General features: G+C 31.7%; 5 protein-coding genes and 1 long non-coding RNA gene across 7 annotated transcripts; all 6 read left to right on the forward strand.

Moving 5' to 3' along the window:
* Positions 1–2,530: 2,530 nt before the first annotated feature.
* On the forward strand, positions 2,531–76,916 carry LOC106646998 (pancreatic triacylglycerol lipase). 2 transcript variants are annotated; one of them, XM_089593934.1, is made up of 10 exons: positions 2,531–2,898; positions 63,133–63,302; positions 65,750–65,904; positions 68,234–68,353; positions 69,983–70,129; positions 71,484–71,724; positions 72,343–72,774; positions 74,057–74,183; positions 74,536–74,751; positions 74,822–76,916. In XM_089593934.1, coding segments are annotated over exons 1-10 (1,713 nt in total). In that variant the 5' UTR covers positions 2,531–2,896; the 3' UTR covers positions 74,925–76,916. The 2 variants fall into 2 exon arrangements, with proteins under 2 accessions (XP_089450060.1, XP_089450061.1); XM_089593935.1 differs by having other exon boundaries at positions 71,484–71,712.
* Positions 76,917–83,239: 6,323 nt separating this feature from the next.
* LOC111642827 (vascular endothelial growth factor receptor 1-like) lies at positions 83,240–89,922 on the forward strand. The gene is made up of 12 exons (XM_089594040.1): positions 83,240–83,482; positions 85,451–85,587; positions 85,686–85,852; positions 86,021–86,087; positions 86,159–86,452; positions 86,565–86,748; positions 86,823–86,940; positions 87,031–87,218; positions 89,124–89,296; positions 89,393–89,534; positions 89,627–89,766; positions 89,863–89,922. The coding sequence occupies exons 1-12, from the start codon at positions 83,401–83,403 to the stop codon at positions 89,920–89,922; spliced, it is 1,752 nt and encodes a 583-aa protein (XP_089450166.1). The 5' UTR covers positions 83,240–83,400.
* An 8,711-nt stretch (positions 89,923–98,633) lies between these two features.
* Positions 98,634–100,290, forward strand: LOC149374346 (uncharacterized). Its single transcript, XM_089594041.1, has 5 exons — positions 98,634–98,691; positions 99,361–99,533; positions 99,632–99,782; positions 99,870–100,019; positions 100,112–100,290. Exons 3-5 carry the CDS (start codon positions 99,644–99,646, stop codon positions 100,288–100,290), a joined length of 468 nt encoding a protein of 155 aa, XP_089450167.1. The 5' UTR covers positions 98,634–98,691; positions 99,361–99,533; positions 99,632–99,643.
* A 105-nt stretch (positions 100,291–100,395) lies between these two features.
* LOC149374347 (vascular endothelial growth factor receptor 1-like) lies at positions 100,396–104,065 on the forward strand. The gene is made up of 7 exons (XM_089594042.1): positions 100,396–100,591; positions 101,342–101,485; positions 101,575–101,799; positions 101,876–102,014; positions 103,007–103,280; positions 103,383–103,714; positions 103,792–104,065. The coding sequence occupies exons 1-7, from the start codon at positions 100,396–100,398 to the stop codon at positions 104,063–104,065; spliced, it is 1,584 nt and encodes a 527-aa protein (XP_089450168.1).
* A 6,230-nt stretch (positions 104,066–110,295) lies between these two features.
* Positions 110,296–113,486, forward strand: LOC106641333 (uncharacterized). The gene is made up of 3 exons (XR_016293119.1): positions 110,296–110,398; positions 113,076–113,212; positions 113,309–113,486. It is a non-coding gene; the product is annotated as an uncharacterized LOC106641333 (long non-coding RNA).
* An 842-nt stretch (positions 113,487–114,328) lies between these two features.
* LOC111643311 (vascular endothelial growth factor receptor kdr-like) lies at positions 114,329–117,410 on the forward strand. Its single transcript, XM_089593902.1, has 8 exons — positions 114,329–114,403; positions 114,516–114,633; positions 114,722–114,900; positions 116,029–116,201; positions 116,316–116,460; positions 116,563–116,712; positions 116,800–116,979; positions 117,066–117,410. Exons 3-8 carry the CDS (start codon positions 114,768–114,770, stop codon positions 117,380–117,382), a joined length of 1,098 nt encoding a protein of 365 aa, XP_089450028.1. The 5' UTR covers positions 114,329–114,403; positions 114,516–114,633; positions 114,722–114,767; the 3' UTR covers positions 117,383–117,410.
* The last annotated feature ends 26,769 nt before the right edge of the window (positions 117,411–144,179 follow it).

The raw sequence follows: 144,179 nt of genomic DNA on the forward strand, positions 1-144,179 counted from the left end.
AAAACTGTTCTTAAAATCTTACGAAAGTGTAAGAACACATTTTCACTTTTATGCTGTAAGAATAATAAAAAAAATTGTTTTCTGGGTTATAACTTTTTTTAGAAAATCAAAATGTATTTCTTATAACAAATAAAAAAATTAAAATGGAATGACATTTACTGATTGTAAATGAAAAACAAAGTTATTATTGTGATTTATAGTACTAAGATATTTTGAAAATTATGTTGAAATTTATATTTATTAGAATAAAACAAAAATTTTCTTTACATCAAAAATCATTTCATAAATCTTAGTAATAACATGTTTTATCTCTGAGATATTATAAGTATAAAAAAGTTAATATTTAACGCCATAGATCGTCATAATCAAACCAACAAAAACTTCAAATCCTCGATATTAAAATCCAAATAAAATCCCATAAAAAATACATCCAAAAATCATGACATAACTACACTTTTTTCAAAATCCAGTCATATCGTGCTAAAGCTTTTTGTCAAAAACATCAATACGTTAAAGTTTTCGATACGATCGAAAAATATTTCACTAAGGAGATCCTCCATCAGCGCGTACGGCCAAACATCGACTTCGTAATTGATGGGTTACTCAACAACTGTACGTCAATAGTCGTGTAAAACATCGCTCGTGATGTACGTATGTGTATAAAAATAAATTCCAACGAGAGAGAAAAAGAAAACAAGCGAAATTCCTTTAATGTATATGAACTCCAGCGTTTCACCAAGAAAGAAGCATAGAGAATCGTCGTTGGGGTCAGCGAAAGCTGTCTTGTACCTGCGAGTGAATTCGCGCGCGTGTTTGTGTTAGTCTGTGTTATGCGATCACTATGGGTCTTATGATTTGTGCCTTTTTAATTTTGCTATTATCTCGAAAAAAATTTTTATTACAATAATTTTCAATGCATCTGTGCATGCCTGTATAACATAAGTACAATCCTGCTGACATCGTAAAATAATAGAGAAAGAAGAAGTAAGCTTTCATCTAAATGTATAATAACGAGTGACGCATAGAATTGTTTGATTTGTGTATGAATATAATTTTTTTTCTACATAACTCTATACATGGTATGTCAATCATTAAAATTTATTTCACTTTCTGTTGAGATCTTATTGTAGTAGCCCTTTCATAGACGAAGAAGTTAAATGTACTTATCGTAATTTTTATCACTAGTAAAAAATTTTAATAGAAACCAAAAGAAGATATTAGCCAAAGTAATGTATCATAAGTAAACAGCAACGATGGATCAAATTTTAGAGATACTTAATCTCAATCCATCTACGTGGAAGTTTTCCGATATTATAAATACATGATGAATTTTTGTGTTTGAAAGAAGCACTTCATTTATTTTAAAACAATGCCTTGTTCTTCAAAGTACTGCCTGAAGCGCAATAGTCGTCAAGTTTATCAAAATCATTACATACTGTAATTTCAGTGTTCAGCGACTCATCCATCCAATTCTAAATATTCTTACTTCACTCAACGAAACTTTCTCTAAAATCTTATACTTCAAATTCAGCTTACATTTAAAATTATGATGTATACATACTTAACATGTAAAAAAAAACCTGAGATCTTTGCAAAAACAGTAAGACCCGCTTTCATGACGTAAATTTTAGACATTTCTAAAATGACGTATGAAATAACAAAAGAGTAATCAAGTATGTGCGCATGCAACCAGCAAGCCAATGAGCTCATTGAAATGTATCTCTTACAAAAACAAAGAAAAAAAAATATCAGAGGTACGCAATTATTTTAATAAACGAAAGGAGACAAGGAACTGGGCACTGGACTCATTTTTCTGGATTTCTTTACACAAGCAGAAGATATGCAACGCATAAAGAATTATTTCAGATATCAGCTACTGCTTTCAATTCAGATGTAACTATTTCCTATGAGGAGCTTTCTGGAAAGCTTTGAAATGAGAGTTATCATTTTATACAGTCACAGCTGGCTCGAAGAAAGGAATTAAAATGAGTGCGTTATCGCGATTCTTTATTCATTTTTGAATTGTTTCTCTTTTCTTTATATCCAGCAACCACAACAACAGAATTAGTGAAAGTTTTTTCAGCTCATACATGTAGAAGTATTTTATCGAAGCTTATGTGTACTGTTACGATTGGGATCATCATAAACATTCATGTATACCCAGGTCATAAGACGAGTCCATACCTTTCATCTACAAGATGCGCATCTCATACGAAAACAATAAATGAATTACATAATCTTCCTAAACTAAGTCCAACATATTCTCTCATCTGAGAGCAAACTACTCCATCACCTCAGCAATCATCCGTATCGGAAAACGTTGACTTACCCTACTCTCTTTCTCTCCCAATGAATCCCGTGGAACCACATCCATCATGTCCAACCTAAGTGTAGAAAAGAGAAGGAGACTAGACTGACTAGCATAACGAACGATCGTCTCTCTTTCTCGAAGGAGTTACGGGTAGAGAGAGCAGCGAGCACACATAGCCGGCTCCAGCCGCAAGCGCCTCAGTCGAGCACCGGCCTCTCACCGATTTTCAACATCTGTATCGCGCCTCTTGACGCTACTTCTTGTTATTGTTTTTGTTATTGTTTTATCACATTGATGATAATTGTTAGCCATTGCTTTTAACTTGGAGGGTCGTGTGTGCGTGATTTTGTAAGGGTTAAGGGTCGAAAGATCGGTTGGATCGTTGTGACAGTAGTGTTTCCAGACTGCGGTGAAAAGCTTTTCCAAACGGACCGGCTGTTCGGGTCGTACGATATATACATATCCATTGGTCGTTAACCGATTTTTTCTAGGCTGTCAGTGCAAGTATCGTACCACAAGTGACATGGGCGAGTGGTGAGAAGAAGGAGGGGAAAGCAGCCGTGACATGAGAGAGTAGCCACAAAAATGTGAGTGTGGGCGACCGCACGAGACTACTTTTACACCTGCATGCTTCCTTCCTCCCTTCCGTTTTAGAAATCGCGTAGCTTGGGATTTGGTTTTCAGGTTCATCGCTGGTGAGTGTTTCTTTTTGATTGGTTATCTAAAGGTTTTTCTAACTAGTAGTGCTAAAAAACACTGATCGGCACCAAAGCGATTCGTTCGTCAAGAAAACAAATCGGTGGCACTAGCAAGGCCATGCTAGTGCAAACGAAAGAAAGTTCTCCCATACCGGATGTCGAAAGCAGCATTCCCCCTCTGTTACGTCTTATCTCCTAGGGAATTTCATACATGTACAAGAGTTTCACCTGTGCACGGATATTGCGTCTGTATCGCCGATAACGTAGATTATGCCGATATTAATAACGGGTGCGAGCCATAATCCATTGATGTCATACACGTTGCATCGGAGTATATGCCGCGAGTGCTCGAGACGGAGAGAGAAAAGTATTAGAATGGAGGCTATTATCGATTATTCCGTGGAGATTGGACGCTGCCGCACTTTCCAACTTGGGAGCTGAAAGTGAAATCTCGTTCCCTCCCAAAAGTTTTGGACTTGCAAGAGCCGTGTTATTCACGTTGTGATGGTACAGCTCTGCACGAGTGATCCATCGGCCAAGTGGTCCTTGGCATATTGTCCTGCGACTCTGTACGATAAATCGGCAGTCGTTAGTTGGTTCATCATAAAGTGAACCAATTTTAAGTGACCATGTCTTTCGAGATCACAAGGTTGAGGAAACAAGAAAGTAACATCGTTTTCTGTCACGCAGAAAATATACGCTGTACCTACATGTTCGTACGATTACAAACAGTAAAAAGCACGTTTGTACGTGCATGCACCTATGCAACGTTGGCAGTGTCTCGTGCGCTTTCTCTACTCGCGTAAAACAGAAACGCGCACCTATACGACCGCGTAGCTATACGTATACGTGTATCTCTACTTAATGCATGTATGTATATGGTTAAATACATCGTGGCTGCGAGTTGCTCTTTCACAATGATCTGGAGGATAGAATTGGAGAAAAGCTAACCCAGATTTCCATCCTGGGCTAGAAAAAAAGATGCAATTAATCTTCTGATCTGGCGTAGTGGGTAAGATTACGAAGCTGAGCGCGTGTTTCCGGATGCAAGAACAGATCAATGTTTATTCCATGTCATAGGTGAAATTCTACGACCGATTATCCATATCGATTATCAGCTAGTAGCTATTCCATACAGATTGAATCCAAAGGATTCTAAAGGGTTTGGACACCAGTTGGTTGTCTAAGCGGCAACTCCCACGGGTGATACAAATGACGTTAAGGAATGCAGATGGAAGGTTGTGAATCACCTCGGTTATTACTATTGATTATAGACGTAATAGAATGTATCGAGGGAGTAGTTGAGTAATGCAGCTGTAACGTAACGTTAGGCGAGCATTGCCCAAGGAACTCATTATACGTACCAGTGCAATGATCGAATAACTACTTGAATCGGATTGATTTTACTCTGGATGCAGAATACGAGTGGAACAGTTTACGCGTTGGAATTTCGAAATTCTGTCCTTGCACAGTACAGAAGAATTATCCGTCAGTTGGAATGACCTGTGCTAATTGATTGTATCACATGTTTTTTTATACGATAAACACCCCAATAAAGGGGTAAAGGAAATTTATCATAGGCGTTAACAGTTCGAATATTAACGCACGTAATAACGGTCGAATAATCGAAACTGGTGGTGGTGGCAGCTTATTCTACGTCAGAATACGCTATATCGTATCATGCACCTGTAGATAATTCTCAAGGAAGTTCGAGGTCGTTCCGCATTCTGAGCACACAGACGCAAACGCGCACATATTAATTGGCATATGCTGACCAAAGATAAGCCGATCAATCTGTATTCATGATCTCTTGACAATCGCAGTCCAATGACCGTTAATCTTTGGGAATATCTATGTAGAACATTCAATCGTGCTTTTATTGTTTGAGGTCTACGCGTAACACTTTGCAGATATGAATGGATGTGGCTTATCTTCTGGTATTTTTTTTTCTTTGTGATTCCCATGCTAACACGAAGGACGATCTGTTAACCACAACCTGATTTTTTCTCGCGATAAAAATGATAAAGGGGTAATTATCACGTGCAGAGTTTTTTTTTATTGCTTGATGCATCTTGCGTTTGTTCAACTATTAGTTGTATACGTAATATTTTAACTCAATGTTCATAGTCAATTCGTATTTTTTATTAAGCAGACTCGTACCTTACTATTTTCCAGTTAAATAAACCTGTGGCAATACACTTGTCTTGTTTGACAGGATTGTCTTAATCATGATTCTTTGCATTTATTTAGAGTAAGGTAGGACTTGAACGTCCAGATAACTTTATCATTTTCTTGCATATTTTTTTACATAACTCTGAACATATTTCATAGTCTGTGTAACAAAAACGAGTTTTTATATATAATTAATATGATGCTATTATTTACCAAAATGTCCTATTAAAGTCAAAAAAGCGAAAGTTTTGTATTGGAAAAAGATGTTTTTCAATAATAGCCGAAAGTAGGACTGGGAGACAATAGTTAATGTTGTTTTAATACATTACTCTATCATTGCAGACAATACAAAACTAATTCTGTAAATTATGTACCTATGACCTGCATGCCTTTGGTTAGTAAAAGAATTTTTAAAAGCAAGGATTTTTAAAAATTTTTGTATCTTTATTTGAGTTAAAATTATGGCAAAGATACGTACTTCAAAATAATAACGGACACTTGTAATTGAATAAAAAAAGCGAAGGGATAAGTAAGATATACATATAGTTGAGAAAGTGTAGGGATAACACATGCACTACTTCTGAGGAGCTCTTTCACTAGAAACCACGTCATGTACTCTCCATCAGACGTATGTGTACACCTAGACTGTTGGGTACAAAACATGAACGAGGCCCATTTTCACGAGACATTATTACCACATAAAAAGGTGTCATCAAGCTTGAGTATACGTGAATTATCTTTCTGGTGACTGGGAGTTTCTAATTTTAACTTCGTTAGCACATAATGAAGAAAAAAATTTGTTGGAGCAAATGAGCTAGAAATATCGGCCAAAGAATCCTGTTTCATTCTTTTGTTTTTATTTCTATTTTGGGAATAGAAAACACTTTTTTTTACCTGTTTAAATGACAACTTATTAGGTTTATGTGTTTTTTTTTTTTAAATGTAAGTAATATTTACGAAATAATAGCGGTAAAAGAATGAAAAAGAACAATGTATTATGTACTTAAAACTAAAAGAGAAAGAAAATTACCATGATGTTAGATATTTTTTGATACTTGTTCTACAAAAATCTTAACATTTATCATTGGTTTCGTACATTGTTCAAATACAAAAATCAAATGTTTCTTATACCATAAAATCTAGTTGTGATCATGTGAAAATTCAGGTACAAAGTATACCTTGGTTCTATTTGTTAAATATTTAGCACAATGAAAACAATCGTAGAATTCTGCTAAGCAGAAAATACAAAAAAACAAGTAAATACACGATTTTGCTTTTTCTCAAGTAACTACAACAATAAAGTTTCACAACAATTAAATCATAACTAACAAAAAAAAAATTAATAGTTACTTAAGTAGTTTGTACTAAAAATTAGGTCAGGGTCAGTATCTAATGAAATTTCATCCAAAAAGTAAATTATGCTACACACGTGGCTTATATCATTTCCAAGCAGTTTGTCTTTGTAGAAAAGTCTAATCTACTTGTTAAATACTAGAAAATTTATGAACAATTTAAAAGTAGTCACACATATTTAGATCGCATGAGGCTTGACTAACGTCACTTATTCAATAAGTTGCATAGTTTACAAACAATTATAATGGTTGTTTAGGAACGTTCATAACTATTTGTTTAGTGATATAAATGTTAGTTATAACGAGGTGTAAAATATTTTTGTTACCCTCTAATTATTATTGTTTTCTAATTGTCGATATTACAAGCCAATTCCTTTGTAAACATGTACCAGCACTGCATCAATAAAATGCTAGAGTCAACCGTACGTTTTTCAAAATACTCTAAGGAAATAAATTTACTTAATTACACAGCTTGCAAGTGTCCGTATGATCGTTTATCATTTAATTTTCAGTTAGTTGTAGTAGCTAACATGCTTATTAAAAGTATACCTCGTTTGGCAAGACATATTATTACACTTTCTGAATTTTGATCTAATAAAAAATCCATGCACTTAAAGATGACTTTCACATGAAGCAGCTGACAGTTTTGTCCTAAACACTTTATTAACTACGAAAAATATGGCTCTTTGCTAGTATTCTAACTAATGGCTACGCCTTTGACTTTACATACACGCACTCTGATGCATTTCGTTTTGAAAGTTAGATATTCAAGAAATTTGTTTAACCTCAGTGGAATGCTTGGAGCTATTTAATGAGATAGCTGTATTATTCATATGCTCATTTCAAACTGTTTTCGTGTCAATATTGCATTAAACTAGAGAAAGGTCCATACTCTTTTTAAAAATCTTTTTAAAAAACTGCATGTTTCGATGAAATTAATGAAAGCCAAAAAACTAATTGCAAAATTTTTGTCAGGGTTATAATATACCATTTAATTTAAACAATATTATACTAATGAATTTTCCTGCACTATTTTATAATATTTAGAAGTATTAGCCAAAGACCCATGGTTTATTTAGAAAGATCACGATGATAATTTTGAGACTTTCTTTGGCACGTGGGAGGCCGTAGTTCGATTCTCGGCCATAGTGCGACTTTCGGGCAAGTACCTCTGTGATTTTTCACATGTGCTTTTTCACCACACAATGCTCTTCGAGGAGGGTTTATTGCAACCTTCTCGCAGCAAAAACTGCCTAATTTTCCCCTACTACCCTCCTCCCAGTATTAAATTTGTAAGTGTATTGTAAAATGTTAATAATTCAGACAATCTATTAACAATTAGGGTATGATCTTTAATGCAAAAGATAACCACTATCTCACTAAACACGCAACGGATGTCAAAAGTCACAAAATAATATCAGTTGCCGTATAAGGTCTCAAAGATCTGATCTCCAGTGAACTACATGAATGCAATATATTCAAATTTTGTTTTCACATACATCGCATGAATCCTATCAATTTCCATTAGATACTGATCAAAGGTCATGTTGTTGGAATTATACATACACAAGTGCAGGCTTACGTAATAGGATTAATGTAGGTGCGCAAGCATAAAAACCACAAGTCCACTGGATTCCGATGGAGTTTTTTTACGCGTGCAGCCAATCGTTACTTCCGCAAAACTTTTCCATTGTGCTCGACGCAGCGTAACGCAGGTAGGTGTACTATATATGTACCACTGTGCTGCTGCATAATGCGCAAGCGGGGCATTGTTACATATGGGTGCAGGGGAGAAAAGCCGGCTGTAGAACTGGGAATTGTTCTTATTTTTTTGCCTTTGTGTCCGTGTCATCATTCGACGAAGCAATTTTGATTTTGAATTTTTAGTTACGAGAGAGAAAAATGGTGACGCTGATTTATTAACACTATTTTGCTTTTTGATCCAAAAAGAAAGTGTGTCCTCGTGACGTAACTGCCATGACAATTGTTTTTTTTTTTTTAATTTATAAAATTTCGTATAGTACGTTTACTTAAAAATGTTAGGCAAGTATGAACAAACTATTGCAAATATATGTTGCTAGTTATTATAACCTTTAGGCTCTTTTTAAGATTGTTATTATTTTTACAGAAATTTAAATGTTTCCATTAATTTAACAAAATGTTTTAAAAGTAATTATATGAAATACACAAGTATTGGGTTTCTATTGAATTATTTCCAAAAAAGTTTCATTTCCTATCTCGTCACTTGAAGTCCATACCATTCAATCCAAGCACATGGTGATAACTGTCTACTTTCATAGCAAAGTAACGAAGCAGCGTAAATCAAAGTCTGTAACAACACAATAGAAATTTGAAATCGCAGTAATAACATTTTATTCCTCTGCTGATTCATTTATTATCCTCACGTGCAGTGCGGCTTTACATAATGAATTCCTTGTGGTCATCATATAAAAAAAAAAAAAAATTGTTAGCCGAGTTTTCACGTACTGGAGTTTACGAGGGAGTTCCTGCTGCAGAACAAAGCAGCAGAACCCCAAATATTGCGTAATCAGAAAGAAACAATTATCGGCACTTTTTCCAATCCCATTTACTCGTATGCCTGTCCGTTGCGTGGAGGTATTCTTTATGTGCGTGTTTCTTGACCAAGTCAGCAAAAAATTCAGCAAAAAATCAAGGTTTTCTCATTCCATTCCAGGTAGGGAGAAAAACTATTTCAATTAACTCGGTGATTGTCCCGCATTTGAACTTGAGTACAAACGCATATATTCTGCCAGCAACGCATAAGAAAGGCTTTCACTGCTATTAGGTCTGTTGTTCAAAAACCATTGTGTACGTTACGCAAAACCGACTTCATTGTTTTAGCTCTTTCTAAGAAAATTTTATTTTATTATCGGTTAAAAAAAATAACAATAAATAAAAAAGCTTACGTATGATGTCTCTACTAGACTATGGGCGTTTTTTTTTCTTCTACACAAAAAGCTCTCTTACAGACAACAAATTTAATTTTAAAATACTTTATAAATGTGTTACCTTTATTTCACAATTAACGGTTATTACTCAGCCATAAAAGTACATTTATGTGTACTTAGGCGAGTAATCAGTTGAATCTCAGAATTTTCTTAATTGACTGTTTATAATTCAACAAGTCTTATTTTGTTTCCTACAATAGATAGCTGCATAACGGACAAAAGAGATATATGTTGTGATAACAATAACATTACATAAATATGTGTAAAAGAGTAATGAGATGTATCTCAGGGCTTCCTCCTCCACTGATTTTTATTCAACTGGACTATAGTTTTTAAGATTTTGGAGTAAGATTAGCTGTAAAATGTAAGTTTATTTTTAGATCAACTTATAGATTTAAAAAATATTTAAATATTTATATCAAAAAATATCATTAAAAATACTTTAAATTATTTGGATACTTCGTCGTTCATTATAACATAGTTTTTAGATGTCAAATTAACACTTAAATTTCAATGTGCATACCTTTTTTTATCGAATGGTGCTAGGTTATTGAAATTTCTTAAAGCAGACTGTAATCATTTTTAATTTCTTCTTTCAATTAAATGCTTAGAAAAATTTTCTGTTAAATTTCTTTTTTTTTTTTTTTTTACATTCATAAAAAAAGTAAAATCAACAACCAATATAATAATTTAATTGTTTGGAAAAAGCTACATCATATAAAATGTATAGAATTTCTTTCAACCATTAATTCTATTCATAGTAAATTTTTCACTGTTTTGTTTTTTGGTCCAAGCTTTAAATATTAAGTTTTTTTTAGTCAAAATTACTTTTGCACGATAGTGCTAATATTGATGCGAAAAAATAATGTCTCAAATTCATACTAATATAGTGAAACTTTTTTCTCTTGTTAAAAATTTAGCAATCATGTATTAAATGAAAAAATTGTATTTTTGCCTTAATTTAGCAGCTTTTTTACTGTATAAAGCATGCAAGTGAAGTATTTCTTATATTGAAAAGTGAATTTTACACTGATGTATAGCAAATTTATAATATTCAATTCAATAATGTTAACTGTATAATTTTACAGTTTTTTAATTAAAAACGAACACATTTAAAGGTTAATGACAAATCTGACTGAAATCTATACCAGGTATTTGCAATTGTAGTTTGTTTAAATTTAATGTTTTTATTAATAACCATTCGGGAGTACTTTTTTTAAGAGAACATTTTTCTTTACAAATAAATTTTGTTTTTTATGCAATGGTCTTATTAAAAAGTTTAATAATAGTTTATAATATGAGAATTCCTCATTGAGTTCCTAACCATCTAACAAAAACAATTTGTGGCAACATCTTAATAATAATAATAGATCTAGGTATTACACTTCAAAAACAAAAAAAAAGAAAGGAATAAGTCGAGTCCAGACATGTACCGTTCATTCTATTAAAAATAAACAAGTCAGGTTCAAATTAGTATTAGACATAAAGATTAAAAAAAAAAAAAAAAAAAAAAAAAAACACACACACAATAGATCACTAAAAAAGGGGACTTGATTCGAATTGATTGGTAGCTGTTCAATTTAATTAGTTTTTTAAATCGCCTACAGTCTAGTCTTCCCATTCCATGTATCTAAGTTATACTGGATTAGTTTGAAGACATGTACTTGTCCAAACTTTCCTTTTTAAATAAGAATGACTGATACATCTTAAAGGAAATGAGATCAGCTGATAAAGAGTTTTCGATTAGATACTTATTGATTTAACTTTATCGTATTTCTACGTCTTCTACAAAACCCTTTGAGATTAAGTGTTAAAAAAAGATAAAATTCACAACTAGTTGGCATACAAGTGAATTATTGAACTCTTTATAGGTCTATCAAAAAAAAAATTTACATGAGTGTAACAGAAAATTGTCGTGTAACCGTGCAAATTTTATGAATTATTGGAATGATCTTTAATTAATTTGATAATCAGAACAATACTATATTTCTGATCTAAAAAAACCAGAAAATCAGAACTGTATATCTACAGTAAGTAAAGATCGTAAATGATCGACGTAAAAGAAGGAGAGACAGAGATATTGCTCACAGAATGTATAGAGCAATACTTTCGCTATCGAGAAAGTCTGTGAAAAAAATAAAGGCTCGTGTCGGCAAATCGCTGCATATAAATCAGCTGCGAAGCGGTGTAACTTTGTACATCCATGTGTACACGCATACAATACAAAAACACATTAACTCATACAAAACATGTGATGTTACTGACTAACTTGGATTGATTAAAGAAAAAAAAAGGAAAGGAAAAAAAAAAAAAAAAGTGAAAAAACTACACGTGGCGTGTATATTAACGTGTTGTGAAGCTACGTATATATGCATACAGCAACAGAAAAACTACTAGTGTGCTGTGACTTTCACTGATGTTGATTGCTGAATAGATCACGCGCACGCGTATATTGAAGGCTTTCAAAAAATGTAGCCATTGATGCCAACTTCCGTGTTTGAGCTCAATCCTTTATTCATATTTTTTTTCCTTAACAAAGGAAGCTTTGTACACGACGAAAATGAAATTTCACTAGTAATACGTCACATACACATATTTTATTGTAAAAAGTCGGAATGTTTCAGATAAAAATTTTCGTATGTGTATTACGATAAATATGTTTATGTGTGTTAGTTTGTTTCTAACAACTACTATAGGATTAATAAGTTAGGGGAATATAGTGTTTGAGATTATAGGATTTATACGATGGTAAAAATCCACATAACTTCTGAGTTTTAGGATAACAATGTGAACAAGTCCTTTCTACATTTTAAATTTGTAAAGTCGTGGAGTTAAGAGGTTTGGAGATCTTAAAGTTTCTGAATGATGGTTTTTAAGTCAAAAAATTAATAGAGATGTAAATTTATGAGTTTCAGTTGCTATAGCCTTATATTAATCAGTTTTACGGTTTTCTTTTCCTATTTTGTCAGGTTAAAAAAAAAAGAAGTGATGAAAATTCAGTAACTATAAAAACATATTGCATACCACGTTTGATCAGAGGTATCTCCTAATTTATTTTTTGGATCACATACTGGCGATTGAAACTCCAAACCCATCCTTGACAGTTTTTGTTACAAATAAGTACTGTCTTATAAGGTGTTAAAAAAAACTTCCTGCTCCTGCTCCAACAGTTTTAATCAACTCAGCCATTTATTGGAATCTTAATAAATAAAAAGTATCCGTAACAAAAGATTTAAATAAGCTTTGTGCTAATGGCATGGTACGGCTTTTTGTTTTCAAAGTAAAAAATTCCATCCCATTCCACCTGCATAGAATTGACAATACGTATCTTTGAACGCTACCCTTAACATTGGATATTTTACTTATCAATGATTTCACCCAGTGTGTGAATAATATTATTAAAAAATCACCCATAATAACGTTACGCAACACGACATAATATGACAAAGTACGAATCGATTCAAATTTTACTTCGTTGAGCACGTTCGTGCAATTTTCCACTCGCATCGTGAATTCCGTTGTCTTCGACAAAGTGCCAAAACGACGACTGCAGTTTCGAAAAAAAAAAAAAAAAAGTACGATTAGAAGTCTTTGTGAATACGCGCATAAAAAACTAACGTTTCACTCTCGGCGTCACGTAATTAACCACCCAACCGAATGGACGCGATTAACCGCCGCGAGTATACAGAACGCGATGATGAATTCTTTCCTAAACAAACAGAACGAATAGAAAAAAAAAGTCAACGGTGATGAGCGGTACAAAAGACACTCATTAACAAACTCATCGTGTCAACGCTCGCGTGTGTAAAATGAAGAAAAAAACCATCTCTTAACCGCGTGCATTTTTTTTACGCGCAAAGACATCATCATCCGAAGTCATTATAGCTCCGTCCTCGATGGGCAGTGCTTATTTCACGCCTCGGTCTGTTTAAGTATTCAAATGAACGACAAAACCACCACCGAGTTGTCGACAAATTTGCTAACTCTGCACATGCACACGCCTCTCGAGTGTTTCACGTACACCACTCAACACTGCATTGGATGATGTACCTATATACCACGTGCACGGGTGGGTCTCGCAGGGGGACCTCTCACTTTGTTATTCGAGGTATTTGGGTCAGTGTAAAGGCCGCCGGCTCGCGCATCGACTTTGGAAAGCGGCAACACTTGCCACCCTTTCCCCTACCCCCTATTTTTTTGTAATCCTTTCCTCTCTCTTATTCGTTTACTTTTTTTTCGCAGATGAGTATATATATATATGTATGTATTCATGCAAAACAGGTACATTATGCGTTTACAAAATTATACGAGCGCCCCACCCTTGAAGTTTCTCGGGTACTCTTTTTGATTTTTTCTTACCTCTTCTGACTTTTTTTCTCTTTTTATGAACGAGGGGCTAGATACGCTGGAAGAAAACCAACAGTACTTCGAAGACGAGTCTTTTAGAAAGTTGCACGGAGAGATGCACAAGTTCCACTGTGGATTGCGTAACGACTTCGGATGGTATTACATAGGAGTAGGAATTTAAAAGTGCCCAAAAGGTCTTAAAAAAGTTTATACGTAACTTTGAATCCTGGAATGTTGGGGCAGCAAGGTTTCAGGAATGTGTAATCATTTCTTTCTTTTTTTTTTTTTTTTTTTTTCATGTTATCTTAGAATAATGTTGCAAAAGTTTTCCAGAAGCTAGTGCAGATCATGATTGAGTGAGGCATATTGACAAATGAATTTACGAATTTGTTATTACTGGATTGACTCACTTATTTGTTATAATTTTTTTGTTTTTTCATGAAAAAAAAGCTATTAATGAGACAAAGTTCTACTTTACCCCAAATACAGCCATTAAATGCCCACATTACAAGTCCAGCGATTGTTATGATCGTATAGATCACCGACTCCTGAACTTTTATGTACCCTATTTCTATTATTTTTTCTGTACGTGAAAAAGTGAAAAAGTACGTGACAATATCTTTGTGATAATCTACTTGTCAGGGACCTAATAGATTCTTTCACACAAGCTTCCAATCGATCTCTGAAGGTTGTTAAAGAAAAATGTTTAATTTCGTGGTTTTACACGACGTCTGGTTAAATATAATAACGTCGAGTCCACAGCGATGGTATATTTATTTTAATGTAAGGTAAAAAGTTCAATTCAAGCAAGACTCACATTAAAAAGTGGATTGCAATGCAGTATTAATATATACAGATATTACACAATTTCAATCGATTTTCCATCATATACATTAATTCAGAATTCCAGTCAACCGTACAAATAAGTTGAAAGAAGAAAAAAAGTAACCGCGAGATACGTAAGGACATTTCGCAGTGCATTTAAAAAGCACGTGTGTAAAAATCAGTTCAATGAAAATGAATCCTCATTACGGAATGACGAGTCGCTTTTACGTAATAACAATAATCGATTTCCAGTATATAACATACAAACGCAGATGTCAAGACTCTCTTTTTTGACTTACGCATAATCTTACATAAGACTCACTACCTTCGAGAAAGAAAAATTGGCAGATACTACAGCGACATAAACTGCGTTTTCTGCAAATCATCCCAGAAAACCTTACCTCGAGATTGAACAAATACAATTCATAATGTGCAGAATAAGTATAAAATGCGATAATTATTGGAGCTGTTGGATCAAACTGGAAGATACAACAAAAAATTTTTTTTAAATAGAACCATAGGTGTGTGGTATCTTTCAATAATATTGTCAGTAATGTAATTACCGATACAGTTGCGCATTACTACGGACTCCTGAGCCCAAATAACTTCTTAATACAGCACATTGTTTTTAAAAAATGAATGAGTTGAAACTAGTTTGATAAACATGTGTAAAATATAGACCTTATCAATAAGTTTTTAAATAACTCCCTGTCCAATAAAAATTAGAAGTACAAAAATTTTACACCAGAATTTGAGGATACCTTCCGAAAACTGATTGCCAGACATATAACTCAACGTATATAAATATTTTTTACTGCATAAACATTGTGTAATAAACAACTGTCCAGAGTCAAAGTCAGGATTGTATTAGAGTTGGTTTATAATTTGTTTACTGGCAAAAGACCAAATATTTTCTGTTGTAGATTTTTAAAGAAAAATTTCAGTGACACGATACAATGTAATGCACCGCCTTCGGCGATTACAACGATGCGTTGCTTTTTCTTTGCCTTGACAAAAAAGTTAAATTAAACGCAGCTGTTTGAGTACAATCTGCGGTCGTAGTATCGTAAAACAATAAATGACTGTAACGAGAAACGTGAATTTTAAATACGCAACACTGTTAATCCTAAATTTTATAGATGATAAACAGTATGTCATATATAAACCAATGTACTGTAATAAATATTTCCTTGTTTTAGATTTTTTAAATATACCTCTAAGGTATCAGAGTAAAACTTTTGAGAGGTAATTATTGCTTTTTATGAATACTTGGAAAGTCTGATTTTATAATATTTAAAAAGAGCAAATAGAGAATCCTGTTCCATGTGTCCTCAGTTATTTCTCACATAATATAGAACTATAAAGATAAACGTATAATATGTATAACTTAATTCTACTGTGAATCTGAATATATAAATTAATACAAATTCTGTATTCCCACTTGAACGTATTCAATGTCTGTAATAATAATAATAATAATAATAATAATAATAATAATCATAATAATAATAATAATAATAATAATAATAATAATAATAATAATAGTAATGATAATGACAATGATAATGATAACGATAATAATAATGATAATAATAATAATAATGATGATAATAATTATTATTATAACAATAGTAATAATCGTAATAACAATAGTAGTAACAATAATAATTATAATTATCATTATATTATTAGAAAATAGTGAGATAATATGGGGCGTTCACAGATTTATTATTACAATATTTAATGAATCCTTAACTGTATAGAGCATAAAAAGAAATGATATAAAAACATTCAAACGATAGATTGAAATAGAAATCGATTTCAATAAAAGAAAGTTTCATACATCACAGTATAAAAATTTATAGAGAAAGTAGCTTTATTTTACGGTCTTAAAAATCTGAGCATTAATAAATCCGCTTAATATTATAAAAAAAATCAACACACATAAAAATTTTTATTAGTGTGCACTTTTATAATTATTTATGAATACATCCAAGTTCATGACAACCGTTATAAAAAGCCACCTTTTTTCTTGTACCTATCCCTTATCGCGTAATTTTAATGACCACTTTCTATATATAATTCATATCACATGTGACACGAGATGCAATTTGTTCAAAATCTTGTTTTTTTTACATCTCCTCGAGAGCTGATTAAAGAAACCACAAATTTAACGAGATAGCGAGAAAGGAAGCCGAGATTACGTCACAATAAATTTTTTACCTGTCTGCAACTGTATGTCGTTAGTACGCGTGCATATTAAATGTGAGCGGGAAGAGACAGACAAGGAAGGAGATGGTCTTTTTCAGCTCTTTTTGACATGTTGTGTACTTAACCTGGATACTATTATTGCACCATCGCGTGACTTTCTTTCCTTTTATTTATGCTTTCATTTTTGTTGACTTGCTCTTTTGTTTTGTTTGTTTTGTATAATTATATCATAGCTATTTTTTTTTTGTTAACAAAAAAATGAAAAACTTACTCATGTGCGTGTGTACACTTTTTCCGTGAGTAAATTTTGAAATAATTTTTTAACGGCTTGATGTTAAAATTTGCTGAGTCAAGACTAATCAAAAACAACGCTGAAGTGCTATTTACATTGTTTAAATTTGATTTCTCACTTTGTTTCAAGTTTGGTAGCTTTTTTTCTCACTGTAACGTAGTTAAATATTAAATGTCAAACTATTTAAAACAAAGATACTATCAATCTACCAAGATACTTAAAATAAAAGAGACAACTTTTATTGTTAATCGTAGATAGCACTGTTTATTCTTCGAAAAAACGTAATATTTTCAAGCGATCAAGCAAAGTGAATATGACATTATCGGATTTTTCCCTTTGACAAGACAATAACAACATTATTTTTGAAGAAATTTAATATTCCTTAGGCTTATGTGCTTGAATGTTACAAGTCTTTGTTTGACTGAGTCACGATCTGCATAACAACTTTGAAGAGAATTTTTTCAATTTTACCCCTACAAAATCTTAGTATTAAGTGAGAATAAAGTAAAATCTTGTAAGACAATGAGCCATGATGAGCTTAGCCTCCTATAAGGTACCATCAGAGATATATACGTATATCTTCTTTTCTGTGAAATAGGAGGAAAAACTAACGAGCTTCCTAAAATCAGTTAATACTAAACCAAACTAACTTATCTACTTTCAATTTTTTTTTCAAAAACGAATTTTTTCAGTTTTTACGTGCTTGTCGTTAGATTTAAAGTATTCTCAGTGTTCAAATAAAAACCCTGAAGTTGAAAGAAAAATTCCTCTCTTATTAGCCTTGTCGACTAAAAGTAGAATGTCTACATGTATAGTAGAAAACATAAACAAAAACATAGCTATTCCTTTCTGTTATGCATCTGTAATTCATTTAATTGTGTAATTGTTACAAAGATGCGCAAAAAATTTTTGGCAATTCCAAATACAGGTTTCTGTGAATTCACATATTTTGGTGGTACATGATAAAATTTAGCAGTGATAGTCATGTGGTACAATACAATGAGCATTGTTTGTTAAACACAATAAGTGGAGTTTATTATAATTTATGCAAAGTACTATTCGTACATAACCAACTGCTAAGGTATTGTACTTTTTATAACAGAATACAAGGTATTGTATTATTTTTTAAAGGAAAGTCAATAATAATATTAATTACAAAATCAAAAAGTAACGGGTGAATGCATATTCACAACGTTATCATGAATACTCATAATCTTAAAAATGTGCAATTAGGAATTTAGTACGAATTGTATTTCATTAGTGGATAATTACAAACGACACTTTTTTTCCAAGGAGTAACTATCAATTTTTTTAATAACCGCAGCAGTGTGAAATTCTTTCTTTTTGAAATAATTTCACGGAGTATTTACTTTTTATTTAAGAAAAATCTGTGAGGTTCAAATGAGAAATAGGATTAAGAATACAATTCATACGTTATATATTAACAAATCTATTACTTATCATGACCAAAAATTTTATTACATGACTCAAAAAATATAACGGTTCAACTAAGTGTAGTCTGTTAGATAAATATACCCAAGAAAAAGGATGAGAAATATTGCGTGACTCAAAAACTGTTTTTCATCTAAAATTTACGTAAACCTGATCAAGTAATATTAAACACAAAATGAAGGGGAAACTTTTCAATCGTGTGTACTTAAAGAGAAACCTAATAAATTTATAAAATAGAAAAATGGAAGAAAAAATAAGAAAAATCTTGCAGCCCTAAAATGAACAATTAAATAGAAAGACAAAGTTTAAAAAGACGAAAAAAAATGAAAAAGTTTATTAGCCACTGTATGTTACTAAAATAAAAAAAAAAGATATTTCCTGGCTGTCTAGGAACTTCCCGTATAATTAGTTACACCAGAGAGAAAGATGTCTTTAGAAAAAGAGAGAGAGAAAGTCTTGTCAGCGACATAATATGTGAAATGTGCATATGAACGGTAGAGAAAAAAGAAGGATGTCACACACAAAAAAAGTGATTGTTACCGAAAAAAAGCTCTCTCTCTTTCTTTCACGTTTTTTTCTCAAATTAAATTTTATTCCCTCTACGGGAACGGCGTAACCTGTAGGTTTTCCTTTCTTTATGTGTTTTTCCTCTGATAAAAATGTAATTATGCTAATGAAATCTTTTTGGCGATATAATTTTACTTCGATTGAACGTCATTCTTATTTGAAGCAGAGATGAGCTTCTATGCTAATCAAGAATTAGTAGGTAAAAGAAATTTTACATTAAGAATTCTTGTCTTCAAGCTCATCATTTTATTTTTATAACTCATCCATCATATTCATCGAACGTAAATACTATTTATTTCGTGACTAAGTATCTATATAAGGCAATGGACACATTATTTTAATGCAGAGAGGCGGGGTTACAGTTCAATGACACAAAAATCGATTCTTTTTATTTCACATGAACAGTAAACTCAAGCACATAACTGGATGGTCGAATTTTTAGGAGATTCATCAGTTTCTATCGAATGAGTTTTTCAATAACAGCACAAAAAAGCAACGCTATAAATCAGAGTTAAAAAACTGCTATTTACTTAACTTTTTATCAAAATATCTTGTGACACAGTTAGGGTTCTTAATTATACTAAAAACGACTTAAAAAATTCACATGTGTATTTAATTAAATATTTTGTTCTAATTTTATAAGTATTTATATGTTTGTATGATTATTTGTACTCAAAACTAATTGATATATCACATTATTCAACGCATAACTAATGTCAAAAAATTAAGCTTGTAATATACAACTTTTAAAACAAAAAAACTGTGATCGATAAAATAAAAAAAAATTCAATAAAAAAACATATTTATGTAAAAAAAAATAAGATTACTACTTACCACTTAAAAAAGTTTGAACACCCTCAGATATCTTAACTATGACATCTAAAAAAATGTTCTCTCAAATAATTAAAATATTGTGGTGATATTTTTTTATTCTACATGATTAAAAAAAAAATATTTCATTACTTCTTCTATAATTTGACAATCCTTTGAATTTTAAAAATAATTATGAGATGTATACATGAATTCCATAATTAATAATAATAAAAATACCTATCCGTCTCAAAGTTTTATGATTTTAAATTAATTCACTAAGTAGTTTATTTATATATTCATTTAGTGACTTATGTATTTTCCACATATTTTACGATGGTTTTAAACTTTTATTCCTAAGTTTATAATATGAAAAAACATGTTGAAAACATCTGTATGGAAAAAAAATTTGGATCATCCAACCAAAATCTTTTGGTTGTGTAAAATTTATTGGTTGACCTAAAAAAAAAGGTTGCTGTAACTTACTTGTGCTATCTGTTATATGTTATTTGTAACTAACTTATATCTAACTATTTTAAACTATTTTTTATAGTTTGGCTAAGCAAATTTTTTAATTTTAGGGTTCTTACTGGTTTTATTCGATAACAACGGGGCTGTCTTACCGAGTGGATCAATATTAGCTTGTTTTTTTATATAATATCATTCTTATAATGATATTTGGAATTGGAAATTAAAAAATTAATTAGTTGATTTAATATGCATTGAACTTAGAAAAAATAATGCTACAAAAATAATATATATGCCATTTTAAAATACTTTTGAAATTTCTTGAAACACAAATAAAAAATATACTGGGCTATTATTGCACAATGGTTCCGTAAGTATTGTAATTATTTTATATTGCAGCAATAAACGCATAATAATGAACAATTGATAGAAGCCGCATTGTTAGATGATAATTCAAATTCAATAGTAACAATGAGATAATCCGCTTAAAAAAATATACAGTAAACACATTATTTGTATTTTAAAGGTTCACAAGCCTTATTTTTGACGATAACACCTTTAGACAAACAATCATAAAGATTCTTTATTAAAATGTGTAGATAAAATAAAAAACTTATAAAAACCAAATCGTTCAGCTAAAATTAAAAAAGTATTAGAAGTTAAATGTGCATAATACTTTTATGCTCCATAGTTAAAAAAAAAAAAAAAAAATCATTCCTAATGTATTAATATAAAATAGTCAACAAAAATAATTGCCTCAAAGTCAAATACTCTGGGCCACTGATCTCATTGAAACCAGACAATATTTTTTTCTGGTTGAATGGAAGAATTCAGGACTTCACGCTTGAGACTATTCAAGTAGGAAAAGTTGGGAGACACGTCGTCATTCACGTCGTCAATTTGCTGCAGGAGCAATTGGTATTTCGAGGGAATGCCAACGTGTGTACGGAGATACATGTATATGGTCAGAATAGAGCGAGAACAGGTCTTATAACAAATACTACGTACTCACATATAGCTCGCTACTTTCCCCTTCGCTACATACTAATGTATGATCGTATGCGAGAGCGCTCATGTATGTGACTTTCTTCCATTCGCTCCTGTTTAGAACTGTCGCACGTACAAGACATTTTTTCCTTCAATAAAAATCAACAGATACTGCAATTTTTATTTTGTTTTTATATGATAAAAAACAGCTACCATTATATTAACCGAGAGTTTTATTTCGGCATTTTTTTTTTTTTTTTTTTTTTTTTATTAACACGAGAAAATTTTACAATTTTATTTGATATGGTATTAAATTTTATCATAACTTTTTTGAAATATTTCCAACTAGCCGATTTCATTTTTTTTATACCACTTAGTAACGTGAAAAAAGTTAAGCAAACACTCATTTTTCCTTAGAAAAAAAAAATCAAAACATAAAAGGAGTCGGAACACACATTAAGCACTTATTATGTACAACATCCAGTAACGATTTTTTTTTAAATTAAATATTTTTGTTTTGTGATTTGAGTTTTTGTAACGTAATACTATCAAAGAATAATATTTTTTCTCTATTTTATTAATTAATTTTGAAATACGGGGGAGGGGCCAATGTGAAATATAAAATACTAACAAAAGATTGTATATTTTAAGTTGATTAATGAACTAAACAAAAATAAAAAAATAATAAAAATACCACGATAAGTAAGATTATTGGATTGAGTGTATTAAGTGGATGAAGTGTATTTTAATATCCAGCAGATCATCAGATAAATGATTCCAACAATTAATTTTTTCAAATGTGTGAAATAAGTGAAACAAAAGTAAAAAAAGAGAAACAATTGTTCTAAAAAGTTTGACTGATTTCAGTAACAAGAAGTATTAAATCTTCAACACACCAACTTCTTAAGAAACACATAGACAACAACATAAATAATTAGTTATCATATTCTCATTATAATTGGTAATAGTTTACTAATAACACTGACTAATTTTTAAATTTAATTTATGTGTAAACTAACGCAAAATTGGATTTTTTTCATTGCTTGCACAATAAAACTCATCGAACACCATGTTATCTCTTTAACTTGAGTGTAAATAACATAAAATTTAGATAGCCATATGTAATGCAAAGCAGATAGAAAATAAATCAGCCGTAAATCAGATATGTTAGCATATCTCAGTTTCGAATCATTGCCAGTCATAAGATAAAGAAAAAAGAGGCAAGGAATGAAATGAAAACAGAAGAAAAAGAAAGTTTGCCAAAAAAAGCAGGTGAAATGAAGAGCGAGTTTTTGGGCCGTTTGTATTCTCGCCTGGCCATTCTTATGAATATATGTATAAAGAAGCACGTGCGTCCGTAAAAGTGGCGCAGCATTGCCGGAGGGAAGGACGCGCGTGGAACTGGGCCAGATTTTGCGGGCACTCTCTTTCCCTTTCCTCTTATTTATCCAACCTGTCCCTCTTGTTTCTTCCTCACACTCTCCCTTTCGAAATAACAATTATTTAATACCATCGGTGTACCGGTATGCTGGTATACTTGTTATAGCAGGGATCAAGTGAAATGCGTGCAATACACCGGCAGTCAGGCGCCTCCTTTCTTCCTTTTTGCTTCTTCAGTTCTTGCTTTACCTAATAGGCCTTATTTTCTTCTCATTTTTATTTATTTATTTATTTTTTTTTTTTTTTCCTTTTTCTATATGATACAAATTTTCAACAATAGTGGATCCAAATAATGTTGACCTCAATGATACGCAGAATAATGAAAAAAAATAAAATAAAAGTAAACTTTTGCCATGATTAATATTTCAGATAAACCTTTAATTTTTGTTTTCTTCAAATTAATGCGGGATTTACTTGTACATCTCTGTTAACTATAAATAAATAGTAATTAATAAATTTATAGGTATGTTAGCCTTAAAAATTGAGACTAAATTTTTTTAGCCCACTATCAAGTGATTCACACTCCTTTTCTAGTCGATCTAGAGAAATCGATGATGATAAATTCTCACGCGACGCCATGAACATTTTCATTAACTATACATATATTATTTACACACATCATCCAATGGACTCTGCTATATTTTACATTATACATTATATAATTTTTAATCTCACTAGCCCCGTCGCACGTTTCGTCACCTCGTAAATATTCATTTTTTTCGCTTCATATCAGGTTCCAATCTTCTTGATCTTATTTTTTTCTGTCGTAAGTACTTATGCGCAAAAAAACGTAACCAGAAACACAAACGCAGGCGCCAGCAGGGCCAGCTTTCACGAGTACGACGTACTTGTGGCTACGCTCGACAATACTTTTCAGTTAAGGGGGGTGTCTAAAGACAAAACAAAAAATCATGCGTCTCTTTGAGAAATGTGTATAAACTAGCAATTGTACTTAAAATTATATTGATTAACAAATTTTTTGACACTTTAGTTTTATTATATTTTAGACATAAATTATTTATTCAACATGTTCTTGTTACGAAAAGAAAGTTTTTTCTAATTAAAATTAAAAATACAAGATTCTTACATAAGAGTACATTGTTAAATGTCATTTATAATATTTTACAATAATTTCGTGTATTTTTGCAGTTGAAAACAAAATTATGTAAGTCCTTGGATCTTTGATGATTGTATACTATTTCTTCATTAAAACTTCTAAATTTTACTGTCTTCTAATAATGAAAATACTTGCTTAATCTTTTATACTCGATTATTTTTCATTATTTATGTGTAAACCACTCATTGCGCAGCTGCAATTTTTGACGTGGCGTTATAAAAACATTTTTCCAACAAGTATGATGGGCTACTGAGTTAAAGAAAACGATGAAAGAGCCATTATTCTCGAATGAACTTGTGCACTGATGAAAGTGCCATAACGCATATAACGCACCACTGGGATACAAAATTACGCAATCGTGCAAAAAAAAGTAAATTATTAAATAAAAAATTTTTGTCTACATTACTAGTAAAAAGGAAAATTAACTACACTGGTTTATCCTTGTTAGAAAATATACGTATCTATGGAGAAAACTTATAACAGTGGTAACACTTCTTTTTGTAAAAAAAATCCGAAGTCATATTGTATGTGTACTGCATGTATACGAAAAAAAACAATGATATTTAAATATTCTTATCCATTCACACTATAAGTGACCCAATTGAACTAATTACTCGATTAGTAGGGGCATTTTAATATTTGTTCTGTTTTTGTAAAATTCACAAAAATTATTTTTATTTATAATTTTGTAAGGGCTACACATAAATTTTCATCATTATTTTACTAAAATTATAGTTTAGCATGAGGTATGAAGTGTTGTGTTTAAGTATATTTGACATAATTAGGGAATTATTTTTTTCATAAGTTAAAAATTTAAGTATCTGAATTTATTGTTTATGATTTTTTAGGCCATAACCGACCTAAAAAATTTACAAAAATTTAATCTGAACTGTTGTTCATAGTCATGCTGTAGATTTCTTTCACCCACTCTCTTAAGGAAGAGCAAGAATAATGTCTCCAATTTTTTGTGACGTTGGTAAACTAAAAATTACCAATAAATTTTCCCCTGCTCATTCCTTAGGAATGTTGTTTTGAAAGCACTTGAGCAAGGACCAACGTGCATCTAAAAAGAGGTGAATCACCTGCAAGTTACTCGTACCTGCAGTACAATGATGATTCATGTACATGCATGCTGGCCTATGCTGACCGGAAATGAAAAACAAAATATTTTTTGACAACCGTAGATGCAAAAATTTAACTGGGAACAGTTAAACTGAAATATTAAAGGCAAATATAATTTTAGATTAGGATCAAATAACATAAAGTTAAATATTAGAATAGCTTAGAATTAATACATAGAAATAAGCGAAAACATTAGTAAAAACCAGAATCGTCACAAACAACCAGTTCACACTACACCACTAGCAAACAACTACATTACATATTAACTATAACAAACCTGGTACAAAACGTTAGTAACCTTCAGGGGATTACCCGATTTTTACCATTCAAGTTCGCAAGCTCATGATGATTTCATAAACATACTGCAATAGTCTAATTTTTAATCTAGTTGATTGCTAATACTTTTTCCAAAATTTAAAGAAAAACGGAAAGTAACCCTTCTCCTTTTCTTGACTCGGAGAGAGAGTCTGTACGCCTGCCTCCAATAGGGGTAACAGAGTTTCTGATTCCCTAGGGTACCACGAGACGACTCCCTCTCCAACAACTAGCAGCAGAAGAACATGTTGACTAAAATTCTATCAAATTTCCGCATTATTTTTGCAATACTATAAACATTCAAAACTACCGGTAAAACAAAGTATGTTAACTCGCGACAGGCAAATCACTATTATACTCATAATTATTCTAACAACTGCTATCCTTATTATCATTATTACTATTGTTATTATTATTATTATTATTATTATTGTTATTACTATTATTATTATTATTATTACAACTACCACCACTAATATTATAATTATAAGTTATCACGACAGCAGCCACCGTTTTGGCGTTTAAGTAGTAGTATTAATTAATAAATCACCAATCGTTTATTCACCCAAGCATCAATTGAATTGTTGATCGATTTTCACCGCTCTTTTTGCAACGAGTTTAGTTGAACAAACGACCGGTGTTATAATAGTAAATGTTAATAATATTTTGTCTTAATGTTAAGGTTAAATCATATTAAAATCCTGTCAACTTCGTATGTAAAAGGGAAAGGAAGGGCATGGGCAAGTGAATCTCCTTCCCTTCTCGTAGCGCAAAGAGGAGAGTAAACTAAACCGGATGTGGGAAGTGCCAATTTCCGAGTGGCTAAACTAGAGCAGTTCTAGCCAATTGGATTTTCGGTTATTGTCATTTTTGCAAGATTTTCCCTCGGCAAGCTCTCCTGCGTTGTTATCGAACCAGCGCGTCACCGAGGTCCGCTACACCTTATAAAAAGGCCCAGAGACTCTCTTAACTACTTATAGGTCTAGGTATTAATGACTATGATTTTCTAAAAAAGTTTTAACCACAAAAAGTATATTTTTGGAAGTTATACTTTTGTAGGAGCGTTATGTAGGAGAGTCAATCCACGATTTCAGATGGGCGGCCTTCCGTCCACACCACACCACAACAACGTCGAGTCACGCCACCACAGCACAGTACACATTTAGAATTTTATTAAGTTTGGTTTCTTTTTCTTCAACCCATTTTGAAAAAAAAAGCTTTCCAACTGGATATGAACCTCCCATCTCCCACACCTACACCAAGTCCCTTACCCATTCTCTTATAAGCAGGCATTATTATTATTATTTTTTTTTTTTACTCACTGTAAATATCGCTATGTCTTGGAACTAGTCAGCTTTTTTGCATCGATTTTTTTTTATTTTCGTCAAACTTACAATACAATTTATAATAGCTATAAAATTACTTCTCCAACTCTTGATCGCTGTCAAAACTTGACATACGTATATATATATTTCTTAGTGCCATTTACTAAGGTTATACTTGTACTCCTATGTATGTTTGCATTTTGGCTTCTGCTTTAATCGCCAAAATAAAATTAGTTTAATACAATTTTAATAATTTAGGTAATAATAACGAAATTGTGTGTTTTTTTAAGTAAACAAATTTTGATAATTTAAACCAAAACTTAGATCAGTTTTTGTAAAACACCACTCATAATCAATTTTAAATATTAAATAATTTGAAAAGTAAAGAGGCCATGTAGTTTTGCTGTTTAATGAAACTTGGACAAATTTTAACAAGCCCAGATACCTTTTTTTCACTGTCATTAATATTAGACTTTGCGTTGTTAAAAAAAAACTTTTTTTATTTTAAAACTATTGCTTTTATTTATATTTCAAAGTAGTATCATTTGCTTAAACATACTATAATATTTTATAAACAGTTTCAGTTCCTACTAAGCTACTGTACTTTTTTATGAAATTGTTCATCAAAATTTCTGAATCATGCAAGTTTTTAAAATTTGTTTGAAATTCTTTATATTTAGCCACAAACTGACGATGCTTATCAGAGTATATATCTGATCCCTGAGATTGCATACATTCTGTACCTAATTTTTCCACTAACTGAAACAATTTTTCATTTTTATGTCTGTGATCTAATATTTTTCGACGCAAACTTTCCATATTTTTGAGCACTGATACCAATTTAGTTGATTTAGTAGTTATTATTGAGTTTTGAAGTGGCATATCTACTGTTATGTAACTATTCTTATAAACTGACGTGTCACTTGTTAGTTTTCCACTCAAAACACCGTTAATGAAGTCCAAAAACTCCGAAACTTTAGTGTATGTTGCTGGTCGACGTGATTCATCGCATCCTTTTGGTCCTGTACTCACAATTCCAATAACTTTGTTCTTGTAGACTAGAGGACCACCGCTGTCACCCTGAAAAAAGCAAATTATATACATTTTTCGCGGAAATAAATTATGAAATAAAACAAAAACGCTATTATTTTTTTATCCGTTCCTTGACTTAATACATACTATATAGTGAATATGTACATCGTGTTCAATGATGTACATGTTCTATACAAACGAATTATTAACATCAAAAATCTTTCAAAGCACAAAATTATGTGAATAAAGTTGTGAACTAAAAAAAAATATGACTATACTTTTTCATTCTATCGTTTATATGTTTTAATTAATAAGAGAATTTTTAAGTTCGTACCACACAAATGCCGTTATGTGATCCATGGAGCTGCTTTACTTGGCCGCAAAGCCATTGAGGATACTTATCTGCTAAACATCCTTTTGGGCTGACAATTTTAACAGTTGCTTGTTTCAATTTGTTTGACGAAGAACCGCTTTTTGTCTTTTCTGTTCGCTTGATTTGATCCCAACCGAAACCTGATACTATTGCAGTTTTTCCCACAAAGTTTTCGTGTTTACTCGGCAGCGATGCTAATGTAATAGGTAGATGCTTACCAACGTCGAATCCCTTGTCAAGCTTGAAAACAAACATCACACTTTAAGCAACTCGAGCTTCTTGCAAAAATAAATGTGCAATAGTTATTTACGTAACAAGTGCGGAAAAGACGATTTCCCGCACGAGTAGTGATTGACTCACACGAGTGCCGGAGTTGACGGGAACGAGTACCAGTTGAGCACACGAGTGCGTAGCACACTGTGCGGAAAAACCTTTGCCGCACACCTTTGTCGCACACTATGTGGGAAAATCGATTTTCCACACTAATACCAGTGCGGAAAACATCCATTTTCCGCACACTATGGCGAAAAATTAATTAAGTCTACATAAATTACGTACTTACCTTTAAAAGAGCTATATCATAAAACATTCTGCCAGAATCTCCATCTTTTTTGAACCTTTTATGAAGATAAACTGTTGCCACACGTCTTCTATGAGACACATCATTTGCGTTTTTCGTTCCTGCGACAGCATAGTATGGAAAGTCTTGGTAAGTTCTACTTTTTTTGTGGTAAAAGCAACTCGCTGCAGTCAAAACTATATCAGGAGTAATAAGTGTGCCACCACATAAGTGTTGTCTCAGTACTTGTACGGAAATTTGATATTTTACTTTATGTTTTTTCGCTAATCGACCACCAATGATGTTTTCTGATTCCAAACAAATAACTGAAACAAACAAAAAGAATAATAGTGCTTAGACGTTCAATTTATAATAATTTCATGTCTTCTTAATCATATGATGATTATAATAATTTTTGGAAGTATAATAACAAAATATCAAGAGAGAAGAAGAATGCCAATGCGTTGAAACTAAATTCCAAGTGAAAATCAAATAATGCTGGGTGGAAGTGTTGGGGATCACTGAGTAATCTCATTTTAATATTGTTAGGCCAGAGAAAAAAAACGTTTTCAGAGTAATTGACATAAGAGTGCCCTTAAAAAAAAAAAAACTGAATTTCATGTAAAAAATTTGTACAAAATTTTTACAAACTATAAGTTTCTTGGAGTGTATTACATGAGTTTTCGTAGTATATAATTAATAGTAATAACATACTGTTAACAATAACTACAAACATTTTCATCGTAAATCAACATTACGATATAAATTTGGTGTATAAAAAATTAAAATTTCGATGTGTACTGTATTTCTCTTTGAAAGTTTCAATGGTCAATTGTAGCTGAAGCCTTATTGTTAGTTCTGTAAATTTTTAGTCAGGATTAAAAAAGAATTGAATCGTATTCAATGATAAAAATAATTGAAAAGAAGTATAAAAATAGTGGAAAAGTGGAAAATATGAAAACTATTCAGAGTAATGCAATTTGGTTCATTTATTTGCTGTTTATCTTGAAATAATTCACGTAAAGAATAATCGTATTCATGAATTAAGTAATCTATAAACGAACCATAAGTTACGCATAACTGCATAAAATGAAATGTCCTTAATACAAATATTAATTGACATATTAACTGACTGATTTTAAGATTTCATGGCTTAAATATGAGTATTGTATGCATATGTAAGGAAACATAAAAAAAATAAGTATAAAAATTATACAGTCATCCGAATTGCGTAATGTATTAAAATTGCACTTTAAATCCAGATATCTTGGTAAGATGTTACTTGTGGGTCGAGACAATATGAAGATCGTGTGGAGATGAATACTCGAAGAACGACACTAGACTCAAATTCTCAGCATTTTTTAAGACCAAGACCAAGATCTTTGAAATCCCGTATTGTCTTATGAATATAAATTTTTACGTATACTCTTTCAAAATGTAACATTAATATTGATTTTCCCAATACAGTTGTAATATAAATCGCTTTGTCGATGAGTTATTAAGTTAAAATGTATGTATGTACTTTTTTTTGTTAAAGAAAATTAATGCATACACATTTCCAAATGTCTTTATGAAAAAAAAATCTTTAAATTCACATGCAACAGTATTCAATTAAAATTGAAAGTAAAAGATTCGCAAAACTTACCATGGCTAACGAGAGCAACAAGGGATAGTACCCAAACGATAGATAGATTCGTATGCATCATTTTGAAAACTTTTCTTGTACTGTAGCATGGCAATAGAAAAATTGGCTTTATAAACCGAAACTGACACACTTTTCATTGACCTCGCCATTGACATCAGTCTGACAGACGCGTGGTTGCGTTTAATTACATCTCATACAGTTTTTACGAATGGGAATTTTTAAATAATCAAGTGATAAGTATACTACCACTATTTGAAAAATTTGACAGTGTAGTACAACAGTTTACTTGAAAAAACATTAAGTAATAAGGCTAGCTGTTTTTACTAGTCGGAGTTCTTGCTTTCAACGTGGAACAAAGTGGGAAAACCTCTTACCATGTTTTTCAAATTTTATATTGATTAATCAGGTTTGTCAATCGCTATATTCTGTAGCTTCCGGTGCTATTACTTAACTTACATGATTCTTATGTTTGCCAAAGTGTAATAACCTTCATAATTTTGACAGTAGACTTAGATGTATGCATATTTTTTAATCTGCCAACATGGTGATACTTCAATTTGTAATAAGGTAAACCTCATTTTTATTGCAATGTTAAAGGGAATGTTAAATACATTTGTTGAAGTTATTCATTTATGACACATAAAGTTGTCCAAGTAAAGGAGCTCATTCAACAGATCAATACGAAAAATTGTTCACTTTTAAAAAATTATCCATAAGTTACCTTGATCTCTTTTTATTTGATTTCTCAAGCTTCGTATTGAATATATTTATTACAAATATTACTCCTTCGTCAAGATTACTTTCTACCCGTGCTAATGGGACTAGTATTAATTTTTGTAAGATTTAATTTTTATTTTATGTTATTTTGGAGTGCCCATTCCATGCTACTTTTTAAAATTGTTTCCTAATTGTGGCGTACGATGTACAGGTCATATCAATACGAGTCTTAACCTTGTTTTGGGTACAAAAAGGAGAAAAAAAATTAACGGAGGGATGAGATCACGAAAATAAAACAAATATGAAACAGCACCAATAATCTTTCCTTTTTTACTTTAAGTATTTTTTCTTTCATTTTCGAATTTGACTTAAATTACTTGCCTTTTTCGTTTTCCTCTTTTTTAAAATTTTTCTCCCAATCTCTCTATTTTACATACTTCCTTCGAATGGCCAAAATTCGCATTGGGTATATATTCGTTCAGCTTTCTCTTTTGTGATTCGGTTACATAAATAGTTTAAGCCAAAAGTCACTCTCATCTCTTTCATACGCAGTTTTACTTTTTCAACCAAGATAGATATTTTTTTTTCTGACTTGTAAAATAAAGCTGTTATAAATTGTAAAAAAAAAGAAAAAAGAATTTACTTGTATGCATTAGTTAATTTGTTTTGATAATTAATGCTTATACGTAATCATAAACTGATATTTTTTGTTTTTATTTTTATTTACTTTTTTAAACACAACTTTAATCACAACCACTGCTTATCACTCTCATCGATCTTGGACTACTTTAAATTTACAACTCTTAAAATAATTATAAAAAGACTTGAAAAGTTTTACTGCTAATATTAATAATTTTTTTAGTATCAGAGTTTACTTATTGAAATCGTTGATCCATTGCAGTATTTTAATTTTTCACTGTCGGAATTATTAAAAAGGTAAATACATTTAACATAGAAAAAAATTTTTTGTATGACTTTTCCAATGGTTTAAATGATGAAAAAATTAGATCAATAGAATAGAACTTAAATAGATACGGAGAATGCATACAATTCAAAAATTCAATCTTTAAAATACTAGAACTTTTTACAAATTATTTTGGGTTCAAAGTAAAAATAACCCAGCAGTAAGAAAAAAATAAATGAATAAAAGAAAATTAAAATTAAAAATTTTTTTTTAAAGTATTAAGGTGTTTTTTTACATTAAAAAATGATTCAGAGACATAGCTAATTACGTATACACGAAACTGAAAGTACATCATTAACTTTACTACAAATGCAACATGCCACAACATGATCAAGTTATGTAGCTTATTTATCTATGCACCAAGTACACAAGCATTTATTCATACATTTCAATTAAGCAAAAAAAAAATCCAATAGTAAAACCTAATTGTGGGATTAAAAAACAATAGTATACGAATCGCTTACAAATCACCAATGATGTTTTTCTGATTTCATATCAACAACTGAAACACAAAATTACAATTATGTGTCTGATTGGTCATTCCGAGAATATATAAACGTACTTCAGTGTCTTAGATTTTGGCTCTACGGTAGAACGGTGGTATCTTGGTTGAATGAACGTATGGCTGGTAAGTTGCCTTTTATCCTCTGAGAGGCATCAGAGATCTTTACTTTTTTTTCACATATCAGAAAGTACCTTTATCCTGTCGATTTAAAACATAAAATTTTTCTATCTAAGACGAAAGACCACTTCATTCTACCCAGGTGACAATAGGGATAGTTGATGAAACAACATTTACTTCGCATTTTGTATATTCATACCTAAACAAATAGGTGATCAATTATTCTTATTTCTAGTTGTAAGAATTGTTGATTTGGATTACGATCAGTATAATTATTAATCTTAATTAAAACTAAGAGATTTACAAACATACCACTGTTGAAAATTATGACAATAGGTGCTACCAAAAATAATAACTAGATAAGTATTAACCGTTTTAAATACTCATATGTTTTTCTAAATGATGGCCTCGAAAAGAAACTAGCTACATCAATTGAGACCAGAATACGGTCTATTGAAGTAAGTTTGACACACATTAATGTTTATTAGCTACATTTGGTTTTGTTGCTTTCAATATAGTTTACATTTGATTAAACTGTTGAGTACAAGATTATTTTGAAAAATTTTACAAACTGTAGAATACAGTGGAATGGTCAGAAAAAAACTTTGAGTAAAAAATACTGTATTTGCTGAGAGTGTCTTTCACTTAAGACGTGGATTAGTGGAAAACCCCGAGGAAAAACCTATCGCTACTTTTCTGAAATTTTGAATAGGTATCTCAATCATCACATTTTTGACATTTTACTTAGACCCAACTTCTGATTACGTCATGCTCATGTTTGCCAGGTGGGAAAAAATCTACGTAATTTTGAAGGCAAGTTTAGATACACATAGTTTTTCGAATCCACTAAAATGTTAATCCTCCAAATTGTACCGCTAAAACTCGTATAATACAAACGTATCTCGTTCATATTTGAATAGGCAACAGACTTTCAAGTATTATCGTTTAGGTTATTCTTTTGTGATGAAATAATGTTATTGCTAAGCTGTTAACATTATTAGAAAGAAATATCCATCGCTAACTAATGGTCCAGAAGTTTTATTAAGCTCTTATTACCTATATTTTACAACGATGGTACTGGATGTACTTGTTAAATATATTAAAAAATTTTATTTTTTTTAACCTTATAACTTATTATATATTCTCCCATGTCATTTATTTACTGAATTTTCTCAGAGATTACCTATACCTCTTTGATATCCCTCGAATGTCTTTTTCACCCACTACTTGTTTGATAAGTCTCGCAAACAAATTTTAAAATGTTGAATTAAAATGATGGAGTCCTATTGATAAAAGTAAAAATTTAAATTAAAAAATCATTTTTTACCTGTGCACTATGTATAACTACACTTTTTTTATCCCACGATACGCTTAAAAATTAAAAATATGTATTAAAAAAAATTTTTTGAGCTTTAAAATAGTACTTTTTTGCGAATGAAAAAAATAAAATTTCTATTGTATTTGCATCATATAACACATACATTGGATTTTCTCGATCGTGCAAAAAACTGTAAGTATTAAAAAAAATTTTTCAGGAAAATTAACGAATTTTCACATGCAATTATAAGAATTTAAATACAAATACTACAACTCAATTCGATTTTCGTGTTTATAAAACTATGCAGTTTGATTCTTGTCTTTGTGCAGTTGTCTGCAGTTCTATGACTCTGTTGCTAAATCTCGGTGTCTTACGCATACTTTTCACAGGTTATTTCACTCATAGAAATAAATAGGAATAAAAAGTGGGTCCACATCGGCTTTGAAACGTGTATAATACACTTGATCGAGCATACTCAATGACAATGAAATTTCAGCCTCAACGTGCGTACACGTCACTTAATTAAATCTATCTCACCTTAGATTGCGTAATGCATTCCCATGCACAGACCTATAAGTTTAACTTATTTATTACCGATCTCTTCCTCCTGATTTTACCAGAACACGCGCCATCGCACGTTCTACCACCTTTTTAATATTTTTTTTTCTGCTCTGCATCAAAGCCCATTTTTCGTGACTGTTGTTTTTTTTCTTCTCTGTCGCAAATAACTCATTCCTCGAACTTTTCTCAAAAACTTTTATACGAGAAAAAAAATTTAACGAGGAGGTGCAGGCGCCAGCTGGGCGAGCTTTCGCAGGTACACAAATATATATCAGCGGGTCCACGATTCCCTGCCCATAAAAACGCTCCGCCGTCACGCAACTTGTAAAATGACTCCTGGAATTTTTCCTTTGCTCGTCTTTTTTTTTTCTCTTTCCAAGAGGCAATAACAACAACCATGCACGCGTATACTGCTGCAGTGAGCTTGCGGTTGTTGCTCGTTTTCGAAAGTATGCTGCAGACGCCTTATACATTCTTATTTTTCGCAATTTCATTGCAACTTATTTCTCATTTTTTAACGTCTTCCCTGTTTTTATTGTTACGTCGTAAATTACCCAGACGACCCTAACCACCCTCTGCAAATAACATCACTTGCGAGATTAACTACCGAAATTTCACCGCAAATCTACGAGATGAGACGTAAAATTCTTGTCAATCATTTCATTGGATGGAATAATTACGGCTGAATTTTTCTTTTAGTTGCTCTTACGCCAGATTAATAGTCTTCCAGCAACGAGGATACCCGTATCATCTACAAGCCTCAACAATTCTTTATCTTGCGACAACAACTCAACACTTCCCCGTGATGAGTTCAACGAGCAAACAGTTCGAAAAAAAATATGGTCTAGGGAGCTATTATTCCTTCGAGCGATTTACAACGCATCCGATGATAAAAAACGCCGTAACGCATGTCGTCCGTATGAAAAATGTTGCGATACAAGGCCAGGAAATACAAAAAATAAAAAAAAAAACCAGTTGTTGAGTGAAAAAAGCCTCGCTATCGCACCCATGAAAAAATAAAAGGATCACACCGTAGTTCTCGATGCAGTTTTTTATATTACATCGTCCCATTTGGTGCGGCCTGCCAGATAATATTTACATAACGCCGTATCCCCCTCTTAAAAAAAAAAAACAACTACGTGGTAAGCAAAAAAATAAAAATAAAATAAGCGTATTGCAATTAAGAGCCAAAAATGTTCACAACCGTGGATGAACGTTACTCGCTCGTGGCGCTTCGACTAAAGATCGCTGGGTGTCACGCAGGGCAAAAAAAACGGCGGCGCCACACGGCTCTCTGATTGTCATCGGAGGAAGGGATACCTTGATCGGGGCTACCGGAATTCGTTCGACCGTCCTCGTCTGCGAGGTGGTGAGGCTCTGTATGTATGAGATGGAATGCAGAGATACCGGGATTACCGTGGCCGCCTCGGGCTCTTTTTCTCTCCACAGCCGACAGACAGGTTGGCTCGCACGTTGCCGTCTAGGGGCTTTCTTTCTGCGGATGATGGCTTTGCCTCATCGGTTTTCTCGAGCCTTGGAACGATTGATTGCTTGATAGATGCTTGGAAAGTTGCTGCTAGTGTTGCTTTTTTAATTAATCTAATTGCACCCTTTTACTTCGGGAGGGAGTGGCAGTGATTGGAACGAATTTTTTTTTTTTTTTTTTTTTTTTTTTGCAATAATAACTTGCCTTTAATTACACAGTAATCTGGCTGTCGAAAATTTTCTAACCAAGTCAGCTAAAAATTTCATAATATGATTTATTATCAGATCCAAACATCGAAATGTATTATTATGAAAATTATTTTAGACTATGTACTAGTGGCATGGACGTGTTTTTTGTTTTAAGTATAATCTAGAGCTTACTTCAAACGATGCTGAGACAATACCTATATTTAATGTTCTATTTAGTCAACTGTAGGGATCTCATTCAAGAATATTACATTTTAATGAGATATTGTGACAAATAATATTTGAGAGTAGAGTGCTGATTAAATAACTCGAGAATATAACAAATTTCTAAAAACTAATTTTTTTATATTTTTCAGTCACCAGAGTAGATATGCCATTTCTTATTTACAGATTTTTAGAGTGAGCTTTGATACCGAAATTAATAAGAAATTTTTATTTTACAGCTTCAAGCCATTAAAATAAAATACTTTAATACTAAATTATCACGGGATCGTAAGAGAAACAAGAAAAAGATTTGAAAGACATTGTAGACAGAGAACTTTTTCCAATTGAATTTACTAATTTTTATACTGAAGTTACGAAGCAAAGTTGATAACTAAACAAAATTTGTGGATACACTAAAATTAACATGATGTTACACGAATGTTATTTGACAATTATTTTGTTATAAAATATATTGTATTCAGCGTAGCCAACTTAAAATACAAAGAAAAAAAAAAATTTTTTTTAAGTGACATATTTGCCTTGAAGACTGAAAAGTGACCGTCTTACCTCTATTTTCGAAAAGTAGCCTTTTTGTTTATATGCTTTGAAAAGTAGATGTATTCCGTTAGGGCAACGATGTATATTTATTCCCATGCCCCGTACTTACAACTAAAAAATAGTTATAAAAAGAAAATCCTCATTCTACCAACGCTTGAGTCTTACTCTACACTGACCTTATCTACTGAGACCTGAGAAGTGTATAACAACACTTCAAAGTTTTCCTCAAGAATACTTCTGATTGAATTTTTGTATGTAAGATTTTTGACTGTGAAATTTCAAATTAGAGATTACAATGTGCTGAAATTATTAAAAGTTATAAAGATTGTACAAAACCAAGTATATGAATATTTTTTCTGAGAAAAGTTTTATAGATGTTATTTTTAGAAAAAAATTGTTTTGTCATTATTGGCAAAGATTACCTAAGATATAATTAAGAAGCCTAAAGAAAACTATAGTAAGTAAGACAAGTTTTCGTATTACGTATTAAATTTAAAATTTTCGTATTACATAGTTATTACTGTCGTAACAATAGCTTATCCATATTTTTTAAGGTAAAAATTGTTTTTTACTCAAATTCGTGGAATTAAAAAAAATGTACAACCATTTTAAAGACAATTTTAAATAATAACTTGGTACATTTGTATGAAAACTTAAAATAATTTCCGATCGAGTAAAATTATCGAGCTTAGAAACAAAAGCACATATTTTTTTACTGTTCAGAAAAATTTTGATATTTTTCTAATCTGTTTGACACAAAAATTTTGGCACTTTACAATTTGTTCGACACGAAAACTTTAATGGCTATATTATCATTACGATAAAAACAATTTAACAATCATTTTTTTCGATAGAAATTTTTGTAATCATTGCAATACCACAAAAAATATATGTGACTCAATATATGTTTGATAAGTATAAACGCATCAATCTATTTATATAGCTGATTGGCTCTGGTACAGTTTGCGTTGATCACTTCTGAAAATCGTGTATGCTTTATTTTTTTAACGGTTTTTGGATCCTTTTATGAATCCTGCACCAATGTAATTCTTCATTTTTGTCATACTCTGTACTTAATTGTTATCGTAGTATTGTGAATCAAGAAATTATACAGCAATGCAAGCTATTATTTTCTTAAACTTCAAAATCATTGGACTACAAACATACTAATAGATGCTGATCAAAAGTAATGGATAATTTATATATAAATGCCTGTGTATAGATGAAAGTCTGCCATTGCAGTTATCAAAAATCATTGTATTTAGTATCATTTACGTAAATTTTTTTTATTTTACATCTATTTTGAGATTTGGTTTTGCATTGACCGTGTAACTCCATTTACGTATGCTTATATAAACTTTATAACTATAAATTATAAAGTATAATGTTTTATCAATAAGTTCTTTTAGGAGTATTTATGATTCGCACATGGAATGATAATTTTCGTTACGTGAGCACCATCACCGTCTGGGATATGTCTAGGCCCGAGGGGCTGTTGAATAACCCCGATTGGATGGCGCTTCTGTGACGAACACTATTTTTCCTACCGAGTGTGACACAAATGTCCAAAGCCCATGAAAAGCACCCGAGGTAGGAAATTTGTTTTTCTTGAATAAGTAATAGGAGCAATTTTCTGTATAAATTGTTGAATAAAATATTTACGGAACTTAACCATACAAATATTGAAGTATCTTCTGTAAATTATTTAGATAAACTTTCATCAATTAAAAATTAAAACCAAACAAAAATTTGAATAGTTACAACTTAAGCATGTTGTACTTCATCGAACCAATGTTGAGGAGCTTAAGAATTTACGTTTGTAAAATATTGTTAAAATAATTTTTTTAAATCTAAATCAGACTTTGTTTGGTCACGATCAGATAGTTTTTACTTAGCGTTATAATGTTATTAATTTTTAATTCCACCCTTAGACTATAGTCTCAAGCAAAATCAAATGACTCACCATATGAGTGATCAATATTTTAATCAGAAAAAAATGGAATCACCGGTAAAATGAGAATGAAGTCGACGAAAAATCAGTTTGGTAAATTTGAGTTATTAGTAAATTCACTCATTTCTTTTAAAGAGTACCGAATTATTTTTTACAGTTAAAAAAAATTATCTAAACTAGTTTTTGCTTGATAATTTAAATTTTGTCGTAGTTTAAAAAAACTTTATGTATCTTGCGGATGGTATCATCAATAGTTTATGTAAAATAATTGGTGGTGAGTAATTAAATAAAAATTATCAACCCCAAAGATGAGCTGACCTCATTTTTTATTACCAAAGTAAGTGTGTAAGACATACTTGATACCTGTACATTTCAACTATCAACTACATATTAATATGTAATGCATACTAACACATTTATAAAACGTTAAAAAAACTAATTTTCAATGCACACCAAAACTGTATACTTTCTGTGTAACAACGTATCGTACTTTAAAATAACAAATATACTTGGGTCTCAAGTCAAACTAAAATAATTTTGATTGAAGTCTACATTCATGTAGATAGATATAATGCGTTGTGATTGCTCATGTGAAATAGACTTGGAGAATTCAGTTGGGGGGTCTATGTTGATTGCAATAGTTTGTAAAATTCCATCCAATTAAATAAAAAAAAAAAGACTATCATATTTTACATCATTTTTTTAATTTATACTGTGTTTCTATTTCAGATTCGGTTAGACTACTGTAGTTTCTCTATGTTGACAGTTCGTCTTACTGTACTTGTTTATCTCTACTAAATTTTATTAACGACTAACTTTGAGCTGAACAATGAAATACTATGTGAATGGTTTTTCAATTGCCATTAAAAATAGGCATTTACAAGTTAACTAAAAAGTCCAAATTGGTTTTTGATAAATAAATGGGATCTTTAATGGCGTTTATGTATTTCATAAAAAAATGTAGTTTGGTGACTCCCACTATTATCAATCATGCACACAACGAAAAATAACTTTCTTCTTTTAAGTTGACAAAGTAAAGAATATTTTTCTGATTATTTTACACGTATTTATAGTAACATCCAGGTACAGCGTAAACTTGTGTAATAAGTAGATTAATATTACAAATTATTTTTATTCAAATGTGGGTTAATGTAAAACATGGTTGTACTGAGCTGCAAACGTTAAAAATTACATGATACTTCAACTCAAAGGTTAAATTGTAAAAATTTTACATTCTGTTAGTGAATATCTCATTAGAAAAGCATTATAAAATGTTGCATGCATGCAAGGCTGTAAGAATTAATATTTCTTTTATTGCCTCATTTAATCACTAAAAATTTATGAGGAATGATAAAAAGTTTTTAGCAACTAACTTTAAATACCATTGGTTACAATAAATATACCCATAGCATGTAAGATATATGAGAAAATCTACAAAAATTTCCCTTTTTCGTCCACCGTTTTTAATTTTTTTGCGGCACACTCTTAAACCGGAGCTTTTATATTGGAATTTCATGTATAGTATGAAAGAAAAACCTTTAACACGAGTTTGGGTGGAGGTGAAATACTTTTGACATGCAAATCACGGAATAAAAGTGTCATCACCAATATACGACTATTTTCTATTAGTAAGTCGTAAAATAAGCCCAGTTTTAAGGGTGTGCCTCAAAAAAACTTATTTTATTAAAACACAGAGGGGACAAAAACGGGAAATATTTTATGAATTTGTTCATATATACTTTTTAACAATTTCTAATGACAGAACAAAAAACCTCAATTTGCGTTAATCACTCTCGATAAAGAAAAGTTTTTATCATACGTTTAACAATAATGCTATAAAAGTAGCACGATACGTATGCGTCCAGTCAGTATTTTTCAAACTAAGCGAAATTAGTACCTTCTCATTCCAATGGCCCCTTCCAATCGACAACTTGTCCTGGCTGTGGTAGCTTTATTTTGTGTAATCGTGATTGCAAATACCGAAAACTGGGAGATGAGAATAGTAGAACCTGGTGAGCGTTTGGCTTGTAATATAAGTTTGGACATGCCCGCCGTAGATTACGAATATTTTGAACTTTTGAAGTGTGATGCCAGAAAACGAAATCTCAATAAAATCAGTTACATATCATTCAAAGATCGAAACGTGGGTGCAACTGTAACGGGCACACAGCTAAAGTTAATACATCAAGGCATCGTTGAAATCTACGTCAAAGGTATACGGGGCTTTTCATTGAACGTTACCCTCCTCGTATACGCTCTGTCATAAAATGTTTCAAAGGTATATTTGTAATCGTTTTATACTTGAAGTAAGCATGAGAAAATAAAGATTACTTTTGTCGTTTGAGTCCACTCTATAGGTGGAAAAATCTTTTGTTAAAATAGTTTATTGTGAAATAATGTGGCATAAAATCCATGTACGCTTGTTACGATAAAAATGTATGCACTGCTACAAAACCTGACTTTTTACTTATATTCATAAATAAAGTGTTATTAAAACTTAACCATAAAGATTTTTTAATTTTAACAATTTGCACCATAATTATTTTTAATTCAATACGTATACTATTAGGAAGCTTCAAGCAAATCGACATACAATGTAAGTCAATATGTTATTGGTTAAAAATTTAGATTCAAATGTATTAATGTAAGGAATTGTCTTGTTAATACAGTCATCTCTAGAAATAGAACCATTTAGTAATATCAGGGTGATTTTTTATGATTGAAACAGAAAAATATAAATCTTTATTCTTTATGTATTTATTAATAGACTGTTATAAAATATGCCGAATTTTGAATTTGTTTTTGCTAGATTTACGACACAGTTTATTAAAGCTATAATGCTATATCTGCATGTCCATATAGTCTTCTAATAGTTATTATCGTAGTACTTATATCTTTCAGCTCCACTATTAAAACTTGATATCTTTATACCGATCTCTAAAAGTATATAACGGATTCTATGCTTGTGTCTCCCTTCGCTCCGTGAAGACTTGGTCCAAACAACGAGATCAAATTTGCTCAATAATCTAAGGGTACACTTCATGAAACAAAGCTTGTGTTTTCTGAACATAATTGAATTTTTACATTTTTTAAACCAAACTATACGACAACTTCTGACTCGATCTTTAGAAGAAGAAAAAAATGTATACACAAGGTTTTTCACCTGTGCTGCGTATGTAGGCACAAGAATTTCAGTTTACTTGATATCGTGGAGCATTTATATCTAGAAAATGACAATTACATTTAAGGGAATTGCCTACTTATACAAAATAATAACAGAATCTCATGAAAATTGAGAATAATAATATTTAGATGATTCTGAATCTACTTATATTTTTTTACACTTGTGTTATAATATTAAATATTAAGAAATAACACGATGAAAAATCGTGTTTAACATGGGCTTTTGTGGGATGGCTGCCGAATCATCATTTAAAACTATGATAAAAATAATACATGTCAATAAAACTCATAGGGCTGATAAAAAATTATTTACGGAGTAATAGTGCAAAGTTTCAACCCATGTTACAATACTTTTTACAGATTTAAACATTAAAATTCGTTCAAATTCCTTTACAAATCACATATTATGCTAGTATTCTGCTATGCTTATAAACTGTATTTTAGGTATCAGTAATGCAGTTACCGACGAAAAAATATATTAACTAAGCAATGTCCTTAAAATGTGATCTAAGATTTTTTTTATTGGCAAATTAAAAAAATTCTTAAAATACCCTATTATCCTTTTGAAATTAAATAGATAACCAATAATAAGTCAAAATTCAATTTTTTTCAAATTTTACAATACTAATGCTAGGTTCAAAGGCTTCGAATACATACAACATATAACAATGCAATCAATACAATTTATAAACAAGCAGATTGATACACCTGATACTTAAATAAAAGCAGTCATAAAAATTATTCAATTTCTTGATTTCGATACAATAACGATTTTGCAACACTTTTGTAAGTGATATGACAGTTAAATAATACTTGGAAATTTTTTAACAAGGCGTAAAATTTTATTTCTATAATCTAATGTTGGAGTTTACATTGTTCCAAATCAAGAAATCATTTTACAACTTAAGCAGAGAATTATGAAGATATCTGGTTAATTATAATTTTTATTAATACTTTTAACTGATATCTTTGTTCATCATTTCAAAAAGCATCGGTTGCTTTCACGTACTAAAATACTAATAATATTTCTCAGTTTTGGCCAATCTCTTGAATTCTTTCATTTTATCATTCATCACAGATTCTAAACGTTGTAATTGTTTGAAATTGATTTGGTACTCATTTTTTTTAGAAGAATGCTCTTTGCGTTTACTATTGTACAAAGCTGTTCCTTTCAACTTCCTTGATTCTCTATCCAATTTTTGGACTAGTAGCTTTAATTTATTTTGTTTATCCTTATACACTTTTAATTCTGGACGTAAATCTTGGATTTTTGTTAATACTGATATCATTGAAGGCGACATGGTAGTAATTGTTTTATTTTTGAATGGTGTATTGAGTGTAACATAACGGTTGTTATAAACTGACGTGTCACTTGTTAGTTTTCCACTCAAAACACCGTTAATGAAGTCCAAAAACTCCGAAACTTTAGTGTATATTGCTGGTCGACGTGATTCATCGCATCCCTTTGGTGTTATACTAACGATTCCAATAACTTTATTCTTGTAGACTAGAGGACCACCGCTGTCACCCTGAAAAAGGCAGATTATATACATTTTTTCGCGGAAGTAAATTATGAAATAATCCAAAAATACTATTATTTTTTCATTCGCTCTCTGGCTTAAGAAAAACTGTACAGTAAGTACATGCATTGGGGCTCGACAATGTACATAGTCTACGTATACTCAAATCATATAATATAGCATTCAAAATCTCTTTCGTAACGCAATTTTTACTGTTATAGAAATCATGTATGAAAAGAAATTGTACAATTTTTATCCAAAATAAATGAGAAAAAACGAAATCTTATTCTTTCTGGATTAAGTAACCGTAATAACTTAGGACAATACTTGGATAACTTCACTTAGTTGTACCATATTTATTTGTACTGTACTACTAAAATAAACCTACAGAACAAACGCCGTGATGTGACCCCTGGAAATTTTTCATTTGACCACAAATAAAATGAGTATACAGTTCTGCCGAGCATTTGTATGAATAATGAATATTTACAGATGCTAGTTTCAATTTTCTTGATACATAACCGTTCCTTTTTTCTCCAATTTGCATCACTTGGTCCAACCCAAAACCTGAAACTGTTGCAGTTTTGCCGACAAAGTTTTCGTATTTACTTGGCAGCAACGCCAATTCAATAGGTCGACGCTGGCCAACATTAAATCCTTCTTCGAGCTTGACAAAAAAAAAACCAAGCGAATCACTTGAAATAAAAGTTTTTTGGAGAAAAAACAAATCCTCACAATTAACTTCGTCTACACACCAATAAAATGCTTACCTTTAAGAGAGCTATATCATTGAAAATTTTTTTAACAACTCCGTCTCTTTTGAACCCTTTATGAAGATAAACTGTTGCCACACGTTTTCTATTTGATACATCGTTTGTGTTTATCGTTCCTGCGACAGCATAGTATGGAAAATCTTTATAAGCCGTGTTATTTTTGTCGTAAAAACAGTGCCCTGCAGTCAAAACTACATCAGGAGCAATAAGTGTGCCTCCACAAAAGTGTTGTCTTACTATTTGTATGGAAATTTGATATTTTATTTCATTTTTTTTCGCTAACCGACCGCCAATAATGCTTTCTGATTCCAAACAAATAACTGAAACAAACAAAGGAATAATATCCCTCAAGTATATTATAGTAAATTTTTAACTGCAAAAATTAAATGTAATCATATGTCATAAAAATCATTTAGTTATCTGATCTTCCAATCTGCAATCCACTGACTAGTAGATGCAAAAACAATTGACTAAAGTTTTGAAACAAAACAAATTATTGAAGTCCTGCAAAATATGAGAAAAAATTAAGCATGATTCAATAGATTAACTTATCAAAACAAAATTTGAAAAATCATTGAATTTTGATGGTCTTAGAATTACAATGTCAACATTAATGTAAATAAACTACTTAGAATTATATTTATTTTAGGTTAACACGGCGGTCGGATAATAAAAAGACTACAGTTAATAATAGATTTTATATTTATATGGGCAAAGTCTGGTGTTAACGAAACACACGGAAAAATTTCAGTTGTGTAAGCTAATTTTTCTTTCTAAATTTACAATAATTAAATTTTTCTTTATCACCAGGGAATCAATAAAAAAAAGTGTAAAAAATATGAGGATATAAGTATATTTTAAAAAAGCCCAAAATAATAAGATTAGTAGTAACATTACTTTAGCTACTTCAACAAACAGTAGTATTTTTACTTTAATTTCGTGGCATTGAAAGTATTAATTCCAGTAGAATAAACCAAAAATAGAAGCAAGTAAAACAACCGCACATTGTGTATAAAATTTTTTGATATGCTCTTTTAATTGTGAGATATTATTGATATTATTACAATATGAACACTTTTAAAATCGCATTGACAATAATTTTTTTAGTAAAAATTTTTACAAGTATTTTTTTATGTACTGACAAAAAAATACATGCAATTTCCTAATTAGTTATACTTTTACACACAAAAAATCTTAAAATTTACAACTAGTAGTTTGTAATCAAAGTTTAAAATAAAACATCTACATACCATTTCCCAAAAGTATAACAAGAGACACTACCAAAACGATAGGTAGATTCGTACGCATTGTGAAGAAAACTTCTTACGTACAAAAAGACAGTGATCGAAAAATTGGCTTTATAAACCCTATCTGACACACTTTATGCTGACGCAAGTTTGACAGATGTTTTTTTAAAGATCCAGTGATAAGTACCCAAATTGTTTGAAAAATTTAACAGTGTAGAGTACAGTGGCTCCGTTAGAGCAAAAAAATAAGTAAAAAGACTATTTACTCGTAGAAGTTCTTTCTTTTGACGTAAAACCCAGTGGGGAAAACCACTACGTGATTTTTAGAAAAGGCTAAGAAATGAAAAGTTGCAAATTTTATAACACATGATGGTATTATTTTACTTGTTAATAATATTATACGTATCAAAAGTTACAAAAATAAGTTATTAAAAGAATATTCACATTTCTTCATTTAATGGTTTTGCGAATAAAGTGGAAAAAAAACTATTTGTTACACATGTTAAAATCCGCCTACTTATCGAAAAACTTAGTATCTTTTTAAATTTTATCTTCTTCATCTCACTGTTATGTTCTATAGCAACTTCTAAAAGCTATTCTTTCTGTTTCATTTATTTTTATCTCTTTAATTAAGCATTTTTTTTTATTGTTCCCTTTTTAATTGCCTAAGTACTTGGTTTCACTGACGCAATTCAGATTGCTTCTTTCATATTATCTTAATTTTATTGGCTATGTTTTTTTTAGCTTTTCCTATTTTTGTACACATTTTTTTTTTTTTTTTTTTTTTCAGCCATTTACCCCCTTGTTGCCCATCACTTCTGTATATTTACAGATTGGATTTTCGTTTATTGTCTTTTTCCTCGTCCTATTTTTTCTAATATCCTTCTACTTTCATTTTTTAAATTTCACTATTCCATAGGTATATGCAGTTTTACTCTTCCAATCTATTTTATTATTTCTTTTTTACACTTGTAAATTGAAGTTGTCATAAATGATGAGAAAAAAAAGGAATTGACTCGTATGTATCGTTTAATGCGTTTTAATTATTTTTATTAATAATGTATGTTTCTTAATGATTACCTTTTTTATTGTTGCATTACTTTTTAAATAAAAATTCTATTAGAATCACTAATTATTACTCTTATTAATTTTGGACTCCTTTATATTTGTATCTTTTAAAAAAATTCTATAAAATTTAACAAATTTTACCACTTTAATTAAAAAATTTTCAGGTGTGAAAATGTACTTACGTGAAACTCTGAATACTGTATTTATTACAGTGTCATTTTATTCACTGTCTCAATAATTAGAAGATACAAAAAATGACATAACCAAGGTGATACACATAAATTGTAATAAAGGTACACAAAAATTTACGTCGTTATTGACAATTACAATATAAAACTGAATATGAAACTGAAATTTTCAAATAATTCAAAATTGTATTTATCAACAGATTATCAGATACGTCATATTGGTTTTGTGAGTATACTTAAAATTTTTACACAGATGGTTGTATCAGCAAGTAATTCTCTTACCACTTAGATGTTTTTTATGCATGACTATTATAATAACTGCTAAGCATTTAGTACTTTGTTACTTTTTCATGTATGTTTCAATAGTAAAATTGTCATCTGACCTTTCTGGTTTTTGAAGTTCATCTTCAATAGTGAAAGTTTTTTTATTTACAACGAATATTTTTACTTCTATAAAATAATCCATTGATGTTTCTGAAGTTATAATTTAGGAGTTCAGGAATCCATGCAGATAAAAAACTTACTTTTTTCATACGCTCGGAAAAGTTGTTTGCTGGTGTGAAAATATTTCATTATATCAGTTCAATAATGTGGAACTAATCTTCTATGAATATAATGGTATTAATGGAATTTTTTTTAGTAATCATACATCCATCATATATACTTTATGCAACTAAAATCACATTGGTAGTCACTTCACGTATAGTGGAATGTTGACTAGATGATTGACTCGTTATGGGTAAAGGGGATAAAATTGCGGTCCAAATGAAAATAAATAAACAGTACAAACGAAGTTCAAGTACGCCAAATCGATAATTCCACCCAATCATTATGCTACGCTTAAAAAGTGAACGTTTATCATTTCTCGAAAAAAGTTCTCTTGACGTCATCCGCGAAACCTGTATCCGAGCAAGTAATCGCGAAATCCATCATTATTTCATAACGATCCCCCATACACCCTGAATCGCGCGCAACACTCACGAATCCCACTTTGGCCGAGCACATAAACATAGAAATCACGCTCAATTTTTCCACATAAACGTACTCACACGCGCGTGAAAAAGAACTCACTCTCCCGTGAAAGCCAATGAAATTGCATTCCCATGACAAAGACGTCATACGAATCGAGGAACAACCGAAAAACATGCGGTACGCACACGACTCGGTCCCTCTCCCATGCGTGACATAAGTAATACTTGTACTGCAGGTTGTAAAGTTAACGCGCGTAATATGCACAAGCCCGAGTAAGTGTGCTTCGATGAGCAGCGAAACGTTTTCACGTGGAGGAAGGGGGGCTCTGTACACAAAACGGCCTCGCCAACTGTATACATGTGTATATATATGCACGTTCGATGTGTGACATAATACCCCATCAGCGGCTGGCTCTTCTGTTGCATAATTTATAAGTTAAATTATCGGGGCCCCGAAGCTTTGGCCAATCGTTTGACTATGGTATGGATGAAAGAGCGAAGGTTGTAGAAGAATTTTCCAGAATGTCGATGAAAAGTTTCGACTATACGAACCACCGGCCATACCTATCTTTCGGCTGGAAGGGTTTTAACACAATTTGTCTGCCCTGAGCTTACACGTATGGACATAAAAATCTTCTGATCAGATCAAGGAATAACTGCCAAATGGTATAACCTTACGTCCTTGCGATCGAGTTGCGATCGAGTTTTTCACTCAACTTGGTATTGCCTTCAAATTCCGATGACCTGTAAGTACAGAAAGAGATTTTTTGAGTAATTTTTTTTTTCACAAAACACTTCTTACAGATGAGCGTGAAGAGTAAAATGTTGAATAGTAAGAAATAACGTTGGCTTGGTTGGTCGTGCCGTCGTTTGGGGTTGTGAGTTCAAAAGTTTTGAGGCATTAGACATGATGGTTAACATTTTTAACTTTTCCAGAGTATGAACTCAGAATCACTGAATATGTACAATAATTATTAGTTGAACGGCTTACGAATTAGGATCTTACGGGTATCCTGGTAACAAAACGATCGGGCATCGGGGTTAATTTTAGCACCTGGAAAAAGGGAAGGTATATTCGATTCAAATGTATGTCATTTAACACTAGAATACCTTTAATGAAGAAGAATAAAATTAGATAGCTGGTGAAATCGAGCATTATTCTGGCTGACGTAAGGTAATAGTTTACCCATACGGTTATGACCCAGTGCGTTGCAGAACTCACTTGCTGTCGATATTTAATGCATAACTACAATTGTAATTATACAATCGTAAGAATTGAGTTTTAAATTATACGCCAAATAATACAGTCGATAATTTTACCGTCGTGGAGTCTTAGAATGACATCACTCGTTACTGCATCGTTCGAACATTGCGCAACGTGATGTGGAACAACATTGTTTCTATCTCGTGTTGCCGTTTGGTTATTTGACTAGTACCTTTTGATATCGTCGCAGTTATTTTTACCCAAAAAAATTTTTAAAAACAAAACGATTGCTACTTTCTCGTATTGTTAAAAGTGTTTGAGGAAGAAGGACTCGTACGCTGTCACGTGAATGCAAATCCTGGTGCTGACGTCAAACCACGAAGAATGTTGAGATGAAAATCACGTATTCAAATAATTCACGAAGCACCGCAGCGTGGGTTGGATTCGGTTGAGAGGCATTCGCGTCAATATTGTGGAATCGATTTCCTTGGTAAAGAGTGTATTGAATTTTGTGCAAAGCTACGTGAAAATTTTTCAACTATTTCATTAAGGGATGTTGAATGTGTCACAAAAATTTATTAATGACCATTTAAATCAATGCGTTGATGGAAAAATCCGTTCTTTCTTACGCAAATAAATGTGTCCAAGATGGTCCCTAGGAAAACTGTACTTCGTAGCTAAATGAATTTATGGTAAAATGTGGAAAAATTGCAACCAATAAGTCATAATTCATCGAAACAACGTATCCAATTGAATTTTTCTTCATTATTTATAAGTAAATAATTTTTTTTTTAATTCAAACATGTTTTTGACTTTACTTAAAAACACGCTTTTTTCAAACATACATTTTACGTATTTGTTTGAATGAAAATATCAACTTTATAGATAAATATTATCATTCTTATCTAAGTAATATTGTTAAGAAATACAATTATTTTTGATGTAAGTGACGAGAGGAACAATTTTTTTTTTTTTACGATTCACTTGAAAAAATGTCTCTGCAACACCATGCACCTCATTTCTTTCAATATGTCCAAAAATAAGAATTAAGGTTAAAATTAACGTGAACCACAATTTTAAACTCAATAATCTCCGATCAATTTTAAAATCAATTATCTCCCGCTATATCTCATGAGCTTACAGATTAGAGTCTCTAAACGTGTTTTCTTCACTTGTTGCAGCAGTCTGTTCCACTCCAACAGTAGATAAAAACTTTCGAATTCGATAAAAGTGGGTCCAAGACACTCGTCTAATCGCATAAAGCCTGATCGAGTCATGAATGACAAATCGACAAGAAAAACAGCTAGCTATTGTCACCGAAGAAAAAAAAATGGCCCCTGAGCGCGCGTGTCATTGCACCACAGCACGTGTGCATGCCGCAATTCCGATTGACGGTACAGGTGGGTTTTCTTGATCAGTCAAACGGCACAGGCCATCGATCGGCGGAATCGAGCGCATCGTTAAAAAAAACGTCACGCTCCCGCCCGTAGGGTCACAGCGCACCCGCAATCGACGTGGACGAGGAGATCCCGAGCGTCGATATACGCGCTCCTCCTTTGTGGTTGCGCCAATGAAACTTCCTCGTCGACTGAGGCGTGTAGATGCGGCAAGGACGAGTTGTATCGCGTGCGCGTTTGCTCAATCAGTTTGGCTTTTTTTCTCGGTTGGGTGGCGGAACGCGGACAGTTTGGTGTATTGTTGACCGATGGCGCGTGATGTTTGATATTTTTTTTTTTTTTTTTTTTTTTTTTTTTTTTTTCATTTCTTACAGTGTTTGCCTTTTTAGATAATGGCCCCAACGTCCCTGTACCTGAGGTTACCAAGTGCCGGTGTATGTCGAAAGTCGTAACCATCTAAGTATTTTACTTGTAAAATTGTAATAATTTACGTATAAAATTGTACGCGTGATCCAGTAAATTATGTCGATACTGGAAAATATAACGCGATTGAAATTGAATTCGCAAACAGAAGAAACAGCACGCGATCCTTTTTCTATGTACGACTTGTTAAGAAATTAAATGAAATTAACGTGCCTACGACAGAACTGTTCGTGTGTATGCCATGTCTTACCAAATCTGACTTGATCTACTTTTCTCATACAGTAGTAATACAGAGTATTCCCATTGAATCTCATCACTCGAGGTTACCTTTCTTGGCACTCTTATGTTTCTTGTTTTATGCCACCTTTGCCCACAATATGTATGCACCAGTAAATCTTATTGATTTTTCATGCCTGAAAACATCAAAAATATGAAAAAAATAGTAATCACCAAAATGCTGCATCTGTTGAGCCAACGAAGCAACCGTACGAAATAAAAGAGACTACTTTATTGCCCGAGTAAGTACGGGCGAATCGGCCTCGACGAGATTGCGAGTGTAGTCAAACGAGAAACGCGTCGTGTTCGATACAAAACAGTACTGGACTTACATTCCGTACGAAATGCAGAATTATGTTAACGAACCGCTCTCTTTTTTCTTCTGCGAAAAATCACGAGTTACAGGAGCAGCTTACGTATGTGAAGGTATATGCATATGTTATATCCTGCAAAGTTGCAAAAATTTCAATTAGTTTATTCCTTGTGAGATATATTCATGTTACAATTGTCATTTATTACATTTTTAGTATGGAATTTTCTAAAAATGTTTAATCATTGTTTTTGTGATTTGCGTGGTTTGAAAAATATTCATTATCTATTATAATCACATTTAGCTTGCCAACAGTAATAAAAACATGTAGAGTAGGTACGTGGAGACATAAATAAAATTTTTTTAATTAAAAAAAATTAAAAATTCTAGATAAGTTTGTAAAATTTCTTAATTTCTCTTTTCGTCATTGCACGTGACATGTTAAAAACTTGATCTGATGAAGAAATTATGTGACTTTAATCTGATTCAGTGCGAAAAATTTTTATCAAAACAAAAATTATGAAAATACATAAACCTCTACTTGCACAGCTGTGATACTAAAATAATCTTTAAAAATCGGATCTTCCTAAATTTTCAGTTTAAAAAAAATAGGAATAATTTTTAAGAGGTCAATGGACCTCTTTATTCATGTAGGGATCAGTATTCTTTCGTGTGTACAAAAAACTGGAATACGTTTGCTGATCGTGGATAAGACAATATTTTTTAAATAAAGTTGCCAAATTGTAAAAATGTTTCCAAGAGGCATTAGCTGCAGGGCATGGAAATCAACCAGCCAACTGGGCAATAAAGTATTTATTTTAGTACCAACCTTTGATTGAGTATGGAAATTCAATGCTGTTGATTCATTGATAGACAGTTTTACAATTTCACATCTCTAATCTGTTCTAAACTGTGAATAAGTAGTTTGATATTTACATGTTCACATTTGACGAAATTAAATTCCAATTTGGCAATACTACGGCAATGACATAACTATATAGCAGAATTTTTAAAGAAAATTACCACGACGAGAACCATAAATCGGTCGATCAGTCATAATTATGAATTCATTCCTTACACCTTTACGATAACCATTTTCAACGTCAGACGAAAATTAACATCTGGACGTCAAAAAGCGAAATACAATAAAAGCATTATCAATATACTTGAACAATTACACAACTTACAAGTGAGAAGACCAGAAACTTGAAAAAAAAAAAAACTGTGAAGCACATCTTAACGAATGCGTGTTTCTCCTTTCAAGTGAAAACTTTTTATAGATCCTCTCATAAAGTCCCGTAACAGTATCATGCCTTGGTAATATTTGGAGGAAAAAAATTTCCACCGAAAGTATCGACAGGTGAGGGCACACAAAATCACTCATCCTTTAAAATGACACGTTGTAATCTGCTGACACACCATAGCACGATTTCCAGTTCTGACATAACACTTGTCAGATGACTACTTGTTTTATTTACACCTCGCCAACGAAACACCCAAAACGATTACTAAGGCCAAGATCAAACATTTGCTTTGTAGCCTATGTGGAGCTAATAAATAACTGGATACGCGAAGAAGGACAAACGCACAATTTACTTCACAATAAACCGAAAGATGTCGAAGCCACGTGGTTTATCGCCCCAATGTACCAGTTTGATTTTACTTTCAAAATCTTGGTAAAAAACGAATTTGAATAGGAACGGATGGTACTAGCAACATCGCTACGAAATATTACACTCCGAGTTGACGGTGAGTTACGTGTAGACAGGTATGTGTGTGATTATTTTTCGAACTGAATTTCAGATGTGAAGTAGCGGTTAGCAGATGAAATAAATCTCCGCGTCTCTCGCAACGTCTCTGGTGTAAACAAAAATTAGAGGAAACAATACCCAAGTTTTTGTCGCTATCCTGCAAATTATAGATGTAATTGAAAAATTTGGTTTTTGCAGTAAAAATCAAAATTTTATCCCTGGGTCAATTCAAGCGTATGCATCTGAAAACATACCTAAGAACGGAATTTCGACATCTAAACTTAAAGGGAAACACCAGTGGAAAAAAAAAAAAAAAAAAAAAAACATGTATTTCATACTCATACAAAATGCTCGAGTTAAATGGTCGGATTGGGCGAGGAAATCGTTGGCACGACATACTTTCTCGGTAATATGGCGAATGATGTAACCGTAAGCTTTACTACCACACTATAGGTGGTGTCTTTGCTGAAATTATTGCATTCCTTTCTCCATCGGTGTAGCAGTTTGCCAAGAAGAAGGAAGAGTGTGAGGAGCATCCTCTTGGCTTTAAAAGAGAAAGGGGAATAAATACGCATAAAATGCTGATTTATTGTTTTCTCTTTTAGGTGAACGTGTCATAAGGTACTCGTTAAAATCTATTGGAATTTGACAATGAGCTACTACATATTGCGTGTACATGTTATTGTGTTATCTTGTGTAAGTGATACAATACAATTGTTTGAGAGTTAGTGAATTCGAGAACATAGAAGTACTTAACCATAGCGTGGTCATCGGACTGAATTAATTTAATGATGTTTTTGAGAGTCTTTAAGAAAAAAAATTTTTACGCTGATTACATCTGTAACGTAACGCTCACATTTATCACATACGCTTACACATTTATTCCTAGTCTATATTTAATATCCAAAATATAATTGTACCTCAAAAATTAAGACAAACCAGCCTGTATTGCCGCTTTTTTTTAATAGCTTAGTAGTATATGCCAGTGAATGTCCCTTCAGGACGTTCATCACACATATAGATATTTTTCACAGATATTATTCAAACATCACACGTATACGTATATTCAAAGTATCATAAGAAATAACTAAAAAAACTGCAGATTGTATAAGTACCCTTTTTTGAATGTTTAATTTTTAAAAATCGCAATGTAACATGTAACCTTACATAAAATTGCATTTATATAGTCTGTAGAAATCTCCTAATTTTTGTTTGCATGAAAGATTACTTTTAGACAAACCTATTAAATTTGCAAATGGATCAACAAGTTTTTTTTTTTTTTTTTTTCTTTTTTCAACAATACAAGAAAAAAGGGGTGAAGTATGCGTTAAAAAGGTGTATGAGAGTATATTCACATGAGAAAAATAATTGCCAGCTTTGCTGCACATATTAGCGCTTCTCTCACTTCTCTAAACTATTCCCCCGGTAACTATGTAAAGAACGTCCTTAAGTCAAAAGATCAATTACAAATGGAAAAATTGTAAAAGAATAAAATGCAATAAAAATCAATTATTGCATTTATACGGCATAAAACATTTTTTTTTCTAATTTTTGAAAATTTTGAAAAAATATATAAAAAATTGTAGAAAAAATTATTTATTCATCGTAATAGTAACAAATCAATAATAAATAAATAAACACTAATTACTACATAGAAAAGTTACTTTGCTAAAATATACTAATTTCTAAGTTTTTGAAAAAGATATTTAACTAAATAAATTAGTTTATTAGATAAGTTACTTACTTATTACAATGATTTATAAACAAACAAAACGAATTGATAAACAGTAAATAAAAATTTACATTAAAAATGAGTTACCAAGCATACGACAAAACAAAGTAATCGTATCATCCTATTTGGAACTGCTCATAGCATAGTAAGTAAAGGCCTTTGCTGGAGTTCAGGAGATAGTGAGCTTAAGACTTGTGGAAAGTGTCTTATATTTTCTTTTAAATAATCGGTTAAAAGAAAAATAAAATAAAAAAAGAAAATTAAATAAAATTAAAAAAAAGAAATAAAGTAAAGGAAATTTAAAAAAATGAAAAAAATTAAAAGAAACAAATTAGGGGGTATAAATGGGTCATGGGACCCATGGAAAGAACGAAGTTCTTTAAACATGAGATGAGTATAAAGAAACACAATTTCTCAGGTAACAAGGGGGTTGCGAGATCCATAGGAAGAACGAAGCTCTATACTTCGTTCTTACCGTGGGTCCCATTAACCATTTTTACCCCTTGGTTTGTTTCTTTTTATTTTTTTAATTTTTTAAAATTTGCTTTATTTATTTATTTATTTATTTTTTTTTTTTTTAAATCTTTTTTTTATTTTTTTTTTCATTCTAATGTATTTTTTCATATCTTTTTTGATTTCATTTTATTTTTTTTCATTTTTCATTTCATTACTTTTTTCTTTAATTTTTTTTTTTTATTTTTTTTTTTTCATTCTAATGTATTTTTTCATATCTTTTTTGATTTCATTTTATTTTTTTTCATTTTTCATTTCATTACTTTTTTTCTTTAATTTTTTTTTTTTTTTTTTTTTCTTTACGCTAAGTATATAGTTGACAGTTTCACAACTATCCATGATAAGCTGTGACTACTTTTTTCGTTTTTCTGTCAAACTAGTTTATATGCAGTGGAAGGCTTGTAATACTTTTTTACGAGGATGCGTTGAATAATTAAAAAAAATATAACGAAATGATCTGTTGAAAGCTCCCAATGTTTAGTTTGATAGATTACTATTATTTAAACCTATAAAATTTTGAAATTGATCCATAAGTTGTTTTTTTAATAAAATAAGAAAGAAAGAGTCAAGTATTCGTAAAAGCACATATATAGGTATATCTATATGAAAAAAATAATTGGCAGCGTTGCTACATATTTGTGCTCCTCCTACCTCTCTAAACTTTCCCCCCACTAACTGTGATGAAAATTTTTAACTCAAATAAATCACCTTAGTCATTAATATAAAAATTATGAAAGAATAAAACGAAATGAAAATTAATTACTGTATTCATAGAACTTCTTATGAATAAACCATTGATGAAAAAACGATGAAAAAAATGTAAGACTGTTGGAAAAAAGCTGGAAAACTTTGAAAAAAATGAAAAAATTTTAAAAATAATTATTTATTGATTCATTTAAAAATTAACAAATTAATGAAAATTGAATAAATATTCATTAATGTACGGAAAAGCTGCTGCTAAAAAAATATTGTATTTAGGTTTGGAAAGTAAATATTCAATAAAAAAAAAAAATAGTTAATCGAATAAATAATTTGTTAATTAATATAACATATTATCTAACCAAATCAGATAATAATCAGTAAATGAAGATTAAAAATAAAATTCAGTTACGAACCACAGTATAAGTAGAAGAAACCAAAATTCTTGTGTTGGGAGCGCTCTTAGCAAAGTGGGTAAGATACTCGGCTCGAATGCAGGAGGTCTCGAGGGTTTAAATTTCTTGGAAAGTATTTTTATTTTTGTTTTTTTTTTTTTAAGAATTGTAGAAGAAAAAAATTATGATTAAATGAAACATTAACTGCTTGGTGTAGTGTGCTTTAATGGTGTAGTGTAAAGGGGAATGGTGAGGCAAGGCAAAACGGGGAGTGATGAGAGGAGGTGTGCAAGAGACTAGCGCAGCACGGTTGGATAAGACAGGGCGAGGGGAAGTGTGTAGGGGACTGATGGTGAGGGTGACGGGGTAAAGGGAGAAATAAAATAAATTAGGAGAAAGAGACTTCCGGTAAGCGACTTCCGTTTCATGAAAATCTGTCGTTTTTAAAATTCCAGCCCCCCAAGCACGCGGTATAAAGAACTTCGTTCTAAAAATAAATGAAATTCAAAATGTGGGCTGGTGTTGTTATGGTGTGGAGGGGGCCTGTGCAGGGACGGCACGGCGAGGGGGTGGACGAAGGAAAAGTAACATGCAAAATCTACTTCCGTCACACTTTTTCGCTCGGTCAAAAATCTAAAATTAAGCTCGTCAAAGTCTGCATGGGCCTTAGTCATAAGGGTTATTGGGTCCTAGGGCATCGGGCTATGAATACATAATAACAAAAATATAAAAATGATTATTTAAAAGCCATTCCATGCATGCGACCATTCTATGCAGTATTTTAATTAAAAACTGTATACACACTACTTCTTGAGAAGTGACAAAAAATATAAATTGTCACATATTTCTGTTTATACTTAAAGGTTATAATTTTTCTGAAGAAAAGGGCACGTACCGAGTTAAAAATCACTACAAAAAATAAGTAAAATTCAAAATGTGTGCTATAGTTGGGTGGGATGACATTGTGTAGTGTGGTGTGGTAGCGTTGTGTGGTCTAAGGGGACCGGAAGTACGTGAAGAGGGGCGGGGTAAAAGGGGAGAATCAAGCAAAGTTCACCTCCGTTACACTTTTTCTCAAGGTCACCAATCTGAAATCGTTGATTTACTCTTTAAGGCAGAACGTACCTTTAGAAGTATAACTTCAAAAAATTTTAAAACTATATTGCGAGGAAAATGACAGTGATAGTTATTATATAATATATTATATTGAGGACAGTTGTACATTAAGAAATGTAGGATGTAATCCTATACATACCTGATAGTGTGATGAGAAAAATGAGTAGTTTTGCCTGCTGTAGAAGAGTCAGTGGGCCCTTCCATCCTTGAAAGCTCGACATTGCTGACGAAAGGTTGTGTTTAAGTCGTAAGTCAAATAGTGAAAGCTTGAAAAGTTGGAGCCCGACTTTGGCCTAAGCCATTAACAATGTAGATAAAGGTAAGGAATATCTTGAAATTACTTGACATGCAGTTGTATCGTTTGGTTTTGTAGAGCACATGTATGCACATCGTTGCAGTGGCCAAACATGAAATCGAAAAACTACACAGATAGTGTGTAGAGATATAGTAGACGGTGACTATGGCTTGTCACCTACTAATCATAGCTATATGATTATAATTTGCTAAACGGCTGCTACAGAGGGGCACAGATATCTTTCTGTCCACTTCAAAAACGAACTAGCCGTAAAAAATTGCATTATCTCGGGAATCATGGGTCGTTGAGCAACGTTTTTTTTACAATTTGGGGTAGCTCGTAAAAATAATGACATCCACAACAATTCTAATTTTCTAAAAATAAGGGCAAAATATTTAATTCAGAATTAATGTTTTTCAATGATCGCAGACATCGTTTTTCTCGCTTTAAGGGAGTTCTATCGGTTACAGGATTAACAATGAGAAATAAATAAAAATGTTTTACTAAATTAATAAGGTCTTGAAAATGGCGCTGTCAAAATTTGAAGGCACGAGGGTTCCTACTATCTACCAAACCTACTAAAAGATACAATAACTAGACAACGCCCTTAAAAAAAAAAAACTTAATTTATATGGAAATATCGTTGAAAAAATTCGACTCATCATTTCTAATTCTAAAATAAAGCCTCCAAAGAACTGGGTAAATGTTTCAACGTCTCATCGTCAGGGAGTCATCGTCATTTCTACTTTCATTTTCAGCTGAATAAATTTGCATACAATCCGTTGGTTTTCAACGAAAATGTCAGATTATCTAATTTCAATGATGAATTACTTAGTAGGTGAACGAACAGCTATTACACGTTCGACCTTGGGCTCGCTGGCTGGAATAAATCAATGCTTTCACACCATTTGGTGGATTTTAATCTCCTCAGGATCATCTTTAAACATAATGTATTATCGAATCATCTTCTGAAAAATTAGCATCAAAAACTTGTTTTCATCGCAGTGAGATCATAGTATACGTACCACAGATATGTCCAACAGCCTAACGAGTAGAGCGTCAGCCTTGACATTCGTCACTTTGAAATCTTGGGTATTTGTATACAAACATATATATACCAGTGGGGCTTTGCCCCCATGCGCACAACACCTACCAACTCTGTGTTTGTTATTACCAACATGATGTACAAATAATATAAAAATAATACAAAATTTTGTAAAGTTAAAGTCTAATTTTATATTTATTCTGCTGACTAAGAACTTTTAAAGTATAATTTTTATTAAAACGAATACGCTCATTTCTTGGGCTTGACATCAACTAAACCAAATACGTTTGGATATTCGCATCGATTTTTGACATCGAATATTAAAATGATGTCCTTATCAAGCTTTAATAGAAAAATTTATGTATTATCACAAAAACAGGTATTATAATGTAAGGAATGTCTTGAAAACATAGACATAAGGTCAGTCTCTTGGAGACAGATAAATAGTGGCAGAGACTGAGAGTGGAACAAAAAATTGATTAAAAGGCAAGAAATTAAAGACAAAGATAACATGAAAACTACCAACATAAATCTTAAGAAATAAATGTCATAAGATAGGGATCCCAAGTTGAACAAAAAATTAGAGACCTTTGAGATGAACCAAAAAAAATTTAGAAAAAACATACACAAAAATAAAACAAAAGCAAGCACACTCGTATGTATTAAAAAAAAAAAAAAAAAAAAAAAAATCAAAATATAAAAACAAAGATCATAATCCTTTGGCGTGGAAATCGTCAATTGAAGTACTAATTTGCTTGCCTGAAAAAAAAAATTCAATGAGAAAAAGTAAAAAACATACGGTAAAGGCATGTACAATGATCAAGATAAGTAAGAAGTCATAGAGTGGCTAGAAAATGTGTAATTGATCAAAAGTAAGGTCAAAAACAGATAAATCTTTCTTTATTTCATGGCTGAACTGTATAAAGGTGTTAGTTAAGGATCACGAAGGGTGTCAAAAATTGTAAACCTGTAAACGTACTCGCACCTTGTACCAACATCAATCTTGCTAACCCCAATTGTACTTGCTTTGCTAAAAGCCATTTCTTTTTTGACCCCCATTGTAAAAAAAAGAAAAAGTCACGACCGTAAGAGCAAAAGAAAGGTGTTCGTACTACGTAACAACAATAAACGGCTGTTTTTCACGGTCATAACGTTTTGGTCGGGGAACAATAAACGGAGGCAAAAGCAGGGCGAATTACGGAGATATTGCCGAGGCTGTTTCAACAGTACTACTTTCGAAGATGGAAAAGTACCAAGGAGAAAGAAGCGAGTGGTTCCTTTTGACTTATGCAATAACGAGTACGTGAGTATGATTCGTAGTGAGGGACAAAGCGGTGGAGTAAGAGGTTTCAACGTTTGGACGAAGTGAGTGAAAAAATGGTGACAACCTGGTGCCGAGTTCTATGATGAGTGACAGTATAGTTGAGTCCACGCATGCATGAGAGATGATCAATGGTTTTTTTAGGTGTGGTAAGGGTGGGTTTTTTGAATTGATTTATACATACAATTGCATAAAATGGATGTAAAGGAAGTTGCTCACTGTTGGTGAGAAAATACCGTAAAATGGGATTTTATTGGGCAATAACGGACAGGAGCTCATTCCAAATTTGAATATTATGCTCAAAGACTACAGTACCCCCATTCTTTTATCGGATACACGATCTTGGCGAAGAAAGCTAGGATTAAGGACATTTGAATGGACACTGTTAGAGTAGCGTGTTACAACTATTGTAGTAGCTTTAACACACGGTGCTCAATGTGTAAATTAAAATAACTAATTTTTATACTTAAATTTTAAGCAGATTAATAATCAAGCAAATAACAAATTTTCTTTTATCAATCACAAAAGCATTTCGGCCATTTCGTCTACAAAGTATTAACTTTAAAAGGTTTCAAGTCACGTTGACTTTAAAAATTTTAGATTTTATGTACAAAGTAGATCTGTAGACTGCAATAAAAGAAAAAAAAGTAAGAGTAAAAAAATGTAGAAGGGATTTCTAATCTGGCATTTGAAGCTTCTGTATGACAGTGATGTGGAAAAAATTTTATCTGATACTCCACTTTTGACGCGAAAAAAAATTTTAATTCATGCTTATCTCTTGAGCCACCTAGATCCTACATTTCTTCTTCTAGTCAAGGACATTAAAACATTGACATCGAACTTCTACTTCAAAAATCACGGATAAATTGGAGGTGTTGGACAAAACGTCACTTTGTATTCGTACAAGCCAGACTATCTTTTTTTATGTAACAAAACGAAAGTAAAACTTTCGATGAACCATTTTTTCTGTAAACAATAAAAAAAAAAAAAAAAGAAGAAACAATGAAACACCTATTTTGCTTTCGATTCTTGTGGATCACATGGAACATCCAAAAGGCTTCCATACCCCGGGAACCACAAAGAAAGTAACTCACCGCAACGAAAATAAAACAAAAAAAGTAAAGCTCTGCAAGCCAACCGCTTCAGCTGCAGCAGCAGTACGAGTATTAAACACATCGGCTGAAAGAAATAAAAAAAAAAAAGGAAAACAGGCCAAGCGTTTTTACACGTGAGCCAGTGACGGCCAATATTAAAACACACACACACACTGACCTGCATCCTTTCCTCCTCCCGGGCCCCTCGAAGGTCGTTCGATTATTATACAATAGGCAGACCACGCGACGATCGGTCGGCTGACCCCCTCTCCAAGAGGAAAGAAGAAAACGGGCCCCCCTGTTCACTTCCACCCCCCTCCCTCCCCCCACTGGCTGCTGCTGCCGATTTTTTGGCTCCCCCGGCGGGCGGCACTAGCTCGAAGAGAGCATTCGCTCTTGGGAGACACAGCACGCAAGACGCGCGTGCTTGCCTTATCTCGTCCTTTGCTTTGCACCCTCGGCGTGTTTGTTTGTTTTTTTTTGTGCTGTGTATATTGTGGTCTCGGTGCGATGAAGTTTATGACAAAAAATCGGTCATAGCGAGTGTCCTGAGAGCAATTTTTTTTTTTTTTTTTTTTTTTTTTCGGAATAGTGGTTTACCAGGAGTATTTTGGGTGTGCACATGTGAGGGGGCTTTTATTGCATTTGTTTTTTTAAATGTATAGTGGTGTTCTGTATTGAGGACAGTTTTTCGATTTGGATGTGAAAATCGTTGAGGGATTTTTGGGCGCTCTATCTATCGATAGGTATGTTTTTTAGAGGAATAATTGAGAGTTTCTTTTGTTAAGCTGAATTGACGTATACAATGGACTCGAGGCTTTGATGATTTCTTCGTTAAATCGTTTTATTGGATTACGTTTAGGATATTTGTATGTCATGAATTAAATGTCAAGGAAAAAATTTTTCTCTTTGGTTTTGTGTCACTAAATCATAGTAAACACTGTGATACTCATCGAAAAACTTTCAGTTTTTATTTATTTCTTTTATTTAGCTGAAAAAATCAATTGATAAATCAGGATTTTGTAGTAGAAAAAAATACTATTGGCTTGTACAGAAGATGTATCGATACAGCAATGAACAAAAAAAACTGGAAATAAGTTGCAATTTATCCCATACTAGCATAATAACGCATAAAAAAAAATAATAAATAAAATATAACAAAATATCAAACCTTATTGAGTAAACAAAAAATTTCAACAACTTTTTCAAATCTTAAGTCACACGAATTATGTCACTGTTTTTATGAAATACGTGAGATTTATGCTCGTATGTGCTATCTGTAAAAAAACAGTTCTGAGTGGTATTACCGAATATTCATCCAGTACGACTGGTCTCGTAGCAATACTTTTATCTCTTCCTACATGCATCCAAGCGCTAATAGTGCTAAAAAAAAAAATCTTTTCCACAGAACTTTTTTTATTGCCAATACAAATATAACTTTTATCAATCAAACTGATTTAAAAATAAAATAAATAAATTTCCAGGTATAACCGGTATTTGATATGACCAGCCTTTTTTTATCTAACAACCTACAATGCCCATTAACCCTCTAAAGACCTCAAAGCATCTTGATTGAATGATGTATTAAAAAAGCTGACTTGACTGACGGCTAAACCCGAATTTTTCACGCCACAGGATGAGGAGGAGAGGCGTGCGAGCGCAAGGAAACTCGGCGGTCGAGGTGGTGGCAGCCCCGGCTCTGCTCCTACTGGCATTGGCTCCTGTTATCTGCTCGGCTGGAATTCTGGACCTGCGGCAGTGGGCGCGCAGCGACAGGATCGAGGTCAACATACCCTGGCTGCCCTGTGAGTGTCTCGCCCTCTTTGACTCTCGTTTCTTCTATCCCCCCCTACACGAGCCATCGCCGGCTTCTTTCCTGGTAGCACTGCTATGTCACGCGTAGATTTTCCAGCCTTTGGTGGGGATGGTTCGGTTTAGATAATTTTAGGTGTTTATTATTTAAAAAAAAAATTTTTTCTTGCTTTTACGTAAATTTTATTTCAAAATGACATTTTAAATTCATTCTTTCGTGTTATAATGACAAACTTTTCACAAGTTTCTTGAAAAGTATTTACTTTTATAAGTATACTTGATACAGGGAAATCAAAATAAAAATTTCAAGTTATTTGCTATCGAAATTAATAATAATATTGATGTATGGGATAATATATTTTTTTAAATGTAATGGAACAGAGTTTAAGTTAACTGTGTAATTAACTACCAATGGTTTAGTGTGAAATTGGGTGGCTTTTCCAAAAATATTACCTGGTTTATGTAATTGTGAATAATATTACCATGAAAAAAATTCCTGCCAGTCAATTGACACATGGCTTCCCATAACTTTGTTTTTCTGCTTTGTATTTTGAATAGTAATAAAAAATTTCTTCAGAGTTTTGCCAATCTTTTAACAATAAATTTGAAAATTTAATCTCAATTATTATTCACAACAAATTTTTTTATTTTTATGTAACATTCAAATTTTAATTGAAAAACGAAATTTTCACAACCAATTAGAAGTTTTATGAAGGCTATTTATCTTTTAACGTCCACCAAATGAAGGTGCTGTCTTTATTAATATTTTGTTCCTATAAAAATCAAATATTCAATCGATATTTTTTTATCTGCTTTTAAATCGTTGATTAATTCACTTTGCTGCTCAATTCGTTGATTTATTTCGGGAAAAAGCTAATTTCTTTGTTTTGAAAGCACACTCTTATTTTGGCAAATGATTTACAAGGATAATAAAAATGTATTAGTGGTAGAAAATCGTAGAGAGCCGATTTATAGACTTTTATTTATAACTAAAAATAATTAAACAGATTTGGGCAAAATTATATTATAGAATTACGCATCCTTGAGAAATAAAAATTTTTAGAGTGCAGAATATTATTTTAAGGTAATTTTTTATTACTGCAACTTTTCGTACAATATTGATGAAAGTTTTCACACAAGTAATAGAATAAATTTTCACAAAAATTAGAAAAAACATTTCCAACAAAAAAAATTGCAATACAGTTATTTTTAGAGATTAAAGTTTGTTTTTAAACCATTCGAACCAAAGTTTAAACATTTCTTATAAATATTAAGACTTTCTTTTTTTTACTATCTTTTTTGCTGTATAACAAATTACCTTCGTAAGTTCAAATGAATAAACTATTTCGAGCACAAATGATGGATTACAATTAAAGAAAAATATTGAAATGCAAAACTATATAAAATAAATGTATGCCCAAATCTGATTGTAACGTTTTATTGACACACTGATTAAAAGTAAACTAAAAAAAAATTATTTTACATTTAAAAGTATTGTTACGACATCTTTTATTTATAAATATTTGTTGTACATAACATTTAATGATAAAAAAATTAATGAATAACTACGCAGCATTTTTGTATAGGAGGTACTAAATTTGGCATTCATGATCAACACTTATTGGTTTATTTATTTATTTTTTTTATTTAAAATCTAAAATTATGCAGAAGGAAAAAAAAAATTCTTGTCATTACATAGAACCATTTTCCCAAATTCTTCTGTACTCTTCAGTGACACACTTTTGTTTCTTTATTAGAAAGATATTCTCAATCATAGCACTGAAAAAATGCTAGCAATTATATTTACCAATGAAACGTCGGTCGCTATTTCTCACACGGGATAATTACCATTGACATTAGAGGAACGAGAATCTCATTATTCATTTTACTGTGAATCATAATAATAATTTGAGCGCAATGAACATTCGGTCACGCTTGTACACTTGCACTCTCGTACTTCTAAAACGGGGTCAGCTGCACACTGCTGCACTTGCGAAATGAAGAATTATATCCAAAACAAGAGGACAAAATGTGAAAGTGCATCGAGCGTCATTTTATGGAGATTTAAATATACCTTAAAATAAAATTTTTTTCGAAAATCTAATGCACTATTGTGGGTAGAAATTATTGATTTTCTAGTTACTACTTATAATACAGTACTTATAAAATTGTCGGTTGCAAAAATCATTCGACATGTTTTTTTTAAAGAAATAAACTAATAATAAAGTACAAAGAGTAATATTGTAAGACTTGACTGTTATAATTTTTGTTCAGTACTGGGGTTTAATTAGTGATGAAAAAAAAAAAAAAAAATTTCTATAAAAATAACACATTATATTATTGTATGAAAAAGTAACATCGCAAAGTATTGGAAAAAGCACTAAAGCCCAAGTCTGAGTGTTGGTGGTAAAAAATGAGAGAATAAAAAAAATCTCCACAGTCGAGAACGAGACGAGATGCTACGACGAGCTCGGCTGCCTGAACATCACCAGGAGCTGGTACCATCTGATCTACCGGCCTCTCAACGTCTTTCCGCTACCACGCGAGGTCATCAACACGAGATTCATACTCTACACGAATGACAATCCTACCGAAGTGAGTTACTATTATTATTATTATCATTATTTCTATTTTTATCTTCCTTTTTCTACTCATTTTCGAACATTTGGATTCTTTTTACCGCTAAGCCTTTTGTACACACGCTCTTATGTATAGGATCGACGTCGCAACGGTTAGTCGCTTGATACCTTTACGTAACGGAAGAGTCTGTTTATCCGTGCGTGCAACGTATTACGAGTTCCCTATTTGATACTAACGATTATGTACGTGTAATGCCCACGACGAATATTAAATTAGCCATCGAGCGGCTGAATTTAATAATATATTGCACACACGTGGGGTATAATTGAGGTGAACGTTTTTTCATTACTCGCCCGAAAGCCCGAGTTTACCTATACACACGTGAGCGTATGAAATAATTTACCAAGGGGCTCTTATCGGCGTCCAATCGGCATGTAAATCGATTCATAACTCCCACTCAGAAAATACGTTCGGATCGATCTACCCCGTCTTGCACGTATTCATATGCACGCACGTGCATCATCCCGAGTACTCGTAAATCAGACGCGCTCAACGATTCCATACCGATTATTTTCTAGGAAGCGCGCGATAGCACCGTATCTCGTGCTCGTTACTTATGATGATGAATCTCGTATTCTCATGCTCGTAGACTTTTCTCCCTCACTCGTAGGAAAAGTGAAGTTTTCACCCGAAGAGGTTGAAGTTTTATTGCAGGAAGAGGCTCTGTTTTTCATTTTTTTTTTTTTTTTTTCTTTTCTTCCTTCATTTTTCTCGGCAACGAGATCAAGAGCTTAGCGCTCGGACTTTCAAAATTAATTAACGATCCCCGCGTAGCAAATGCGAGATGTGGAAATGATCAAGATCGCGTCTGAATCATCGTTTAATTAACGATCGAGTTTCCGATTACTGTGAAAAACGTACGAGCTGCAAGAGTTTTGGGTTTTATTAATTTAATTTTTTCTTTTTTTCTTTCGTACACATTGAAAGTGAATTTTCTTTTTTTTGCGAATTTGGTTGGATTATGAGATTGTTGATTTAGTGGTGTGCCTTCGTCCACTTTCGCTGGTCGTATGGTTGGAAGCAAAAATTTATGCGTGAGAATGTACCATTGTGGAGTTTTTAGTGATTCGGGTCATATCGTCTGGTAAGAGAAAAACAGTTGTCTGTGAGCTAAATGCTGAGAAATTTTGTGGTTTAGTGGATTCTAGAGAAAAACACAACTACATTATCTAAATCAACAAATACCGATTATAACCTCGGAATATCGTTTTTTATCAACTTAGGTTACCCTTTTTTCATTTTTTAATCGAAAACATTTACTGCTCATGAGTGTTACAGACGAGTTCTTACATTCCTTAGAAATTAATCGAATCATCGGTCTGTACTTGGCAAAGTTAACAGTTTTCATGAGGATGATTGAGATTTTTACCTTTTTTTGGATTTCATACGAGTTCCTACAATCCTTATCACTTAGTTGACCATCGGTATTTTGAGTATCCGTCAAGTTGCCACCTTTCTTTGCACTTCGCGAAATTTTTTTGACTAATCTGAGTTTTCATATTGCTTAGGACTTTGCTTAATCATACCTCTTCAAATTCCTAGTAGAGAACTAATTTTTCTCAGCGACCGGTTGAGTTTTCACCTTTCTTGACGCTAATCCGATTTATTGACTTTTTAACCCTCTAAATGTCATATGTCTTATTTTTCAATCGACAAATAACTTTTGAGCATTTAATGAAGTTGTCACCTTGCTTGGAACACCGCTGGGCTGTTGACTTTCTTTAGCCAACTAATAAAACAAAACCATTGTTTCAAACAGGATCCAAAAATCTACTTTTACAGTAGTGATTTACTGCATCTGTAACTTATTCTTTTCTTATAATTTATTTAAAGACATTTGGATCAGAAAAACTCTTACTAAATAATACTCTTCTTGGAAGAGATACCACGCCAAAAGGAATTAACAGTTGGTTTTTATTAATAATTCGGTACATACGTCAATAAAGAGATGAACAAAATTTAGGCAAAGTTTCAAGATTTCTAGTTCCCTCTGAATCGCAAAATTAATATTTATTTATTTTCTGGATCCTAATGACACTATGTTTAATCAAAATTAAACAATAATTTTCTATTCACAACTACTATATTTTAGCTAAAGTTTTAAGGATATGAATTCGTTCTTCCGTTGGATGCAGTATTGCAGTGCATACCGCTAAAAAAGAAGCTGTAAAAAATATATCGCACATGAAGTAAAAAGTAACAACTATCGTAGAGAATTAAAAAAAAAAAAATCTTATCTATTGATACAAACGTTTTTCACTAAACTGACCACATCACATTTCAGGGCCAAGTCCTAATTGTAGGAAAGGACAAGTCTATCAAGCGCTCGAACTTCAGTCCGAAGCGGAAGACCAAGTTCATCATACACGGCTTCATAGACACTCCGCTGAGCAACTGGGTAAAGGTGAGCATAGACCACACACTTGCCAACGTACAAATTAATCATCCCTTCCTGAAAAAAAATTTAACCAATCAAAATAATACATCGATTGTCGACAAGAAAATCGGGTTTTTCGGTCCACGAACTCCCTCGAACTTCCTTTCGGGCAGCGCATTCACTTCCTCGGATATTTTTCGCGGCCGGCATCGTTAACTCACGCAAAAACAGAATTCACGAGTGTTGACTTTGTCCTATGCCTACTTGCTTGTGTATGTAAGTGTATACACCCGTCACACGGCCCCACCAGACGCGGAAGTGCGCCACACGGCGCTGCAATTCCAGCATAATGATCGCGAGAGGTGTGCGATTATGGGTTGTACGCGTGTGTGTGCGGGTATACTGTCTTGCACCCATACGATGCAAATTGCCGTGCTCGGCCGGATAAGAACGTGGGTATCGAGAAAAAAAAGGAATTTTTTGTTTCTCTCCCTCTCGTCTGCGTATGGAGTACATCTAATTTACCGCGCGTTCGATAGTGCCCGTCGGGTTTTACGGGGCTTATTTCCTTACTGCAAGGGTGCCCATTATAGTTGGGTCATTAGGAGGTTCGAGAGGGAAAATTAATTTGACGAGATGAGATTGTAAGTCGATTGCTCTGGCGACGAGAGCGCCAAGATGGGGTCTCATTTGGGAGGAGTTACGTGCAGGATCGGTGGTCCCGAGCTTTTATGGTTTTTGCGTGCGAGGTACTTTCTAGGACACGGTGGAAAATGCTTTTTTTTTTTTTTCAAAAAAACTTTAAAGCTGCAGTAAAAACCAAAGCAGTGCTGGCGCTGTAAAACCGTGCTAAGTTTCGTGAATTTCTCGAGATTGTAGGCACACGCGCGTGATATTTGTACCGTTCGATTCGCGATCGCGCAAAATCGGCCCGGAGCGATCGGGCGCGGTGGAAACATACATAACGTGCGCTGCTCTCTCCGATACCCACCGCCTAAGGATGAGAAAGTCGGCTCTCATTTTCTTTCGGGTATACATGCCTGAGCGTCGGGGCTCGCGTGTGTTTTTCCGTGGCTTATCTCAATTGAGCTCGAGGACACGATACAGCGCGAATGTTTTCCGTAATCATGGATATTATTTAGCAACCGAGTATGTCCCACGGTGGTGGTGGTGGTGTTTTGGCTTGTGTTGGGTTGCGTCACCGATGGGAGCTCGGAAGGTTTCTGATTCCTTGGAAATGAATGATGATGATTTTTGACAAGCATTGGTTTGTTTAATTTACATCGTATTACGGGGTCTGGGAGGATTTTTTTTTTTTGCTTATAAAATAGAAATATAATCAAGCAGAAGTGTAATAAATTTCGCAAAAGCGAAGGCTCGAGCCAGCTTTTTTACATTTTATCCATAGAATCTTAAATCTAAGAAAAGAAATAATAATAATCACTTTTCTATTTCGTCAGAGAAAAAGAAACATTCCTTAATTTTTCGTAATAATACCAGCACCTGTAGTGCAAAAGAAAAAAAAAAACAAACAAACAATTTTGCGTAACTTTTTCACCAGTAACCATACTTGTTCTGTAATTGACTGGCGTCGACGTCCTTTAGCTGAAACTTGAAAATGCTCGTGATGATAATAAGTGACTGCCATAATTGCAGGAAATGAGAAACGAGTTGCTCATCCACGGTGACTATAACGTCATAATTGTTGATTGGGCGGGAGGCAGTTTGCCTCTTTACACCCAGGCTACTGCTAACACGAGGCTCGTCGGTCTCGAAATTGCACACCTCGTCAAACATCTGCAGGTAAGTCTTAAGAAATAATAAGAAATTGTCATTTTTTTTTTTCTTTTTCTTCTCTACCTAAAAGTCATAAAACTGATTGGAGGAGTCTTTACAAAACAAAACTTTCTAAAAAAATTGTTTTCAATCAAAGTTTCACCAAAAAAATTCCATTCCAAAAATATTTTTCTAAATATTACTATCAATTTTTTTAAATTATGCAAACGAAGAAAAACTATCCCCACAAAATATGTAATTTGTTGCTTTTTCAGAATGGGTCATTAATTTTTTTTTTTTTTAATTTTTGCTATTCTTGGAGCAGTCTCCTAGTAATAATGTAGTTTTTGCAAAGCGAAGATAAGCGATCTAATAGGACGTTATTTAAGCGCAAAATCTTCAAATTGAAGTAAATTTAAGTACCCACTTGAGGTAGTTCCAGCACCCTTAGTGATAAAATTAAAAAAAAAAGCCAATCAAGCTAAATTAAATAAAATAATTCTTTTTAAACTTTTACCTTCTATTTGGTAAAGAAAAAGTATTAGGTAATTACAAGAAATTCATGTATAAATATTAAATAAGTACTATATATTGTATGATTTATTAACCGAAACGCAGAAAAAGTAAGCGAACTGTAAAACTATTGCGTAAGCTTTTTTTCGGATAAAATAGTAGTTTTCGTCGGATAAGTGCTTCGCAGGTCCCTTGGGCCGCAAAATAGGCCCGGAGACGATTATGTGGCGAATGCTATTTTTCCTACCGAGGGCACACCAGCCTCTCAAAAACGCCAGAGGTAGGAAAAGTAAGAAAAGGACAAGAGGCAAAGAAATAGATAATCGACAAAATAACTGCTGTATAGATAAGAAGTATTTAGAATATTATCTACTTATTTAGAATCAATGAGTCCTTATTCCTTCGTATGCACCTCATGAAATGTATATTATACCTGTTATAATTTTTAAGGGGAAATAAAATTTAGGGCAAAAACTTTTTGTAATTTTTTTTTGAAAAGCCATTTCCCTGTAACCTAAGAATTTTAAAAATATTATTTGGTTTTCATGGGAGACTATCTAAAAATTATGTTAATCCATAAGAGCCCCAAAAACTAAAATAAATTTTTATCACATACTTTGGGAACATACATTTTTGTCTTCAACGCACCTTTAATGATAAAATAATATTTATGAACGGGCCATATTGAGTGGAAGGAGTAAATTTTCCACTAACTTTAATTTTTTATTAAATTTTAGACGAAATCAGAAAAAAACTTGTGGTTTCTTGAACTTTGTACATTAAAATGTTGTCATTCAAAATCCAATTATGATTAATTTCAAAGAAAAAAAAAAAAAAAAAAAAAATTCATAAATAAACTACATTCCAGACAAATTACGGGCTGGACCCGAGCGATGTGCACTTGATAGGGCATAGCCTGGGCGCACACACGGCCGGGTACGCTGGCGAAAAGCTCAACGGAACCATAGGCCGTATAACTGGTCTCGATCCGGCTGAGCCTTACTTCCAAGGGATGCCCAGTCATTTGCGACTCGATTACACGGACGCCCAGCTCGTTGACGTTATTCATACTGACGGCAAAAGTATTTTCTTCATAGGTATACCAACAGGTCATTTTACATCTTTTACATATGAACGTACCCCTTAGTTTTTCTATTTTATCTTTTCTAATTACGCGATTCGAGCCAATTTATTCGTTATATTTGATCATTCTATACCAAGTGTTTGGTTTGGTTTGAGTCAACTTAAAGTGCCGATTTGAAAAATAGTAGAAACTAAGAGAAGCAAGAATCAAAAGCACATCGAAGAAAATGTAATTTATACGAGTGACAAACGCAACTTTTTTCTATTGAAGTTACAATAAATATCCAAAGGTAAAAAAAAAATCGCCTAAAGTAGGAAAGATATTTTTTTCCCAAAAGAATCCAAAAACTTGAAAGTTTTTTTTGTAAATTTCACAGTAAGCTTAAAGCATTGAAAGTTTTCAATTTTTTGTTGAACAAAAGTAAAAGTAAGAAACGAAAGTAAAGATCATGTATTTTTCGAGAATTTTTTTTCAAAGACAATATAAATATTTTCGTAATAAAACTTAATACATAATAGTTATAAATGTTTGAAACAAAATACCTTATCCAAATCCCGATTGCTTGAGGATGAAATCCACGTAATTTGACATGATAACCTCATTGACAGAAGCCAACTGAGACTCTTGCCGATCGTATTTTCAGGTCTCCCAGGCTACGGGATGAGCCAGCCGTGCGGTCACCTGGACTTTTACCCGAACAACGGCAAAGAGCAGCCAGGGTGTACCGACCTTAGCGAGACAACGCCGTCCCTACCCCTGACGCTGATCCGCGAGGGTCTCGAGGAGGCATCCCGAGTCTTGGTCGCCTGTAACCACGTACGAGCCATCAAACTCTTCACCGAGAGCATCAACAGCAAGTGCCAGTACGTCGCGCACGAGTGCGGAAGTTACTCCAGCTTCCTCAGGGGTGAGTGCTTCTCGTGCAAGAGCAACAACAGTCTCAGTTGCGGCGTCATGGGCTACCACGCGGACAAGAGTCCCGCCCTCGTCAAGAGGCAACAGATGGGCATGGACATGTCGACGCTACTAGGGGCCAAATTTTTCTTCGCCACTGGCAAGGACGAGCCGTATTGTCGTGAGTTCGGTTTTGGTTGTTTTACTTTTTTTGTTTAACGTGACAAGGTTTTTGGAAATAAAAATTCAACAACTTTGATCAAAGACATGGTCCTCTTCAATACGTGTTTTGTGTTTTTCCAGAGTTCGTTTCTCGTTATCGTCATCTTTCGTTTGTATTTACTAACTTGTAATGGTACGCTCCTTCCTTGATTGGCTCATTTTTCCTTGAAGTTGAGAAAGTCCGTTCTGTACAACGTTTTTTTCTCTCCATCTTTGGTGCGATGTACTTGCCCAATTTCACATTATTTGCTTTATTTGTACATTCATAGACCAAATAACAATTAGATTTTTATGGTATACAGAGTTTTTCTCGTAATATTTAAGGTGTAATAATACAAGAAAAAGTTTAGTATCCACAAATAGTGAAGAGTGTATGAGGGTTTATTCCTTAATAATCAGTGCAACCTGTTTTTAATGTGTTTCTCTAATGATGCTATAAGGGGCTATGCTGATTTAGTACTGTAGATTATCGAGGTTTTCCATCAACGTAGATTCAGCGAAATGTAGTTTACATATCGTCCTTACAAACAGTTATTTTTCTGTGCTGGTTTATTGTAATACTATTTTTATTACTTTGGAATAATTTATCGGTTATCCTAGAAGCTTTCCACTCATTGGACATAATTTTAACATTAAAAATTGTCTATGCTTTGATAATTTAGTCTTTTGGTACATGGATAAGGATATCATAATCAGGATGCGGACAGCATCCATGTACCTGAAATGCAAAGTACTACAAAAATCTAGTTCACGGAAACACTTTCTATTTAGAAATCGCATGGCTAAAAATCTACCAAACCGACAATTTGCATATAAATCGGCAAGTTAATTTTAAAATGTCAGATCTACTTCACAAAAGTCGTCGTATAATTATTTTGTTTTAAATATTGTATGATAAGAGGTATATTTTAGTAAATAAATTAGTACGATATTCGATAAAAATTGCGATTTTTCTTGACAAACATGTTTTGAACTATTTGCAGTTTCTCTGAGTTAAGATAAATTAAAGAAAATCAATGTTGGCATGTTTAAAGTAAAGCAAACAACAAATACAAGGACAATTCTTTTATTTTTGTGTTGAAGAAATCCTTAAACAACATAAATCATAAAAAATGTCTAACATTAACAACTAGCTCTGGATTATAATCAAGCTACTAAAAATAAATATAAAAATGTTCTTATTTCATTTATTTCCATAAGCAATGTAAGGACTTATCTATTTTTTATATACTCTTTTTCAGGACGACACTACAGGATAACCATAAACCTTGCCAGGCCACCCACTGCCGAGAGCTGGGTACAAGGATACATGAAGGTCACTTTGCACGCGGAACATGGTGTGATACGCAACATGGATCTGACTCCCAGGTAAATTGCCATCGGATTCTATACTCATTTTTGACGCGATATCATCTGACTCCCGTCGATAATCTAAAAATCTCCCCAACGACTCGAGCACCTACTTGTTTTTCTTCACTTTGGTTAAAATGATTACGGGTGGAATCCAGAAAGTACAACGCAATTTCTCAGAACAAAACACCATCAATCCCAAAATTAATATTCGTCCATTCCCTCGGATCAAATTTGGTGCGTGAAAAGTACGTGTTTCTTAAAAATCTGAAACAATGACCCAATGAAACGCAACCTATTGTATCCACTGCACCTGCATGCATCTCACATACTAACCCAAACGAATCGATGACCATCCAATGACCCATAGTGGCTACATGAAACTGGAACACGGGACGACAACTCGCATGGTGGTGGCGCACCCAGGGGGCTCGATCGGCGACATCGGTAAGGTCCGAAGGGTGGAGCTGTCCTGGGCTTACGACATGGACGTGCTGCAGCCGCGATCCCTCTGCTTCTTCTGGTGCAACGACCGGTTGTACGTCAACAGTGTCGTCGTCGACATGATGGAACTGCCCGGCAGGGGGTAAGGGATGTCATTGGTGGTGGGAAATCAGTATGGAAAATCATGCGTGAATTTTGTGTCCCACCAACAGGAAACGCGAGGCTGACTTCTCGAGCAAGCTGTGCTCGGCGAGCAGGCAGGACTTTGCTGAGATAGCGAGTGGCTCGACGTCTTCGTTCATCGACAGCTGCTGACGATCCCGAAATCGCTGTCATCGCGAACAGATTGGCGCTGCAAATGGCATCTGGTCAAGATGCCGATGAGATGGTGCGTGTACATGGACGAGTAGGCCTTACGAGGATGAATTATTAATCGTCGTCGCTCGTCTTTGTACATCTTGTAGTATTAATGTGATCCGCGTACCCTTAAATAATTGTTTTTGTAAATCTTGTAAATAAGACGAATCAACTCGTTTTTGCGACTTCTCGCATTTACTTTGTACGTTTACCTCTCTCTTGGATTTTCCGGACGCGAGAGAACCTTAAATGGTAATCACCAATGAGAAAGGTCATTGATCATTCAGAGTACATTGTATATAAAGTACTGTGGAAGTATTTTTGCATACTCATGATTATCGCAATTGTTTTGGTTATCAAAACCACTTAAATGTCCACTGTTGTAAAAGGCAAAGTATGACAAACACGTTGTTTGTTGGATTTTCGTATGACAACTGGATGAGAAAGAATTCATATGGGAGTACAAAAGCTGTTATTGTGATTCCAGTATTCAAGTCACCAGAGCAGCTTTGGTGGTTGAAAAAATATTTTTTTTATCTCGTTATGAGACTTTACGTATTTAATAATGATAGGACCATTTAAGAAATACGATGCTTAAAATTTCCTTAAACACGCGTCTGTGTGATTGCAGTAAAATATGTTCTAAACAAAGAACATATGGCAATAAAGAATTTATGAATGTCACATAGCAATCTACTTGTAAAAATTTTAATACGTTAGTACATATAACATTAACTTCCTTAAATATATACCTTCCATTGTAAGTCTCACACATATATTGATAATATCTAATTTTATTCGACTAAATTACAGGCGTCCAGGTGGTAACTAAAATTTTATGTACGTCCACTTTGGATGTTTTTGCTCGTAATTTCATACTCATATATTGGGTAAAAAAATCGTGAACACGAGTTTTAGTCGATGAGACATACTTTTTGCCAGCTCTGTACAAAAGAGTCTGATTAAACAAAGGTGTAAAAGCGACCTAAGTGATTTTGCTTCCTTACAGAGGAAATAGACAAAAATCACATGCTCAGGTAACATAAAATACACTCGTGTTTTACAAAGTTTAGAATATAAATAGAGTACTCTGGCTAAGGTGTTTGTCCTTATATGTATGTGTACGTGTGTGTTTATGTATGTGTACTTCTGAACAGTAAAATTTTTATTCCTTCCATTGGTTTTTTTACAAATTTGTTTTTGTCGATTTCGAAAAAAAAAAATTAATAAAAAAATTATTTTTTTGGCTCTTTCTCAGCATTTTAGGATATTACGTGGTTAAGAATCAAAAAATCTTTGAATATTTTACAAAAAGTGTTATTAAGATTATAGAATAAAATATGAGGATGTGTGTGGATGTTTATATGCATACGTATATAATTGATCATATCTCAGGATTTCCTCGACCGATTAACGTAAGCCTTAGCCTATTTGCTTTATTGCTTGATTCTTACAAGCATTATAAAAAAAAAAATTCAATTTCATTGATTTTCTTTTTATTTCACTGTTATCGATTCACAAAAACAAGTTTTTTTTTAATTGATTCAAAATAAAGAGCATTTTAAGCTAACAGAGATACGATTACTTTATTATCGAATCTCTAAAGTAGCGTAAACTCGTTAGAAAATTTGTGATATTCTTTTTTGATGTGCAATTAAAAGCAACCAAAATCCTAGGAACATCTTCTTCATGGCATATAGCTATCTCATAGTTTTTGTCTACAAAGTCCTATCTATTGCATTAGTTTTTATATGTATTAAATATATTTACTTAACATGAAAATACTAAAGAGAGAATTAATTTTTAAGTGTTTATTATTTTGTATTTACAAGAGAATTGAAGAAATAATGTTGATAAATCTTGGAAAAGCTTTTTATCGAAAAACAACAGCGAATGATGTTATTTTTTTTAATACATATTATATTATACATATTATGTAATATACCAATAAAATATAAGTATTATACAAAGAACTTTGTGTAATAATTGTTTTTTTAACCTTAAAATTTTCCATTATTAAAAGGGCAACTAATGTATTATGAAAACTTGTAAGTAACATTTTATATACCATGTTAAATCTCTAGAAAGACAATTAACAATAGATTTTTTGATGATTGCTCACACAAGACAAGTAGTGGAGCTAGAAGGGTTCTGGTTCACTTTTCTGACAGCCAGACGAACCTAATATTATTCCGTATTATGGTAGTGTATTAAGAAAAAATGGCCAGTAAACAACAATTTAATATTTATCAAACAAAATTTGACGGTATGTTTAAGTTACTTGAACATGATCGATAAAATTCTGGAAAAGATAACATTTTTAAATCAAATACAGTATCAAATGGAGCCGATGTCACTTGGCATTGGGGACGGGTAAATTATCTATCAATCTGTTATTTTTCTCGGTCACTTTGAATTTTTCTACTATTTATAGTAGAAGTAAATTACAAATATTTTTATTAGTATTTATTTTTACACTATTAAACTCACAACATAATAAACAAAAAAAGATTATTTATAACAGAAATTTGATTGTAAGGTTCAGCATATAATAACTTGTTACCCATAGTTTATGTAAAATATAATTAAAGAAATAACGACAATAAGATTTAGTAATACTATAAAATGATGTGTGTGATATATTCAGCTATAAATTGTTTGATACCTAAAAATTTTCCTCAGTCCGCATCACTTATAATATATTAAATGCAAAAGAATAAGAATACGGGTAGGATAAAAATCTTATTTAAACCCCTTTTTTTATAAAGTGTATCCATGTTTTTTATTTACATACAAAAATTAAACATAAATTGTTATTTGAGGTGCATTATGATGTTTTCTGGTTTTTATGATATTTATATAGTATCATTTAATGATAGTATTATTATAAAATTGTCTGTATTCAGTGAATATAATAACTAAGAGTGATATTATTACTGAAAAATTGTTGTTCACAAATATTATTTACAAGTCAACGAATGATACCACAATACTGGTGCATAACTCATATAATTTTTTTGACTGATAATTTTTTATTTCAATGGCGTTATTTCTTTTTAAAAAACTATAACCTCTTTTTGTACAAAACATTATTTATTTAATAAGCAAAAGTTTGTTACATTTTTCATAAAATCTGAATTTTCTGATACATTATGATTTTATTATTTCTCAAGAAGGTCCATACGAAATTTTAAATCAAAATATTACGTAGAAAATATTAAAACGAACTTTTGGTAAAGTAACGTCACACCACCATATGACTTCTGAATAATATTTTCTTACGTTATATTAATGACTGTTAAAATTCTTTGATGGCCTTCGAAGCCCTTAAGCTCTAATTATTTAATAGCTTATTACAATGTAGTGTCTAATATACTTTCAGTAAATCACATCTAAAATGATTAATTTTAATCTAAAATTTTGAATAGTCATTCTCGAGTGGTTATAAAATGGTAAAAAAAAATAACGTACGAAAAAATTTTGGAAAAATAACGTACGAAATACTGTATTTTGAATAAAAATAATAAATATTGTTTTGTACAGTTTTTAATAATTGTAACATTTTAATTAAAACAAATTAAAATATTACATAATTAAAATATTTAATTTGAGTTACTATTTTAAATATAAAATTAGATACAGTATTAAGTTCAGATATTTCATCTGAACAAAGTAATTAAGTATTTAAATAATTTGAATTAATAATTTGAAACAAAATTATTGCAGAGTATTTCAACTCTGTTTGATACTTCCTATTTCTGTACATGCCTATGAACTATGTCTAGCATCAATGCATTTCGCATAAAATACTAGTCAAAGGTAAATATATCTTATGTACACTTTGATTTTTTTTACGGATGATTTCTGATCAGTATATAATACTACTAGTATACTTTATGCATAATTTGTGACACTTTAAATTCTTATTAGTAAGATTTATTTACCTCTTCTCAGTATCATGTAGCTTGATGTATTCATTTTTTAAATACACTATACTCAAAGTGTATTGAATTTTTTGGTATCATACAGACTAATATCATTAAACATATTTCTGTGAGAAGAGCTATCGACTTGAGGCAAGATGTTGACCCTATTATATTGGTTTGACATATTTATCTCACAATCTGATGATGTCATCATATTGAGGAAATCTTTCTTCCCCTCTAAATAACTTATCTTATTTAAATCTTCATACTCCTCACATAGCTTTTGGTAATGCATATTGATACCATTTTGTAAAAATTGTACAATGCTTTCCACCAATTTTGTGAAAGATGGTCTCAAAGTTGGCTCTTCCTCCCAGCAGCTAAGCATGATTTCAAAACTGGAACAACCATGAATAAAACATGGTGAAAATTTTGAAATTAACACTTAGAATAAAAAATTTTTTTTATTTCTAAAATAGTAACTAATATTCACATGTCTTTGGTGGCATGTACGGGCTGACCCATTCTGTAGCCTCTGATTGATTTCATAAACATTTTCTCGAACCCTATACCTGAATAAGGTACCTCTGCAAGAGTAAAAATTTCCCAAAGTACTACCCCGTATGACCATACATCTGACATTATTGAAAAGACTCCGTCTCTGATAGACTCAATAGCCATCCACTTGACAGGAAACTTTCCTTCGCTTTGCTTTTTATAGTTTTCGTCTTTGTACAATGCTTTGGCTAAACCAAAATCAAAAATTTTGACAATGTTGTTCTCTGCTACAAGAATGTTTCTAGCAGCTAAATCACAGTGTAGCACCTGTTAATATGATTACCAGAAAAAAACCAAAGTAAGACAATCTAAAACTAAAAACAAGAGGACAATAAATTTTGCATACATAAATATAATATACTTGCCTTTCTTTGGGAGAGAAATTCCATACCACTTGCCACCTGGTAAGCATATAATAGGAGATCATGGGAACAGAAAGGCTTAAAATCTCTATCTACGTAGTCTCCGCCATAATTAGAGCGCCAACCTGGTTGCATGTCGTCATTGTTGAGATCATGATCGAATTCTATGTGACCACTAGAGTTTTCTATCTCGGAATTATAGATTATTTGACTACCACTCAACTCATTAATACATGAGCCCATGCTCAAATTTGTGTAGATCTCTGAAGACTCATGTGTTGCCCTGTGGATTAGACAATAATTATTATTAAAATTATTGATCATTCGTGGTGCCTTTAAATACATGTGAATAGTTTTTATTATTTATCATTGTCATCGTTATTGGCGTCATCGTTACAGTTATTACTATTATTATTATTATTATTATCATCATTATTATTATCTTATCAAAATTATTTTCAAATTATTTTTATAGGTCATAAAACATTCATTCACTTCGGAAGCTATTGGGATTCCAAAAGGTCACGTGACTCTCGCGGTATATATAGTCAAATGTGCGTTTTCGCACTTTCAAAGAAAAGCTTTAAGCTGCAAAAGACTAATTAAGTTGGGAAAAAATAGCTAAGGTATTGTCATCTTCTCAAAAATATGTTATTGAAAGGCTTTTATCGTATTACAATCGTTGAACGTGTAAAAAAAATAAAAATAGAATTGCACCCGCAAGGCCTGTGTTATTTTTTCCCCCAAGTGACTATATATACCGCGAGAGTCACGTGACCTTTTGGAATCCCAATATCAAACCACAAGCAATTAGTTCTTTGTAATCTTTTAATATATTTATCAATTACCTGGAGTACCAAAATTGTGCCATGCTGGTAAACAGTAGTAGAAATATAGTGATAAAAATACTAATGCATGGTGTAACATTTGATTGAATCTAATTTTTAGTACCACTACAATGATTTCACAATTACACACATTAGTCCATTTTACAATTAGTTTTGGATTAGAGTTCAACATATGTTACAAATTTAACGAACCATTAGTGTTAAACCCTATTGATCTTCCCTATAAAATAAAAAAGTTGTAGATTCTGGTGAGTTCACGAATTACAATACAGTGACTTATTTAAATTTTAAGGGTAGTGTAGTTCGTCCAAACCTGAATAATCTAGATCATTTAATAATTCTAGGAAGGATACACGTCAAGTTTGAAGAAACTAACTACGCTTATCGTGCCATTGTGTCTATAACTAACGTGAGTTATTCAGATGAAAAGGATTATTTCTGTAAAACGAAAAAAAATTTAAACAAGGAAAATACAGAGAAATATAGCCTCAAGATCGATGGTATAAAGGAAAAATTTTTTTCTTATAATTATTGCCTCTTATTTTTCATACAACTTTATTGCTTTTACCTTTGTTTGCGATAACTTTTTACTTTTAGTTCCAGCTTATTTCGTTCATGTAAATATGAATGACGTTGCAATAATACGGTTTGCAAAAGACCCTAAAAATCCTGTCTATTTATCATGTTACGTTGGAGGGAAACCAACACCTAATATTACGTGGTTAAAAAATGGTACACCTTTGGAGTCATCAGAACAGTTTAGTTTAGAGGAAGGAAATTGATAATAAGATATCTTTTGGAATGTGACAGTGGTAATTATTGATGGAATGGCTTTAAGCCAGTAACGAAATCTCAAAAAATTATTGTAAAAGGTAACAATAGCCAATGCACATAAATCTGCTTTATTTTGTGAAAAACATTATGAGCAATTCCTTACGTCCAAAAACAGCACTGACGTAATAAAATCTTATTAAGTAAAATTAACAACAATTTATTACATCAACAGATTTATATAAAAATTGTATGAAGCATATCAGTGTTAATATTAAATAAACAAATATTATCAAGTTATTAAAATAGCTGTTAAAATTTCCTGCTGATTAATTCAACTTTGATTGCAAGAAACGGAAAAATCGTGCATTATTTACTTTTTTTTTTAATTAAAAACTTGTTTTACTTTCCTTTTAGGGCATCATATTTTAAGATAAAAAATGTCGAACGGACGCAAGTGAGGTATAGTATTAAAGATTTTGAAATGCATTAAGGTGAAATGACGATTTTTTTCGATACTGACTAAATTTGGTTAGGCGTTGATATCACGTGTAAACTGATCAGTATAGTTCTGGAAAAATATGAAAATATTTTCAAGTGAATTATCAAATTAAACTCTATTACTTGGCTTTGATGGCATGATAAAAATATCTAAAAAAATTGATCAAATTAAATTCTAAATTTATTTTTGTCAAAAAATGTTAATTATATAATGTTACTTTATCGCAAAGTGACCTACGGAGTCATCAGTACCAATCAAAACAAAACAATAACTTTTTTTGACAACACATTCCAATTACGGGAGAGCCTACAAATATTGTCCATACAAAAGAAATCCATTCAGCTTGAAAGATATTAGATGCACTGTGAAGTTAAAACTACGTAATGCTTGTCATACTTATTACACCTCCAGGCTTGTCACGCTAAGAATGCTTCTGAAACATAAAGGCTTGATGGTTATACCGAGCTAATAAATAATTAAACCCTCACCAGTTCCTCCGCAATATGGCTCGAATGAGACAAACCGGCAATATATTGGACATGACTAAATTTTGCCTATAGATTATCAGTGTTGAATTGTCAGAATCAGCACAGATGAAATATTTTACTTTATAAGCGTATTTAACCTGCTAATGTCGTAATTACGAAGTTTATTGATAAACACAAACTCTCTTATCAATTTTTTAGTCTGGTTTTAGAATCAGCCACAACACACAATTAGCCTTCATTAGCATTATTGATTATGTTCAAGCACAAACTGATAATAACGAGATTACGCTTTTAGTGTCAATAGTTACGTTTCATTGATTGGATACTGATATTATTGATCTGCTTTACGAAAAGAGACCAAAAAATGTTTAACTTCAATTTACTAAATCTTCGTAACCCAAACACCTGCACCCAAATCAATGTAAATTTTAAATAATGAGAATTACATAATTATTCGTAGAAAATTTTTAATTTTTGAGCTTTAAATATTCATTAGATGGTTTAAAAATTTCTAATTAAAATGCTTAAAAATTATTCCCTACATTCAAATACACGACCATTTAGATTCCAAGTAATTGAAACGTATAGCTCAGCCGAGAGCTCAGCAACAAAACGGCAGGAGTGGGGGAAGTTGACTAACAGAAATAGGTAACTTCCCTCTCTACAGCTCAATGTAAACTGGCTTAATTACTATTCATCAAATCACAGATACACACCTATTCATGCATATTGCGGGTGACAAGGCGTTGTCACTTCATATTGTCTCTTCAGGTACAATCTAAGGAGACAGTTCTCCTAGTGTGCTTGACCACCACAACGATGTACGAAAGCTCTTTTTGAATAAACGATAAATCTAAAAGTTTTATCATTTCTACACAACTGATGGATTAGGACAAAATCCGGCACCGACTCTCCAACCTATAATTGTTTGATTGACAAAATACTATTGTAACGAGACGGACACACTCTGTAGTGAGAAATGTCGAGCACTCGAGGTTGGAAGAAAACTCTATCTCTTCCTCAGTGGAAAAAACTACTTATTCTTCTTGTCATACTTTCAGGCAAGTATAAGTTAAAAACATACTTTTCTCAATATAAAATTTTTATCATCATACAACTGTAACCTTAGTAGTACTCAGAGCATAGTTTTAAAGTATACACCTCAAAATTTTAATTATAACTGCAACCAATTAGTAGTGCATATACTGGTTTACTGTCCAATAATCTTTGAAATGTACATAATTAACTATTGATAATTTTATTATAAAAAGGAGCTTCTACAATAATTTCCTCATTATTACTGACAAATCCCATAGAAATAATGTGCAAGGGATATCCACTGTAAGTAAACAATTATTAATTGTAATAGTTTTGATAAATTAAAATCTTTCAACTTCGGTCTTCAAGTTTAAGAAGCAAAAAGTATTAGTTTTTAAAAATATGTAGATTGTATTTGAGATTTTCGACTAACATATAAGACGTTCTGGTACAAACCGAACACCCTTCTGACCTTCACATCTTAGATTCGGCTCAATAAACAAACTCATATTTTTATAAGCAATTGAAATGTTTAAATAGATTTTTAATAGTCGTCTCACCCCCGTAGTTGGTTTTTAATTTTACCGTCGTATTCTGCGTTGAATTTCCTATCGATAACGTATTTTTGTTAACTGGGATAATAATTATCACTATTAGAAATACATTAATTTATGTAGTGTGGTACGTCTTATCGGCACGTGGATTCTGTCGTACGACTTATTTCCTTGCACTATGTTACTTTTCTCTATAATACAAATGAATAATAATTTTGATCAGTGTTAAACAAATGTTAATGAATAGATAGTTATTGAAAATTATTACTAATTATTTTGAGTTCGTTAGGGTTCTTTGTGATATTATTCATAGATGAAACTTATCCACTAACATTCGTGTTAGCCATACCTTACTTTCACTTACGTTACCCATTATACCATACAGCCATTTCCAATGGCTCACATCTTTTAAATTCAATTACGAATACGTGTAACTACATAGTCAGCTGAATAAAGCTTATCATCTACCTTAGCATTCTTGGGGAAAAAAATATACAGATGCAGAAGCGGTTACTTTTAAATAATTTAAAAGAATTATACAAATCATTCAAAATCACTTATGTAACAATAAAAGGTTGTTTTTCAAAATTTGCTAGCTTACGACCGAAACATTGTATGTGAGCGGGAGTTAGTGGTACTTACTCAGTTTGTGTTTGTCCAATACATGAACACGTTACGTTATTAGTAAATGAAGCAAATTCAAAGTCAATCACAACTCATTCACAACGACACATCAAAAATTATCATAATTGTTTGTCAACATCCATTCAGTACTGCAATAAAAACAAAGTAAAACGAACGATAGTGCTGTAGCCAAGGCTTCACCTATTTTTCAAACTTACTTCGTATCGCTTCCATACTATTGCATTACATCTTAAAGAAAAGTCTTTATTTTTATTTAATTAAAAGTTCTTAAAAACATAGGGTCAACTACTTCAAATAGGAGAAAATTAGAAGAAAGGTATAAAATAATAATATTTTTTCTTTCTGCATGAACTGCTTCTTTAAGTGTGCATGTTCCAGAAACGTACTTTTTATACTAGGTGTCCCAAAAAAATGTATTCGTTGTCACCATTATCATTTCCACTCCTTTCAAGTAACTCTTTAATATTACATATAGTTTTTCTTATAAAAGGTATATCTATTAAAAAATTATCCGTTGAAAAGAGTTTATCAAATCAGAGCCCGAATGGCACCTTACCTCATGTATGACACCAACCACCGAAGCCACCTCGACTTTTAATATTAAAAAATATCTAAAATAGAGAAAAAAATACAAAATTTTGCAAGCTTCGTGTTAGCTAAGATTTGTCAGTTATCACTCTAATTTATGGCTGTGGAGACAGTATTCTTTTTAAAAAGAGAAATCCACTTTCCAGCTAAAAATTCAAACAACATTTTAACTGCAAGGTCAATTTATTATGATTATATTTATAGACTGCCATGCATTTAAGCCTCAGCTCTATCCAAATGTGGCTGAGCTGAAAATAAACGAAGGAGATACCCTTAAGATAACGTGCATGAGCAAAGGCTATATTAATTTTCATTTTCCTACCAGCAATGCAAGAGGCAGAGTAAGTTAGATACTCTGATTTTTTTATGCATACATTGATTATAGGATGAAAATATTTTAGAAAAATAATAACTAATAATTTTTGTGTTGGAAAAAAAGACAACCTCTCGACCCAATATAATACCAGAAGGCAAAAGCACCAACAAGACATTTATAAGATCATCAACTGTTTTTGGCGACACTGGCTGGTATTGTTGCGCTGATGAAACCAAACAAATAACAGACTTGACATTAAAAAATCACAACGATCCAAAAATTACTTGGATGTACGTTTATGTTAAATGTAAGAATAAAAAAAATTAAATATTTAATGATTGTACTACTATTTTGTGAGTATATTTGAAAAATAGTACATTTTTATATGCAGCCAATAAAAATCCATTTGTCCATGTAAATGAAAAAGGAAAATATTTATATGCTATTGGATGTGAAAGATACATAATTTTTCCATGCCAGACGACTTCTCCTGAATTTCAAGTTACTCTAAAAAACGAGGAAAAAGTATTATAACTCAAAATATTCATTAGTCGACCAAATATTGCGAATTTTACAAATATTTTCAACCATTTTAGGTATTTAAACTCAGTGAAACGACAACTTTTGATCCTAAAATTGGTTACGTCATCAAGGATACAAACATTGATAACTTCAGTTTCTTTACTTGCTCAGTAAATCAAAACAATTCGTCACACATATTCAATATAGAGATTTATTTAGCATCACCAGATGATTGTATTAGTCGGTCGAAAATAAAAATAGATGGTCCAAAAGACATCACTACAGGCTCAAAATTAACTGTGAAATGTATGGTGGAAGTAAGGAGAGAAGCCCTTTACAACATTTTTTGGAAAACGCCACAGAACACGGTAAAATTGAATAACATATACCACACAGTTAAAATTTTTTGAGTAATGACGAAAAGTTGCGTATAATTTTTTCAATACATTTTCCAAATTGTAACGCATCTGCATGAATCAGACTTCTACAACAATTACGAAAACTGTAAAAGAAGTTGAAAATAAGTATGAACAATACAACATAATAACATCCAAGCTCACTATTGACAATGTCAAATATGGTGATCAAGGGAATTACATATGCCAAGTCAAATCATCGTTTAATGTAACAAAAATTTCTGATGTACATTATATCTGTGTGTATGGTAAATAACAAACACCTACTTTTTGTTTCTTTTTTAGTGACGATAAATGCATTTTTATCAATATTTTTTAACAGATTCTAACAATCCATATATCAATCTGGCGACTAATGATGTGAAAATATACGGCACGCATGGTGAATCTGTAACTTTTTTAACTTATGTCAATGCATGTCCAACACCAATTTTGAAGTGGTACCACGTTCAACTCTTAAATATTTCATTTGATAAACATAACTTACTATCTGTAATTATGGTCTTATTGAGATGTATATTGCTTTTCAGGGTAGATAATTATGGCCGCCAGATTCGTAATATCCCATATAGTAGCTACTCAATATCAACGAACTACAACAGATCGACCAGTACCCTACGTATAAATAATATCAATACCTTTGATAAAGGCATTTATACACTAACAGCTGAAAATATTGCGGGAATAAAGGACTTAGCATTTCATCTTGAAATCTTTGGTACGCCAAAAGTTTTTGATACCTAAAGATTACTCGCATACTAAACGCTCCTTAACGCTGTTAATAATCAAACCATTAAATTGTGCTACTAAATTTTAAATCTCTGTAGTTTAAAATGTCGTGGCTCCTGGAGCTCAAAACTGAAAGCCTTACACCGCATGTTTTGGGAATCACAATAGGTTGGAATATCATACATATTTATAATAATATATAAATCCAGAAGCGGTCGTAACTCAGTTGGTTTTGAGCCCATCTGAAGTATGGGTACTCTAGATTAACTAATAATTTATATAATATTCACGGTCGTAGAATAGATAAAAATACCATCGCATCTGATCATGCTATTAAGCAAATACTAAATTTTACCTTATTGCACGGTACAAATTTTTGTTTGCTCAATAAAATTCTCTGTCATGTTTCATAAATCGCCTATTGTTGTATTTTTCGTGACATTTTATTTGTCTTTTATCTGATTTTTAGTTTTGGCACCAATCCAAATTATGTCACCGAATTAGGTTTAATCAATTATTTGAAATGATGTAATTGTGTGAAAAATTTTTTTTGTCGTTAAATAGTCATTTATTAATCTGATTATTAACAATTTGTATTTATTAGAAACTCAGACAACTTCTACCTATAACTAGACTATACACATCTACATAATCTGGAATGTTATTTATCTGAAACCTTAGAAATGGTAGGCAAGTCTATTGTTAGTGAACACTTTTTAAGTGTATTATCTCTAATAAATTTGATTATTCATAAATTTATAGGTTACCTTAGGTATAATGTATAATTTATATTTAAAATGACAGTTATAGGGGTGTGTTGATTTTATGAATTTTAATATTTTTCAATTTTTACGAAGCATACATCTTTTTCAGCTATTTAAATTGAAACACGTGGCTAAGGTTTTAGTTTTAGTCACTGCTGCATTATGCTTTTTAATATTATAAAATGGTGCTAAATTGGCTCTCTTTTTTTTTGAAAAAGTGTTATGGCAAAGGTGTAGATGAAACATTGGCCACTTCATTTACTTTTGTACAGGCTCTTCGTCACTGACTAAATTCAAGAACATATGTACCTTAATTATGCTAGCAAACCCTCATCCGTTAACTTCGTAGTACATCTACTAAAAGACTCATAGAAAATGATTGGTCATTCTAACCATTTTCTCACACATAATTATTAGTAAATCTGTAGAATAAGATGAATAAAGATATAGTACTTTTTTTTGGTTAACCAACAAAAATTATTGTTTCTTACTCTTCAAAAATTTGAAGTGAATAGTAACTCTATCTGCTGAGGCTGCAGTTGTTTTTCGAATTCCTACTTCCATGTTATACTGGAAATTTTTTTTTTGCTTATCACAGTGGGTTCTGTTGGAAAATAATTATTTTTCCAGCCAGGTAAACTTTTAAACACAAGTAAAGAATTACATCAGGCTGACATTTGTTATCGAGTCTCACGGCTAGTTCGGCACTTTAATGCAACTCAAATAATGTGCAGGTTGAAAAAAAAAAGTTATAAAAATAATTTAAGCAATCATAATAATCATAATAATAGCAACGATATTGACATAAAAAAATTGATAAAATAGCAACAGTAACAATGATAATACATAACTTCAAATGTATACTTTACGAGCCCATAATATATTAACTATTTTTTGTTTTTAAAAATCAGTGCTAATGTCAAACATATCATGAGTATCAGAACATACTAACTTTTATAACTACACTGATACTCTGATCCTACTGATTTATAAGTATCGTAGGTCAAGAGTTACATTTTTATTTTGTCATTTTTATGTATCATTTTTATTTAACGTATTAAGCTATATTTTTGTGTTTGTTTCCTTTTACTTGGTAAACAAAAATGCTTATACTAATTTTTTACTTACAGATAAGCCGTGGGTAACATTTAACACGAGCTACCTTAAACAGTACTACACCTTCAACGAGAGTGCAACGTTTGTTTGCCTTGTTGAAAGTTTATCAAAATATAATATATCGTGGAGCTACAAAATCTACCCTAAATCATCGTTCCACGGAATTGATGAGACATCCAAGTTACAGGTCAGTTTTTCTTCATTAGTAAAAATTGGTTTATCATCATCTTGTATATTAATAATTGATAATAAATATTAATGATTTACAACGAAATTTTTAAAGGATAAACAAACAGACAAACTAAGAAATAATACTAAAAATAAGTCAACAGTTACAGTAAGACCTCAACTAAAGTCGAGAATCAAATGCACGGCTTGTAATAGTTACGGATGTGGTACTAAGGAGCATGAAATTCACGTTACAGGTTTTTATATTTTATTAGTAAATTTTGTTTCTGTATTGAATTGAAAATAAAAATTTCTTTTTATAAATTAATTCTTTTTTTTTTTTTTTCAGATGGAATTCCTAATAAGGCCTATGGAATTATAGAGCCAAAAATAAAATTTCTTGAAGGTCAAAATATTTCTTTAGTATGTACTGCAGTCATTAGCAAATTTTCCGAAGTACTATGGTATGACAATAACAACGAAGAACTTGTAGATTCTGGTCAGTTCTTATTTCTGATTTGTTTCAATTTTCACCGTAGCATAGTTAGTCTAAACTTAAATAATCTGATTACCATAATGTTTCAGAGAGAATACACGTCACTTATGAAGAAACTAACTATACTCTTCGTGCCATTATGTCAATAAATAATATTAATCATTCGGATGAAAAAGATTACTACTGCGTAGCCAAAAAATCATTTTATATTAAATTAAAAGAGAAATTTTCTCTTCAGATAAATGGTGAGGATAAAGAAATTTTTTTCTATAATTATTACTTTGTAGCTTGTTTTTATATAGTTTATTATCTTTGTTTTCAATAATTTTTTATTTCTAGTTCCGGCTCACTTCGTTCACGTAAATCTAAATGACGTTGCAATAATACGGTTTGCAAAAGACCCTAAAAATCCTGTCTATTTATCATGTTACGTTGGAGGGAAACCAACACCTAATATTACGTGGTTAAAAAATGGTACACCTTTGGAGTCATCAGAACAGTTTAGTTTAGAGGAAGGAAATCAAAAATTAATTGTAAGATATCTTTTGGAAAGTGACAGTGGTAATTATTCATGTGTTGCAGAGAATGGCTTCTGGCCAGTAACAAAATCTCAAAAAATTGTTGTAAAAGATAACAATTTTTAGCGCACATAGTTGTACTTTGTTTTTTAAGAAACGTAAAAAAACGATTCCTGGCCCCTGAGAACAGTACTGCCATCCAACATAAAAAAACTTGTTGAAAAACATGAACAATGAAGTTTATTACATCAATAGATTGAGGAGTTAATTTTATCGTAATTTATTACTAAAAACTTTGTAAGGCATATCTATTCTTAATAATAAACAAAGAAATATTACAAAGTTCTCAAAAAGCTGTTAGTGTTGCAGAGTATAGCTTTGGCCAGTAATAAAATTATTGAAGAATCTTTGTACAAGTTGAAAATTACCTATGCATATAATTGTACTTTGTTTCTTGGAGGCCATCATCAACGATGCTTTACTTACGACGAGAGTTCCAACAGTCCCAAGAAACTCATGGAATTATTTACGTATACCTATATGAATGGACTATGTCAATTGATTTAGTAGTCGCGCGTACACACGATTATATTGTAATAAAGGACTTCCAGCACGATTTGTGATTGATACGCACAAATGGTCGAAGTTGCCAAGAACGAGAGCTAGTTGATTATACGATTGCGTGGCAGGACTACGAGTGTGAGTCAATCAGACGAGTGAGGGAATTATTCGCATTAGTTGCGTAAGAGATTTCTGGTAATATGTGGTAGAAAAATCGGTATGAACTTTTAAAAAATTAACAAAAAGTTTTTTCAATGCTCATGCACCTTCTTACTATGTACATATATTTATAGCAATGATACATAATAAATATTTAAAATATATTTTTTTTTTTAATATTCAAAGACGCATGGATATAATTTAAAATAAAATAAATTTTGAATTTGTAAGTAAAAAAACGGAAAGATAAACTGTGAAAGTCATTTGATTAAATTTTAGAAATTTCCATGTGTATTAATGATTTCTGCTAGTTATTTCTTGCACTTTCGTTGATTTTGAAGTTGATGTGTCACCAATATTTTTGCTCAACTTCATCCACTTACTTAGAATCGGACTATTGTTTTATTGATCACTAGAATTTAAAATCACTGTTACTTAAAGAATACAACGATTAGTGACGATAAAATAGGTCTTAAAGTTTGATTATAAATGCATTTTAAATTTTTCATTAAATTATTAATACATCCTTGTGTACACACTGCTAGAGCTTCAATCCTCTAAGTCTTTGCACTGCAGTTATAGGTGTATGCCTACCTATTTACTTCCATACGATCAAAAAAAGTCGCTCCTTGAAAACCTTGTTTCATTTACGTACAAAAGATGACTAGCTGTGGCCACGAAACTATTTCTTAATGCAGTCTTCCAATTTTTTGTATGCCTTTTGACTGATTGATACAGCGTATATTCATGTACCGAAGAAAAGCTCTTTACAATCTTTTTTACAATTTTAAAATAATCTTCTTTAATAATAGGTTTTTTTTTTAGTTTATCGTTCTTTGTTTCACTAAGGTACATCACTACAATATAGTTTTTAAATAGTTACATCGTCTGCCATCCAGTTAAATAACTTATATCTTCTGAAACTTTTGTCTTTTTGAAGCAGATACACATAATATGTTGATTCTCTTAAAAATCTAGTTATTTTCTCAATAGTAAAAAATTTCTGATTTTTGGGCTTGGAAATTTTTATACTTATCTTTTTGGAATGCTCGTGCGGTAGAGTACTTTTCTGAATCTATTATTTCATGATATTTAGCATTGTTTTTAAAGTAGAATGTTTATACGTTATCACTTTAAAAGCAGAAAGTAAAAATTCAAAGTAGTAATAGTAACTTTTCATAATAACAATTTTTAAAGTAGACTGTATCAAAAAATCACTATTTATACATTGTTATTTTGAAAATTTACACTTTTTCAAAAAGTAATTTTTGAATAATACACCTTTCAAAGTAGTAAAATTACAATACTACTCTTTTCAACAGGAAAAACATAAAACAAAGAAGAAAAGATAAATTATTTGGATTGAAGATTAACGTAGTGGAAACATCAACTGACGCAGAAGCTCGCAACTACATAATCTATATATCTTTTTTTTTTTTTTTTTTATATTAGAGTGCTCTACACGTCCGGCTCCTTTAATAAGGGCACTGCTATGGGCACTTAGCACTTTGGAGAAGGAAGGGAAGAGGGATGGGAGGCCTCCCATTGCTGGAAGGGGGGTAGGGGGAAATTAGGCAATTTTTGCTGCGAGGAGGTCGCCTAAACCCTCCTCGAGGAGCATTGCGTGGTGAAAAAGCACATGTGAAAAATCACAGAGGTACTTGCCCGTAAAGTCGCACTGGCCGGGAATCGAACCACGGTCTCCCCGCGTGCCAATCCACGACCTAGCCGACTGAGCCACCGCGCGCTCTAATCTATATATCTATCTCTATAGGTACTGTTGTACACACAATCACGTACAATTGTGTGTTTAAATTTTAATTACTGTGAAAACTTTGAAGAACATTAACATGGTTTAAGTAAAGAATAGACTAGAACTAAGTAATTCTCGAGAACAAATCGCATGTTTGCAGACAAAGTGCAAGTAATTATGTTCTTTCAACTTCATCTGCAGTGATTCCAATATATATTACGTGATTCGCATTTGCTACACTCTCGCCTTCGATATATTTTCGAGAACCTGGCCTCACGTATTCAATCACATCACTTAAATTAATTAAATAAGGCATTATTAACTACAACCCTACAAATAATCACAGTAGTACAGCCGTACATTAAAACCAGACGATTCCCTTTAAATTTAAATCATTGGCGGCTGGACCCAACTTGAGTTCAGATAAAATACGCTTGGGGCGCTAGAAGTCGATTTACATCTCGAATAGCACAGCATACCGTGCATACCGCTCGGCTTGCCAACTTTATCCTGTATATGAGCGCGTGGTGGCTCAGTCGGCTAGGTCGTGATTGGGCACGTGGAAGACCGTTGGGGTTCGATTCCCGGCCAGCGCGACTTTTTCGGGCAAGTGCCTCTGTGATTTTTCACATGTACTCTTTCACCACACAATGCTCTTCGAGGGGGGCTTAGGCAACCTTCTCGCAGAAAAATTGTCTAATTTCCCCCTACCCCCTTCCATCCCTTTCCTTGTCCCTTTGCTAAGTGCCCATAGTAGTGCCCTTATTTAAAGGAACTGGACGTAGAACACTGTAATATGATATAAAAAAAAACGATATCCTGTATATATATATATATATGTACACATACACACAACACCGCACAAACACACTGTAGATAGATTTTAAAGAGGGAGAGATTTTGTGGGGGGTAGCCCAGCGCCATGCAGCCCTCTGATGATTAATTGTTTGATACTCCCTCATTTCTGCTATCACCCAGAACTATTTGTTAGTTGTTTATACTTTCCCTATAGCCACAAAACGTTTTATTCATACTTTTTGATACACATTATTTGTGTAGAAATCTTAGGTAATTTTAATACCAGATTCAATTTTACCCAATGGAATGTGTATCAAAACTGTGCTAATTTAGCCAAAAATATTGTGCACAAAAATGTTACTGGTAGAGCGGTAAACTGCATTCTCTCGCATGCCTTTCATTTTATCGTTGGTTCGTATTTCACGTGTGTTCATCTTCGTCTTCCTTTAGTCCAATCTCTCTTATTTTTAATTGAACACAAGCCTGGTATTCATAGACAAGCTGCCAAACATATTATCCTCTCTTACCAAGCTCTTATAGGAACAGAGAAGTAACTTTTATCTACCAAATGACAGTAATAAAAACACTAATTCTATGGAGCAGGTTTCATGATTTCTTAAATTTAAAAGCTTAAGTAAGTTTTAAGTAGTTGATTTTTATATTTATGTAGTTTAAAACTGCAAAAAAAAAATATTTTTTAAACTTTAATTGACTACCTAAAATACGTAAAACCCCTTCACTCAAAATAGTATGAATGTACATATTCGTTAGATGTTTCGAAATATTATGATAAAATAGCTAAAATTGATTACTAACAGTATAAATTACTCAGCTACTTTGGATTCACGTTACTAAAACGTGTAGTTTAGCAACAGAATGGTGGTGGGAGCTGTAATAAAGAAAAGTGGAGGCACAATGAAGATAAAAGAGTTACAATACATGGTAACTTTTTTTTTATGTTTCAGCGTGGGTTAGCTTAATTACTGTTCAGCCAATGACAAACACACACCTATGTACAGTTGATGACGAGGCTTGGTTACCTTCTAGTGTCTCTACACACTGAGGATAGAGTGCTATAATTTTCTACTTGACTACTGCAACTAGTTTTGCAGGATCTACTTAAATAAGTAATAAATCTACAAGTCGTTTACTTTTGAGACATTTCTTTCATTTCTGTTAATTGTAAGCAGACTAGACCAACGCCAGGCTTCAACTTTTCAAGTCTTAAGTATTTTATTTACAAAGTATTATCGAAACGAGTCAGACACACCTTACTGTAAGCAACGATGAGTCCTCGAGGTTGGAAGGACCCACTGACTCTTATTCAGAGGATAAAACTACTTATTTTTCTCGTCTCACTTTCAGGCATGTATAAGTAAAAAAATTTATACTCTCAATACCAAACTGTGGTCAATTTTCAATAATCACTCTGGTTGTTCTTAGGTTATAGTTACAACATGCCTTAATCTTTAAGCAATAATGCAACTCACAGTGCGTGCACCAGGACACTATAACTTTTTACTCTCGATCATTTAATAGTTTCTTTTACACGACAGTTTAGTAGACATATAAATTGAAATTGAGTATAAAGAACGTGCTGCCATATAACAGGAGAGCTTTGAAGATGAGTGTTCTGGCTCTCTGTATTATTAGATCCATTAAATTATCCAAAAAATTCTTACATGAGCATAAAATCTCACGAAACCACTTTTTTGTCAAGTTTTACCTCCTCGGCCTCGTCTATGTCTAAAATACACACATATTTTTGTTTTTTTGCTAACCATATTTTTAATGACTTTTTTGCTGTACTCTTAAATATTCAAGTTGCTCAAATGTTTTAAATATAATATCGTAATAATATTTAATAGGATTCTGTTATTATCTGACTAGCTTCTCTGGATTTTTTGATTAGCTCAGATTCAAGCAAGCCAAAATGAAGCTTACTTGTTAATTGGGAAATTTAATTTTTCCACAAAATTTTTTAATTCGAGCTAGAAATAGAAAGCAGTGTAATTTTTAGTATTGGTATTTTGATTTCTAGGACTTTTTTCAGCTTTCACCGTATCAAAGACGATTTTTGTTTTCAATTTTTTTGCCCTGACCGCACGATGTGTGAGTCTTTCGTGCGGGCCCCTTGCAAGGCTCTCCTCAGACGACTCGGTCATCCATCCTACTGGGTACTATTTTCAGGGTGCAGCCATTGTCTCAAGCACCCCTCATCTATTATCAAGTTTAATGGAACAATATTTTCTAATAAACCATCCAAGTCGCTATACTGAGACCCTTTTACAAACTAATAGTGACTTTACCCAATGAGCTGGCCAGGTGTTAGCTTTTCTTTTGGATAAAAAGCCGTCGGAGGTCCAGACATCACCAGATAAATCGTTCTATTAGTTATAAAAATCAGATTAGTGATTTTTTCGGCATCCTGGGTACTCATCCTATCCAAAAATCCCGAGAAATATCATAGCATAACCTGTATAAGTATTATAACATAACCTTTACATCTATGTACACGTATGATTTATCATTATCACCTTTTATATGTATTTATGTATTCATCGTACAGCATTGATACATCGATACCGATGCTCATACTCGGACTTTCGAGTGTTAAACCGTTATGGCCTATACCCACCATGCAGTTGAGTTTTCATGAGGCTAGCTAGCTAGCTACGTAATTATGTGGCTAACTAGCTATAGGCGGCGGCGCGTATGCGCTTCCGTAGAAAGACATCGAAGCTCTTAGAAAGCAGTGTAAAGTACAATCATACAAAACGTATGTAAATACTAGTAATGCGATTTATCCAACGTTTAACCAAATGTGTGTTAACCTTTGCTAATGCTGAAGCTCCCGATGTTCATCACTCTCTGCATCACAAACTTAGTTCTGATATACCATTAAATTAGCTAAATAAAGTTTTTTTTTAAGATTAGATGGCAGTAGAGAAATTTTTTTTTATTTTACAAGAAATCATGCAATATAAAGAGAAAAAATTTTTGTCGTGAAAAATAATACTTACTTTTAATATGCAATAAACGATCTTACTTAACTACATTAATTTTAAAGTCGATGAGATGGAAGAAAATTCAAGAAATAAGGATGTAAAACTTAAAAATTTTAGTACAGGTACATAATCTAAACAGGCATATCTGTGGTTATAAAAAAAATTGGAGTCTTGGTTAGATAGAGACTTGCAATCTTTTGGTTCTTTTGTGGTAGCTTAGGTTTTTCACTTAGGTATCGTCCTAATTTATACCTGTGTAAACAGTATACTTCCTTAAAGAAACATCTGCTTTCCAGCTAAAAACAGTAGCTATATTTTTATTATGGAATTAATGTATTAAAATTTTATTTATAGGCTGCCATGCCTTTAAGCCTCAGCTCTATCCAAATGTGACTGAGATGGTTATAAATGAAGGAGAGACCCTTAAGATAACATGCATAAGCAATGGCTATACTAACTTTCATTTCCCCGCCAGCAATGCAAGAGGCAGGGTAAGTTATGTAATTTGGCAAACTGATATACATATTGGTTGTAGGATAAAAACATTTCAGTAAAATAATCACTAATAATCATTGTATTGGAAATAAAGACAACCTCTCAATTCGACATAATACCAGAAGGTAGGAGCACCAACAAGACATTTATAAGATCATCAACCGTTTTCGGAGACACTGGCTGGTATTGTTGTGCTGATGAAAGCAAACAAATAACAAACATGACTTTCAAAAACCACAACGATCCAAAAATTACTTGGATGTACGTTTATGTTAAATGTAAGAAAATTGCAGAATTTGTTTCATTTCTTCAAAAAAATTTAGTATTTGTAACACTGCAACTTCATAAATTTGTTTAAAAAATTATTTATTTTTACTTGCAGCTAATAATAATCCATTTGTTCATGTAAATAAAAAAGGAAATTATCTACTTGCTTCTGGATGCAATAGATACATAATTTTTCCATGCCAGACGACTTCACCTGAGTTCAAAGTTACTCTAAAAGAAATGGAAAAAGTAATATTAATGAACCGAAGTATTCATTTATCGACTAAAAACTGCAAATTTTACAAGTATTTTTTATTTTTTTAGGTATTTAAACTTGGTGAAAAGATAACTTACGATCCTAAGATTGGTTACATCATTAATAATGCAAAAATTAATTACTATAGTGTATTTACTTGCTCAGTAAATCAAAACAATTCATCACAGATGATCGAAATAAAGATTGATTACCTTTCAATTTTTTTTTGTATGAGTAAACCAAATATTAAAGTGAATGGTCTAAAAGACATGACTATAGGCTCGAAATTAAGTCTGAAATGTACTGTCAAAGTTAGAAGGGAAGCCATTTACAACATTTTCTGGAAAATTCCCAATAATATGGTAAATTTTATTACTCGAAATTTTATGTCTTATACTTTTTAAAATCTATATTACAAATCATGAAGTACAAGCATTATTAGACTTCCAGGATAATTTTTAATAATGTGCAAGAAGTAGCAGAGAAGTATTACACGTATGATCTAATTACGTCTGAACTCATTGTTGACAATGTGACTTTCGGTGATAAAGGAAATTACGAATGCCAAGTAAAATCATCGTTTAATAAAACTAAAAGTACTCATACATACATTTGCATATATGGTAAGTCACAAATACTGGTTTTTGTTAACTTTCTCGAAATAACTAATACGCTTTTACAAATATTTTTGGTAGATTCTAATAAACCATATATCCATTTGACGTCTAATAATAAAAACGTATACGGCAAATACGGTGACTCTGTGACTTTTGTGGCTTACGCCACTGCATGTCCAACACCAAATTTTAAATGGTAACACCGAGAACTTCCTAAAATATTTGAATTAATAAACATCAGACTTAAGTAATATCTGTGGTTAGTTGTATTAAGAAGTTCATTCTTTTTTAGGGTAGATAATCATGGTTTCAGAATTCATAGTGATCCAAGTCTAGGTTACTCAATACTAACAAAATACAACGAATCAACACTGAGCATGAGCTTGCGCATAGACAATATTAAACCTTTCAACAGGGGTTTTTATACACTCTCAGCTGGAAATATTGCTGGAAAGAAGGAACTAACATTTCGTCTTGAAATTCTTGGTACACAAAAAATTTTCTATGTAGATCATAAAAGATTATAACTGCTCTTAACTCCACTTCCAATAATAATAACCCAATAAGACTGTTTATTTATTTTCATTACGAAATTTTAAGTAGTAGTAGTCCAAAAAATATGGGATCTTGGTGCTAAAAGCTGAAAGTGTTACACTGCATGAATCGATGTCGCTCGTGGATATCTTAAAATATGTTAAATGTAAATTTATCTTAACAAATGAATAAATAATAGATCAATTTCGTCAAGCTTCCAAGAACCATTGACAGTACTGAATTGTTTACGTGCACTGATACTCTAAGACTACTGATGATAGAGCATATGAAACGCTGTATTCTTATTACTAATTATTTTTTTTCTAATTTTGTGGCCTAAAACATGCGGTATAATGTTTCCATATCTCTCCTGCTGACATGTTATTTTGAATCTACTGTCACGGGTAATACTTTCGCAAATATTAGATTTCGTACAATAACGTATAATAAAGTTTATGTTTCAATGCGGTAAGCTAATTTATACTTTTAAAAGCTGGAGATCTGTGAATTTCGAATTCATTGTGATTCAATTCTATAATTACCAAGCATGTTATATCTCTTTCAACACTTTGTCATTCTCATTTTCCTTTTAATAATGTTCATACTATTTTTTGCTTCTAGATAAGCCAAGGGTGTGGTTAAATACAAGTTATCCTAAAGGTTACTACAGCTTTAATGAGAGCGTTACGTTTGCTTGCCATGTTGAGAGTAAATCTAAATTTAACATATCGTGGACTTACAAAAGGCATCTCAAATTCAAGTTTCAATACATTGATGAAACAAATAAGATACTGGTTAGTTTAGCTCAAAGAGTAATGATTAATTTATTTTATTTATGAGTTATATAAAAATTAAAAGTAAAAAGATATTTGTAATTTAATTTATGGTAAAGCGTTTGCATGGTATGAATACAAATGAAACGAGTAATAATGCTGAAAGTGAGTCGATAGTTATGATAAGCCCGCTAGGAAGGTCTACAATCAAATGCACGGCTTGCAATAAAGATGGATGTGTCAATAAGGAGCATGATATTTATGTGACAGGTTTGTTTATTAAGAAAAGTTTGAAATTTAAGATTATATGAAAACTTTTGTGATAAATTAATTTCTCACATTCACTTCTTTTTTAAGACGGAGTCCCCAATAAGGCTTTTGGAGTTATAGAGCCAAAAACCAAATTTTATGAAAGTCAAAACATCTCTTTAGTATGTGCCGCTGTCATACATATATTTTCCGAGGTACAATGGTATGACAATAAAAACGAAAAAATTGTAGATTCTGGTCAGTTCTTGATTTATGCAACAATGGCACTAATTTGAATTTTTAGCGTGGTTAGTATGGACTTGAATAATCTTTATCTTACAATTTTTCAGAAAGAATACACGTAACATTTAAAGAAACTAACTACACTGAACGTGCCATTCTGTCGATTACTAACGTGAGTCATTCCGATGAAAGGGATTATTATTGCGTCACAAAAAATTTATATGGAAAAATTCGAGAGAAATATTCTCTTAAGATTAACAGTATGTATAAAAATATAATTCTCTGAAACTATAATATTACTACACATTATTTTTATACAGCTTGGTCATTTAGATTAATGCTTTGAAAGATTTATTTTATTTAAGTTCCAGCTTATTTCGTTCATGTAAATATGAATGACTTTGCAATAATACGGTTTGCAAAAGATCCTGAAAATCCTGTTTATTTATTATGTTACATTGGAGGAACGCCAACCCCTAACATTACATGGTTTAAAGACGGTACACCTTTGGAGTCTTCAAAGCAGTTTAGTTTAGAGGATAGAAATCAAAAATTAATCATAAGATACCTTTTGGAAAGTGACAGTGGTAATTATTCGTGTGTTGCAGAGAATGGCTTGTGGCCAGTAACAAAATCTCAAAAAATTATTGTAAAAGGTAACAATCGTTAATACATGTAACTGTAATTTGTTTCTTCCGAGACATAATTAATGATTCCTTACGGTTAACAAGAGGGCTGTTATACCACAAAAAAAGTCTTGTAAAAGAAATTTACGATAAACTATTTTTATTGCATTAATTAAATACGAAGTCAATTTTATACATCATGATGTTGTCAGAAAGTTTAGAGCACTGTTTAACGTTTAACGAAAAATAAACAAGTATTAGTAATTGAGTTATTTATGTTTCCTGCGAGAAAATCAAACCTTAATTAAGAGAAATTATACAATTACTGCTTACGTGGGCATAGAAACATATTGAGTTAAGTTAATGACTTTGTTCTGATTATTTTCAAATATAAATAAGTAGTTTTTGTCAATTTCTTTAGTTGTTCTGCCAACTGTAGTTAATCATTCTTTTTCCTGAAAGTGAGAAAAAGTAATACTAGTAAACAAATGGTTTTGACTTTAGAAAATCAAAAGCTATACGTTTGGATTGGATTGGTGGTGTGGTTCATTACAATACTTGCATCTTTATCAGTTTACTTTTATTTAAAAGTACAATATGGAAAGGTAACCGGAAAGTTGTAATTATTATAAAAATACTTAAACTTTGAGAACGATATTTAGCAACTAAGATAATTCTCTTATTAAATCAAAAATAATTTGAAGTTTAAAGAAAAACAGCTACCAGAAGCTGGTCTTACGCATTTTGAAGAAGGAGCACTTGATCTAATAAACCCAGATTTAACAGTAGAGGATCAAGCAGAACTTCTTCCTTACGACAAAAGATGGGAGTTTTCTAGAGAGAAATTAAGAATTGGTAAGAAATTATAAAACTGTCTTAACAAAAAATTATTACCAATTTAGTGACTAATGATAATGTAAAACGTCTATTTTATTCAACTTAAGATAAACAATTGGGAAGTGGAGCTTTTGGCGTTGTGTATAAAGCAGAGGCCTATAGGATACTCCCTAACGAGTCGGTTACAACGGTAGCTGTGAAAACTATTCGCAAAAATGCAGATTTAATGTATATAAGTGCGCTGGCAAAGGAGCTCAAAATTATGATTTATCTAGGACAACACTTGAATATAATAAATCTTCTGGGTGCTTGCACCAAAAATATAGCAAAACGTAAGAAGTCACAGGCAATTGTAAAAACCGATATCTCACAGCAATTGTCTAATCAAAAAGTTGAATTATTTTCTAGGTGAACTTTTGGTAATAGTCGAGCTTTGTCGATTTGGAAATCTGCAAAACTATCTTATATCTCATAGAAAAAATTTTATCGATCAAATTGATCCGAATACGGGTAGAATCAATCCAGCTATAAAAAAAAAAATTAGGAGGTATTTTCACTACTAACTCATAGTAATTAAAGAAAGCAGTAGAAAATTGAAAAAATAGTCACTTTAAATGCTTGAAATAGTTCCGTGAATAAGCTTTTTCAATTTTGTTTGTACATAATCTAGATTCTCGACTTTGTCTTAAAGATAAATTAAAAAATAACTTTATTATAATAGATGCATATACACGAAGTGTTTTTTTTTGTTTTTAAAATAACTAATACTTGTTTCCTATAATTTATGGTATATATTTTTTACCAAATTTTTTAGTTCCAAAGCAATTAACAAATGCTAAATGCATTAAATTTGAAGATTTTAATTTAAATTTAAAAATGTCTTAAGTATGACATATTTTTTTCTAACGAAAACTTTGTTACGTTACTCTCTTATCGTTCATCTTGATTTATGCCCTAACTGACACAGTTTTAGTTGATTTCTAATACTGTCTTACTTTCAAGTGGGTTATTCCAGGAATGATGGGTCTGAAGTAGTATGGAGTGTCAACTCTATAATGCTTGTTAAGTCCATTCGGTGATTTTTTTTTTCAACAAAGCTTTATATGCATTTGTAAACTACAATAGTCATAAGAAACTACCACTTATTGATTGACAATGAGGATTCTCATAAACTTATCTTAATTACCCATTTTTCAATACTACAAAAATTTTCTACGTAAATGAAATATTATATATGTACATAATCAAGCATAGAATTTATACATATATATGTATATATATATGTATATATATATATATATATATATATATATATATTTTTCTTCTTTAATATACTTATAAAGAAAGTTAAAATAATGCAAAGAAAATGTTACAAAACTTTTTATGACAAATTGAAATTTTAAGTTGATGAACATAATTTGTCTTATGAGAAGAAACACGTAATCTAGACAATACAAGTACAGAAAAAATATTTTAACCCCCCTTAAGAATCTTTATACGTTAAAGATTATGATATACTTTTAACTTTCCACCTAAAAGGACAAGCCATGATGCATCAGTCATTTCCGACTACAGCGACATGACCTCTCAAAACAGCAAGCCAAAAAATGAGCCCATCATCTACGACTCTGACGCACATAGCCTCTACAGCGAATCCAATGATAATCTCAATAATGATGATATGCAGCCAGGTTGGCGCTCTAATTATAAAGGGGACTATGTAGAGAGAGATTTCAAGAGTCTCTGCTCACAGGATCTTCTCGTATGGGCCTATCAGGTGGCCAAAGGCATGGAGTATCTTTCACAAAGGAAGGTAAGTACTAACATAAATATATACTAAATTTCTTTATCTTTATCACCTGTTCTCAATTCCATATTTACTAATTTGATTTTATATTGGTAACTGTATTCACAGGTTCTACACTGTGACTTGGCTGCAAGGAATATTCTACTAGCAGAAAACAACATTATTAAGATCTGCGATTTCGGTTTGGCAAAGACATTGTACAAGGACGAAAACTATAAAAAACAACACGATGGAAAATTTCCCTTTAGATGGATGGCCATCGAGTCTATGAGGGATGGGGTCTTTTCCACTATGTCAGATGTGTGGTCATTTGGTGTAGTTCTATGGGAATTTTTCACCCTAGCCAAAATACCTTATTCAGGTGTAGGGTTCGAGGTGATGTATCAAAAACTCGTCAAAGGCTATAGACTGAGGCAGCCAATATATTCCACCCAAGATATGTAAAGAAATTTTCTATCTTAAAAAATAAACCCATTTTTTTAGATCCATGATTCAACCCTGATAATCGTTGTTTTAGTTATGATATAATACTTTGGTGCTGGGAAGATGAACCGACTTTGAGACCATCATTTACAGAATTGGTTGAAAGCATCGGGAAACTTTTAGAGGATGATTTAAAAGTTTCCTTACGAAGACTATATCATCAGTATGAAAGTTTAAACGTTACAAGCCACTTGGAGGGAAAAAAGGAATTAGCTGATATATTGCTACCCAATTACGAAATAACTCCCTCAATTCAACATAACTACGCCAATACCTCACTTCAACTGCCAATCTCGTCGTACATATAATTTTAGTTATTGATACAAAATATATACATGCTGAAGGTACTAATTATTTTCTGTATTCAAACTCAGATACATGAAACATTATTACTTACGTTAAGAATTAAAAAATAATTGATCAATTAAATCAGTTTTTAAGTTGCTTATCAAGTAAAAATGTGAAATAAAAACATTATTTGGGGTACATAATAATTTTAGTATTAACTTGTTGGAAATACGACTGTGTTTTTGAAATTCGTGGATAACCTATTGCCTTCAGTCTTTACGTGAAGTATTGAATAGGTTTAGAAAAACAATTATTTCTTATTTTATAAATATCTACGTACTATTTTTATAAATGATTTTAAAAGATAAGATTTGTTTTTATCGTCTATAGCCACACAAAAATTTTACAGAGTACTTGTTTTACATATTAATAATTATATAGAGGTGTAATTGTGTATTCGCATGATATAAATATTTCAAACCAAACGAGATGCAAAAATTTAAAAGTAAAGAAAGTTAATTATTTTTAGTAGAAACATAGCATTGTTGATTATTGAATAAGTCTAATACATTTAAAAACTGGGAGCATTACATTGTATTTTGCAAGTCACTGTGAAAGTTTTATTTCAACTCCAAACTCTCAACAGTTAAATAATGATGAGCTCACAATTCTACAATTTTAGTTTTGAGCGTAAAAAAGCGACCAATTTATCGTGCTCTTCTTTATTACATCATGAAATTTGTGTTACTGAGAAATTAGACGCATATCAACTATTTTTTAGTTATCCTTTTAAATACAAGATACAACTTATAAAAAATGAAAATGTTAAAAAATTGTGTTCCTAATGTTGCTTTTTATGAAGAATTAACATTTTTTTAACCTATGGAAGGCATTTCAATGTTGGTGGGATTTTTGCACGACTACACGGTAACTCTTCAGAAAGCAAGCGATAACAAAAAAAAACAGCGAATTTGCTTAATTACTTGTCCTATTTTGTTGTGGAGGGCTATACTAAGTCTAACTAATTTTTATTATCAGCAGTACTTTCTAAAATTATTACAAACGTCATTAAATACTTAAACGCACCGTAATTAAGGTTCCAAAATGTCAAAAGCTGTAGCTTAGTAACAGAAGGAAAGAGAGGCTGTAAAAAAAGTTTTTAATTAAGACAAAAACAGGTGATTGAAAGCGGAAATTAGCTTGATTGCCGTTCAACTAATTATAACGACACAGCTATGAACAGTGCCTTGATGGACGTAAGAATGTCCGATTACGGAACGATGATACGATGAACTGGATTAAACATCGATAAAGATGACACGGGAACTTTTACGCTTTAAGCGTAACATGATAACAGAGTAAAGGAGTTGAAATTTTATCTTGACGTTTATGGTACACTAGCAGCCCCCCGTCTCGGCTTCACCCGAGACTTACTAAATAAAACACCGTAGTGTGTTGACATGTAATGTGAAACATTTTAAGTTAGAAATTTTACACATATTCCTGATACATCTCAGAACAAAAATCTTCTTATTAAAAACATATTTTTTCGGAATCCAAACAGTTTATTTGGTCAAATAATAAGGTGTAAAAATTCAAAAAAATAATTATGCTGAAAAGTACCGTGCGTTCTTTATGCCATAAAATAATCGGTGGCCATAAGAAACCGTTGATTTACAGTTTCTCCCGTGTAATTCACGAAAACGGCTATTTTTTAAAGCTGTTAAGATTTTAAACCCCCAAAAAGTTTGTATTAAAAAAAATTTTTTTTCTCATCTCTCACAACTATATTACCAGAGCAACGAAGTCCTGGACCTTAAGCCCTACATTTTTATTGCCACAAAAACAGAAATACATTTTCTACTCATTAAAAAATCTAAAGTAGGATCTTTAAAGATTTTAGAGATTGCTGTGAGGGTACCATGAAAAGCTGATCTCTCATGTAATGGACTCTTTAGTTGTCGATTTTGACGCTGCTGTTTCAATCTCGATAAATTTTCTGCGTTAGTTTCTTGACGCCTAAGTAAAATTGTATTTATTAGATACACTTGAAGTTTTTCTTCCAATTCACCCTCTTGCGACTTTTGGCATTCTTGAAATTTTTGTGACCCCTAAAAGCTGTTTTCTGTCAACTTTGTTAAGTTCTAATATATTTGTTGGCAAGGTAGTTCGACGTCCGATGGCCCTAAAAAAGACCGGTGAGCTTCTTAAGTTAACTCTTTCTTGACTGCAGTTAACAGCAATTGTGACTGCCTGGATACCTCAGGGTGATCTTCTCTGGCTTGCTGTTGAAAACCCAGACTGATCGGGAGAAAAATTACAAAGTCCAAAACTTTGGGGCTAGTTGTAGTGCTCTTTCCCAACGTCTCCCGGTATAACGTCGAAGACGTTGGTGTCTAAAGCACCTTTTTTATTTGCAGATTCAGTTGTTTTGGTGATCTTAGATGGGGAGATTGGTTAGTGATACTTGTCTAGTGGAGGCTGTCCCGTTGACTCAAATTTTTTTTCCTTCACAGCTGTTATAGGTTTGCCCAACGCAGACCTTGGAGAGGATCAGTGATTCCTGGTTAAATGCTAAGAGTCGAGAGGGTAGTATAGTGTCGTCGGTCACCGGGTTTTCCAGCCTTGCGAAGAACAACTCCGCAGGTGACGTCTGCTAGTGAATGGCTGACTTGGTTTAATAGTGCCCGTCTTTAGTTAATATAGTCTTTTAGTCGACGAATCGCTTCCGGGAATGGTAATAAAAATGTATTTGTTGGCAAGGTAGTTTATACTTAAGTGGATCCTAAAAAGAACCGATGAAATTGATGGTGAAGTAGGGAACGTAAATACTTATGATGGCCCTAAAAAGCGCTAGTGGTGAAACTTCTAGGCTATTCTTTATTCCTGGCTGAAGAGCAGGCTACGGGTAGTTTGATTCTTACCCTGGGAGTCTCGATGTACGGAGACTGTGATGGAGGGAGGTACGCCACTGACCAAAGAATATTTCGTCTCGGGTTGTTCCCCGGATAACCAACCACTCATCGTTAGACGGGAACATGTGGGTAAGCGCGTTGGGGACCCGACGACCAAGAAGGTAGCCGTTGTTCCTGCCCGCGCACCTCAGAGCTGTTTTCCCTTGCTTACATTTGTAGCCACAAATTCTCTAACTGCACCGGGTGAGATGGTGGGACTGCCACACATCTCTGAAGAGTTGGTGCAGATTGTGCTCTGGCTAAATATGTCTCCTGGTATTATGCTGGAGACGTCATCGGTTGGAATGACTTTATTTTCGATCGCACTCGTCAAGATTCAGGGTGAATCGAAACGGAGGTCCCTTTCCCTTTCGAGAAGAGTGTCGTCCGTAACCGGGATATCCAGCTGCAGAACTATTATCTCCAACAGCTCGTTTAACTGTCGAAGCACGACTGTATCAGATGCCGAGATGCTCCAGGCTATTATAACCACACTTATTTAATTCTGTTGCAGGTAGCCTTGATTTTATGTCAACGCCACCTAGCGGATTTTACTGAACTAAAGAGAAAAGCTGGCGTATTTTTGCAAAACTTTGAGCTCATTTATTGCTATTGTTATTTGATTTTTTAAGATAAAAACTATACTAAAAGCATCTAGGAAGCATCATGAATCAGTGTGCAAAATTTCAGCAAAATCGGTTCGGTAGTTTTCGCGGTTAGCGATTACAACGGTTTTAGCAAATTTGCTTTATATATTAGTAAGATGGAACATAGTATACAAAATTAAAAAAAAAAAAAAAAAAAATAACGTTAAATTTTACCACGTTACTCGGAGTCTCCCAAGAGATGGTATAAAGGGCTTCTCTTCTTATTTCAACTGTACATGTTAGATTCAGTCTCGAACCTGTTAAGACAACTTTTTCACCGTCTATTCCTAAAATACTCATACATGGAGAAAATGCAGATCTCTGAGCTTTTATTTGTATCGCATGTGAAAAGTTTTTATTTCCGACAGTAGAAGTATATACGCTATTCGTATCCCAATCAGCTTCTTCAATAACATAACCAACTTTAGAATCAAAAGTTATCTTTTCATTGGTTGTCAGTACCTAAAATGTTAGAGAATGTGTAGATAGTATGAAATTTTTTTTAACGTGTGTCTAGTTTAGTATATGTTGTGTTACTTTTTCATTTTTCTTCAGAGTTACTTCAAGTTCAAGTGATGTCGTCTGGCATGGTAAGATAAGGTGCTTATAACATCCAGAAGCCAGTAAATAATGACCGTTTTCATGCGTATGTACAAATAAGCTTTTATTGGCTGCAAATAAAAATGTAATATTTTAGAATAAATTTCTTTAACAGTATCTTCTAAGTTTTTAAATAAAATATGGTTTGTAAATAGTAAGAGCTGAAATGCGAAATATTCTTACATTTTACATAAACGTACACCCAACTGACACTTAAGTCACTGTAGTTTTTGTACGTCATACTTGTTATTTTTTTTCTTTCATCAGTACAACCATACCAGCCAGTATCTCCAAAGACTGTTGATAATCTTATGAATGTCTTGTGGGTGCTTCTAACTTCTGGCGTTATATCGGGCTGAGAAGTCGTCTTTATTTAATAGTTAATTATTTTTGGGGGTCTGCAGACAACTTCCAGATGGTCTCCGTTTCATCGATTGTTTTAACGATAGGATTTAATTACGCATTTACTATGATCTTGAGTTGGTCAAAAACTGACTTGGAGTATGATACTCGTGAATACAAATTGTTAAATTATACTGACTATGCGTCATCGTTTAAAGATTTTGTCAAAAAATATCCCACTTTTACCGTTAATACAACAGGTAAAGCAGTATCCGAAGCAACTTTTGGAGACTTGGGTAGAAGTAAATTTGGATTATTAAAATTTGAGACACGTAGATTCTATGACAACGATAATGTCCATATTGTTAATCGTGAAGATGAAGGTGGCTTGTGGACTTACATAGTACGGGCAAAAGTGGGATTTACATTGAAAAAAAAAGATTTGCAATTGTATATTACACCTTTTGTTACTGGATATCTTGCTAGTGATGGAGCTTATGAGAGGCAATTGGATGTGGGATTTAAGGTACATAATGTTACTTTCCATCCAGATGATGATGCAGCAATATCTGAAATCTTTAAAGATCCTACTTCAGATTTTTTAATGAGTAGAAAATGTATTTGTGTTTTTGTGGCAATAAAAATGTAGGGTTTAAGGTCCAGGACTTTGTTGCTCTGGTAATAAAGTTGTGAGATATGAGAAAAAAAATTTTTTTTGATACAAATTTTTTAGGGGTTTAAAATCTTAACAGCTTTAAAAAATAGCCGTCTTCGTGAATTACACGGAAGAAACTGTAAATCAACGGCTTCTTATGGCCACCGATTATTTTATGGCATAAAAAACGCACGGTACTTTTCAGCATAATAATTTTTTTGAATTTTTACACCTCATTATTTAACCAAATAAACTATATGGATTCCGAAAAAATGTGTTTTTAATAAGAAGATTTTTGTTCTTAGATGTATCAGGAATATGTGTAAAATTTCTAACTGAAAATGTTTCACATTACATGTCAACACACTACGGTGTTTTATTTAGTAAGTCTCGGGCGAAGCCGAGACGGGGGGCTGCTAGTCTAACTATATAAAAAGTATTTCTTCTAGAAATTCAAAAAACTAGTATGTAACAGTTTAGAAAACAAGAATTAAACTATCATTTTGTTAAATACAGCAATCGGTACTAGATTTATAGATATTTTAATCTAAATTACGTAGTTTTTTTCTTCGTTATATGAGCCACGTAAGAGAGAGGCTACAGTCGCTATAGAGCATTATGCTGACAGATGCGTACCAAAGAACTCTAATTTTGTCATCCTGCGCAACAAGTGAACAAAAAAAGAGCACAGAGGTTATCAACTAATTCTTGTATGGGTACAAGACAGCATGATCTTTATGCCATTTCGTTGAGTGGAGTACCACTGGGCCAAGTGAACTACCTTAATTACTGTTTAACAAATCATGAGCACACATGTGCGCGTATAGTAGGTGATAAGACGAAGTCACCTCCTATCTCTGTCAAATGATTGTAAGGCTTCCCCATTTTACGTTTGACCACTGCAGCGAAGTACAAAGGCTCTACTTCAATAAGTGGTATATCTACTAGTCGTGTATTTTTCAGACATTACTTGCATCGATTTACTTTCAAAAATAATTGAGCTAAAGTCTACATTTTTTTAGCCTCAATTATTTACTTTAATTGCAACTACTCGAACATACGTACAGTTAATGATGTCGAGCACTCAAGGTTGGAAGGATCCGCCAACCTTTTTTCAGTGGTCAAAGCTACTGTTTTTTCTTACTGTACTTTCAGGTATGTTTACATAAAAACGTACACTTTCAATTTATAACTAACGCTGTAGTTGTATGAACAGCACAATTTGAAAACACAAATTAAAATTATTGATAGTAACTGCAAAAAGTAGGGTACCTACCAGTGCACCATCTAAGATTTTTGGTCTCATTCTATGATTTTTTCTTTTTGCATCATAGTTTTAAATTACAAACATATGAGCACTCGAAGGGAGCGGTCATTGTATGTTTGTACCCAAGTCGTATATTTTGTTTTCCTTATCGAGGGTGCAAGGTGCAACTTTGCGCCCGTGGGTACACTTTGGGCCCTAGTCAAAGACGTGCTTGGGCCCGGAGGGTGCAAATAACTTTTTGCCGTTAGGTCCAAAGTGGTTACAAAAGCGTAAAGTGTGGCCCGAGGGCACAAAGCGGCAGTTGTTCTTTGGACCGATGATAACAAATAAGGGCCCCTTTTTAACGAAAGCTTATAGTACATTTTCAAAAACCTCACAGTTTTTGTATGTTTTTCTTACATTATTTTTTAACAATGTACGTACAAAATTAAACAACTAAGTATAGCGTATAAAAAATTAACGCTACCCTCTGAAGATACCTCAAATGTTTGAGCAATCAGATAACTTTGATTAGTCACATATTTTTAAACAGAGCTAAAATTATAACTGAAGGGATCCATGGTTAATGGAAAACCTAACTTCTCCATTTACTTTTAAATCTAAATTAAGTGCAATTCGATACAATCTTGTTAGTAGCTTTGTAGACTTTTTTCATATTTGTAATGATTAGAAAAATCGTTTGTAATGCTGTAAAAAAAAAAAACCTTTTTAAATGATAGTAATTCAGAAGAAATACTGTTTAATTAAATATTGTAATCAATTACATTCTTCCGTTCAAAAATAATTATGAAATCATGCTGTAGTTGCTCATACTCAAGCAGTTATCAACAAAGAATTGTCATTTGATTTACAGCTTATGTTGATTAGATTGGCTAACCAACGGTACGTACAAAGAGTTGTTTTTTCATTCTTTCTAAATAAATTCAAGCACATCAATAATAAGTGAATTAAAAAAATTATGTAAAAAAATTTAAGAGATCATGAATTTTAAAAATTAGTCTCAATAATGTTTATCTTGAATGTTATTTGTTTTGGATTATACGTTTTTACATTTAATAAATAGTTACAATTTTACTATTATATCATTGGGGCCTTAGAAGAGTCAAGAGTTATATTCATATTGTCTTGTTTTATTTCTAATTTTAAGACAATATGCAGATATTGTTTTTGAGACAACAATAAAATAATACTTTTAAGAATATTGAATTAACAATAATTTTTCGTATTCCTAACGTTTGTACTTAAAACATATTCATGTAAAATATAATTTTACTAGCTAACTGAACAAATACTGTTATACAATAATTTTGCAGTGATCAATTGCCTGTAAATTTTTATAAAGTGGTAATGTTTATAAAGAAGAAAACAATTTTCTGACATAATCTAAATGTGATCATTATAACTGTCGTCATTTAAAATACTTTCAGCTATGATTCCACAGAACACAAAGCTAAGTTAACGTATCGATACTAGTTTTTAAGATATTTGAGTTTTAAATACATTATTTAACATGGGTTGTAGTAAGATACAGTAATAAAAGCTTTAATGAAAAAAATAATTAATAAATAATTAATAATTAATATAAGCTTTAATAAAAGCTTTTATTTACATACGTAACAAATCAAACTATCTTTATAAAAAATACTGTACGAATCTTCGAAATTTGTACTTTATTTTAGTCCTTTCAAATTATGGTATGTCAGCAAAAAAGAAGACTCAGTTTATTGATTAATATTTTTCCATGACAAAAGCATACAGTCATCAACTATAACACTGTTATCATACAGTAAATGACGCATTTTATTCCCTTAATTAACTCGGTCCACAAATTTTATATTAGAATATAATCAATGTGTATTTAATCAATATTTAGAAGATCACTATCGTCTTTATTTTTTTCATTAACACATTCTTAATTATTTGAGCTATGCAATACATCTCTTAAGACTTTTTTTTTTTTTTAACTTTGATCCATATTTGTCAAAATAAGCAGTATATTTTGATTCATGTTTTTTTTCTTATCGTTTGATTTTTTTAATGTTTGATATTTACATTTTTCAAATCTGGACACTTATTTTTCAGTTATTCATTTTTTGTATTGAGTACTTCTTATTTTATATTTCGTCTTTAATTCTCTAATATATTTCAACAGTTATTATACTAAATTATAAGATTTTGTTAGAATAGTACTTAGTTTACTAACACACTTAAAAGTGGAGATTACATTAAACTTCTGACATTGAAGTTATTAAAAGGTTGAGAATTTATTCCCATACTTCGAATAGCCAATGAATAAGAAGTTACTCTTACTGTTCTATTAAAAAATGAAACTCTCTGGTAAGGCAGTACCGCTAAAAGCTTAGTTTGCATGAGAATAATTAATTTTACTATTTTAGGAGGCTCAGTGCTACAAACATGCCTATAAGCCTCCTTCTCCCTTAATCTAGGACTGTTTGTCTATTATAATTTTTATGTTTTACTAAATAGTTTGTAAGTTTTCTCACAGAGGCAAATCGAGACAAGATTTCTTACTTTTTAATCATGGATATAAATTCAAAATTTTAGGCTGCCATGGATTTAAGCCTCAACTGAATCCAAATGTGACTGAGTTAGAAATAAATGAAGGAGAAACTCTAAACATTACGTGCACAAGCAATAGCTATGTTAATTTTTATTTCCCTACAAGTGATAGAAGGGGGAGGGTAAGTTGAATGACTTTACCATTGCATGTTTGATGGGTTGTAGAAAAAAATTCTTCAAAAAATAATAACCACTACTTTATGCATTTAAAAAAAAAGACCGCCTCTCAGCCCCTCATAACACCAGAAATCAGGAGTACCCACAAGACATTCATAAGATTATCCACTGTTTTTGGAGATACTGGCTGGTATGGTTGTGCTGATGAAAGCAAACAAATAACAAGTTTGACGTACAAAAACTACAGCGACCTAAGTATCAGTTGGGTGTACGTTTATGTAAAATGTAAGAATATTGCGCACTTTGGATTTTTCTTTTTGTAAACTATATTTTATTTATAAACTTAAACAGTACTAAACATAACGCTTATTGAAAAATGGTTTATTTTTATGTGCAGCCAATAGAAGTTCATTCGTACATAAAAATAAGGATAATACTTATTTACTATCTTACGGATGTTATGAAAAACTTATCTTACCATGTCAGACGACATCCCCTAAATTGAAAGTGACTCTTCGAAGAAATGGACATGTAAAACATACTTCATGCATGAAAAAAACTTATATTGAAAACGACGCAAACTCTTTAATATTTTTAATTTTCTTAGGTTTTGGGACTGAGCGAAAAGATCACTTTCGACTCCAAAATAGGTTTTATCATTAAAAAAGCAAATTGGGGTACGAACAGTGTATATACTTGTACTGTTGAAAATAAAAACTTTTCACATGCAATACAAATATTGGATAATGTCTCTGTGGGAGTTCCATGTGTAATTATCTACAAAATAGAGGGTACAAGATCCGTCTCCGTACATTCCAGACTAAGTATCAAATGCTTAGTTATTGTTAGCAGAGAAGCTCTTTACACTCTCTCATGGGAGATCCCGCACAACATGGTAACATTTAACATATACCTGCAACGCAATTTTTAGTTTTTGTTTTATGTATCAAAATATAAATGATTAGATATTTTAAATATGGTGTTCAACTAATAAAAAACATGTACTTATAAGACTTCCAGAAAACTTATAAATACCGTTCAAGTAGAAGAGCAGGAATTTTATAATTTAGTCGATATTATAACGTTTGAGCTTATTATGGACAATGTAACTCACGATGATAGAGGTGACTACACTTGTAAAATAAAATCTTCGTTTGATGAAGAAAAGAGTCTTGGTACTCACGTTTGCGTGTTTGGTGAGTGATTAATAAGTTTTTTTCCTTTTTTTATTATTGTTATCATTATTATTATTATCTTTCCTTCACATTACTACGTCAAAAATGAAACTCTGTAAATTTGATTTTGTAGATACTAACGAGCCATACATCAATCTAACTTCTGACAATCTGTATGTAGTCTCAGAGGATGGTAAATCAGTGACTTTTTTGGCTCTTGTTGATGCATGTCCAATACCAACTTTGGAGTGGTAATATGTTTAATCCTCAGTAGTGCTTTAGTGTACATAAATTTATTCATTTCTTTTTAGTACTATTGAACATTATTTTCCATTTCAGGACTAACCCTCGAGGTCATATCATTCGTTCCCGCTTGTATAAAGTAATGAAGACCAATAATGAAACCATGAGCAAATTGACTCTATTAAACATCGATAAAGATGACACGGGATTTTTCACGCTTACAGCTAAATATGATAAAATAGTAAAAGAGTTGAAATTTTATCTTGACGTTCATGGTACATAAAAATGTTAGATTTTCGCGTGACATAAATATTTTGAACGGACAAAATTAAACATTAAAAAAGATTAGTAAGACAATTGTTTCTTACAGTTTTATCACACAGTTTCGAGTACTTTTAGTTCAATATTATCAAAACTGGAAGTAGTCTGTAGGCAGTGGTAAAATTGTTATTTAAACTCTAGACTTGCTGCACCTGAATAATAATGATCTCGTAGTATTAGTTTTCAGTTTAAGGGAGTTAATAATTTTTTATTTTACATATGCTCCGATTAAAAGGAAAAAAACGTCGTCTCTAATAAACATTTGAGACTTAATCATTTTCTTTACCTACATAATAGTATTCAAATACTGACCTCAGTGATAAGAAATCATTCCTTATATACTTTGACAATTTTTTTTAGAAATTGGTACTTCATAATTGTAGATTAGTGGGCTTGATAGAAACTATGTTTGAAATCGTGTATTGAACGGATGTGTATACTTTTACGTCAATGAAAGTTGCAACCGTCTCAACTTATAATACATTAATATTCCAAATGAGAAGTTAATTTAAAATCAGACTAACTTCTTTTGCATTATTTACAGAGACAGACAAATAAGATTTATCAAGCCCATTCGTCCAAAACTGAGTAGCCCATACGTCAAAAAATTCTCCATAACACATTCAGAAGAATAATTGACTGCAATTATACAATTTTTGCATAAATAAAGTGCCAAATAGGATTATTCTTCTATATGGCTTTAATATTTTAGATTAGATTAATATTAGTTGAAACATACTTGCTAGGGCTCAAAGTTTGTACTTTTCATCTACCAATTTAGATAAAATGGTTCTATTTTTGTAACTATTATGACTGTGAAACTCCCTGAAATTCAAACATGACTGTTAAAGTTTCTAAAGTCTACCTGTAAATATCTGATTCTGTTTGAAAATCGCAAAGCTTATACATAAACCAAGTTTTTATTCAGTAGAGTAAGAAAGTTTAAATTTGTCAGTCGACATGTGGATAAATCTTTGCTAATTTTTTTTTGGTTGTTTTTATTATCTTGCAAATCTAAATACTGAATGCTGCTTTTTAATACGGAACTTTATGTCAAGCATATGATTTTTTTTTTCTTGCAGGTCAGCCAACGGTGGAGTTCGACAAAACTTACCTTCAATCTTACTACAGTTTTAATAAAACTGCCAAGTTTGTTTGCCTTGTCGATCGTCATCCTAAGTCGAGTATATCCTGGACCAAAATTAACCATTGGACGAAAACGCTCAAATTTAACCTTACAGACGATAATTTACAGGTTAGTTGGTTACTATAAAAAATAATTAGTTCATCTGCATTCGTACGTTTAGATTAGTATATGAATGTAACCATATAGATATGACATTTTCTGAACGTTAATTAATTTTTCTAGGGAATAGAAACAGATATGCAAAATAGCAATTTCAAACAAAAGTCAACGGTAGAACTGAAACAGCTAGTAACATCTGGTGTAATAACATGCAAGGCTTGCAATAGCTATGGATGTGCAACTGCGTCTAAGGAAATTCGCTTAACAGGTACATAGATCTAAATAATATCCATTGTTCAACTTAGATTTTTATCCATCTTTTACTTTCTTTCATGAGTTACCATTGCATAGATAATTTTTTTTTCTTCAGATGGGGTAGCTAATGCATCTTTTGGAATCATACAACCAAATAAAAGTTTTCAGAAAGGTGACAATATTTCTCTAACATGTGCTGCTATAATCAATGATTTCTCCATCGTCATATGGTATGACGATAATGGTCAAGTGGTAGTGAGCTCCGGTTAGTTCTAAATTTATTTTTTAAGTGTTATGAGTCAAGTTTTTTAGTACAGTTTGACCAATTATACATGTTTTCTAATATATATAGAAAGAATACACGTTACATCAAAGGTAACTGAATTTACTTACCAAGCCATTCTCACGATCAATAACGTTAGTCAATCAGACAGAAGGAAGTACTATTGCAAAGGAACGGAAAGATACTACGGATTTGTTGGATATCCTTCGCGCAAAATACTTACAGAATCAATTTTCCTTAACATCAATAGTAAGAATGAGAAATATTTATGATGTACATTATCATTTATAAATCTCAACTATTTTCACTCTGTTGATGGTAATTTAATTGTGTAGGTCCACCTTCTTTTACCCTTGTAAATTTGAACGCTACAGAGAGAACAGTGATGGCAAGAGATATTGAGAATCCCCTGACTTTATTATGCCACGTTGGGGGAATTCCAACCCCGAATATTACGTGGTCAAAAAACAATGTACCTCTGAAGATGTCATCACAGTATACTTTCGAGGACAACAATCAAAAATTAACTATAAGATACTTTTTTGAAAAAGATTCTGGTAATTATTCATGCGTTGCTAAGAACGATTACGGAACAGTGGAAAAATCACAAATCATTACCGTGAAAGGTTACAAATATCATTGCCAACAGTAATTACGCACTTCTTCACTCCGTTTTTTATGTTCCGAAAATAAACTTTAACGAATAAAATTAGTCTGTACTACACAAAAGTACGAAATATTTTACATTTATTTATATTATCTAAAACTATGTAAGGCATTATTGACTTCTTAAAAATAAAGTACTGAATATTGAACAAAATAAAAATTGTTTTAATTAGTAACATAGAAGTTTTGATTGACATAAATTTATATCATGCCAAGCAGTCAACCATCAATACATTTGACAATTTTTTAAAGTTGTAAGGCTCATGAGGTTATTCTTTGTTTTATAACAGAAAAAGAGGCGGGTGTGACAAGCCTGCACCTATAGAAACATACATAATGCATTTTGTGTTCTTTTTCGTTGCACACACGTAAAGAGATGAAGAGTCTATGGTTTAAAAAAAAGTTGTTTATGATTCCTGCAAAAGCATCGATTATGTATCGATATTACTCTAGGGGCTTCACATTATGTATCTAAATATTCTATTGCTTTTCGTACCAGAAACTTCACAAAAAAGAAAAAAACATTGCCTCAAAGAGCATGATTTAAACTTGTTTTCCGAATTTTTCTAATCAAAGTCGGGTACTCCAGTAACAGTATCTATTTGCATGTGCATGCATGTATTTGTTTGCATGTGTGTATGCGTTTAATTAGTTACATCCTAGGATTTCCGTATCCAACTTTAATAATGCGTGTTTGTTTGTTTTTGCTAGAAAAAATTCAATTTTACTATTTTTTACGATACGTATATTTCATCAATTGTAGAATGATAATTCTTGGCAAATTTACGACCCTTAATTTTCATCGTTGTTGCAGAATATTTAAATAATAGAAATTTAGAATTTCATTGAATTTTAAAGCTTTCTGTGGAGAAATGTTTTTAAACTGAAGAAGCAAATTATGTAGATTGTTTTGGATGTAGGATGTATTTATACCGTCAGAAATTTCAGGTTTAAACCGATTAGTTTTGACTAACTTTAATTATTTCTGTTCGTTTGTAGATTACTCGTATTAATTACTCTTATTTGAATACCAACTACTCAGAATTAGAATTTTGTGTTATTTTTTTTCGGTCTTATTTTGATCTTGCCATTTTCCAAAAACCAATTTTTTTGTTTGATGGTCTTTGCAATGAAAACTCTAATCAATGAAGATCATAGAGCTTGATATAAAGTCTTTCACAAAAAAGAATTCATTCACTTACATTTAAAAAAAATTCGGTTTTTCAGTGTGTGATGTATGTGTTAATGTACGTAAGTGAATAATTCCACGGGAATAAGATCAGAATTTTCTTGCGTAAAATGTTATAAAATAGGAAATGAGAAAAACGGAAGTACATTTAAGTGCATGTAAATAGTATCTATAGGATTCTATCAACAGGAGTTGTATATTAATAGCAACTCAATTATCGAAATTGGGCTTTTTCACCCTTTGACCTTAAAGTATTTAAAATTTCATGCACAAGTAAAATTTACCGTTCGCTACACTTACTTAATTAACTCTTGTCAAGACCATGAAAATATATTAATGTATGAGTTTTTATTTCATCATATCAGTAATTTACTATGACATATACTATAATGATGTACTATTGATTGTCTTGTTAGCCGCAGACGCGCTAACACAAACAAATTTTTTCATTTCAAAGACGATTTCATTGTCTTGTATATTGCAGGATGTAATATAAAAAAAAATTATCGTAAAAAGGTCAAGCAATCGACAGGAAATTTCTTAGATAATCAATGCAAACAAAAACTGCTTTATGCACTTAATTTAAGATATGTCAGGATAGCCTCATGGCAGTTTATTTTTTTTAGTATCTTAAGGCTATTTTAAAATAGTACTTGTATAATTTGTTAATGTATAAATTTTTTCTAGAAGATACAAGTTTTTATTCTAAATATTGTAGTAAAAGATTAAACATCTAATTCTTTGTTTTTCAAACTATATAACTTTAAAATTTTAGATCAGACTAAAAAAAAAATATTTCTTTTAACGTATAAAGCTGGATTCTGATACTGTTATGATGATTTATTTTCGAAAATTTGAGTATGAACGATTTGATTGCTTGGACTGAATTTAATGTTGAAAGCAGGAAAAAGTTCTTTAATACAAGCAATCAATTTTCGTTGTAGAAAATCCAAATACTAATTTTTATACTGGAATAGTAGTATGGTTTATCACAATCCTTACTTTTCTATCAATTTACTTATACTAACAAGTACAACATGGAAAGGTAATTAAAAAAATATGATTATTATCAACACACGTACATATCAAATCAAAAAACTTCATTATATAGAAGAATGACATTTTAAGTATATAATCTTTTCCAGTTTAAAGAAAAACTTTTATTAGAATCTAGTCTTATCCAGTTTACGGAAGGGGAACTTGATTTAATGAATCCAGAACTTACAGTAGATGAGCAGGCAGAACTCCTTCCGTACCATATGAGGTGGGAGTTTCCCAGAAAAAAAATAAAATTAGGTAAGAGATTATAAGTATATTTTCAAAAAGTATAAAATTAATTTGATTAATATTAATGTTAAATATATTTTTCTTCCATCACATAAGGATAAAAAATTAGTAAATGGAGCTTTTGGAGTCGTGTATAAGGCCGTAGCTTATGAAATATTTGCTAAAAAATCTAAGACATCTGTAGCTGTAAAAACAGTTCGCAAAAATGCAGATTTAATGTATATTAGTGCATTGGCAAAGGAGCTCAAGATTATGATTTATCTAGGACAACACTTGAATGTAATAAATCTTCTGGGTGCTTGCACCAAAAATATAGCCAAACGTAAGCATTCGCGTAATACTATGATCAATTACATTTAAAAAAAAGTGTATTTATTAGAAAAAACTATTTTACATTTTAGGTGAACTTTTGGTGATTGTTGAGCTTTGCAAATTTGGAAATCTGCAAAATTACCTCTTGTATCATCAAAATACTTTTAATAATTAAATTAAATCAGTTAAAGGTAAAATAGGCTCTTGTGCTAAAAAAAAAATCTAATCAGTACTAATTTTACTGATTATACTTTTTTTAATTCTCAAGGAATTATACGTTAAGTAGACCAAGTACACCGAAAAAACTTGTATTTTTCCATCGATACGTTAATTTGAACTTATTTTTTTGATATGAAATACAAGAAACAATGATTTTTATCTTATCTTTGAAGAAAAATTAAAGACATGATTAATAAAGATAGAAAAATTTTATGATAATATGCAAGAGTTCTTGTGTTTTTACTTTGCATCTCTTCCAAAATCTCATAGTAAAAGAACTAAATAAATGTAAACACGTGTCAGAGCAAGTTATAAGGGCAGGCCTGAGATTGATCAGTATCGTTTGCATGTAGAGAAGAATGGATCAAAGAACTTAAAAAAGTTCTCATCCATAGTGATATCATTATACTCTATGTCTTTAAATTATGAGTCATAAGGCATTGCTATTAGTGTTAAATTTTGTATACAGCGATTTCAATAAATTATATAATTAAATTTATAAAAATGTCACTAAGAAGTATACTAGTATCAAGTAGCAATAGAGTTAAAATTCAAAAACTTTGTCTTCAGTATGACGAACATTTTGGGTTCAAGAAAACTGTTTTCCATCTTAAGATCGTTATTCCTTTAACTGTACGACTTGACTTGTAATCACAATTCCAGTTGTACTACTTAAAACAGTTAAAACTGTTGATGATAGCATAGTTTATAAAATAGAATATTAGTAGGATTATTGGTTTTGAGGAAATGCATGCGTTAATTAATACTTATCTTGGATACTTATTCGAGTATTTTGAGTCCATATACTTATTTTGGGCTAAGTTTGAATTAATGTTACCGTTCGTCAATTCCGATTTTTATCGATAAAGCACGTAGTAATTTCGCTACAGAGTTTGTACAGAAAGAATTAAGTTTTAACATCTGCAAAAAAAACACTTCTACTAAATTAAAAATAATCTAAATTTTTTTGTATCCTTATAAATCGTAAATGTCAGAGACATATCACATAAGTTTAATTTTTTTGGTTAATAGGACAAAATACAAGATATTTAATGAATTCAGTGTGATTTTGAGTGGCAGTAATTTAAGTAATGAGACCAGCATTTACTGCTCAGAGGATCGGACAGTTGTTGGCCCAATGGAATTTAGTGATGATTTTGAGGAAGATGATTCGCAGCCAGGTTGGCGTTCTAATTACAAAGGGGACTACGCGAATGAAGATGTTGCATTTCTCTGCACTGAGGATCTTTTTTTATGGGCTTATCAAGTAGCAAATGGTATGAAATACCTTTTCCTAAGAAAGGCAAGCACCTATCTGTATACAATTTTCCATATTACTGGATTCTAACATATTAACTAACTTTAGGTGTTTGCTACTTGTTTTATTTTAAAGTGTTACATTGTGACTTAGCCGCGAGAAACATATTATTGGCAGAAAATAACATTATTAACATATGCGATTTTGGTCTGACAAAGACATTGTACAAAGACGAAAACTATAAGAAGCAATGCGTTGGCAAGTTGCCTGTTAAGTGGATGGCCATTGAGTCCATTAGAGACGGAGTCTTTTTAACTATGTCAGATGTGTGGTCATTTGGTGTAGTTTTATGGTAACTTTTTACCCTCGCAGAAATACCTTACGCAGGTGTAGAGTTCGAAGTGATGTATCAGAAATTAGTCAGGGGATACAGAATGGCTCAGCCTACTTATGCCACTGATGACATGTAAATAAATGTTTTTGTTCAAAATCCATTTCCATAAAACTGTCACTCTACATTGCTTACCTTTTTTTAGTTACGATATAATGCTCGATTGCTGGGAGGAAGAGCCGACATTAAGGCCGTCTTTTACAATGCTGGTTGAAAGTATTAAAAAATTTTTACAAGATGATATCAAAATACGTTTTCTGAAACTCTATCATACGTATGAAAATTGTAATATGGAGCGACAGTTAGAATACAAAAAAGAAAACCTTACTTTATCTCCATCAGACGATATAATAATTCGACCGAGCCAGCATAACTACGTAAACACTTTACCTGAAATCGCAAGTCCATCTTATATAAACGTGTTTGATGGTATAACTGTCACTAATATTAAAAATATTTGACCACTTAATGACTTGAACTTTAAAAGCAAATAGCAAGTATGTTTATCTAGAAAAAATATGTGATTATCTTTTAAAAATTTTATGTTTTTTAAAGAGTTCCATAGTTATTCAAAATTTTTCAAACCAAAAGAGACAGTTTCAATACATGTATTGTTACATACATTTTATTTTAGTTTCTTATTATTATTATTATTTTCTTTCTATCAGCACTGCGTTATAAGTTAAGGTCCTTCTCCCTCGAGAGGTACTTCATCTAGCGTTAATTTTATTTGTATATGCGTTACCATGTCGGTGAATGAGTTAGCAAATCATTTAGAGTGCAAAGTTGGCAATCATATACTTATTTCGCAAAATGAGAGTAACACTTCGTCTGTGTATATAATAGTTCGTCAGCTGATTGTACACGACGTAACCTTCCATAATCCTTATTTTTTGATGTAAGTAAATGATTAGAATTGGATCATTGGTCCAAAAATCAGTTGCGCGTAAACGCAGAAAAGTTTTTTCGTAAAAAAAAATTTGACAAAATCATTCGAGGATAAAAGGGTATACGTCCCAAAAACATTAGGACAATGGAGACTAAGAAGAAAAAGAATGAGCCCTGCCTCCCAGAGGAAAAATTTTCATGTAAAGGACGTCAGATCGTAGAAATAGACATTCTCGCCAGTAGTTTGTTTTGTTCACATTGTACCGAACGAATTTTTTTGAAAAATATTGTTGAGGAGAAATAGCATGGTGTATTGACCACTTTTAAAATCAAATGCTTAAAATGTTGTGCTATAACGAATGTCAAATCTGTCAAAGAACACCAAGTCCGAGCAGAGCTGATTCCACCCTGACAATCAAAGGAAGTTGTGAATCTAAGTGTCAACAACGAGATTTTAGTTCTTGGTAATTAAAAAGTCATATTTGTCATTTAATGATTGACATAATTTTAATATTTTTAATAATATAGGTAGCATAGAGGCAAAAATTGGCTGCAGAGAGTCGAATTGGCTTTTAGCATGTTTAAATATGCCTTTAATCGACCACAAGTTGTACGCAAGATATTTAACTTCTGTTGGAGCTGCAATAACAAAAGTTGCCGAAGAAAGTTGTGGTGAAGCAAGACAAGAAGAACGCCGGTTGGTTATTGAAAATATGAAAGACCTTTGTATGGAATTGTGAGTTTCAGATATTGTAAAATTTTTGTTTATTTTGCTTAATCTTGACAGAATTTTTTAAAACCTATTTTTTTTTTTTTTTTAATTTGAGGTAGAGAAAAAAATAGTATTATTGTAACTAGTATTTTTCGTAAGCTTTTTAGTATATTTTTTTTATTTGTACACTTACTATATTGTACACTTTTATTTTATACTTAACTGTATACTTGTTTCATTTATACACTTGCTTTATTGTATATACTTTTATTTGACTTTTTACAATGTCGTTTATAAAATTTTTCATATCATGTGTCTTGTACAGTATACATTGCAACATTTATTATTATGCAAATTAAGATGTACATAACGTAACATGTCTAATAGAGAAAAAAATTCAATTTATTGCATGACGTTTTACAGCAGCCTACTTTCCTTTTTCTTTTACAGTCAAGAAAAAGTAACAAAGGAAATATATCCGGAGATGATGGCTGCCATTTAAGAAAAAAGAAAATAAGCACTCTGGGAGTGCAGGCAGAAGTGAAAACTTGAACTTATGGCACGTTGGGCACTTTTTTGGGTGAGCATTTTTAGGTGCGCTCGCGACATGAGAAATTGTACATAAAAAAATAAATATAAAAAACTCTCAATCTCGTCTGTCGCGAGGGCACGAACGAATGCCCATGCGAAGACTGCGTATCAGCGTTGGTCTGAGCATTATTCCACGCTCACAGTTCATGCTTGATTGCACGTAGCGCCGCTGACTGTATCCCACCGAGAACTACTTCGCGCGAGAATTCAAATTCAAAATCGTATGATTTTTTCAACAAACAGTAGGCACGGAAATTCAAATTTGAAAGAATTCTTGGTATACTATGTATGTATGTAATCATACAACATTATCCAATATTTTTAGGCATTAATTAGCCAATACATACAAAGATTTCTTTCGAATTTAAATTTCTGCGCCTACTGTCTGCTGAAAAAATCATACGATTTTGAATTTGAATTCTGGTGCCAAGTAGTTCGCGGTGAGATCCAGGCAGCGGCGCGCTATGTGTGATCAAGCATGAACTGTGAGCGTGGAATAATGCTCAGACCAACGATGCTGCGTATAGCATGCAGCGCTCTCGCATACCTATACATTCTGAGTATACATATCGGTATGTAATCTCGTCTGTCGCGAGAGCACGAACGAATGCCCATGCAAAGAGCGCGTATAGTATACATATATTATAAGAATACACGTGAAGTATATCTGTGTAAAATCTCATCTGTCGCGAGAACGGCTGAAAATGCTCACCCACAAAAGTGCCCAACGCGCCATAAGAAGTTTTCACTTCAAAAAAGGTAGAATCACTGGATTCGATGCTCACGTCCTTGACGTAATAAATATTATAGTATCTTACAACATGAGCTGGAGTAGGAGAAGCACCGGCAAATATGTTACGACTCTTTGATTGGGTATGGGGCAGTTATTTGTTTGTTATCTGTCAAAGTGTTGGATTATCGCACTCAAAACAGGAAATGCACAATGTGCGAATATGACCATGATCTGACTGATCACGACTGCCACAAAAATTATACAGGTAGTGCCAAATCGATAGAAGGTGACGTAGCCGCTGAGTTAGAACATGACAGTATGTCTTTGAAAAATGACAAAATGGAAGTCAGAGTCGTCATTGGAGTCAAGGACGCTGTAGCCATCGACAAGATCAGAAAACGAAATTAAAAAAAATATTTAAATTTTCAAACCGGAATCATCTGAAAAAAATATTCATCAAGAAATTGTATGAGTTAAGAAAAAAGCATAGTGAATTTAAGAAAAAAAATTTCATCGCACACATAAAGAAACTTTTTAATTTTTCTATTCATCAAAATAATAAAAATACGGCGAAATTAAAATTAACATTACTCTTCCTCCCAGATCATTTATTTGGTTCACATATCACTTGCGGTATGTGGTGTAGTAGTTCTCGAATTTCCAAGGTAAATTTTGAGAAGTTCCATGCTGTCACTTTTAAAAACCAAGAATTGTACACTGATATAAAAACTCTTTTTGAAATTTACGCAGCCAATGCTCATAAATTTTTCATAACAGCTATGAGTCAACGCAATGAATGCTTGAACAGCATCACAGTAAATCATTTTCCGAAAAACAAAAACTATAGTCGTAGTAAACAGGGTGATATACGTGTCAGTACCGGAATTATGCATTTCAATTTTGAATATGAATCAGTAGTACGAGTGAAAAATATTTTGCAACATTCACCTGGAAAAAATACCTGCAAGTTTTCAGATCTAGCAGATAAAAAAATACTGAGGGAGGGATAACTAAGATCAACAAAAAAGTACAAATATAAAAGGAGTCTGAATAACAGTATTAGACAAAGTTGTCGAGTCAGAACTGAAGATTTTGAAGGTCCGAGCTACGAGTCGGATCTTTCAATGACTAATGTTCAAAGCAAAAATTTCGAAATTTTTTACTACAGTAATTGGTGAAGTCGTTGTTGTTTATTGCGACTTAGAAACGACGAACTTAAATATAGATTCTTATGATATAATTCAAATTGCTGCCAAAACTGGAGAAGCACAAATTTCTGTATATGTTATACCAACTCAAAATATCGACACAGAAACATCTCTAGCGACCAAATTAAGTAACAGAGGACCAAAACTTTATTATGATGGCTTTGAAGTGGAAACGATTTTGTTACCTAAAGCACTTGCTGGCTTGAATGATTTTTTACATAAATTAGAAAAAAAGTGTATTGTTATTGTTCATAATGGTAGTCGTTTTGATCATACGTTACTGATAAGGGCCATTCAGAAGGGAAACCTAAGAGATTATTTTCGAACAATTATTCATGGATTTGTTAATTCTTTATTATTATTTAAAAAAGCGTTTCCAGAGAGAAGGTCCAGGTAGTTTGAAGCTAAACAATCTTGCAAAAGATTTGTCAAAAATCAGTGGAAATTTTCACGAAGCAATGTTTGACGTGAAAGTCTTGAAAAGCTTATGTAAACAATTTATCGATGAATTGGATGTGACAAAAAATTTGATTTCCTTCGATCATTTTGCAACTAAAAAAAATGAGCAGTACTTTATAAGATCAAAAATGCCAGACTAAGATTTAATTAAAAAAATAACTAATGCCGTCGTTTGCAAAAAAATTATCGCACAAGGAATGACGTATAATCATTAACGTGAAAAATTTGTTACTTTAGGAGGAAGCTTGTTTGAAGAATTTTTAAAAGAAAAATGTAAACGTTCAGTACGTATTACAAATAATGCTTCTTTTGTGCAAAATTTAATTAATCATTTCTCTACTTCAAAGTTGTGTAATTTATGTATTTATTACAATATGACTGTGAATAATAATTGTAAGTTTAATAAGCATAAATTCAAATATACAAATATAAACAAAAATCTTATAATTTATAATTAGCTTCATAATAATAATAATTATTTACCTTATCTGATTCGTTATTATTGGAAAAAAAAATTTTGCGCAAGTATTCTGCATACCTATGTGCGTAATTCAATTTGAATGTGGTGCAGAAGATACATGTTGCCAACTGCGTTTCACCAAATTATTTCGCTACAAAAGTAACATCTAATTTTCGTTGCTTGCTACTTTAAAATTCAAATTACTAATAGAAGTAAACGTAAAGTTTCTATTCAATTGACTAAAACATTTCTGGAATTTACAACTATGTGGTGATGGTTTTTAATCAAAGACAAATAATTTATTTTCCGAGTAATTTACAAAACAGAGCAGTGAGTCGACAGCCGTTGCCGTAAGACACCGTGCGTTAGACAAAGAGATGCATACGAATTTGTCGAACTTTGAAATTGTTTTACGCAAAAACTAAACGTACAATTTTTCTTAAATTTTCAGAAAATGTGTATTAATCGATCATCTAGCAATAAACAAAGTTTCAAGCAAATATATAATAGTTTATTTTTCAGGAGAAGCGCCTTAAACTCGGTAAATTCTGATGAATTTGATTTTATTTCATTCAACAGACTATTTCTAAATTTAATCTCTCACAATCCAAATATACTTTCAGAGGATGATAAATCAGTAACTTTCGTGGTTCTTATTGACGGATGACTAATACCACCGTTGGAGTGGTAATATGTTTAGTTATTTATTTTGCTTTGCTCTACATAAGATGTAGTTTTTTTCTAGGTTTTTTTGTAAAATTTTTTGTGTTTCTGGATTTTCCCTTGAAGATGTAACATTTGTCCTTTCTGAACAGGCATAAGAATATTCAAAAGAGAACGATAAGCCGATTGACTATATCGAATAGGGATACAGATGGTATGTGATTTTGACTGTTAAAGTTGAAAATGATACAATAGTAAAAGAGCTAAAAATATATGCGAAGCTTACACAATACATAAAAACTGTTGTGTATTCGTACGATATAAATATTTCAAACCAAACGAGATACAAAAATTCAAAAGTAAAGAAAGTTGATTATTTTTAGTAGAAACATAGCATTTTTAATTTTTAAATAAGTCCAATACAATTAAAAACTGGGAGCATTATCTTGTATTTTGCAAGTCACTGTAAAAGTTTTATTTCAACTCCAAACTCTCGACAGTTGAATAATAATGTCCTATTTTGTCCTACGAGAAACATCACTTTTCGTGTAGGAAAATCTTATTACTTTCTAATACCAGAAATGTTACATAAAAAAAAAATACTTATGTATAGAAATTACATGATATACACTTTATATATAAATTAGAATTAAAGTCGTGAGCACTGGCAATTATATAGGTCTGAGTGTGTCTGTACATGTGTTTGTTTGAATGCACGTATGTGTAAATACATTACATCTGGACGGTACAGAAGTTTTAGGTTATTATTTTGAATACTGTGAAAAAAATAGTACAGCTAATTTTTTTTTCTAACTACATGTCTTTAGAATTTTAACTGACATTATAAAAAAATACTTGGTTTCAAAACGTGTAGCCCAATTTTTTAATAAAAAATTATCTTTGTATCTTTGAGGACGAGCGATTTGTACAAAATTGAATGTTGGTATAGCAGAAAAAAGAGCTTTTATTATATCAATGACCTATGATTCTTCTTTAAAAACACAACATAGAAAGGTTAATAACAAGATGTAATAATCATAAAAAAGTATATTTAAAAAAAAAATTGATAATAGAGAGCAAATTACATTTACAAATAAATAATCTTTTAAAGTTTTAAGAAGAACTAATATTAGATACTGGTCCTACTTCGTTTGAGAATGGGATTCTCAATTTATTAAATTTGGAATTGACAGCAGACCATAAAGCAGAATTGCTTCTAGATGTTAAGAGGTTAGAATTTACGAGGAAAAAAATAAGGGCAGAAATTATAACACAGGTGTATTAAATAATTTATGTTAACTTAATTTATTCATCAACGTCTAAAATGTTTTTTTTTTGCATAAAGACAAACAATTAGAATTAGCAATTAGAACAATTAAAGAGCTGTATTAAAAGCCCTATATCTTCTGAAATAAAATCTGTCACAACTGCAGCTGTAAAAACAGTTTGCAAAAATGCAGATCTTATGTATAATACTGCACTGGCAAAGGAGTTTAAAATTATGATTTATCTGGGACAACACTTGAATGTTACAAGTCTTTTGGGAGCTTGTAAAAAAATATAGCCAATTGCGTAAGAATTCATGTATGAGCACTATAAGCAACCATACATAAAAAGAAAGTTATCCCAGGGATCATTAAAAAATATTTTATACTTCAAGACTCATTTGTGAAGTTATACAATTCGTCTTTAGGTGACGAGCGTAACAATCTTCAAAATGATAAGCCGATGCTATTGATGAAGATGACAAGGCAGTTTTTCTGTAAGGTTAAAAAATAAGAGAATATGAAAGGAGTTAGTTATATCTTGATATTTATGGTACATAAAAACTGTTTGGTACTATTATACTAAATAATGGCAGTAATAAGAAACTTTTTGTAGAAAACTTTTACTCTTTTTAACAAATCAGCAACTTAGAAAATAAACGGTAGTAGAATTTGAAAAAGTTATTATGACTAAGGTTAATAGGTAGCATAAGCTGTATCTACCACAAAAGTTGTCTGTCATAAATTATTTACTTTTTACGATGTATCAAATTTTCATGCAATATTTGGTTTTGGGAGTCAACTATATACCTGACTGTAAAAAGTGTAATTTCAAAAATATCGGTCCATGCATGCTTTAATAACCCTGAGAACATTGTATTATTAGTTGAAAACTCTCTGTACTACATTTGAAAAACAAATATTTTGCGTCAGTTTTCTTAAACGTGCACTTACTGCAACCCTTTTTTTCTTGAAAAAAATGAGTACTATCATCAAAGCAATTAGGTATGACTAGAGAAGATGAAAATCTGTACTTTAAAAATATAATGGAAGGATCGTTTGTTATAACCCTTACGTCTCTTTTAATTTACTTTTATTATAAAGCACAATGTATGAAGGTACTCAAATTGTTGTAATTTTTATCAAAACGTTCTTTGAACATATATCGACGGTCCCTAAGAAGAGTAGCACTATTCAAAATTTCTCTTTCGAATTAACATGGGGAAAACATGAATAGTGCTACTCTTCTTAGGGGCAGTCGATATGTGATGCTGGTCTTATATATTTCAGAGAAAGAGCACTAATGTACTCAAAACTAACAGTAGATGATCAAGTAAAATTTTTTATATTCTTCAGAAAATGTAAGTTTTCCAGAGGGGAGGTAAAATAAAAATATCATAAGAAAAGAGATTAGCATCGATTTAATCTATAATTATATAAAACGACTAAGTTATCTAACTGAGTACCAACAATGAATAGGTGCAACTTTTGGAATTGTATTTAAGGTAGAAGCTCATGGGATTATTGTTATAAAGATCGATAAAAAAGTGGTTGTAAAAATAATCCGCAAAAATGCAGATCCCATATTCGTTATTAAATATACAATGACACACTCGCACACACTTTTTCATAAATAAAGGTATCAATCGGTTAAATAATTTTAATGAGATTTCAAATAAAGTAGTTAAAAGTATTTAAAGTTTTTTAAATACTGCTAATCTGTGGTTGTTAAATCTTCACCCTGAACATTGTCGATTTTTAATAGTAGGAAAAGATTTATTATTTGCAAAAATCTTTAATTTTTTTCTTATATTGGTTAGGTAAACCAAAATTTAAACAAAAGTACTCAAAAATTATTACTGATGCCATCACTTATAGACAGACAATTATTTAATTTCTAAGTTACGAAAACGTGCAGCTTTGAAACAGATGTCGGAGGGGGGAGGGGATTGCTGCAAAAGAAGTTTTAAATTAGGACAAAGACAGGTGATTAAAAGCAGGGATTAGCTTGATTGCTGTTTAACTAATCATAAGCACACACCTGTGCGTAGCAGGTGACAAGACGAAGTCATCTTCTATCTCTGCCAAATAAGTGTAAGGCTTCCCCATTTTACGTTTGACCACTGCAGCGAGGTACAAAGGCTCTACTTCAATAAGCGGTATATCTACTAGTCGTGTATTTTTCAGACATTACTTGCATCGATTAACTTTAAAAAATAATTGAGATAATGTCTACATTTTTTTAGCCTCAATTATTTACTTTAATCGCAACTACTCGAACATATCTACCGTTAATGATGTCGAACACTCGAGGTTGGAAGGATCCGCCAACTTTTTTACAGTGGTCAAAGCTACTGTGTTTTTTTATTGCACTTTCAGGTATGTATAAATAAAAACAAACTTTTAATTTATAACTAACGCTCTAGTTGTATGATCAGCACAATTTTAAAATACACAATAACATTGTTGATACTAACTGTAAAAATTAGGGTGTATACCAGTGCCCCATCTAAGATTTTTAGTCACAGTCTATGATCTATTCTTCTCGTACCATAGTCTTAGAAATAGATTAATTTAACTAATCGACGAGGTAGTGCTGAAATACAAAAAAAGAGAGCTTTGACTCCATGAGTAGCACGATTCTCTGTTTTATTTGGCCTATTCGTAAATTTGAGAAATTTCTACTAAAAACAACAATACGTATGCTCAATGGTCAAAGTTCCAAAGGTTGTTTGCACTCATAAATTAATGATGAGAACGATAAACCGAAAACAAAAAAATAAGCATTAATGTACACGTAAAGAAGCTCTAGCGAGTATTGCTAAATCAAGTTGTAGGTAAAGCTATGCGCAGTGAACCTTTTTTAGTTATAGTTTTTGTAGAAACTTAATGGTACATTACGTCACTAGGGCATAAATTACAAACATATGAACACTCGAAGGGTGCGGTTGTTGTATGTTTGTGCCCAAGTCGTATATTTTGTTTTCTTTATCGAGGGTGCAAGGTGCAACTTTGCGCCCGAGGGCACACTTTGGGCCCTAGTCAGAGAAGCGCTTGGGCCCGGAAGGTTCAAAAAACTTTTTGCCGTTAGGTCCAAAGTGGTTACAAAAGCGTAAAGTATGGCCCAAGGGCACAAAGCGGCAGTTGTTCTTTGGACCGATGATAACAAATAAGGGCCCCTTTTCAACAAAAGCTTATGGTACATTTTCAAAAACCTTACAGTTTTTGTATGTTTCTCTTACATTCTTTTTTAAGAACGTACGTACAAAATTATACAACTAAGTATAGCGTATAAAAAATATACGCTACCCTCTGAAGATACCTCAATTGTTTAAACCATTAGATAAGTTTGATTAGTCACATATTTTTAAACAGAGCTAAAATTATAACTAAAGGGATCCGTGGTTAATGAAAAACCTAACTTCTCCATTTACTTTTAAATCTAAATTAAGTACAATTCGATACAATCTTGTTAGTAGCTTTGTAGACTTTTTTCATATTTGTAATGATTAGAAAAATCGTTTGTAATGCTGTAAAAAAAAAAACCTTTTTAAATGTTAGTAATTCAGAAGAAATACTGTTTAATTAAATATTGTAATCAATTACATTCTTCCGTTCAAAAATAATTATGAAATCATGCTGTAGTTGCTCATACTCAAGCAGTTATCAACAAAGAATTGTCATTTGATTTACAGCTTATGTTGATTAGATTGGCTAACCAACGGTACGTACAAAGAGTTGTTTTTTTATTCTTTCTAAATAAATTCAAGCACATCAATAATAAGTGAATTAAAAAAATTATGTAAAAAAATTTAAGAGATCATGAATTTTAAAAATTAGTCTCAATAATGTTTATCTTGAATGTTATTTATTTTGGATTATACGTTTTTACATTTAATAAATAGTTACAATTTTACTATTATATCATTAGGGCCTTAGAAGAGTCAAGAGTTATATTCATATTGTCTTGTTTTATTTCTAATTTTAAGACAATATGCAGATATTGTTTTTGAGACAACATTAAAATAATACTTTTAAGAATATTGAATTAACAACAATTTTTCGTATTCCTAACGTTTGTACTTAAAACATATTTATGTAAAATATCATTTTACTAGCTAACTGAACAAATACTGTTATATAATAATTTTGCAGTGATCAATTACCTGTAAATTTTTATAAAATGGTAATGTTCATAGAGAAGAACACAATTTTCTGACTTAATCTAAATGTGACCAGTATAATTGTCATCTTTTAAAATACTTTCAGCTATGAACCTACAGAAAACAAAGCATTAACAGTAGTAATTTTAAAAAAATGTTCTCGTGTCATAGTTAGAGCTGCTTGAGATGATAAATGACCTAAAATTACTGACAAAGCTAGTGTGATTATCTTACTACGAATCATTCATAATACAATATGATGTACTCGACGATTTTTTCACATATCTGTCGCTACTAACAAATTAAACTTTTCTTGAATTTGAAATATGTTATGCATTTTATTTTTTTTGTTATTACAAATTTTTTAAAGTTAACGTATCGATACTAGTTTTTAAGATATTTGAATTTAAAATGCTTTATTTACCATGGGTTGTAGTAAAATACAGCAGTAAAAGCTTTAAATTCATACGTAACTAATCAAACTATTTTTATAAAAATACTATACGAATCTTCGAAATTTGTACTTTATTTTAGTCCTTTCAAACTATGGTATGTCAGCACAAAAGATGACTCAGTTTATTGAGTAATATTTTTCCATTAAAAAGCATACTGTTATCAACTATAATACTGTCATCATACGGTAAATGACACACTTCTTTTACTTGATTTACTCGGTGCACGGATTTCCTACCTTACTATCTTTAACGTATATTAAATCAAAATTTAGAAGTTCATCATAGTCGTAATTTTTTTTATTAAAATATTCATAATTATTTGAGCTATGCTATACATCTTTAAAACTAATCTTTTAACTTTTTAGTTCTTGTTTTTTTTTTTTTTTTAACGTTGACCCATATTTGTTAAAATGAGTAGTATGTTTTGGTTCATGTTTTTTCTTATCATTGAATTATATTAATGTTTTATAATTACATTTTCTTAAACTGGATATGTTTTTTTCAAGTTATTTATCTCTTGTGGCTGAAAACTATAATACTTATTACCATTATTTTCTATCGTCAAAATTATGTAAGTATAACTTGATTTTTTTTCTTTGAACTATGAGACAAAATAAAGACAATATAAAACAGAACAAGATAATTTTGACTTAAGACTATGACAAAATTTATTTAAAAAATTTTGTTGAAACACACTAAACTGTTATCTTTATTATTGGTTTGTTGTGCTGTTGTATAGCCTAATCTACTAATTGTGAAGAATTTTTTAAAACTTACGTATAAAATAACTCATTACAGTGCCATGTAATAAAACTTATTTAAAAACTAGTAACTGGCCTGATATACTCCTGAATTAAATATTTTAGTTAAGGATTTTACTTCGTATAAAAATTATTATAAAATTTTGATGTAGTTGATCACTCCTAAGTATTCATCAACATAAAAAAAATTATAAATTTTACTGATTATCTTGATAATGTTAACTGACTAACAGAGTCTGCCGATTATTAATTTTTTTTTTATTAGACTGTATTTATAAAATCACATGACGAAATTTGGGAGATCAAAAATTTCGTTACGTAGTGCCAATAGTATATTTATCTTCTTAATAACTGTTATGAATAAAAAAGTTTTGTCTTTACCCCCCCCCCCCCTCGAAAGTTTTGCTTTCGAGCTATGCGTCCCCCCTACGAAACAGTATCATTTTTGCACTGCTGAGCCTTGACTTTTTTGGTTTCGAGGCTCTGATTGACTGTTGACTGCAGTACCGACAGCGACAGCGCCCGCATCACACTGTTTGACTGCCATGTGCCGTCACCATAGAGGTATAAGAATAGAGGGGAAAAGCGCTATACTAGCCCATTAGCGGCAGCGACAGCATAACTAAGTGTAACGGGGCATCTGTCCTTGTTGCCAAAGCCACGTTATTGGCTATACTTCTTCGTCCTGAATCCTACAGTTGATTCAATCTCATGTATGACTCGACCAATAACATAACTGCCAGACAAATGCTGTCGCATATCACGCCCCCTTTTCTCCTCTATTCTTATACCTCTATGGCCGTCACGCGTGTTCGCATCGCATGGTCAATAAGTCAGTTTTATAAAAATAAATCATTTATAAAAAAATAATAAATAAAAAAATCAATGTAAATGATTGATAATGTGATTAAATGAGGTAAATCGTATCAATAATATTTATTAATAACAAATACTTAAATTACTCGTTATTGTTAAATAATATTTTATTGTACTATAAAAATAATGTTTAAAAATTGAAAAAATTAATAAAATGTTTCTTTATGTGTATTTTTTGTACTAAAATTATTTACATGTCATTTTATTTTGTTAATGCATTTGTAGTCAAGGCCCGCCCTGACCAGCTAAACCTCGGCTTCGCCTCGGCTTTGCAAATGTCAGGCGGGCCTCGACCACAATTGCAGAAGAGCGCGCTCAGAATGCTCAGATGATAATTTCCCGAAAGCTGCTGTAGGTGGCCGCTAGAGCGCCCTGCGGGCGCCATCACCGAAAGTAAAAAGTATAGATATATGTATACTAGCAGCCAACACACTACATATTTATTAATTAAACAATTATTAAATAAACTATTCGAGGGGGGAGTGAAGAAAAGTACTATATGACACACGGCCCAGAATACAGTTGTTTTTCCAGGCGTGCGATGGTTTGACGGCCGAGGCAGAGCCGAGGCCGTCAAATCGCACTCCAGTAAATACAACTTTCGGGCCTTGTACCGTAATCTAATATTATACGAATGAGAGAGTGCTAACATTAAGTTTAGAGGTTTATGGTATACATGTATTTTTGTATGATTTTTCCACTTTTTTTTTTAACAAGCACCCTTATCAGTAAAATTAAAAATCCTAAATTGAAGATTTAATCTCAGATACCTTAACTATTGTATATTTTTTGTTCTTAAGATTAGTCAAATGATGCACTTTGTTCTATTAATAACTCTATTTCACAATAAAAATACTTATTCTATTTAAAGTTATAAATGTGTATCATTCATGAGCAATATTATTTTAAATAATCGAAGAAAGCATGTACACATTACTTGTACTCAAACGAAACATTTCTTATCATAAGATGAGGAAAAGACTGTTATAGAGTATTTCTTATTTTATATTTCATCATTAATTCTCTAATATATTTCAACAGTTAATATACTAAATAATAATATTTTATTAGAATAGTACTTAGTTTACTAACACACTTAAAAGTGTAGATTACATTGATCTTGTTACTTTGAACTTATTAGTAGGTTGAGAATTTATTCTCATACTTTGAATAGCCGATGAATAAAAAGTTACTCTTACTGTTCTATGAAAAAATGAAACTCTCTAGTAAGGCAGTACCGCTAAAAGCTTGGTTTGCATCATAATAACTAATTTTACTATTTTAGGAGGCTCAGTGCTACGAACATACCTATTAGCCTCCCTCTCCCTTAATTTAGGACTGTTTGTCTATTATAATTTCCGTGTTTTACTAAATAGTATGTAAGTTTTCTCATAGAGGCAAATCGAGTCAAGATTCCTTACTTTTTAATCATGGATATAAATTCAAAATTTTTAGGCTGCCATGGACTTAAGCCTCAACTGTATCCAAATGTGACTGAGTTAGAAATAAATGAAGGAGAGACTCTAAACATCACGTGCACAAGCAATAGCTATGTTAATTTTTATTTCCCTACAAGTGATAGAAGGGGTAGGGTAAGTTAAACGACTCTACCATTTCATGTTTGATGCGTTGTAGAAAAATCATACTTAAAGGAAAAATAACCACTAATTTTTGCATTTAAAAAAAAAGACCACCTCTCAGCCTCTTATAACACCAGAAGTCAGGAGTACCCACAAAACATTCATAAGATTATCCACCGTTTTTGGAGATACAGGCTGGTATGGTTGTGCTGATGAAAGCAAACAAATAACAAGTTTGACGTACAAAAACTACAGTGATTTAAGTATCAGTTGGGTGTACGTTTATGTAAAATGTAAGATCATTTTGTCTCTTTCTTTTTATAAATTTAATTTTTTTCAAACACGATAATACTATTTACTAAAACTTATTTAAAATTGTAAATTTTTATATGCAGCGAATAGAAGCTCATTCGTCTATACGAATGAAAATAGTAATCATTATTTACTATCTTTCGGATGTTATGAAAACCTTATCTTACCATGCCAGACCACATCCCCTGGAATTGAAGTAACTCTTCGAAAAAATGGACATGTAAAACATATTTTAAATAGTAATACAAAACATGTACTAGAAATACCACAATATTTCAAATATTGTTAATTTTTTTAGCCACTTGGACTAAGCGAAAAGATTACTTTTGACTCCAAAATTGGTTTTGTCATTAAAGAGGCAGATTGGGATACGGAGAGTGTTTATACTTGTAAAATTAAAAACAAAAATTTTTTACACATGATAAAAATAAAAGCTCAGAGTTCTACGTTCTCTTCATGTATAAGTATTTTAGGAGTAGACGGTGAAAAATCCGTCTCCGTAGATTCCAGACTAAGTATTAAATGTTCAGCTGAAGTTAGAAAAGAAGCCCTTTACACTATTTCGTGGAAGATTCCACACAACGTGGTAAATGTAACACAACTACAACTTAATATGCAGTTTTGTTTTATGTCCTAAAATATAAATAATTAGATATTTTAAATATGGTGCTAAACTAATAAAAAACATGTTCTTACAAGACTTCCAGAAAAATTATAAATACCGTTCGAGTAGAAGAAAAAGGATTTTATAATTTAGTCAATCTTATAACGTCTGAGCTTATTATTAACAATGTTACTCACGATGATAAAGGTAACTACACTTGTAAAATAAGATCTTCGTTTGATGAAGAAGAGAGTCTTGATACTTACGTTTGCGTGTTTGGTGAGTAATTGATAAATTTTTTTTCGTTCATTGTTATTGTTATCATTATGATTATTATCTTTCCTTCACAGTACTACGTAAAAAATGAAACTCTGTAAATTTAATTTTGTAGATACTAATAAACCATACATCAATCTAACATCTGATAATCTGAATATACACTCGGATGATCGTAAATCAGTGACTTTTATGGCTTTTGTTGATGCATGCCCAATACCAACTTTGGAGTGGTAATACGTTTAGTCCTCTACAGTGCTTGAGTGCACATAAGTGTAGTCTTTTTTTAATAATATTAAAAAATCTTCTCCATTTCAGGACTCACCCTCAAGGTTATATAATTCGTCCTCACTTCTGGAACGTAATAATGTCCAATTACGGAACGATGAGCCGATTGACTATGTTAGGCATTAATGAATATGACACGGGATTTTTTACGCTTACAGCTAAACATGATAAAATAGTAAAGGAGTTAAAATTTTATCTTGACGTTCATGGTACATAAATATGTTAGATTCTCGCGTGACATAAATATTTTGAACGGACAAGATTAAAAATTAAAAAAGATTAGAGAGACCATTTTTTTGAACAGTTTTATCATACAGTTTTGAGTATTTTTAGTTCCATATTATCAAAAATGGAAGTAGTCTATAGGCAGTGGTGAAATTGTTATTTAAACTCTAGACTTGCTGCACCTGAATAATAATGATTTCGTAGTATTAGTTTTGAGTTTTAGGGAGTCAATAATTCTTTATTTTACATTATATGCTCCGATTGAAAGGAAAAAAACGTCGTCTTTTATGAAGATTTGAGACTTTATCATTTTCTTTACCTACATAATGGTGTTTAAATACTGACTCAGTGTTAAGAAACCATTCCTTCTATACTTTTACAATTTTTAAACAATTGGCACTTTCTAATTGTAGATTCGTGGGCTTGATAGAAACTATGTTTGAAATTGTGTATTGAACTTATGTGTATACTTGAATGTCAACGAAAGTTGCAACCATCTACACTTATGATTAGTATTTCACATTAGAAATATAATTTAAATTTAGACTAGCTTTTTTTGCATCATTTACAGAAGAGACAACAAAGATTTATCAAGCTCATACGTCCAAAACTAAGTAGCCCATTCATCAAAAAATAATCCATAAGACATTAAAAAAAAAATGGACTGCAATTATACAATTTTTGAATAAACAAAGTGCCAAATAGAATTAATTTTGTTTTTAGGCTTTAATATTGTAGAATGAATTAATATTAGTCGATATATACTTGCTTGGGCTCGAAATTTGAACTTTCAATCTACCAATTTAGATAAAATGGTTTTGTTTTTGTAACCATTATGACTATAAAACTCTCTGAAATTGAAAAATGACATTTATAGTTTCTAATTCCTTCCTGTAAAATGGCCGACTCTACTTTTAAATTGTAAAGCTTATACATGAAGCAAGTTTGTATTCAGTAAAGTAAAAAAGTTTAAATTTGTCGGTAGACATGTGGCTAAATCTTTGTGAATTTTTTTTGGTTTTTTTTTTATTATCTTGCAGTTCTGAATACTTATGCTGCTTTTTGTTATGGAACTCCATGTCAAGCATTCGATTTTTTTTTCTTGCAGGTAAGCCAACGGTCAGGTTTGACAAAACTCACCTTCAATCTTACTACAGTTTTAATAAAACTGCCAAGTTTGTTTGCCTTGTCGATCGTCATCCTAAGTCGAATATATCCTGGACCAAAATTAACTATTGGACGAAAACGTTGACACTTGACCTTACAGAACATAACTTACAGGTTTGTTAGTTACTATAAGAAATAATTTGTTTATCTGCATTCGTACGTTTTGATTATTATATGAATGTAACTATAGAAATAACATTTTCTGAATATTGACTTATTTTTCCAGGGAATAGAAACAGATGCGCAAAATGGCAATTTCAAACAAAAGTCAACGGTAGAACTGAAACAGCTAGTAACATCTGGTGTAATAACATGCAAGGCTTGCAATAGCTATGGATGTACCTCTGCGTCAAAGGAAATTCGCATAGCAGGTACATAAATCTAAATAATAGTGTTTAACTTTGATTTTTATGAAATTTGTATTTTTGGTCGTAAGTTACTGTTGCGTGGATAATTTTTTTTTCAGATGGAGTAAATAAACCATATTTTGGAATCATACAACCAAATAGAAGTTTTCATAAAGGTGACAATATTTCTTTAATATGTGCTGCTGTGACTCATTATTTCTCCATCGTCGTATGGTACAATGATAACGGTCAGGTGGTAGATACTTCCGGTCAGTTTTAGATTTATTTTTTAAGTGTCGTGAATGAAAATTTCCAGTACAGTTTGACCAATCATACATGTTGTCTAATATATACAGAAAAAATACACGTTACATCGAAGGTCACTGAATTTACTTACCAAGCCATTCTCACAATCAATAACGTGAGTGAATCAGATAGAAGGAAGTACTATTGCAAAGGGACGGAAAGATACTACGGATTTGTTGGATATCCTTCGCGCAAAATACTTACAGAGTCATACTTCCTAAACATCAATGGTAAGAATGAGAAACAGTTATGATGTACGTTATCATTTATAAATCTCAACTATTTTTACTCCGTTAATGGTAATTTTGTTGTATAGATCCACCTTCTTTTACGCTTGTGAATTTGAACGCTACAGAGAGAACAGTGATAGCAAGGGATTTTGAGAATCCCCTGACTTTATTATGCCATGTTAGAGGGATTCCAACCCCCAACATTACGTGGTCGAAAAACAATGTACCTCTGAAGAGTTCATCACAGTATACTTTCGAAGACAGCAATCAAAAATTAGTTATCAGATATTTTTTTGAAAAAGATGCTGGTAATTATTCATGCCATGCTAAGAACGATTACGGAACAGCGGAACAATCACAAATTATTACTGTGAAAGGTAACAAATTTCATTGCCGATAGTAATTATATATCCCTTTACTTTATTTTTTATTTTTTGAAAACAAATATAAAAGAGTAAAATTAGTCTGTACTTTACAATAGTACAGTACATTTCACATTTGATTATACTATCTAAAACTATGTAAGGCATTATTGAGTTCTTAAGAATAAAGTATTGAATATTCAACAAAATATAAATCGTTTTAATCAGTAACAGAAAAAAGTTTGATTAACAAAATTTCATGTAATGCCGAGCAGTCAACTATAAATACACTCGACAAATTTTTGAAATAGTAAAGCTCATGAGGTCATGCTTTCTCTATAATAGAAAACAAGATGGGTGTAATAAGGCTGCACCTATAAAAACATATCTAATGCATTTTGTGTTCTTTTTCGTTGCACACACGTAAAGAGATGAAGAGTCTACGGTTTAAAAAAAAAGTTGTCTATAATTCCTGCAGAAGCATTGATTATTTAATGCAAAAAATTGGCCTTACTTACCTTACTTACTCTAGGGGCTTCACATTATGTATCCGAATATTCTATTGCTTTTCGTACCAGAAACTTCACAAAAAATAAAAAAACATTGCCTCAAAAAACATAATTTAAACTTGTTTTCCGAATTTATATAATCAAAGTCGGGTACTTCAGTAACAGTATCTATTTGTATGTGCGTGCATGTATTTGTTTGCATGTGTGTATGCGTTTAATTAGTTACATATTAGGATTTCCGTATCAAACTTCAATAATGCCTTTTTGTTTGTTTTTGCTGGAAAAACTTCAATTTTACTATTTTTTACTAAATATATATTTCATCAATTGTAGAATAATGATTCTTGGAAAATTTACCACCCTTAGTTTTCATTGTTTTTGCAGGAGATTTTAATAATAGAAATTTAGAATTTGATCTAATTTTATAGCTTTCTGTTGAGAAATGTTTTTAAACTGAAAAAACAAATTATGTTGATTGTTTTCGATGTAGGTTGTATTTATATCGTCAGAAATTTCAGGTTTAAATCAATAAGTGTTGACTATTTTAAATTATTTTTGTTCGTTTGTAGATCACTCTTATTAATTACACTTATTTGAATACTAACTACTCAGAATTAAAATTTTGTGTTATTTTTTTTCGGTCTTATTTTGATCTTGCCATTTTCCAACAACCAATTTTTTTGTTTGATGGTTTTTTGCAATGGAAACTCTAATTAATGGAGATCAGAAAGCTTGACATAAAGCCATACACAAAAAAGAATCCATTCACTTACATTTTAAAAAAATTCGGTTTTCCGGTGTGTGATGTATGTGTTGATGTATGTAAGTGAATAATTCCACGTGAATAAGATCAGAATTATCTTGCGTAAAATGTTATAAGATAGAAAATGAGAAAAACGGATGTACATTTGAGTGTATGTATGTAGTATCCATAGGATTATATCAACAGGAGTTGTACATTAATAGCAACTCAATTATCAAAATTGGGCATTTTTACCTTATGACCATAAAGTATTTCAAATTCCTTGCAAAAGTAAAATTTCCCGTTCGCTACCCTTACTTTATTAACTATTATCAAGATCATGGAAATTATATAAATGTATGCGTTTTTATTTCATCATATCAGTAATTTACTATGGCGTATACTATATGTATATACTATTGATTGTCTTGTGAGCCGAAGACGCGCTAACACCAACGAATTTTTTTATTCGAAAGACGATTTTATTGTCTTGTATATTGCAGGATATAATATAAAAAAAAATTATCGTAAGAAATGTCAAGCAATCGACAGGAAATTTCTTAAATAATCAATGCAAACGAAAGCTGCTTCATGCACTTAATTTGAGATATGTCAGGATAGCCTCATGGCAGTTTATTTTCTTTAGTAGCTTAAGGCTATTTTAGAATAGTACTTGTATAACTTGTTAATCTATACATTTTTTCTAGAAGATACAAGTTATTATTTTAAATATTGTGGTAAAAAATTAAACATCTTATTGTTTGTTTTTCAAACTATATAACTTCAGAATTTTAGATCAGACTAAGAAAAAAATATTTCATTTAACATATAAAGCTGGATTCTGATTGTATAATAATGATTTATCTTCAAAAATTTGAGTATGAACGATTTGATTACATGGACCGAATTTAATATTAAAAGCAAAAAAAAGTTCTTTGATAAAAGCAATCAATTTTCGTTGTAGGAAATCCAAATACTAATTTTTATACTGGATTAGTAATATGGTTCATCGCAATCCTTAGTTTTTTATCAATTTACTTATACTTACAAGTACAACATGGAAAGGTAAATAAAAAAATATGATTATTACCAACACACGTACATATCAAATCAAAAAACTTAAGAATATAGATGAATTACATTTTAAGTAAATAATCTTTTTCAGTTTAAAGAAAAACTTTTATTAGAATCTAGTCTTATCCAGTTTACGGAAGGGGAACTTGATTTAATGAATCCAGAACTTACAGTAGATGAGCAGGCAGATCTCCTTCCGTACGATATGAGGTGGGAGTTTCCCAGAGAAAAAATAAAATTAGGTAAGAGATTATAAATATATTTTCAAAAAGTATAAGATTAATTTGATTAATATTAACGTTAAATACATTTCTTTTCCATCACATCAAGATAAAAAATTAGGAAGTGGAGCTTTTGGAGTCGTGTATAAGGCCGTAGTTTATGAAATATTTGCTAAAAAATCTAAGACAACTGTAGCTGTAAAAACAGTTCGAAAAAATGCAGATCCAATGTATATCACTGCATTGGCAAAGGAGCTCAAGATTATGATTTATCTAGGACAACACTTGAATATAATAAATCTTCTGGGTGCTTGCACCAAAAATATAGCCAAACGTAAGCATTCGCGTAATACTATGATCAATTACATATAAAAGAAAGTGTATTTATTGGACAAAATTATTTTACATTTCAGGTGAACTTTTGGTGATTGTTGAGCTTTGCAAATTTGGAAATCTGCAAAATTATCTCTTGTATCATCGACAAACTTTTATTAATCAAATTATATCAGATAAAGGTAAAATCGGCCCTTGTATTAGAAAAACATCAAATAGGTAATAATTTTACTGATTGTACTTTTTCTAATTCTCAAGCATTTATACGTTAAGTAGACCAAGTACAAAGGAAATACTTGTATTTTTCTATCGATACG

Source organism: Copidosoma floridanum, unplaced genomic scaffold (genome assembly GCF_036245765.1).
Source record: "Copidosoma floridanum isolate Cflo_tuat_1 unplaced genomic scaffold, Cflo_Japanese_pri ptg000020l, whole genome shotgun sequence".
Taxonomy (NCBI): domain Eukaryota; kingdom Metazoa; phylum Arthropoda; class Insecta; order Hymenoptera; family Encyrtidae; genus Copidosoma; species Copidosoma floridanum.

Coding starts and splice junctions, on each gene's coding strand:
- LOC111642827 (XM_089594040.1), top strand. CDS start 83,401: ATGTCGAGCACTCGAGGTTGGAAGAAAACTCTATCTCTTCCTCAGTGG. Junction 85,588..85,685: donor CCAGCAATGCAAGAGGCAGA/GTAAGTTAGATA, acceptor TTGGAAAAAAAG/ACAACCTCTCGACCCAATAT. Junction 89,535..89,626: donor GCATGAAATTCACGTTACAG/GTTTTTATATTT, acceptor TTTTTTTTTCAG/ATGGAATTCCTAATAAGGCC.
- LOC149374346 (XM_089594041.1), top strand. CDS start 99,644: ATGAATACAAATGAAACGAGTAATAATGCTGAAAGTGAGTCGATAGTT. Junction 99,783..99,869: donor GCATGATATTTATGTGACAG/GTTTGTTTATTA, acceptor TTCTTTTTTAAG/ACGGAGTCCCCAATAAGGCT. Junction 100,020..100,111: donor CGAAAAAATTGTAGATTCTG/GTCAGTTCTTGA, acceptor ACAATTTTTCAG/AAAGAATACACGTAACATTT.
- LOC149374347 (XM_089594042.1), top strand. CDS start 100,396: ATGAATGACTTTGCAATAATACGGTTTGCAAAAGATCCTGAAAATCCT. Junction 100,592..101,341: donor CCTTTTGGAAAGTGACAGTG/GTAATTATTCGT, acceptor TGAAGTTTAAAG/AAAAACAGCTACCAGAAGCT. Junction 103,715..103,791: donor ATATATTCCACCCAAGATAT/GTAAAGAAATTT, acceptor TCGTTGTTTTAG/TTATGATATAATACTTTGGT.
- LOC111643311 (XM_089593902.1), top strand. CDS start 114,768: ATGAAGACCAATAATGAAACCATGAGCAAATTGACTCTATTAAACATC. Junction 114,901..116,028: donor ATTTTATCTTGACGTTCATG/GTACATAAAAAT, acceptor TTTTTCTTGCAG/GTCAGCCAACGGTGGAGTTC. Junction 116,713..116,799: donor TCAAGTGGTAGTGAGCTCCG/GTTAGTTCTAAA, acceptor TAATATATATAG/AAAGAATACACGTTACATCA.
- LOC106646998 (XM_089593934.1), top strand. Junction 68,354..69,982: donor CGCTGAGCAACTGGGTAAAG/GTGAGCATAGAC, acceptor CCATAATTGCAG/GAAATGAGAAACGAGTTGCT. Junction 74,184..74,535: donor AACATGGATCTGACTCCCAG/GTAAATTGCCAT, acceptor AATGACCCATAG/TGGCTACATGAAACTGGAAC.